The sequence below is a fragment of the Anthonomus grandis genome, chromosome 12 (genome assembly GCF_022605725.1).
Source record: "Anthonomus grandis grandis chromosome 12, icAntGran1.3, whole genome shotgun sequence".
NCBI classification, from domain to species: domain Eukaryota; kingdom Metazoa; phylum Arthropoda; class Insecta; order Coleoptera; family Curculionidae; genus Anthonomus; species Anthonomus grandis.
Window position 1 is genome coordinate 5,579,226 of NC_065557.1, and position 119,135 is coordinate 5,698,360.

General features: G+C 32.2%; 3 protein-coding genes and 1 long non-coding RNA gene across 11 annotated transcripts; 3 read left to right on the forward strand and 1 right to left on the reverse strand.

The window, feature by feature from the left end:
- Positions 1-3,687: 3,687 nt before the first annotated feature.
- On the forward strand, positions 3,688-60,006 carry LOC126742698 (phospholipid phosphatase 3-like). Of its 7 annotated transcripts, none has more exons than XM_050449465.1 (5): positions 3,688-3,844; positions 45,568-45,739; positions 51,955-52,201; positions 52,266-52,500; positions 59,286-60,006. In XM_050449465.1, the coding sequence occupies exons 1-5, from the start codon at positions 3,761-3,763 to the stop codon at positions 59,574-59,576; spliced, it is 1,029 nt and encodes a 342-aa protein (XP_050305422.1). In that variant the 5' UTR covers positions 3,688-3,760; the 3' UTR covers positions 59,577-60,006. The 7 variants fall into 7 exon arrangements, with proteins under 7 accessions (XP_050305422.1, XP_050305423.1, XP_050305424.1 ...); XM_050449466.1 differs by lacking the exon at positions 3,688-3,844 and adding an exon at positions 9,534-9,786; XM_050449467.1 differs by lacking the exon at positions 3,688-3,844 and adding an exon at positions 29,014-29,160.
- Positions 60,007-64,043: 4,037 nt separating this feature from the next.
- On the reverse strand, positions 64,044-67,627 carry LOC126742700 (uncharacterized). Its single transcript, XR_007662701.1, has 4 exons — positions 66,577-67,627; positions 66,265-66,458; positions 65,941-66,195; positions 64,044-65,873 (listed from the first exon to the last, which is right to left on the reverse strand). It is a non-coding gene; the product is annotated as an uncharacterized LOC126742700 (long non-coding RNA).
- A 199-nt stretch (positions 67,628-67,826) lies between these two features.
- On the forward strand, positions 67,827-76,382 carry LOC126742699 (phospholipid phosphatase 1-like). 2 transcript variants are annotated; one of them, XM_050449471.1, is made up of 5 exons: positions 67,827-67,994; positions 74,975-75,199; positions 75,369-75,656; positions 75,714-75,916; positions 75,969-76,382. In XM_050449471.1, exons 1-5 carry the CDS (start codon positions 67,949-67,951, stop codon positions 76,251-76,253), a joined length of 1,047 nt encoding a protein of 348 aa, XP_050305428.1. In that variant the 5' UTR covers positions 67,827-67,948; the 3' UTR covers positions 76,254-76,382. The 2 variants fall into 2 exon arrangements, with proteins under 2 accessions (XP_050305428.1, XP_050305429.1); XM_050449472.1 differs by lacking the exon at positions 67,827-67,994 and adding an exon at positions 68,252-68,418.
- A 152-nt stretch (positions 76,383-76,534) lies between these two features.
- Positions 76,535-115,074, forward strand: LOC126742697 (facilitated trehalose transporter Tret1-like). The gene is made up of 4 exons (XM_050449463.1): positions 76,535-77,368; positions 83,866-84,103; positions 108,414-108,752; positions 112,144-115,074. Exons 2-4 carry the CDS (start codon positions 84,083-84,085, stop codon positions 113,173-113,175), a joined length of 1,392 nt encoding a protein of 463 aa, XP_050305420.1. The 5' UTR covers positions 76,535-77,368; positions 83,866-84,082; the 3' UTR covers positions 113,176-115,074.
- The last annotated feature ends 4,061 nt before the right edge of the window (positions 115,075-119,135 follow it).

Below are 119,135 nucleotides of genomic sequence, written 5' to 3' on the forward strand. Positions count from 1 at the left end.
AAATATGAAGAGTAAGTCTAGTTCGGGCCATGATCTTATTCCCTGTTTTCTACTAAAAGATTGTAGTGCTGTTTTCGCTGAGCCTCTTAAATATCTTTTTAATTTGGCCTTAAAGACATGCACATTTCCATCATGCTGGAAACTGGCTAGGGTATGTCCGATATTGAAAAAGGGGGATGCTTCTGATATTGCCAATTACAGACAGAATTGCAATTCTCAGTAGTTTTGGAAAGGTCTTTGAGAAAGTCATATACAACCCTATGTTTCCAGCAGTTCATAGCCACGCAGCAACATGGATTAATGCCCCAACGTTCTACAATGTCTAATCTGCTTCAATTTACTAAATTTTTAAGTGATGCTACTGATGACGTCGGCCAGACTGATCTAGTTTACACAGACTTCTCAAAGGCCTTTGACTGCATTGATCATTTTACTGTACTTAAAAAACTATGCTCTTTTGGATTTAGTCCATCACTTGTCTCTTTTTTTAGATCATATCTTACTTCAAGGCAACAATTTGTTTCTTATAATGGCTTCAAGTCTGAGTTGTATTTGGCTTCATCTGGGGTGCCTCAAGGATCAAATTTGGGGCCTTTACTATTCTTACTTTTCATTAACCTTTCCCGCGCCTTAACTTATGAAAACTTACTGTTTGCCGACGATTTGAAAATATATAGCAGAATCAATAGTATTGACGACTGTGTATTTCTCCAACATCAACTTAATATTTTACACACCTGGTGTATACAGAATAAACTTAAAGTAAATATATCTAAATGTAAAGTAGTGACATTCACTCGGAAACGTAAACCATTAAATTACGTATACAGTATCAGTTCTGAAGAATTAGAGCATTGTGAAAATATACATGATTTGGGGGTTACATTTGATACCCAACTGACATTTATTCCCCACACTCAGTCAGTCCTTTCATCCGCAAATAGAGCTTTAGGTTTCATAATGAGAAACTTTAAACAATTCACTAATATTACATCTCTTAAAACACTGTTTTACTCACTAGTTCGATCAAGACTTGAATATTGCAGCTTAGTGTGGTATCCAATATATCAGATTCATGTCATGGCTCTAGAGAATGTTCAAAGAAAATTCCTCAAATTTTTGCATTTGAAGGAAACTGGTGTCTATCCTCAAATAGGATTTGATAATGCTCTTTTACTGTCTCAGTTTAATATCGATTCTCTTAATTTTAGAAGGATGCTTGTTTCTAATAACTTTGTATATAAGCTTACTCACAATCTTATTGATTCGCGCCATCTTTTATCAATGTTAAACTTTAGAGTACCAAGATGTAACTCACGGCTTACCGAAACATTTTATTGTCCTCATTCGAGAACTAACATTGGTAAGAAGTCACCAATTTTTGTTATGACCACAAATTTTAACAGCATCTCTGCTTTGTGCGATATACATACCTGTTCTCTTAGACAAGTAGGTATTTTCACTAGGGAAATTTTCGACCCCTTTTATTTAAGTTAGATATGTAGGTCTTATAGCTTAAGCACATATTGTATTTTTCAGTTTTTTTTTCATATTTTATATCTGTTACTTGGTGTGCTAGCTTTGTTCTGTAAATGGTTTTGTACTGTTGAACAATAAACAATAAATAAATATAGAAAAAGATGGAAAAGTAGAATTCTCATTTATATATCCCTATCTCAGTTACAGAATTAGAAGAGTATGAGAATAAAGTGATGTTTTCAAGTATAATCTGACAAATTAAAGGAGAAAAACACAATTTCCAAGCGATTCAGACACTATTAAGAGAATGATGCCATGATATAAAAAAAGGTGGAAAAGTATTAATTCTCATTTATATATCCCTATCACAGTTATAGAATTAAAAGAGTGTGGGAACAAAGTTATGTTTTTCGGGTATATTCTGACAAATTAAAGCAAAAAAACACTATTTGCAGATAATCCAGACACTATTAAGAACATGATGCCATGATACATAAAAAGGTAGAAAAATCAGCCTAGATTTTGTTCTGGGATTCTTTATTACCAATGATTTGAAATGGTTGAATATTTATCTCAACAGTGGTTTTTCATTTGTACCCGAAATCACATAAAATCTATATCACACCAGTGAGTTTGCACAAGTTAAATGTCTAGAGTAAAATAGTTCCCCTTGATCCTTGAGTATATCACAACAGTGATTTTTTTAAGATTCATCAAATCAAAATTAGTAGAAAGAGGCTTTGTTTTAAATAAGCATTTGACAGTTTTGAATTATTCCTTATTTTTTAAAGATTCATCGAGCTGAATGTATTTAAAAAAAAATCTCTGTTTATTTTATTCGAATTTTTTTTTGAATCATAATTTATCTCGGGAATAAATTGTTAAATACTTTTTTCGACTTAAAAATGATAAAATATTTATTGCGGAAAAATGATATTTAATATATTTAAAATGATAAAAAATATCTCATCGAAGATTTTGTTTAATAGTTTATTTATATAATATAAAATTTTATTTTATTATAATTTAAAAATTTTTGCAATGAAAATATATTAAAAATTTGAGTATTTATTTTTAATGTTCCTTGACAGAGAATTTTCGGCTGTATAATATTTTTAAGAGTCATTCAAGATTCAAGGATCTAAAAATCAGCAGTGATTTTTAAAGATTCCAATAAAGCTTCATTTTGCTAAATGATAAAATTGGAGAATATTAATTTTTCTTCATATAACACGTTTGCCTTAGCATTTTCATTAGACTTAAAGGGTCACTTCAATAATTGACGATTCTGCAAACGTAATTAGCAATTGCGCTACTCTTACAGATGCACATTCCTAATCTGATATGCAACTTAGTTGGTATTCAGACAATGCAATACAGTAGCTTTTTATGGTTTATAAACAAAGCGACAAATTGTATAATAATATCTATCTAAAACAATAGCATTTGATGAATCAACATGGGAAATATTTAAGCCGACTGCCAAGGCAGATTTTATATTAATAAATGAAAATCTGTAAGATTCAAAATATCGAGTTCAACTTTAATGTGTTCATTTTTGGGTAGAGTTGTCAAAAAATTCCTATTTTCTTATTTGCCATAAATTCATATTTCATTAACAAATATATCAAAAAAAGAGTGCTCAAAGAACAATATTTCTTTTCATGGAACATCTCTCCCATGTATTTAAGAATTAAAATCGAAAATCTTTGGAATGTTAGAACAATTATCTCAACAGTGATTTCTCAACAATAAATTGATGTCGAAGATTAGTTGCAATAGTACCAAATAAAATAAGAACAATTTGATAATTGTATCTATTCACTTTTAACACGATAATTCATTACGATCCAGGGTTGTAAAAATTCCCTTTATATAACGTTTGCTGCACAATTTAATTTTCTTTTAATAAATATAAAAAAAATAATAGAAAAAAAGAGAGAATATTTCCTAAAACGTCTCTCTTACATTCATGCAATTAAAATCCAAAATCGTCAATTAACTCATTCATCATTTTCAGCTGCCGAGGTACTACTTAAACCGACAACAAAAATTAAACTAATAAACTGAAGTGAAGTTCATTCGGGGTCCCTAAGATAATAAAAGCACGTTTTAAGTGTCAATCTAAGTGTCGGTGGGTTGAATGTTGTACGGTAGTCGTTCAAAATGCGGGATAGTTGACACACGAGTGTTTGTTTTAAGGCGAGAGCGTTTTTTTGAAAAAATTTCAATTTTTTGATGTTTTTTCTTTTGGTGATCGTGTGTTTTAAACATTAATTTTATGTGTGGGATTTGGATTTTGAATATGAATCATATTTATAGTGCGGGCAGGGGGTTTTACCTTACCAAGTGCAATAGATGTGGCGTAAGTAACAATTCTAGTGAATTCATAATAATACTCAGAAAAAATAAGTGCAGTAAACCTCAGAGTGAATATTCGTAATTTAATTTAAGGAATATTTTAGTTTTTAATTAATGGTTTAAATGAAATTTTAAATATTTTTCAAAAATTCTTGATGTACAGTCAAAGAATTTAAAGTTAACGTAAAACGAAAAACACGAATTTTATATATAAACTATAAGCGGATTAAAAATAAATATAACATTCCCTTATAAGATTATAATTATGAACCAACGAAAGTCTTCATCAAAGTCACGGTCAAAAAACCCTAAAAGATTATTAAGTTATGATACATTCTTCGTTCGAAGAACAGCAATTTTCACATTCTTCTTTGTTATGATAATTTTATTAGGTGTCCATACACGCAATAGATATTTTCGGTTTAAAGAGATGTATCTCTAATAACGTCAAAAAATTATCGAAAATTATAGTCAAAGTATAGTATTCCAAAGTTAAATTAAGCGGCGTTATTGTTTAAACACACAAAATGCTTAGAACAAAGCTTTAATATCATTAGCAATAATTTCCCAAGTTTATGCGTATAGGTTAAAAAACACCCTGTATAATAATTAATAATACTATAATGTTTATGTTTGTTGCCACTATAATGTTACTGATGTCTCTTCTGTAGTTTTATGGATAGCCTGAATCTATAAATGAGTTTTTAACACAATATTTATTTATTTTTTCAGCATTGACAATAATACTTGCATTCAAATTATCTCTGAGGTAACTGGGATGATTAAATCTTTTTTCCAGAAATAGTCATAATCTGATTAATATGTGGTTGAAAGTTAAATGTCAAAAATTTGTATTTTGACCATCTAGGTCTCATCAGATCCCGTTATAACTGAAAAGCTTATATATTTAATTATAAATAACACTCTCGCTTGTGTGGGAGCACTAATTCAAATATAGTATTGCCAAGTATTTCCAAATACACTAAGAGAAGAAATTAGAAAATAAATAATTTGTTGTGTCTAATCGCAGACTCACTGTCATGCGAGAAGTTAAAAAATAATAAAGATAATAGCTGGATAGTTTCGAAAATCAGCAATGTAGCATTGGTATTATTGTTTTCTCTATAGCAACTTTCAAACTCTTTTGGAGAGTAGATATTTTATCTCCGCTAAGTCTATATAGGTTAAACTTTTATTATTATAACATTTTTACTTCTTCCATTATTTACTACTTTTGTCTTCATAGATTGTGAATGATGTTCAATTTTACTGAATCAACATAGGGATTATTTGCTAGGATGTTAATTTTTTTTGGTCATCTTTATCATTAAATCTGACCCTACTTCTCTTGAATTTTGTCAATACTGGAATTTATTAATTTGGGTTGGTCGTGGTCATTGTTATGCAAAATTAAAAAAAAAACAAATTTCTTTTTACTATTTCAGACAAAAGGAGACTAAATAAACTTGAATTACTAATTATTATTATTTGATAATATGAATTAATAAATGAATATATTACTACATAATTTACAATATGTTACATAGGTAATTTTAGAATTAATTACATTTTTCTTAATATTTACACTACACCTAGATATAAATATCTATATGTGCAGTTATAATCACTATATAGATTTAAACATTCTAAAATTAGTAGCTAATTTAACTAAAATCAGTAAATGTTTGAATGAGAAGAAAAAACTAGTTTATATATTTAGTATAAAAATACAACTACAGTAGGACCAGAAACAAATTTAAATTTTCAACTATAAAATGTAAAGATTAAAGATTGTTGCTTAAAAATATTTTTTCTATGTATGTTCCTAATATTAACAGGCAGCAAGTTGTAGAACTTAGGGTCTAGGTAATTAAAGAATCTTAAATTAATATTAGAATTACTGCTTGGTGTAACAAGATGTTTATTGACGTTATTTCTAGTTCTATGGGAGTGATTAACTGTTGCCGCAGAGGATGGTTTGGCATAAATAAGTAGGCACGCAGAATAAATATACACAGCTCTAACATTTGGAACATCTTCAGAATACAAGACACATGCGGAGTAACTTTTGTTCTTCTTTAAGATAACTTTAATAATATAGTTCTGAACTACGTTTAGTTGTTTAAGGGAATTGTCGTGCAGACCACCCCAGATAGGAATATCATATCTTATTAAGGATTCCACCAGCGCCTTGCAAACCATTAATAAGATTTTTTTGCTTAAAATATGCCTTAGAGTGTAAAATCTCGGAATAAGTCTCGACATAATGTTAGCAAGTCGTGTCACGTGTGCATCGCATTTTAGATGTCTATCAATTGTTATACCTAGATATTTGGTGCACTCCACCTCCCCGATATACCCTCCTCCCAGCTTTACGGTTATAAATTGTGGTCGATTCACAGACGTTAGTGAGAAAGGGATAAAGATTGTTTTAGTTATATTTAAAGTTAGTTTGAATGTTTGTAACCAACATAAAATCTTTGTGAGTCCTTCCTCGGCCAAAGCTTTAACATCGTGCCACGAAGATCCCCTGAACAGGATAACGGTGTCATCAGCGTACGATATAATAGTGGCGTTTTTTATTTTTAGTTAAGTTAAAGAGTTTATGTAGGCTATGAAAAGCAAAGGACCGAGTACGGTACCTTGAGGAACACCAATCTGAACTTTAACAGGATCACTTTGAGTTTTATCAATCTTGACCATCTGTATCCTATCACTCAAGTAACTAGAAAACACTTCCAAGGCGATCCCACGTACCCCATAGGAATTTAAAACATTCAGAAGTGTTGAGTGAGACACCGTATCGAACGCTTTGGCGAGGTCTAGAAAAACGGCTAAACAGTTGGTCCCAGTATCCAGACAATTTGTTACTTTTTTTGTAAATCCTAGAATTGCATCGGTTGTGCTCAACCCCTCCCGAAAACCAAATTGGTTATCTGATACAATGTTATTTACATTAACCTTTGTGCTACCAAGCTTTTGAACGAACGAGTAGTACCAAGGGGGTACATATTGTACCCCCTTGGTTGTTCTTGTTTTTTTTCAAGTATGGATAGGAAAATCTTACTAAGCATAAGGAAATATCAAATTTTATTCAAAATAAAGCATTTTATTCAAAATAAAGTTATTTTTATTTAACATAATAATATGAATATAACATAATTCAATTTCAATTGTCATTTTGATTGCACCTGTTACAATAATTAGTTTTTTTAATGGCCGTGATTTTTACAAAAAAATTCTTGCTTTTTTCACAATAAAGCCGGCACTTTTTGTCATCCTTTCTTGGGCAATAATGGCAGCGTCCAAATGACCCTTCTGGATTTGGCGGCTTAGGCAAGATTTCTTGAGGTAGCACTTGATTCATAGCAGATATAACTCTTTTTGGGAAGCCGTTTAGATTTATCATTCTTCTGGCTACGTGCGGTTTTAAGAAGGCAAGTCCTACTTCAAGGAAAAATAATCTCCTGTTGTCCATTTGTTTTTTTTTACGCCAGCTATATCAATAATATTTTGGAAAAGTACAAATGCATACCTTTTTGTATTTCTTTTTACACTGCACTGATTGGCCAATTTGTGCATAGTATCTACGGCCCCTTTTGTATTATTATAATGGAGTATCATGTCTGGCTTAAAGTCATTCTTTATTCCACTTACGGCCTTATCATGATGTTCGGTGCTCAATAAAATTTACGGCATTATTACTTTTGTTCACATAAGAGAAAGAGTAATAAATGAGGAGAATGCAAATACAGAACTTTTCTCTACTCGGCTGCGATTGGGCAATAGGGCGGGAGGAATATCGGCTTTGTTTTTTCTCAATGTTCCGCAAAGTGTTATACCGCGTTCATATAGTTCCTTAGCAAGGGGAAGACTAGTAAAAAAATTGTCCGTGGTAATTCCAGAACCTCGCTAAATAATAAAATACCTTGTTGTTTTTCTGGAACATTACCGTCTTTACCTGAATAAATTTGGAGATTGCAGGCATATGATATCTCACAGTCAACCATTGCCCATATTTTTAAGCCATATTTCGCTGGTTTCGATTTCATGTAAACCCTAAAAGGGCATTTTCCCCGAAAGCCGACGAGCTGCTCATTAACAATAAGGTGAAAACTAGGTGTATAATTTTCTTTACAATGGCCAACAAACATCTCGTAACTTTAACGCGTGATTATTTTTTCGAGAATTGTGCATGAATATATGTTGCGAACCGAAGATTTTAAGCCACAAGCGGGGTACAACATTTGTACCCCGCTTGTGGCTATTGTACCCCAGCCAAGAAAGTTGATTATAATTTAAAAAATATTATTTGTAATTAACCGATTATGATTTTATTAGTTGACTAAGGTATTGTTAATGGCAATGATAAAAGGACAATACATTTGAAGAATTGATCTTTCAAATATAAGTAATTATTTACGTGTGGGGTACAGCATGTACCCCCTTGGTAGTACAAAGGTTAAACAAATTTTGAAGTCTGATTTTTAAACATTTTTCGAAGATTTGAGAAATTATTGATAAGGCTTATAGGGCGGTAATCATTCACAAGGTGTGGATCACCAGATTTAAAAATTGAGGTGACTATAGCTGTTTTAAAATAGGTACATGGCCAGCTTTAAAGGACAGATTTATTATATGTCCTAAAGGCTCAATAAAATATAAATGAAATTTCTTTATTACTATAGAACTAATTATATTAGGACCTGCTGCACAATTGTTCTTAAGAGAGCTGATGTGTTCTATAAGTTCCTTATCATTTGCTGGTGCCAAAAACATAGATGACAAAGCACTATACTGGAGCTTAAATTTGTCTGTTGGAGTTTCAATTTTACTGAGCATTTTGATACCTACATTACTAAAATATTTATTACAGTAATTAGACATATCTTTTTTATTTAAAAATGGCTCATGCCTGTCATTTTGAATCTAAATTTCATCATTTGTCTTGGGTTTATTTTGAACGATACCTTTCGCAATTATTTTATAATTTTTTTTTTTTAAATTTCTAGTATCATTATTTATTTTATTTTTAAAGTATTCATGTTTAGTTTTCATAATCAACCTATTCAGAGTATTTTTATATAAAGTTTCATAGTGTGAATCGTATCTCAAAAGTAGTTTCTTTTTCATTGAGTCCCTTGTTTTTATCGAGTTTATTGCGCCACTCGTTATCCATAGTTTTAGTTTTTTATTTTTTTGTTTAAAGTAATTACTTTCTGTTCGGTAGAATTTTTTATAATATTTGGTACAATCTCAGAAAACTTACGTGCCGCCATCTCTACGTTCGCCATATCGGATACACTTCGCCAATCTACTCGCTTAATTAAATTTTCAAAAATATGTAAATTAATGTTTTCAATAGTTCTTGTGACAGTTTTAGGGTTAAAGTTATTTATATTATGTTTCTTGTTTATATTAAAAACTATGGGATAGTGGTCTGTTATATCAGCTTCCATAATATACGAATAAATATGGTACCTATTCTTTATGTTGTTTAATGGTTTCGAAAACTGTCTAATAAGTCAAAATCCGTACGTGTATGTCCACAATTAACATCTAATTCCTGCCGAAGAAATGTTTATAAGGCTGAGTCACTCCTGATGGCCGGCACCACTGGCGACAAGAGAATACCGCCGCAGTGGTTTAGCAGTCGAAGTTCTATGCTCGCCATTTATTTACCTTGGGTATTTAGTAGTCCGTGAACCACTGTATACAACTAATACCACCAATAAATTTATTTATTCGGAATTCTACTAGTGACGCGTCATCCTATAGGTATGGGTGGGAAAAAATCCGTGCGGGTTTAAACTGAAAATTTTTTAAAGTTTAATATTAGTAATATATTGTTTTTGCGCCCCTATTAATGGTGTCTTCAAAATGACGAACAACGGCTTTACACCAAGTTGTGAATTTTATGCTGCTTATAATGGAAAGATTGGATATGTAAGTGGAAAGTCGCTTTATTTTAGAAATATTTTTTAAAATTTGTGAATTAAGAAAATTTAATGATGTTATTTGTAACTGTTTTACAATAATAAATGATCGTTAAAATCATATTACGCCAAAGAGATTCCTTTATTACGCTTTCACTTCATGCTATGTAATTATAAGAGATACATATAGTAATTTCCTGTAGGTATATAAATAATTTTTTTAATTGAGTTTAAATATAGGAAAGCAAATTTATTTTTAATTCTGTGGCAGTTAATCTCACTTATTTTATAAATATCATATTGATTTTTTTCGCTATTTCTTTCAAATTTCTAGCTTCATTGCTAAAAGATCAGAGGGTCACGATACAATTAATTTTTATTAAATGTGTTAAAATATGGGTCTACTACTATAGTGGATTTAATAGTCAAAGCTCATTGCTATTGATAATTACATTGTCCAACATTGGACATACGCAGGTCCCAAATTGTGTATGTTTTCTATGTTAAATTTAATTGTTTCTCTAAAGCCCAACGTAAATAATAATAAAAAACAAACATATGTCTAAAACGTGTATCGTATATAAGAAGAGAAAACACGAAAAACTTCTAAATCTATTTGACAATCGCAGTGTTCTCATATTATAATAGCAAACAGATTTTATTATTTGTATACAAGCAAATACACAGCTCTGAAAAATTCATACCTTATGCGTAATCTATATTTTTTGTGAACGGAACTGCCCGGAAGAAACAAAATATCACTTTAACTATCTGCACAAAAAAAACCTTTACTGCTTTATATATTTGCCTGAAAAAAAAATAAAAACTGACAGCCTAACTAAAATTAAAAATGCCTTTAATTGACTGGAAAAAAGATTAAAACTAACAAAACCAAAATCCAGAAAAATGAGTTTTATTATCCAGAAAAAGGTAAAATGACTTCTAATGCCTGAAAGAAATAGAAAATTACTTCAATTTCTTGAATAAAAAATGATTTAACCGCCTGAAATAAGGAATTTTAATAAATTAGCGACTTAAAGCAAATTATACCACCACAGCCGTTAGAGGAGAAAAAAAAGCTTTTTATAGAAATAAATTTAGGAACTGTACATATGGGGAAAAATGGAGTGAATTAAGAAAAATATTACCTTGTAAGCAAAAACAGATTCCTGGAGCTTTTAAGAATCCCGATAATTTCAATAATTATTTTGTTGACAGCAATAAGGTACCTAGCAGCGATAATAGTCAAGAAATAATTGATTTTTATAAAAAAATGCATTGAAAGCAGCTATTTTCCCAAATGTTGGAAAGAGGCCTTTGTGATGCCATTGCCAAAGGTAAATAATCTAACAGATTTTAATCAGTTTAGATCCATTAGTATTCTGCCTACATTTTCAAAAATTCTTGAAAGAATCTTAGACACTCAAATTCGAAATTTTTTAAATGCTAATGATATTTTGCCCCCTAAACATTGGACCTTCATCCATTTTTGGGTTCGTAGTCATTTAAATATGATGGATAAATAAATGTTACTATCCATTGGACTTTCTATCTTACATATCCTTTTGTATCAACAAATTATCTATCTAGTAACAAATTTTATTTAACGGCCCTATGGCCTGCAAAGGTTGTGACATTTATAAAATTCTATAGTTATCTATTGGTTTTTTTCCAGAAATTAAAGGGATGTTCATTGGACAATCACATTTCAAAAAAGAGAAAACCTTTGGATGTCCATTGCATAGATTTGTACAGAATAAGTGCAGATATTTAAAGCTTGAGTAGATTATCGAGACTGCTGGAAGAATTTCTTCGGTAAACTCAAGATAATCACTTTTTCCTGCCAGTATGTCTTTGCCTGTCTAATATATATCAAAAGAAACATGCCTAGCTCTTTTTTCAATTTATGGTAATATAGCATGACCAGAATTAGCAGTCCTGATATTAACTTTTTATAGAGTCAATAAATCTGGGAGGGGCAGTGACAATAATTATGGAATTGATTTTTTTTATCAATTAACAAAGCACATTCGTAACTTCGAATTATTAAGATATGTCCAATTATTGTAAAATATTTTTATTTAATTTAAGAATACGTCGGCGTATTTTTTTTAATATTTAATTTTTTCAAATATTTGGAGTAAATGTGAATGTTTTTTAGTTTTTCTACTTCCATTATAACCTGAATCCTGTTAAAAAATTGCTGTAATTAATGTTGTAGGAAAAAAAGTATATTTTATTACGAGCCTCGTCAAATCAAGTCTGTGATTGCAATAACAATTTCTTGCCATTTTTATCACATTTTATAGCCTAAATTATTTGGAAAAGATTATTTTTTTATTATTGTAATATCCTTACTTACTTTTTTTTAACATCTTTTCAATAGGATTCTCTATGAAAAATATTGTTTTTGCAAATTTCAAACCTCTCTATGAATTACTGCCTAAATCGATTCTCTGTATTTGATTCATCTTAAATTTGCATTTTTATTATTTCTACGATACGGACGAAAAGTAATACTTTTTCTCCTTTTTTATGTTCAATAGATTTAAAATGAAAAATGTTAAATAAATAATAACGAAATAAACATAAAATGCACTTTTGCACAAAAAAAGAGCGTTTCGTAACGCGATAATTAAACAATTAGCAGGAATATTCAAGTCTGGCTCATTGTTACGAATAATTATGCGGTTGACCCATAAAAACTATTAAAATTAAGTAGATGCATTATTAGAAAACTAGACGATTGAGGTTAAGTAATGTCTGTAACTAATTTCATTTTATTACGTTAAATTTAATGAAAAATATGCGGGGTGTTTAAGCCAATTTCTAAGAGTCCAATTTGTCTATTTTTAGGACTAGTATTAATGCTGAGATAGGATCGAAGTCTAAGGCAGCTTATGATCTATTATAAATGAATCGTAGCTATCGTTGTAGCTCTCATGTTCATATGAAAATATTTTGTTTTCAAAATATAAGCAAAAAACTGAGAAACCAATGTCACTACAATAATTTAATTTCTAATACAATTAAGCCCTAGAATGATTCATCTTATAAAATGCCCAATCAAACTTTAATATTCTCTGTATTATGCAGACGGTGAGTCACATTAATACAATATTTCATTTATAGTTAAATTTCATGAGCCTTTACCTATAAATATTCATTCACACACACACATATTTACATGAGTAATTTATCGCTCTGTTGAATTCATTTGTAATTATATAGCACAATACTTAACAGGTAAATCAAATTTAAATAAATTGACTTTTTATCACCCATAAACGTCCAATAAAATTCGCCTCTAATAATTTTTTTTTTTAATTAGGAACACAAGCTCATTTACACTCGATAGTTATATATATATATGTATATGTTCAGATTTTAACGATGAACATTGTTTAATGTTTACGGAAGCCGTTGCCTTTAAAATAGTATCAAATAATCAGTGTGTAACAATAATGCATTTAATGACCCTAAAAATAGCAAAATATTTGGTTTATGGAGGCTTTTGTATGTTAGATCGGTGTTGGGACGGAAATCCTGGGGCATAATTCCTTTTTTATATACAGGGTACTAAATGCAATGCGTCAAAATAAGGATTTTGTGAAAATATTTTTTCTTTTTTCACATTTTTGTGTTTTATTTTCCATCAGTTTGGTTTTACAAGGTTTTTTTCATTATTATGAAAAAGAAGAAAAAGAATATATAAAATTGACTACTAATATCCCTAAAAATTTCAAATAAAAATTTAGTTTAGCTGATTTCTTTTGTGTGCAATGTTACGAAATAATTAAAACACTAACAAAAAGAAGATGAAGAAACAGTGTGAAGAAATGAAACATTTTCAAGTATATAATAAGTATAGCCTGCAGAAAAAAATAAAAAACAGGTGGAGTATATAGGAATCAGACTTTCTCTCACATAAAAAATGAACAAGGTCACAAGAAAACGCATAGAAAAAAGCAATTTGCAAGCAACATTACAGATCAGTTAGAAGATAATCTGTAAGATGACTTATCAGGGCCGTCAAAGAAATTACTGGAGCAATAAAAATGTCGAAAGACAAGAAAACGGTTGAACCAGATTTAGTGCCTGTTGACTTGCACAAATTACTAGACAGCGAAAGTACTAAGGGTCTATTAAGGATTTCCAATCAAATTTGAAACACAGGAAAAGTTCTCAAACAGCTGGCTCACATCTCTTTTTATCCCAATCCCAAAAAAGGAACAACGCAACAAGATGTGATCAAAGAAAACATGATGCGATGTCATTCATAAATTACGAAAAAGCATTTGATAGTGTACAACATCATAAACTCATGTAAATGCTAAGGCGATTCGACATTATTTAACTTACACTGTATTGAAAACTTGCAGATCACTTGCAGTTAGATTTGACAACAAAGTTACAAAGACATAGAAAATCCTTAGAAGGTAGGACGTGTCCTATTTCTGTTCAAGAAACTCTCGAAGGACAACAATCAGGCATCAAAGTAAACGATACATCGATCAACATTATCCATGCATGCAGGTAATACAGTGATAGTAAATAATATGAATGACCTCCAAAGGTTCCTGGAGATAGTTGGAATGCACTTATGTGAATCAACATCAACAAAATTTCTAAGAATCAGATTGCGAGACTCTCATAGGATAGTGAAAAGATAGAACAAGTGAAAAAGTTTCTATTTCTGAGGACTTGGTTATATGAAGATTGGTCTTTAGACGAAGAAATCGAATGCCAGATATAAAAAATTGAATAAATTGTTCATGAAATTTAGAAACGTCTTTACGAATTCTGACTTTGACCCCAATCTCACAAAAAGATATGATTTACGAAATGTTATGTATGGTCCGTACTGGTGTATGGTATGGTAGACTGGACATTGAAGGTTAGCACAATGATTAGGTGGGAAGCATTTGAAATGTAAATTGATCGAAGAATATTGAAAGTCCCAACAGCTATGCAACAAAAAGTACCATTTGCTCCACCTATTAATAGGAAAAAAACTTCACATGAATAGGAACTATAACTATTATACAAGAGAATTAGTTAGTAACTAGCAGATATAGAAACAAATGTTTAGATGTGATCTCATATATTATACATTAATGGATAGCAATGGAGGAAGAAGAAGAAGAGTACAGACAAGATTGTGAGATAAGATCATACAGACTGATTTCGACAAATTCAACAAAATGCATTACTTAAGAAACTATAGGCAAATGTGTACCGTTTTTTTTGGAATAATGTCTTTGCTTTGACAGTGTCTGAAGCCCTGATGAAGGCCTACGGCCGAAAGCGCTAGGCAGCAATTTTCAATTTGAATTATACGCTGAATACAAGTAGTGTGTTTGATTTATTAAATGACATTTGACATGAACCATTATGTTAAAATAAGAAAAAAAAGAGGAAGAAAAAGAAGGAGTAGAAGAAAATAAAGAAGAAAATATTAATTTTTTTAATAATTCAATCATATTTCTTCTGCTTGCACCACATTCATAAACAAACGCAATTTTTAAATTAAATTTTCAATAAAAATGTGCCCTGCTGCCAAACTTTAAAATGTAAAAATCGTAAATATTACAGCCAGCATATCGCGTTGCGGTATTGCCAAATAATTATACACCTAAAACCGAAGTATACTAAAGTTTAACACTATGTGCATATACTTTTTAGGCAGTTATGTTTCAATGTAATATTTCATAAACCAGCTTCTTCTGAACATAAAACATTTGGAAACAGCAGCACCCACTGTACGTTATGCTGTTTGCACCCTTAGTAGCAGTATACCTGTACAGCGTTATATAGCTTTATATTGTAGCTAAAACTTGCTGAACAAATTTCTTGAACTAAATCTGACCCAATCTATCGTAATCTTTTATACAATTCAGCAAGCTGTCGTCAAGTGTCTTTCCTTAATTTGCTTTGACGCGATTACATTTGACATTGATATAGTGACATTTGCATTACTTGATACAATGTCTTGTATAGATGTATGGTTTCATATCAATGAGTAAAAATAATTAAAATCTTCTTCCTCTTCCTCTTTTCCAGCAATTTTCTGTTGTCCACTATTGTAGGCCTCCTTCATGTTTGTCCAGGCTCGGTCACATGCCTTACCAATTGCCCTTTCAATTCAACAGTACTTATTACTATATCCATGACGTTGATTCATTGTCGATGATTGCTACTGGCAGTAAAAAAGTGAAAAGTGAAACTTCCCTCTTTATATTTATAGAGATTTTGCCATCCATCTTCCCGAAAACTATCCAAGTTAGTCTTACTATTCATATCATCTCCGCTGTTTAATTTTCCTTGCATATCCTTATTGTATGCCTTAGTTAAAAATACTCTTCAAAATTTTCCAGTTTCTTACTATCTATATACTATATGTGTTCTGGCAGTGTTACTGATAATTTCAGTTTTTGAAATGTTCATTTTTAACCTGACATCTTCGACGCATCATTCAGTTCTTGCATGTTAATGCTTATCAGGACGATATCATCGGTAAATCAACAATGGTTCAAAAAGGACCCGTTAATATTTATGCCCTTAATTTCCAATTGAAGTGATTTTCCAGCTCTCAGAAGAATAATTCTGAGGATATTGTAACGCCTTATCGTACTGCTTTATTTATTTTAATTTAATCTGTTTTATAAAAAAAATGGTGTGACTGTAATAAATTAACTCTAAATATTTCCAGAACTAATATTATAAATTTTAAATGCAGTTTAAGTAAAGTATTCTTGGGTACAAGTGCTTTAAAAAATTTGAGTGAAAATAAATTTTTGGGAATAGGCATAGACAATAAATTAAAATTTGAAAGCCATATTAGGCTACTAAGCAATAAACTACCATCAAATTGTTATGCTCTTAAGGTGGTGTCCTAGGAGGTTGAGTTTACTGTTACCAAAAATACCTATTTTGCATTAATTGAATCAAATCTAAGGTGTGGATGATGTTTCTGGGGTGCATATCCTGACCAATTTTTTCAAAAATGTCTTTGTGTTGCAGAAAAGGGTTACCAAATACATCTGCAAAATTGGAGCAAGGGATTCATGCAAAGAACTTTTCATTTAACACAAAATCTTAACTCTGCCTTCTTTATTCATTTTGGAATCCGTTTGTCTTATTCATAAAAAATTTAGAAACCACAGCAATGTAACAGAACGACATGAATATAGCAGTAGAAGGGCCAATGATGTAACTTTACCTATATCCAACAGAACATCAATAACAAAAATTTTTATTTTCGATGGTAAAAAGCTGAATAATCATCTTCCTGCAGATATTAAAGAAATTTATAATAAAAAGCTCTTGTACAAAATGTAAAAGGATTGCTTGTTGCAAAAGGCTTATCGATGTATATGTAAATTTAAGTTGAATTTAAACAGAAAAAAGTTAAGATGAATTTTAGCATTGTAATTTGTTTATTTGTTAAATCTAGTGTTATTGTATTCTTACTATATTATGGAATTTTTCATTTTTTTGTTTTTTTTTGCAGCTTTGTCAACAAGATTTCTTATGACAATAAAGCTTATATTGATTGATTGACTGATTTATTTTGATTAGTTCATCTTTGATGAAGGCTCACGCCTCAAGTGAATCAAACATCTTATGAAAATCTATAAATCCTGGGTTGTATTCTATTGGTTTTTCTATTAATGTTCTTATGCACTAGCAGTCGATGGTACTGAAACCTTTGCTAAATTTCGCTTGCTTTACTGGTTGAGATGCGTCGAATTTGTTGGTCAATCTATTAATAATTATCTTGGTATAAGAAGTTTATGGTACAGAAGGAACCGAAGGCTTAATGAACAATAATGTTCTATATTGCCACCATCTCCTTTCTTAAACAGAACAATAGCTTCTGCGTTTTGTCACTTGTCTGAAATTTTGTCGTAAAAAATAAATATTATAAAATCAGTATCCCAATATACAACGGGCCCTATACAAGTCTTGAACAAAGTATCCTCTATAAATATAAATTATGCACTCACGATGATATAACTGTGTTAATAGGACGTTATTATGAATGATGCATAATGCCCCTATTGTTGAACATAAACCAAAAATCCATCAATTTAAACGAGACGAAATTTAATTCAGACGACCGGAAACGACAATTACCGCCCGCCAAATGGCACGATTTCTCACTAAATATTTTTATTTAGCTCGACTCGAAATTGCCCTTTTAACCGCGACCAATTGCACCCGTATGAATCTTTAAATTGGAAAATTACGGACGGTTTATTCGAGCTAAATAAACCGTAAAATCAGATTTGTTAAATTAATATAAATATGTTTATAATATAAAATTAACGTAAATTGGGCGAACGCCAGATAAGCACTCTGATCCAATCTGGATCCAATGAACGCTGGTAGCTTTTTTATTATGCTTCTAATTTCGTCCAGTCAAAGCGCAGTTTTCGATCGATAAAACTGGGTTCTTCTATTTTTTTTTGCTTCCGGTTTGTCCACCAATTAGTGGCTATTCAAAGCAACTTCTGTACCAGCCTCTGAAGTCTGTACTTCAGTGGTGATTCCTCTTACTTAGTTGTATTGAGAGTTACCTTATTACAATTTGAAGTACACTGATTTGCAGTGAGGAAGATATTAACGGAAGTGTTGAAAAAGTTAATATATCACTGAGAAACATAAATAGATTGCTTGGATAAGAAGGATTAATTTTATTAGCTGTTAATTTGTTTGAGCAGAATGGCAACACAAGTACCAACCGTTCCAGTTCAGATTGCTAATACAAGATTACTAGGGAAGCAAGGAGTTTCTTACCTGGGATCTACATTTTGGACCCTAAATGGGCAATGAAGCCGATGATTTGCAGAATTATGAGCAAAGTTGAAATAGGAGTCAACATACATAGAACACTGCGCGGGACTTAGTGAGGAACCCACCCAGCCACTCTCTTAACTTTTTACAGAGGATTTGTCCGTCCTTTGACTTTGGATGTACTTCAAATATATTCTGCAATACAACTAAACAACTAATAAGGAGAAAAAATCCAAAACAGGTCATTGAGGATTGTATTGCTGCTGAATCTGGAGAGATGCAATTACAGTATAGCAGAATGTGGTTTCAGAAAATAAAAAATACTGGAAAACCATCCAATTTCCGTCTATGTTATGGACTTTTATGGTGTAGTAAATATCGCATACTTATTCAGAAACCCAGATAGAATACCGCTAATTCAAGCATTTGACTTAGTGACTACCAAAGTTGACAAATTCTGCAATTATCCAAAATTTCCATGTTATGAATTTGTACACTATAATATAGCTAAACCCAGAAAATACCCTATGGCCAAGACTTACGTGGATGATATAGAAAGAATAGAATAAAATTGTTTATTTAAATTTGTAATATAATTTTATTTAAATTACATATAAATATTTAGTATAAAAATTAAATATTGTGTGTTATTTTGAAAAACAATGATTTTGCCACAGAATTTTTCACTGGTAAACAGTGTGGGGTGGGCGGGGGGCTAAGGGTAGGCTTTATGAAAAAACCGTTTTTTTGCACAAAATAATTGAAATGAAATTTACTGGTTTTCTTTAAAACAATTTAATATATGAACCATTCCTGTAGGTCTAATACTTTTTAAGCTAGAGCCAGTTGCAAGTACAAAAAAAAAATTTTCATGAAGTCTACCCTTGCACCTCCCACCCACCCCACACTACTTACCAGTGAAAAACTCTGTGGCAAAATCATTGTTTTTTAAAATAACATACATGATTTAATTTTTATACTAAATATTTATATGTAATTTTAATAAAATTATATTATAAATTTAAATAAACAATTTTATTCATGTATATTATTTTGGAAAATAGTGATTTTTCAAATGAATTTTTTACTGGTAAACAGTGTGGGGCGGGTGGGGGGCTAAGGGTAGTTTTATTAAAAAACGGTTTTTCTCTTTTACAAAAAAATTGTTTTTCAAATCTAGTATAAAATAATTTCCTTACTTATATATGTTGTTACTTATGTACGTGCTAGTATTTTTCTAGTATTAGTATTTTTTTGTGAAAAGATTTGCTCTAACGTGGCCCATTTTGATAATTGGGATGAAACTATAGCAGATAGAAAAACAGTCACATAAATTTATGCAGAGATACCATAGAAAATTTTAGGTTTTCAAGATAACTTGGAAAAAAATGAGGATCGTTACGAACTAGACTTTTTTAAAACGTATCCTTATCAACAATTTTTGTTTTATTATTATGTCGCTTGAACCTGTAAATTACTGATAAAATTAATTAAAACTTGATTGATTTATCCATAAATTTTAAACATTTCTATGGTTTTTAAAATTAATAGATACACTTCATCATCTTCAAAATGGCCTACATCGTATAGTCCAATTAAATGCACCTTATATAAACAGTAATATTGATAATCAATAAGTCGTTTCATTTGTATGTACCTCTTAAACTTATCATTTATTCAACCCTATTTTAGCTAAAGAAATTTTACTCCTCATTGAGCTTACAATCTTGCCTAAAAGCTACTACCAAAAAGTGGTTACAATAACTACTTACACTTTAACTACGTACACTCTAAAATAACGTAAACATCGCGCAAGGAAAAACTGCTACATTTTGTAAAGTATAATTACTTTGTAACAGCAATTTATATAATTTTATTTCGATATTACCTGAAAAATAGTAATCTTTTTATATATAAAACCTAGCAAAAAACGTTACAACGTTAATGCAAATTTTCCTAGAAGAATAGCCATAGTTTATAATTTTTAGCAATTTATTATATTTTGCTTTTATAATGTTTCACAAATAATTCACTTTCTTCTCATAGGATGTGGCATCAAACTCTACAATATTATTGGAAATCTTTCTACCTTTCGTGTGGTCTATGATTATTCAATTTTGTAACAGTATGTCCTATTTTTAATATATCAGATTTTTCGATATATTGTATGTAATTTATTATCAAATTGCAACACTTTCATTCACAATTTTAAGGACATTTCAGTTATAATTTTATAAGGATTGTTTTAATAATTTGTTACCGTTCCTATTGGTACCTTTTTTTTTAAAGAAAATTGCTGCAATTGTAGCATTTATTTTTACACCTTTTGTTAGTGAATGCTCTGTTGCTATTCTCTTTTAAGAAATGTTAAAGTGGGTGTCTAAAAATAAAAGGAGTAAGAGTAGCTGCAAATCAATAATACATTTAATTGTAAAATGTCAAACATCCACTCTGGTACTTAAAAAAGTCCGTAGTGCGCATAAAAATAGCCAGAAAAGAAACTTTTGAAATTTCCTCATTATAGCCCCAACGAAGACCCTGTCAACGGTTTTCACAACACGATAATGAACCCTAAAATATGAGGCAACCATAATTAGTTCTTCGGAGCAGATGTTTTATATATTCTTAGTGGCGGGATTGACACTTTGGATAAGGTGTCACTGACATGCAATACTATTTTAGATAGAAACGATCAGTTCCTACTACGAGAGTAACAGTTTTTTCAGCCAGATGTGTATTTTTTTTAATTAATTGTATCCGGTTATAAATTATTTATTATTTTATAGCTTTTTTGATGATTTATTTTACCACTGAATTCAGTTGATGAATGCATAACACGAACTTAATAATTTTTTTTTATTTTTTTATTTTTTTTTTTTTTTTATGGTAAACACAAGCACAAGAGGAAAGTCCTATGTCACTCTTGGAGTGGTGCTTGCGCGAAGATATTTGTGTGCATTTATCTTGAATCGCTGTAGGTTGTATGCGTCGGGAAATATGTGAGGTGTAAGCTCGTTCCACAAAGAAGATGTTCTCCAGATGAATGAGTCCCGATACAGCGACGTCCTTGGGGTAGGCAGGTGGACTCGATGTTGATGAGCCGCAACTGCTAGACGCGTCCTTCTTGCCGGAAAAGCCCTGGGTAGAATCAGGCCTGCCAGCTCAGAGGAGCACTTACCGTGATAATAACGGTAGAATAAACAGAGATCAGCTACCTTTCTCCTGTGCTCCAGACTATCCAGACTCTTTGTCAGTTCTGGTTTGTCGATAAGACGAATAGCTCTCTTCTGTATAGAATCCAGCAGGTTTAAACTATGCTTGGGTGCAGAGCTCCAGACATGCGAGCAATACTCGAGGGAAGGGCGTATTTGAGCCTTATAAAGAGTCAGCAGCTGTTCTGGTGTATACAGTTTCTTCGTTTTGAAAAGCACTCCGAGTTTTTTGGAAGCCGCCCTGGCGACCTCGGCAACGTAGTCATGCCAAGACACACTGTTGGTGACCTCGACTCCTAGAAGATGTAAAGATGATTTCATTGGCAATGTTTTTCCTGCCATAACCAGCTCTGGGCCACCAAGGTTAGTCTTCATCGTAAATACTGCAGCCTGCGTTTTTTTAACGTTAAAATTGACCAAATTGTTATCGCCCCAATCCAAGATTGCTCTAATATCGTTGTTGGTTGAAGCTACTTGTTGCTACCTAAGATTCTAAGAACTTGCGGTTGTCGTTGGTTTGGCGGACTTAAATGTGGAAATAAGTGTGCTATCGTCCGCAAAGCTGTAGATTGGATTGACAGTGGTTCAGCAATTCGTTGATATATACCAAGAAAAGGGTGGGGGATAGAATACATCCTTGAGGGACTCCAGCGTTAATGTTAAATTTGTCGGAGAGGTATCCATCGACGGCTACTTGGATTGTTCGTTGTTCAAGAAAACTAAAAATAGACCTGAAATATACCTGGAGTGCCAGTTCAATGAAAAGTAAATGACCACTAACTACTAGGGGGCCGCCATTTTGCGTGATTGTGTCCTTTCTATGTTGGTCACTCTGACAAATTTCAGTTGCGCCAATTGTAGGGAAACAAAACAATTAAAGTTTTTGAGAGGTTATGTTTACAAAAATACAAAATAGAAAGTTACATCCTCACCTAAAATGAGACAAGGTTTCAATTAACTTGAGATAGATGCATGCACTTTAAAATATTTGTTTTATTATTCTGATAATCTTGAATCTTATAAATCCTTATATCATGAAAATGATGATCTTTATTTAATTTTTGCTTGTATTTACTTAACAAATTCTTTTATTTTCTTTCTATTTTTACTATTACGACTTTTACTTTCCTTCTATTTACAGTGTTTCCACACGGGTACAACCATCTATAAAAATCAAAATATAAATGATTTTATGAGGGTTTGTAATTAGCAAGGGTTTATAAGGAATTAGAAGAGTATGGGAATAAAGTGGGAATAAGTGTGTTCTAAATTCAACTGCCTGGAACTAATCGGAATAATTATTTGTTTTTGTAATTTATTTCTGAAATTAAAAATTTTACAGATAATATAAATTTGGGAGGAATATTTTGAGAAGAAATTTAGAAAGTTTTTTTTAAGTGATTTAGAGTTTTAATTTCTTTTTTTGAAAATAGTTTCAACTGCCTGGAAGTAATAAACAAAATTATTGTTTTTGTCCAGCCACTAACGTTATATTTCTTCCTGAAAATTTTAATTCTGGAGAGATTCAGTGTTTCTAATAACATTTAATAGCTCACGGGGTTTGCATATATTAGTAATTATAATATTTATAAACAAGAGGCTTTTATTTTTTATGTACCAAAGAATATAAATAATGTGTTACTATTAGCAAATTCAATTTTTTTTTTATAAAAGGTAAAAACACGAAATCTACAGCATTACAAAAATTTTTGCATTTCAGCATTTTTGTGATGCTGTAGATTTCGTGTTTTTACCTTTTATCAAAGTGTATGACCAGCATCTTTGGGATAATGGATGAATTTTTCGAGTTTATTCTTAATTTATTTTTCTTAATATTTTGGTATTTTATATCCGTTGATATGGTAAAATTGTTAAAAGTGTATCTTATTATTTATATAAAATGTGGTGTATTTGTTTTTTTTTCGTTCTAATTTTTCTAGTAAGTTTCAATAAAAATCCAAGAAATTGTCTTCAATGTTATTTATTCCAGACATGTTTCCTTTTGGGTATTTTTAAGTAGAAAATTCCAAGTTTTAGTTTTTTCCAGTCAATTTTTTCCCAAAAAATGACTCTAACTGCTTAGAACTAATTAATTTTTTTTGTGCATCCTAGTTATTTATTCCTGAAATTTTAAATTTTAAAATCCAAATTTTTCTTTGGAGAAAATTAGGATTTTTCACATTTTGCTTTATTTATTTGGAAATAATTATTTATTATACGTCGATAACATATATAAGAAAAAGAAGGACTAATCAAATAAATTGTAAATAAAATAAAAATTAATTTAGAACTCAAATAAAGTCTGCATAATAAACAACTCTATATTGTATTCTATCATAAGCACAGACAGACAATTCACAATAATTCGGTTTTGAGAAACAGTGAACCAAATACGTTTAAATAAGGATGGTGATCCATTATCCACGTATTAAATGAGGAAGCTATATCGTTTGTTGCAGATGATACAGGGTGACCACGGTAACTTTGGCAAAAATTTTAGGGTAGATAGGGACTCCATAGGCAAGTATTTTGAGCATAGGAACCCATGTCCGGAAAATTGTTCCACCGACGAAAAGGGCTTTTCTAGAGAAGGTATGTTCAACGCCCACAACAACCACTTCTGGTCGGAAGAGAACTCACATGCCATCCATGTCCGAGGATATCAAAAGAAGTTTTTTGTTAATGTTTGGGCTGGCATTGTCGGCGACCACTTGCTTGGTCCATACGTTCTACCCGCCCGCTTGAATGCAGAAAATTATCTGATATTTCTCCAAGGCCAATTACAGGAATATTTTGAAGATTTGCCCCTACAGATTATTAATAACATGTGGTGGCAGCACGATGGTTGTCCTGCGCACTGGCCAAGGCCGATCCGGGACTATTTAGATGAAATTTTCCCCAATCGTTGGATAGGATGTGGGGGTCCCATAGCGTGGTCACCGAGGTCTCCTGATCTTACGCCACCAGATTTCTTTCTGTGGGGCACCATGGAACAAATGGTGTATCAAACACCACTGGATTCGGAGGAGGACTTAATTGCGCGAATCGTAATGGCAGAGTTCATTCGAGAGCAGCAGGGTGTTTTCGCTCGAATGCGAACTTCATGGCACCAACGGATCGATAAATGCATCCAGGAGAACGGGCAGCACTTCGAGCATCTGTTGCAGTGCCCCTCTCCATCATTTTGGTTTTGTTTTATTTTCTTCGTTTTATTTTAATCCTGTTAATTTAAGACTACTTTTACTTTAATAATTTTAGTTTTATGAGTTATCTCCGGTATTTTTTGTGGAGAGCTTTATTGCAATTATTACATCTTTTTGTTTTTAAACTAAAGCGTTTAATTTGTGGCTCGTGTACGATAGGTTGCCAGGATTGCCTTATTGCTTTCCCATCTGGCGCAAAAATATCAATTTTAAAACAACCGCTCAATTCACAACATTTGATCCGGACATGGGTTCCTATGCTCAAAATACTTGCCTATGGCGTCCCTATCTACCCTACAATTTTTGCTAAAGTTACCGTGGTCACCCTGTATACCCAAGCGTCGTTTACAAATCCCCAAAAACTAGGCAATTCGCTATACTCACACGTCAAACGTCAACTTCATTATTTAATATATTTTTTGTTGGCAACACTGAAAACGCTCAGAGTGACCAACATCAAAAGGACACAACCACTATAAAAATGGCGGCCCTCAGGTAATGGTCATTTTTGGGTAACGTGGCCATATGCAGTCCAGGTATATTTATTAAGTTGGTGAGGCATACATACAACAATCGTCAATTCAATCATTCCATGAAATGAAAATAGGCGCTTTAGGGGAGATTTTTATGTTCGACAAGAGAAGGCGAAGTGTGACAAGTGACTTATGCAGTTTTGACGATGACAGTTGACAGCAAAGTAATGGGAACTGTTTATACAAATTTGTCTTAAAGAGGATGGAAAATGGTTTGCATAGCCATAGCAGCTTAGACCATACCCATCTCCTGAGGGAACCCTTCCTGTCTCTCAGGATCATGAAATAAGAAAGGCAAATCTGTTATACAAAAGACAGAAAAGATTTATATATTGATTGATTGATTTTTATTAACGGTATTCACTAATTTACAAAAGAAAAAACTGAAATTTAAATAGCACAATTACAAAAAAATAAAGCACTCAAACAGCAAAAATTAAACAAAGGCATTCTCCTTTGTTAACAATTGTAACTGTCACTTGTCATTGATTCCTGGTTAATGGCTTAAGCCTATTTCAGACGAAAAGCGTAAAATGGTTAATAATGGCATGGAACTATAATTATGTAATATATTAAAAAAATACATTTTAAAAAGCCTGTTAGCACACTAATTTACAGCTTTCAAGATAAGAAGATGTAAAATGCTTCCTGCACAGGTTCTTCGCTCGTTGTTTACCAACAGGTGATAGGTTGACTAGCGAAATTTTAAAATAGTTTAATTAGTAGTTTTTGTGAAATATAAATATTTATTCGTAAAGGTTAATGGCTTTAGGTGTGTTTACTTCTATTTTATGCATATTGTTAAGTGCTCTATTATGTACGGTCTCCTCTAGTGAGCTAAATATAGTTTTATATATATTTCTAGGTAGGTGGGAGAAGTGGCATCAAGTATGTACAGGTTGGCTCAGTTTCCAACAACCTAGTTTAGCCTAACTTGTCTTATAGTTTTGAAGATTCTGATGACAAAATGAAGTTTGGGCCACCCTGTACCTAATCAAGTTTATATTTTTTTTATTGTGAGAGCTAATCCTATTATACAGGGCAGGGCCGTATCTAGAACCCCCAATTTGGGGGTATTTGAACCCCCAAAACCCCCCCCCCCGAAAATCTTATAACGTAAAATAAAATTGAAACGACTGGTAACTATAACCCTTTTTTTTTAATTTACTTTTTAAAGTTTTAAAGGTGTCCAGGCTATAATTAGAGAAAAATATCCAGCAGCAATATATGTGCATTGTAGTGCTCATTCTTTAAATTTAGCTCTTGCCTATTCCTGTGAAATTCATAGTATCAGAAATTGTATTGGAACAATATGCGCACTAGATTATTAATATTAAAAAATAAAATTAAAGAACATGTTCCAAATAGTAAATGGAGTAAGTGAACATCCATGTGTGAAACTCGGTGGGTGGAAAATCATGATGGACTAATTAGGTTTACTGAAGTTTTTAAACCCATTATTGAAACATTAGAAGAACTAAAACAAGTAAGAGACAACGAAACTTCTTCAAAAGCTTTGCAGTTCCTTCGAGCTATTATGACCAGTGAATTTATTATCAGTATGTTAACAGCGTCCACTTTATTTGCTTTTAGTCTACCGTTATGCAGAATTCTCCAGACTGTGAATTTTGACCTATTTAGCGCTGTTGAGCATGTGAATACTGTTATTAGTCAGGTCAGGAATATGAGACTGAATATAGATCAAGAATTCAAAAATATTTGTAAAAAATCTGAAGCTATTATAAAGTCTATAGATGATGAAGAATGCATCAAAAAAACCTAGAATAGTTTCACGACAGCAGAATCGTTCTAATGCCATGGTAGCTACTGCAGAGGAATATTTTCGAATCACAGTTGCAATTCCTTTTTTTGATCAATTTATAGAAAAACTGATAAAAATCTGCAAGATTTGCAAATCACGAAAAATCACTTTCATTGTTATATTGTCTAGTACCAAATATGTGCGAAGCACACATAGTAAAAATGGAAGACTTGTTACCATATGAGGAATTTTTGGACCTAGATACGTTATCTGCAAAACTACAGTTGTGGAAACAAAAATGGATTAAGCTGCCTCAAGCAGATAGGCCAAAAAATGCTCTTGATGCATTATCAGCATGTAATCCATCTTTGTTTCCTAATATTCATACTCTGTTGCAAATTCTGGCTACGTTACCTGTATCTACAGCCTCATCAGAACGATCATTTTCATCGCTAAGGCGTTTAAAAGACTATTTGCGCAATTCAACTGGTCAGGAGCGGCTAACAGGACTATTGCCTTTTTAAGCGTGCATAGAAATATTATAATAGATACCGCACAGGTCTTAAATCATTTTGCGAGGGAAAAGCAAAGCAATATTTAGTTGTTATTATAATTACTATTTTTAAAATTTTAACGTTGTTAAATGTGTTTTTTAGTTTAAACTGGTATCTCCTTTTAGTAAAACCTATTTATAAATTAAAGTTTTTTTGTATCCCAAATATCTCAAATGCCACTGGCCTAACCCCCCCCCCCAAAATTTTGGTCCAGATACGGCCCTGATACAGGGTGTATGACAAAGATAGCGTCTTAACTATGAGACATAGAGCAAAAAGATCTATTTCCTCTAAGCATTTTTAGGCATTTTGTAAATAAAATGCAATTAAATCACTGTAATAATCCTAATTCAAGCTAGCCATTAGAGAGTTTCGTTAAGTCATTTTAACTTGACGATAGTCAGTGGGAAAACGAGTGTTTATTCTAAACCCTTGAGACCCTGTTTCCTATTCACCTATTCTATCACATTGTAAAGTCCATGTTATCTATAGGTAACAAATAACAAAAGAAAACTCATTTCTAATGGAAATTTGATTCACAAAATATTTTTTACAGATCATATCAACACTATTATCCACGTCAGATCTACTTTGCTTTCATAGTAGTTAAGTGGGTGTCAAAATATTTACCCTAAATTTTTATCTAAGTGGGTGCGCACCTTTCAACTTTAACCCAATATCCTTATCGAGGATCTTTTAATACCTTTTATCATGTTGCCCGGGGTTGTTTTGTTAGGACCACGCAGTACGTGACTTTTAGAATAATTTACAATAATTCGTATAAGAGATAATTCAAATAAATTGACCTGATTCATCATTCATGGATGTTTTAATGTCTAAGACTCGCGCCAATTTCCCACTCTAAAACCGTTAAAAATAAATGAATTGAAAACCAGTTGAAGTATCTGCACTTCACCCCTTAAAAAGTCACCCTTACATAAAAAAAAACAATAGCCCTACGTGCCACAATAAGCTCATTCATATGACCCACTACTGCGCTTAAACCCTTTAAACACTCATATCCTCTATGTAGTAAAATACAGGCTCAAATAGTGGCTCAGCGTACACACATTTTTTTTTTTTGATGAACAATTATTGTTTAATAGCAACTACTTCCCTTTTGGCTTTAATTTTAAATGGTTGAGATTAGTGCTCGTCGAGATATGCATTACGAAACATATTTTTTCCTTAACGGTGTTTTAGGTTTACCTTTAAAATGGTGATAAAACTGGTGATTGTGTGGTTAGGATAATTATTCATGTATCAGAAGACGATCGTGTTGAAGATGCAGGCCGTTATTAGGACCGAGAATGATCATCTAGTAAGGGATTTTATCATATGTTTCATTAATGAAAAGCATCAATTTCTAATTTAAAAAAAATCAGTTCTATACATACACGACTGATGCGAGTTAAGTTAATTCTTAGGAATGTTTAATCATCAGGTAATTTTATAATTAATTAGAATTTCAAGGATGATTCTGGTACAGCTTATATCACCCAAACCGGATTCCTTGTATAATATATATGGCTTTCTATTTTTATTTAACAGCTTGCATTAAATTTCATTTGATATTGATATTATTTCATTAATTTCTTTCATAATAGTAATCATGTTCTTGAAAGGTGACATGGTCGAAGACATTAGTAAAGTAGTAAAATCTAATTTGCGAACTTCCATTGTGTTTAAATTTAATACGACATTTCGGTTGAGAAGTAGTCATTCTGGTTTGAATGGCTGATTTGAATTTCCGAATTCTCATGATTTTCTCCTAATTTATCTTAATATAGGGAATCGTTAACTATCACCAGATTCAGAAATTCTCCAACATCGGAACTTGCCAAATTCATGTTAAGCCACTGCAAGGAAATCCGAACTCCTCTGTACGAAACTCAGCTCTTTTCTTCGAACTGCTTGTAACTAACGTTAGACCCGCCAATAAGCTAGTAAGTTTTGATCTTGAAAGTCTTTATACAAATGTACCCATCAAAAAATCCCTTAACATCATCAGGGAAGGACTCACACAGGAAGCAACAGTTCCACTGGAGGTCGTGATGGGCCTTTTGGAGGTTTGTATTCGTAACTCCTAATTTCAATTCAAAGATGGGTTTTACAGTGGTAGACAATTCGAGGAGTACGCTATGAGGACAGCTCAATTCAAACCCAAGCTTTGATATGCCGATGACACATTTATTATTTGGGACAAAAGCGATACCGAGCTAGCAAACATTTTGGCGTACATTAATAAAATTGGGCTAAGCACTTAGTTCACGATGGAGTTGGAAATTGAATCAGCAGTACCCTACTTAGATGTCCTTCTAATAACTTCCATGACAATAAGTGCAGTGCAACTTCAATAGTCTTGGTTCAACAAAGATGGGAATAATTAAAACGCTTTATAGAAGGGCAGCCACAATATGCATTAACAGTTTTGACCTCAGCAGGGAAATAAAAAACATCACCATAGACTTACAGGAGGAGGAGTATCCAGGCAAACTATTAAAGACAACTATTAGGAAAGCAGCAGACACAAGAAGGAATGAGCTACAGCTTAAGGGATTTCTAACAATTCATTCATTCATCAAGATAATGACATATTAAATTAGCAGAATTGCTAGAAAATTCAACGTCAAGACTGCCTTTACTTGAATACAACCATACGAGGTTAATTATCAAAGACCAAGTCAGAATGTCTACTGGATACCAAAAACTACATATACCAAATCCTCTTTGAATGTGGAGAGTCAGATTTAGGCGAGACACTGGAACCCAGGACAAAAGGATATGAAACTGGACCTAAACAGGAGAGATTCCCAGATCACGAATACCAGAACACAACATATATTGGATAGATGCAAGGATCATCGTTGAAAGAAAAAAAGATTCCTGGAAGTCACTTACATCATGCAAAACCAAGGAATCTTCAGTCAGGCCCGTGTTGATATTCCCCACATCTGGAGATTCCTACTTCCACGACACCGCAATAGATAATGCGCTTTACACATGTAATTAATGCTAAATTTAAAATAAAGACTATGGAAGTTCGAAAACTAGATTTTACTTGGGTTATTTTGTAACAAAACTGCCAGAACGTAAGATCTTCACTTGCCAATAAAAGACAAATTATTTCGTTCCTTACAGGCACTCCTGGAATACGAATTCCATTGTCTTGACTTTTGTTAACGGAATTTAGTTATTTCTTCAAAAAGGACTAAAGAAGTCTTCAGAGTAGTGCATAAATCAATAATTTCTAAATTTTATCCACTAAAACCCAAGATATTCACTTGCTAATAGGAGACAAATTATTTTATTCCTTACAGGCACTCCTGGAATAAGAACTCTATTATTTTCACCTATTGCGAATAGGTTTTAGTCACTTCTTCAAAAAAGTCTTCAGGGTAATGCCTAACTCAATAAATTCTAACATTCGACTACCAGAACTCCGAGATATTCACTTGCCAATAAGAAACAAATTGTTTTTCATTTACAGGCACTCCTGGAATAACAATTTTATTATTTTGATATCTTTTGAGTATATTTTAGTCACTTCTTAGCAAAATACTAAAAGAGTCTTCAGAGTAATTCACAAATCAATAATTTCTAACACATGACTGCCAGAACTGACTGAATTTACGAAGCTGAAATGTGTTTCTTCGGTTAAATTTACTTGACACTTATTTCAGCGAATTTAAAAAAAAATTATGAAATGATCCAAATCAGTGATCCAACTTCGAAATGATCCAAAACTTAATAAAGAAATGAAACGGGGATATCTATATCACCATCTCGGTCATGGTAATACCACGAATGTTCATAAAATGATGTTTTTGATATGTAACTGGATAAACGGATAAATTTGTTAAAGTAAAACTTGAATCAATGGTTAAATTAACAATTTTTAAACGTTAAATACGTTCAATGAAGTTTTACGAAGTATTAAAAAAAATTTAAAATAAAAACTAATCGTTTAAAAGTGTGAAACTCTTTAATGAACCAAATATTAACTTAGTTAGTAAACAGTTATAAATGAAACTTCAAGTGACAGGCCCCAAACATAAGGTTAAAGGCAAAGTACTAGGCAACATCAGATCTACTGTAAGAAAGGAACAGGAATACGTTTTACGAATTATTAAAAATCAAGTAAAGCTCAAAATTAAAAATGTCTTTCACACAGTTGAGAACTGGACTTTTCTTGGTTTTATTATTTCCAATTTTTCTAAAAGGTCCAACTTTTTACTTTTAGGAAATGCATGTAATACTTTAACATTCTGATGTATGGTAGTAGAATGTCTTACAAATTACCAATCTGTCTAAAGTATCTGAGCAATTATCATGACCAGTAGGTTCCAAATTGCCATTTACATGTAATATCACCCAAAAAATGACAGGATCCATTAATTTCTTACCAATATCTATCACACATGTTTTTTTCGGCACTTTACTTAAACCTTCTTTATTTCAGGTGACTTGGGGGAAAATATTCAACAAAGACGTTTATTTGAAAAAATCTTCGAAATAATTCAAGCTATAGCTGAAAATTATACTTTTTCTGTTGTTGGGAAAATGCTCAAAAAATGCGATGATTTTTTTAAAAAAATTCCCAAAAGAATATTTTGATTACTTCCAGGCAGTTGAATGAATTCAGTCATCTTACAGTGAACAAAGAGAGTAACTGCCTAGACAAATATTTTAATATCTTCCAGGCAGTTGAGTAAATTCAATCAGTAATTGACTCAACTGTCGAATATTTGATTACTTCTATAATACATTGATTACTTGAGAGAACTAGGCTGCAAGTCAACTCCATGGAGGTTTTTTTGTTTTGTTGAGGAATTTGAGTGCATTGAACCCTCCAACAGAAAAAAAGGATAGTAGCAGTTTCCAGCTCAATTGCCTGGAAGAATAATTTGATTTCTTCCAAGCTGTTGAGTGAATTCAATCAATTCACAGTGAATACATAATTTTCCGGATATTTTTCCAAATAAACGTTTTTGTTGAATATTTTCCCAAGTTTTAAAGAATTTGCCAAGAATTAAAATTATCTCTTGTATGAGAGTTGAGAAAAATCTCAAAAAGGTCAGTTGAGTAATAATTTATCAAAAGAGGAGGTTTTAAGTTAACATGTTCAAAATGACAGACCTAAAAATCTTGATTGATTTGTCTCAGCGTCGGTTTGTAGAGATGTTTGTCATTTGACAGATCAGATGACATACACTTCTTATGGTCTATCTGAAATGTGCCTAAAAGTCATCTGAGTAATGACTACCTGCAAGTTGATTACCTGCAAGGATCATCAGACTCCTCAGGTTCGGTACAAAATTGGAAAGTCGTATTTTCGTAATGATTCCCCCTGGACTTTATTCACTTTATAAAAAAATAAAGTCTTACACGAAACCTTACTTTAATCTCAATCTCAGAATAAGGTTAACAAAATGTTACGTATGGTCCATACTGTTGTATGGTATGGAAGCTTGGGCATTGAAGATTAGTATGATAAATAGGCTGAAAGCATTTAAAATGTGGATCTATTTAAAAATTTTGAAAGTCTTATGGACACCAAGAGAAACCAATGAGGAAATTTTGAAAATAGGACTTTGAGGTATTTAGACAAAAAGGGGATATCGTGGCGTGGCTACCAAATATTAAACATTGGACAGGAATTACAGGAGAATTAATTAATTATTGATAATGAAGTCCAAGAAGAAGAATATATGTGATGAATAAACTATGGTAAAAAAACATAATTTGCAGATGATCCACAGAGTATAATGACAATATAGCAATAACGTGGAAATGTATAAAATAAGTTTAGCATTGATTTTTTGGCTCCTGTGATTGAACGACTATTTTCAATAACTGTTTACAGAATGGTGAATAACCTATCATGTGGAAAACGGCTTTAATAAAGCCACTGCCCAAGACTACAGGTATTAGTAGTATGGATAAATTACGACCTGCAATGCTTGGGGAAATTGCTTGAACGACTGCTTTTCGACATATTTTGTTCTCTCTCAACACAGATGTTCAGTCTGGATTTACAGCTTGTCATAGCACAGCAACAGCACTTAGTAGGATTGAGAAAGGTCTCCTGTCTGATACGTTTAAGGTAGTAAAACATTTGACCTTATTATCGATGATATACTGACTGCTAAGTTGCACCTTTTTGGGTTCTCTGATCAAGCTTGTGGCTGGTTCTCATCATATCTAACCCAAGGAACTCAGGTTGTGGACCTTAATGGGACTAGCTCTGACTTTAATTATCTTTAACATGGAATTACTCACAGGTCCATTACTTTTTGCGCTTTGTACTGCTGACTTATTATCTCAGATTCATCAATGCTCATCACATCTATATGCTGATGACACTCAGCTTCTATCATTATTTTATCATGAAGATTCTCGTGGAGGACTTGCTGGTATCAATATTGATCTGGACAATATCTCTGACAGGTCTTCTAGGCATGCTTAGTATGCATGCTAGTTTGCTTAATACGAAAAAAAGTGTACACCTGATTATTGGGTCTGAGGCTTGAGTCAGGGCTAAGTTTATTAACATCAATTTTACAACCATTCATATGAAAGGAGTAATCATCCCTTCTGTTGAATATGCTAGAAATATGGGCCTTGTAATAGAGGTTTACTACAACATACGCACAAATACAACATAAATACAATTAGCTGAAAATATGTGTGTTTTTGCACGAATAACGCCTTTTGTGCATAATGCTATATTATTGCACAATAAATTTGATTTTGACTTTGACTAAGTAGGAAAACTCGATTTTCATTCTTATATATTACCCTTTCAGTCTGAGATGTAACAAGGAATGATAAATCAATTATGATTCTTAAATTATTTATTGATTGACCACCTGTTATCATACAAAAAATCATACAAAAAATTGGCCCCAAAACTCTAAATATGTGTGTAACACTTAATTATTTACATTTTCTACATAAATTTTTGAATGCTTTTAAGAGAACACGCAGAAAACGATTTGTTTCAGATAAAAAGTTCATAAACTTTAATAAACGTGCTTTGACTTTAAAAAGCAAATCGCTTATATAATCTTATTTCCCTAAAAACTTTACAAAACACTCAACCATTCATTAGAAAACTGCTCCCGATAGACCTGAACCTTTTTGGCCTCTCTCCACTCAACGAGAAAATTCCATATGCAAACAGGGAAACGAGTGCTTTTAAAAAAGACCTCATTATCACCTCCGGTAGCACATTTATTACTTGCTTACATATTTATATTGTTAAAAGTTTTAAAAAGAGTTACCATCATCAGGTATAAGATGGTGTGCGTTGATGCTGAGAGACGACGAACTTATTTGTTGATAGTGCGTGTCAGCGTAACGATGTCTTTTCCGCAACAAAACAAGATTAGATATAAGATAGTTCGAGTTGATATTGATAATGGGGTGGTTACCGATTGTTTGGTGAGTAAATATTGGTTATTTATGATATATGGGGTGACTTTTTCAGGTCTGTTTATGTAGTAAAAGTATTAATAGAAGTTAGGTTTAATTTATGCATTCTTATTTGGAGAATGACAATTTGTAGTTTAGGGGTATTTGTAGAGGAATTTCTATTTTATGGTCGTTGAGATACTTGACATTAATGGATTACCATTAACATAATAATTTTTTTCTTAGTGATTAGGATTTTATTAGGAAAGTGGGGCCTGGATTACATCAGCATTTGTAACTTACTCTTTCCTCATTTTGCATGTGTATAAATAATTATGTCCTCCTTAAGGTTTTGAGATTTACTGAACATAGGTTGGCTAGACCATTATCAACTGTACTTGAAGTTGGATAACTTAAGAATGCTTGGATTATGTTGCATCTTTAATGATGCAGCATAACATATAAGCCGTTGAAGACTATGTTCAGTAATCTTAGAGCAATCTGTAAAAATCAGGCCGATCAGTGCTACTCAGACTATTTTGAGCAAACCCAATCTTCTATTCCCAATGATCCTAAATATTTCTGGAAATATTTAAGAGATAAGACACAAAATAACAGTTTTCCATCTACTGTGAAATATTTAGATGCAGTGGGTGAAAATGACCATGAAATAGCATCTTTATTTGCATAATATTTTTCTTCAATCTACTCTCCTGATGATTGATGTTCAAGAATTTACGCAACCTGATATTGCATGTTCTTTTGATTATAATGAAATGCATGTACAAATATCTGAAGTCATTGAAAAGTTAATCAATGTTAATGTTAATAAGGGCCCTGGGCCTGACTGTATTCCAGGTGTCTCCATAAAACACTGTGCTTTTGCTACACTATCGCTGATTTATAATTTGTCTTTCAAGACAGGTAGTTATCCAACCTCAGGGAAGTTAAATTATTTGACTCTTATATTTAAGAATACTGGTCATGTAAAAAACTATCATCCTGTTTCTCTGGCTTGTCACATTGCAAAGGTTCATGAAAATTTTGTCACAGATTTTTTATCAGAGAAATTTAAAAACATAATCTCAACTAAGCAGCATGGGTTTGTCAGGGGTAGGTCCATCACCACTAATTTGTTGCTTTATCAAACAGCTTTGTCGGGGGCCTTGGAGAATGGTATGTCGGTTGATTCCATATATACTGACTTTTCCAATGCCTTTGACAGGGTTAATCATTCTCTCCTGGTTAAGAAATTGTCGCTCTATGGAATCGGTGGTTGTCTTTTGACCTGGTTGAAGTCTGGAAGAACACAGATTGTAAAGATAAATAACTTTTGTTCTAGTCCTTTTCCAGTGACTTCTGGGGTTCCTGAGGGTGCCCATTTTTCCCCTTTTTATTAATGATGTTGTTCATTATTTTGATTATTGTAATGTGTTACTTTTTGCTGATGATGTTAATATTTTTAGAATTATAGATAGTAACTTGGCACATCATGAACTTTGTTCTGATATTCACAAATTTCAATTATGGTGCAAGAACAATAGAATGGTCCTAAGTGCTAATAAATGCACTCCAATTTTACTCCACCATTCCATCAGTACCATCTAATCGGTTCACTTATTGAGAAGGTATCAGAGATCCGTGGTCTTGGGGTGCTTTTTGATTGCAGACTAAATTTTTCAAAAAATATTGAATAAGGCTTACAAAATATTGGGTTTTATTAAGAGGCACACTCATGATTTTAGCACTTAATATGATAAATATTACAAACAAGCTTAATATTCCTTGTATTGATATTAATTACAATGAAATATATAGTATAGATTGCTGAACATTCAAAAGTTGGAGACTCGACGTAAAAACTGCGATATTGTCACAACATACAAGATTCTTAACAATGTAATACAGTCTCCTGAGTTGTGTCAGCTTAATTTAAATGTTCCTCCTACTACAGTGCTCAGACAGACTAAATTATTCTACCTTGAACAACATCAGTGTACGATGTGGTGAAAACTGTGCCATGGATAGAATCATGATTAACTCAAATAGTGTCAGTATAGATTTGTATAATTTTATATCTTGACTTTGCTTATAGTGTGTCTTCTTTTCTATTGTAGTTACTTTGTTTTAAACCATTGTTGTCCTTACAATGGATGCATCATTCTCAGTAAAAAAGAAGAGTGTGGTGGGAAATTGTTAGGTCTCTTGGTTTAATGATCATTTAAAGCAAATGCGCGAAACCTTGCATTTCTTAAACTCAAAACAGGTCAAAATCTTTAGAAAAATGTATAGGGAAGAAATTATATCTGCAAAAAGGATGGCAAACTCTCAATATATACTACAGACTGATAATAGAACGAAAGCTGCTTGGCAGATTGTAAATGGCCAAAGAAAGAAAGTGAATAGTGAGCAGCCCGTGGGTCTTACTGCATCCGAGTTCAATACATTTTTTTCAGGTATATCTGAGGAAACTCTCAAGAAGATTCCACTAGCCACGGCCCTGCCTGTCGGGTGTCCCTGTGGTGGGTTTTTCTTTTAGTGAAGTGACGTATATACATGTTAGAGATGTTATAAGTAATTTAAAAAATAAACATTCTAGAGACATATATGGAATGAATGTCCCTCTTCTAAAATAATTAAAAGAGCATTTAATATATCCTTTAACAAAGCTTTTAAATTTATGTAGCGGCTTTAAAATTTAAAAGATCATACCAATTTTTAAAAAAGGGAGTAGAGATGATTTAATTAATTATCGTCGTAACGTATCTTTGATTCCAATAATATCGAAGGTTTTTGAGCTACTTTTAAAAAATCAACTTTATATCTATTTTGAACAAAATGAAATCCTCAAAAACTTTCAGTATGAGCTTAGGAAAAAACAATCGACTGTTAAGGCTATACTGGATCTTCTGGAGTATGTGGTTGAGGGCTTTGAAATGGGGTCCCATGTTGGGGCAATTTTCTGTAACCTTTCAAAGGTCTTCGACTGCATATCCCATAGGATCCTTCTGAGCAAGCTTAAACTTTATGGTCTGATCCCGCCCAGTTTATCACTTCTTGAAACTTATCTTGTTGGACGTGTACAGAAAACCTGTTCGGGTGAAGCTTTATCAGAAGAATGCAAAATAACTCATGGTGTGCCACAGGGTTTTATTTTGGGGCCACTCCTCTTTATTATTTATGTCAATGATATCGACAGGTCAATTGAGTCTAGGCTGCTGCTGTTTGCTGACGACACTACTGCTCTTTGCAGGAGTACTAGTTTGCAAGAACTGGAGCTGATGCTGGTGGAGGTGAATTCAGATTTAGGCAAGTGGTTCAGTGCAAATAGACTTAGCCTAAATATTAAGTCCTATTCTCTTTGAGAAATACAGAGGGTACCAATGTCGAGAGTTCGGATGGGGTGAGATTCTTGGGTGTTCACTTAGACCTACTATGATATTTGATAAGCATGTGGAGTTCATTGCAAATAAATTGGCAAAACAAATATTTCTTTTAAAACGCTTAAAAGGCACAGTAAATACGGATGTTTTGTTAATGGTTTACCATGCGCTAATACAGTCCGCCTGCAATTATGGTCTCTTGGCTTGGGGTCATGCACCTCGAGCTAGGAAAATCTTTAAACTGCAGAGAAGAGCTCTGAGGGTTGTCGAGGGTCTGGGTTTCAGGGACGATGTGAGAGACTCTTTCAAAAAACTTAAAATTCTTACACTTCCATCACGGTATATCTTTAAATGTCTAATATATACAAAAAATAATTTACATAAATATATCCAGAGATCAGAAATTCATACTCACAGCACTCGACAGGTAGATTTCCTGGAAACGCACTTTCTAAGACTCAATAAATCTCGTATCTCAACTACTTATTATGGCCCAAGCTTTTTTAATAAACTTCCTAATAATACTAAAGCTCTAAATGAAAAACTTTTTGCTGCCTCAGTAAAAAAATTACTTGCTGATAGAGCCTTCTATAGCTTTGATGAGTATCTACAAGCTCAACTGTGAAAATTGGTGAAAATGAAACAAAAATAGGTTTTAGGAAATTGAAATTGGGGTCTCCAAAATTTTAACTGTTTGTAAATTGTGATTATTTTATTTAGTATTTGTGAAATTGTTTCTTGGGTGTTATTTTTTTAATATTTTAGATAAGGGTTTTAATTTGCAATGTAAGACTTTAATAATTTGTAAGTGAAAAGTACTAATACTTCAAGTGCTTTATTGCGATATAAAATCTTATTTTGTTGAATATTTTTTGGACTATTTGTTCTCAATCATCATTTCCCAATTTTTTTCTTTAACTGGATTTCTTTTTGTCTATTTAAAAGTCAACTGGCAAATTATACAAATTCATTTAAAATAATCTATATAACTGCTTAATCTGGTCATTAAAGGTTTTGAGAATGGTGTCGACACTAATGGAGTCACGTACGTAAACCATATAAAACTTCTAAATGTTTATTTATTCAATTAGTTGTGCCTTGAACACATTACATCGTGGTTCCTCGATACATGGTGAAATGCAGTATTTCCATGTGGGTTCCAATGACCCTCAAAAGCAGGTTCTTATAATTGTGGAGAATCTTGTAAGTCTGATTTAAATTTTCGTTTTCCCATAATAAAAACTAAACAAAAGTGATGTGAAAGAGAGTGAATTATTAAATGGAGTACGTGCGTTTACAGCGCTAATCTCCGCGTTAATATTAACATTAAAAAGTATTTAAAAACCAATTAAGGAGACGTACGTTTCTTATGGTATCGTTCAATTATTATATAATATTTATTATTTTTTTGCTCTTATGAGAGCACATCTTTAGTCAATGTTTCTATAGTAACCTTTAATACAAACAAACTTTTGCTGAAACTCATGAGATTCCCATTCATTCCAAACCCTGAAAGTGAGTTACCCATACATTTTTCTTAACAATGACTGACAGAAGCCTCTCTTACAAATACAGCAGCTTGGATATGGTAAATAACACAAAACACCCTCCCTGCCGGTTTAATCTACTTAACCCCCCAGTCATTTCCTCCACAGCAGGAAACTTGTCTCCCTAATTGTTCCCCGTCCAAACCCCATTTCGACCCGTCTTTTTGTAATATTAAGTGCAACTTATATGCCGAATATCAGATTGCAATCGGTGGTGATTCAGGCCACAGCGACCCTAAAAAGTGGCAAATTGGGCGTGAATCATTGTATTTTTTTTTTAATAATTGTTGTGTGGTTAGAATGGTGTTAGGATTAGTTACGTTTGTAAGTACCGATTAAATAGTCAGAGCTTTTAGAGCATCATCAGTCCTTTACAGATTTACTAACTAATAACTGAAACTAAACTAGAGTAATCGTTCTAATCTATAGATAATTATTACAAGGATTAGTGACCTGTGTGTGAGTAATATCTAAGCAATCCCGATACGAGAACTTTAAAATAAATGGGAAGATACCGTGTTGTAAACTGATAAGTACCTATTGCACTTTACTATATTGTAGGTTTTAGTATCAACCAATGTGCTAAATAGTGACATGAGCAAGGTTATTCAGGTAGTGATTCATTTGAAAACTAGTAAGTTAAGTGAATATACCATTCATATATTTTCAAACACTTTTATATTTTAAAATTATCAGATTATTACACTTTGAAGCACCCATATTGGTAAATCTCGCCTTATTAATTTGTTATCGAGGATTTTGTAATTCAAGTGGCTCTGAACACATTGTTGTTTTTTTTCGTATTTTTTTTTAATAGCTATAAATAAGGTTAGTTTGTATGACAAACGTTAAAATGGCTTACCAGGCTAACAGTAAAAAACTTTGTGAGAAAGAATCTTCCGTGGAAATTATTTATTATGGGAATAATAACGAAAATGGGGAGTCTAGTAAGGAAAAATTGATTGTAAGTGTCCTCATTTATTTAATTATACGTAAAACGGCTATGAAATGTTTATTTCATGTTTTAGATATTAATTTTTAATACTTTTTTTGATTTAATTTTGTTCAATTATTAATTTTTTTATAACAAGTGAAACAAGAGGAGTTTTTTTATTATTAAATTTACCATTTCCTTTTTTTATTTTATTTTATGTATTTTGTTTACTCATAGTTACTTTATTTCTTAATTATTATATTTAGGTTTTATAAAACTTATAAAAGAATCTTTGTATGCAGTTTATTTAGACATAATATTTATTCTACAAATGTATAAAATATTCCATCCCAATTTTTTCATTTATTTTCTAAATTTTATTATATTTTAGTGACATATTTATACCCATCTCTGTCTCACATATTATTTTCGCTATAGGTTTATCTTTGTCTAGCACACGGATCTTATGGCGAAAATAATGTATTGGAGATAGTGTTATTATTTTAGTTATGTTTTTTTGGCGCTATTTGTCAAAATAATTAATAATTATTTAAAATCTGACGTTTCGTGGTCCTAAACCCATCGATGGTTTTTTATTAAATACGGCCCTGAAATTTTAATTTTTATTTCTGTTAACTTAAAAAATTCTAAAAAAACACAATTCAAAATAAAAAATGTACCTATCTCTATCACACACATCATTTTTGTTATAAGTTTATCCTTGTCTAACAACTTATATTAAAGAAAAAGGTGAAGGTCAAATCACGTTCTATTTATTACAAACAGAGACAAACCTATGGCTAAAAACATATGTGGAACAGAGATAGGTAGATCGCTATTTTAATCGTTTTTTTTTCCAGAGCACAAAAAACCCATGGTCCTAATGAAAATAATAACTAAAGTTAATCCCGAGGGGTAAATATCTGCCCAGAATGTTGTACATCATAATTCCTTTTTGGCTATTAAATCCCATTAAATCACCATAGATTCTTGTAAATCCCTCTAAAAATTTCATAAATCCCCATACATCCCCTTAAATCCAAAATAAAACCTTAGTAATTGATAATTTTGTTTAATATAGTCTGTTTTTTATTTAGTTTTTAACTAGATATTTAGCATAGACACTACTTATTTAGCAATACCTTTATGATTTGGGATGGATTTTCATAAAATAAGACGCATTCGAAAAAATATTTGTTTTTATTTTTTAATAGTACCCTTACGAGGTAAGATATAACAGGTAAACAAACATTTAAAACTAACTAATATCTAAACAGTTTTGCTGTTTCTTTTTATAACTAATATTAATCTGCTTTAAGACATCTTCACCAATATGGAAAATATTCAGTTCATTTTCCTCTATGAATATAGGTCCGATAAAAATATATTGTATTTCTACATTTGATATGTCTTGTTTCCCAGGTTATTTAAACTCATATCGTTTTCGTTTCATTTGTCTTAAAAATGTTATTTCTACCATGGAATTATCGGCATTGCCATCAATATTTCTTAATATCTTTCCAACATACCAACCTTCGTCGTAATATGCTGCATTAAATTTATCCATCTCTACTGAAGTTAAAATTACGGATAAACCGAGAGATAAACTAGAATTTTTGTAGGGGAAATCTTTTTGTGCGTTTTCTTTTAGGTTTTTCTTTTCATTTACATTTGTTTCCATATCGATATCATCTTCAGAAAATGTTTCTGTATCAGGACTGTCATCGTATTTTATGATCGAGGTATCTTTGAGCTATCTGTCTCACTTCTCTTTCTGGATTTTTCTTTTTATTTTGATGGAGATTTTGATAAAATATTTTTTCCTTCCTTCTTTTTTAGTCCTTTCATGTCTTCCTGTAGTTCTTACGACAAAACGATTACGTCTGTCTGTACTAACCCTATTTTTAGTTTCCTCCAGCAACCAACAGAGCGATGACTTTCTGATAATTTTTGATTTATCAGCAATAGTGACTCTGATATATGGACCCTCTTCAATCTTTTCATCCATTAATTTTTGATCATAATTTCTCAAAATAAGGTTATCCATAACTCCAATACGAGATATATCGCATAAATCCTTAAATAACTGGCTATTTGGATTGTTTAAGTCATCGCCATTAAAATCTTCAGTTTCTACTGGTAGAGAATTATAATTGTAGTGTTGAAGCTCATTAGGTGAAATCTCGAGTGAAACATTGCATGAATTATCATCTTTCATGTAAATTATATTATCATCTATCTGCATATCCTCCTCATCGTCTGGACTTCCATCTTTTACAATGTCTGTTATTGGTGGAATTGCGGAATAATACAAATTATTTTCTTCGACAGAAATGCCCAGTTCTTGCGCACATATTAGAGCGTCTTGCATTGCACGATCTACTGCATCAGCTATCATAGTATCTGTAAAGTTTTTTAGATCTGTAACTCCTAGCAAATTTGTTTCAATTAATTTAATTAATTTTAATTAATTAATTTAACTTTTAATTAATTAACCACTGTAGAATATGTGGAGGTCATAGACCTGGTAGTCCTGAAAGTTTGTTCACAATTCTGGCTTCCAAAAAGTACTGTTAGGAACATGTCGCTTGACAAAAGTGTATTTTCACGGATGTTTATTATAATATTAATTAGTGAGTGGGCATACAATTCTATACAAGCATAGCAGTTTGATGAGATAAAATGTTCTCCAATTTTGTATTTGTTTTTTATAAGCCACTGACGCCAAATTCTAAGAACGAAAACGCAGTACCAAATTGAATAGATTCTACTTCTGACATCCATTTTGTGATCTAAAAACGAACTAGTAGCTAAGCGCATCAATTTCAAATAAACAGTACCTGAATTCTTTGAATCTTGCTCTAATAAGCTAATAACGTTATTTGAACATATTTTCTCTGCTGCTTTAAAATTCATTTTATCTTCTAATTTTAAATCAGAATATGTCAACAGGTGCCTATCTTTGGAGTGCTCTGCAATTAATTGCTGCAATTGTTTAGAACTTGCATAAACATTACCGAACTTTAACTTGATTTTAGGGTTAAGCAGTCTAGTCCGTAACTTGATTGCTATATGTACCGTGTCTTGAATATAAGAAGTACCATCTTCTGTACTATAATTTGCTTGAAACCACCTCCATTTGGATCGTAGCAGGACTTCGGTGCAGCACAATTTAACGCCTTGTCTCATTGCCTTTAAAAGACGTGTATCCTCATCTGAGCCAAAACCCAATACAATAACACCTTGCTCTTTAAAATTTAATTTTATATGCTGCCATCTTTTTGTAACATCGGCTGCTGTAAATCTAATATCTGTGCCAAACACTGCAAGACAGTATCCTGACGCGTTCTGTGATGTGGGTTGGGCCATAATTACATATGCATAATTTGACCTGGTAGCGTTTTTAAAGTGGTCCTGTATTGCTTTTGCAGATGTTGCTAAAAACGAGACTCTTGCAGGTATTCCATTTACCAATGGCATAGTAAAACCAACTAACTTATTAGTCCTTGAATCATATTCAATTTTGCTGGTTACTCTAGTTGCATCCTCGCTGATCCATAAAACGTTAGGTAAATTTCTTTGCTTCATAAACGTACAAATGCCATCATAGTCAAAAAATCCTTCCTCTATGTTTAAAGAATTTTTGGCAATAAATTTATTTAAACAGCTTATCGATGGTAAACTGCCTCTCATATTTTCGTAAAGCGTTTCATAAAGGAACCGTCCACCTACATAAAATAAATATAACGAGAAGTACTTTATTGGGTCATTATATGCATTCCGATATTTTGACTGGCTTGAATTTTTTACAGATAAGTCAAACAACCAGGTTAACAGTTGGCTTGGTGAGTTGGTATGATCTGGTCATCTGGGTTCTTGATTGCTTAAATTTGCCTCAAAATTGTCCAGAACAGTTTGTAGTTGCAATCCCATGTCATCTTTTCGTTCGATAATATTCTTAGTATAATTGCTAACTTGTCTTGATGCGAAGGTGTATTTAACAATGCTATGCGTTTTCACGTGTAACTATCGGTGTAACTCGACAACTAGCGGTGTCGGCGCCTGGTGTTTCAGACTTGTTGTCAGTTCGTGTTGAAATATGTTATGCGCATGCGTCAAACATAAACAGATGATTTAAATCCTCCTAAATCCCCACATATTTACCCCTCGGTTAATCCTATATTAGTTTCTGACAGACAAATGAAACATCGGATTTTAAATTTAAAAACAGTATATACCGAACTTATTAAAACATAATTTTGAAAAATTCGTCATGAATTTTGACCACCCTGTATAGAAAAGTCAACAAAAAATCTTTATCTTAACCCCTATTGTTATTAGCATCTAAATCAATTTGCATCACATCCTGCTCTCAGAAAAAATCCACCTGCAAAAAAAACCACTCGAAATGTTTTTTTTTTTAATTATTATTTTTTCTTGTTTTCCAGGATAACAAGGCGATGGTGACGCCGTTGCCATCTGGCGGCCATCAACCGAGCGTCCGCATAAATCTTACAGAAACCGATAAAAGCACCGCGGCACAGGCGGCGCCAACTAGGAGCAAATTTAGGAACACGTGTCGCGTGCCGCACACGATCAATGCCGTATTGGGTGTCATAGGTAAGGCGCAAAGAGGTGGTAAAATATGGACTATCATGTTTAAAATTAAGCTGTGATCGACATTTATGAGAGAAATATTAATTATGATATAAAGTCGAAATTATACCCATTTGTAGTTACGTCATCCAGGTGAGAAAAAACGTATAGTGTAGATATTTTTGCCAATCAATATTAGGTTAGAAACTTTACCATCGCCTTCAGAAATTAACAAATGATTTTTTTTAGCAGCATATTATTATATTTTTATATTCGTGTACCTATATACTTTCATTCCCAAAAAATTTTAAAAAATCTTGTAGTATTTATTGTATTATTAACGAACTTAATAATTAACAAATATTATTATAATTAATCATAAATAATGGGACATAAACAACAAGTCCGAAACGGAATTGCACTTTAAATTGAGAATGTGATAGAGCGAGCCGCAGATGCAACAAATTTGAGCACAACAACGATCGCAAATATAAAGAAGAATGGGATAAAATCAGATCAGGATTACGCTGCTCATATATTTTCCAAGCAAAAGACCGCAAAAACCAAATCTACAACATATTTGAAAAGTAGAATTCGGCACGAGCAGTAGACGTAACAAAACCGAGCTTACAAAAATTGTAAATAATGATATAAAATGATTTTAATTCACTGGGAAAAATTTAAATACTGACAATTTAATTTACTTGTTCATGAAAAAAAATGCTGCTTGAAGGAATATGTTAACACATTAAAATGAAAATACCATTCCAAAAAATAAAACATACAAACTCAAAAAAAACACGCCATATTGCATTACCAAGTTAATGAAATTGCACCGATATGATTGAATACTTAAACGACTATCATAAAATAAAATTTGCTAGAACAAAAAAAGCTTAATCAATCTCGTCAGTATTGTCAGAGTCAGAACTGAAATCAGAGATATTGTCTTCGTCATCGTCGTCTTCGTCAGTCGTAATCACAAGTGGCAGAATGTCATAGGCATCACACACTTGTATTGCCTCCCAAGCCTTTTCAATTACCTTTTCTGTATAAAAAACATATTTTTGCCAATGATCTATAGAAATTTCGTTTATTACCCTTTCCCATGTAGTCAGAACTTCTGAAGGTGACCCCTTAAAATTGGAAATATATTGATCATATTTTCGTTTACATTCCGACCATACCATTTCAATTGCATTAAACTGGCAATGATATGGTGGCAGTCGCATTTTGTGTCCTAAAGGTTTAACATATTCATCAAGGAAGTACTTTTTTCACTAGGGCAGTTTTTGCGTGTAATACTCCATATTTTATCTTTCATGGCTCTTTCTGGAAAGCCAATATTCTTTTTCTTCAACCATTCGGTCAGTCTCTGCTTTGTCCAAGATTTTCTCGGGATTTCTTCTAATAAACCAGAATGGTAACTTGCATTGTTTATGATTATAAATGACTTTGGGGGAAGATTTGGAACCAGCTGAGTTTTAAACCAGTTTTCGAAGTTTTTCCTGTTCATATTGTCATGATAATTTCCCGTCTTTAATCCACTCTTAAATATTAAATTTGCACCATTGATGAAGCCATCTTTGGTTCCGGCGTGGACCAGGATATAACGATGACCTTAAAAATAAAAGATAATTCAATTCTCTTCTTTTAGAAATCATTCTTCCAGAACATAAATTCAATATAATTAATAAGTAATGTTCCATGCACATACGAGTAGTGTATGGAGTTAAATTCCCTCATATTGTCTTAGAGAGAAATTATATGAAACTATGAAACAGATGAAATTATGAAGTTAGAGGGCCCTTACAAGGGCAATAGTTTTTATTCAAAAAGAAAATTTAAAAAGATAACCAGATAATTTTTACCTTCACTGTTTTTCCTTGAATCCGTGTGCTTGGTGTCATCTTGCCAGCTACTACGAAATGATCCCTTGCTAAAAATCCACGTCTCGTCAATGAAAACTGGAGTAAAACCTTCCGGAACTACATTTCTATTTTTGATATACTCCCTTAAAAAATTGATTCTTTTATGAACAATATTTGGCAAGTCCATCAAATATTTTCTGTTATTTGATTTTTTCTACTTGAAGCCTATACTATTGATCCATCTTCTTAAGGAGTCAATGGAAAACTCAAAATATTCAATTTGTTCCCTGAATTTTTCTCTTATTGTTGTCAATATTACATATTCTTTTCTGGCGTACATAGAATAAATTGTGTCCCGAATTCTATGTTTCAAATATGTTGTAATTTTGGTTTTTGCTGTCTTTTGCTTGGAAGATATACGGGCTGCGTAATCCTGATCTGATTTTATCCCATTCTTCTTTATATTTGCGATCGTTGTTGTGCTCAATTTTGTTGCATCTGCGGCTCGCTGTATCACATTCTCAATTTGAAGTACAATTCCGTTTTGGACTTTCAGTTCCTTTTCCAGTTAAAAAAAAACCAATATATTTAAAATCATCAGCTGCGATTGTTCATTATACCTATTATATCTTTTTTTAGACATTATCTAACACTTTTCGAAATAACTTTCAAGAACAAGTTGACCAATATTTTTTATTGACAGTGACGGATATTTCACATAACCTAGTATATAAAAGATGACCAATCATCAGACACCAATTTTTTTTAAAAGTTTGTTGTCGCCGCTGTTTGGAATATGCTAAACAAAAATTACGTCATTACAAATGGGTATAATTTCGACTTTACCGTTTAAATTGGCAATCCTAATAAATAAAACGGGTAATTTGTCATATGAAACGACCTAATTATGTCTAAATGTTTATTTTAATGGTTTACAAAACTATAGGGAAGTGGTGGTTGCATGCAAACTGATAGAAATTCTTCTGACAAATCTGCTAGCGCCCTCTTGCTTGGCAACTGGAACTGCTGTAACTAACTTGACAGTTTGACGTGCCAATCAAAATGGTACAAAGGCGTGGCCAAATTAGGGCGGGAAAATCAAATTTCCTTAAATAAAAAATCTCCTAATTTGCAAGCAAGCACCTAATCAAAAAGATTACTGATATGAATTTTTTGATTGCGTGCATCAGATATTGATTAGGATAAAATAAAACTCATTAACTTTATTTTATAAATTTAAACGAGTCAAGTACTGCAATAATCATTTATCAACAATTTTAAAATGGAAATAAAACAATGTTATTCTTTAATACATTTATCATTTAAATTTCCTGAAAAATAATTACTTAAAATTAGATACGTAATATACTATAATCTACAATAATTTATTATAAGAGACATTATAGAATTAATCTAAAAATTATTAAAAGTATTTTATTGAACACTGATCTACTCCTACCCTAACAGATTATTATAGTATATAACTTAATATATCACTTATTTTGATTCATTTTGTGTGCTCAGCAGTCTTAATCTCTACACCTCAGATAAAGGTCATATATTTTGACATATTTATAATGATCCAGTTTAAATTTGAAAGGTAAAACTTCTTGATTGAAACCAACTGAATTTGCTTTTATTAAAGACTAAAAATTGACAATACAAAAAGATAACAGTAATAAATAAAATCATATTCTTATACCAGAAACCTGGAATTGCTGCAAATTAATTAAAACATTACTTGTGATATTGACAGAGACACTTTTTAGGAAAAAAAGTAGTTCAAACAGCATCCTTCTTCTTCTTTTCTTAATGCAAATAGCAACTATTCATCCAATTACTTCTTTTGATTTAATACTCCTTTTTTTTGACTTCTGCTTTCAAAATCGCCATGTAGAAATCTTTCCAGGACATTTTCTAATTCTTTATAATATGTGTCCTCATATCCTCGCTATGTAGGGAAGGGTATTCTATTTCGGGTACAGTCGTGCTGAAGTTACCTCTCCAGACTGCTAATAGTTTTACGAATAACCCGTCTCTTTCAGCTCGAAAATCTCAAAATTTCCGACGAACTTTAATTAAATATGGGCGCCACATACAATTTCTCTCGTATCCTCCATCAACTCAAAAAGTCTGGATTAATAGGAATTTTCGTTCACAGTACCTAGTTCCCGTTGCAGCAAGGACTTTTCTGCTGACATACGATTCTGATCCACACCATACATGTGGTTCCTATGAGGTTTAGCACAAATTATAAAAGACAATAAGGGAGAGGTTTTAGTAGATCCAATTACAATAGCGGAAGTATAAAAACAACACTGCAAAGATTTATATAAGTCAGTTAGCGCCAAAACATCCGAAGAATGAGCAACACCATAGAAAAGAGAACCTGGAATTTTAAAATCAGAAGTAGAAAAAGCTATAAAAACAGGAGACAATTGGAGTAGACGGCATCACAGCTAAAATACTTCAAGCCATGGGATATTACGAAACAGATGTAATGCACGCGTTATGATCTAAACTATGATGATTCTGAAATACCTTATAATTTGGCCGACTCTAAATCACTCAATAAATATTTGGTAGCAACTTGACTGACATATATTAAGAGATCGACTTTATTTTACAATAAAAATATGTTTTCCAATAGTTTATCTGATAAATTAAATTTTATATTATGATTTTGATTTAATTAAATTAATGATTCTACTCTGTAAGAAGTGTAATTTTGTCTGTAATTTTGTCTAAAACCTGTGCTGAATGTTATTAATTCCGGAATACTTCAGAATAACTTTTCTGAAATTTGGAAAAAAGCTATTATTGAACATTTACCCAAAATATCTATTACTACAGAACCCAAAGATTTAAGACTCATAAGTATTTTGTCTGTTATTTGTAAAATTGTGGAAAAACATATTTATAGTCGGATAATTCAATTTTGTAACAAAAATAATATAATTCCTAATTATCAATCTAGTTTTAGAAAGGAATATAGTACTACATCTCGCCTATCTACTAACTTAGTTAATAATTTAAGACTTAATGAGGATAAAAAAACTAGTTTGTGCTTTACTGCAAATAACTGTACTGGTTGTGCTAACTTCGGCAATGTTTTTTTGCTGACTCTTCTTTTTCTCAAAAGCAATTCAATCAGAAATTAAATAATATTGACAAATTTGCTGAAAACCATATTCTTAAGTTAAATGCCTTTCTGTCATATGTTCTCTTCCTTGATTTAATCTCGAAAAATGTTGTTAATGAAATTTGCAATATAAAAATTCCCGTGGTCCCAGAAGCCAATTATTTGAGCCTTATACTTGACAATAAAATAATCTTTATTTATTATATAAATAGAAAATTAAGGATTGCCTACTTGCGAATAAAACAATTATATAATTTCCTTGATTATAGAGATATAGTTTAAATTAGTGCAATCACTTTTGCCACATCAAAATTAATTAAAAAACTCTAAAATTCTTGTATGAGTTTTTCATTCAATAATCCTGATGAAAAAACGTGCAAATTTGAAGTCAAATCATCGAAAGTCAAATTCTCTATACCTATTGAACCGATTAGTACCGTAAGAAAAGTCGTATAATAATAATAAATTTACGATGAGGACAATGAGAATTAATAACACAAACCCCTTAAAACGTGATTTTTCTTAATTAAAAAAGAAAACCTACTAAAAAGTATTTAATCGTTTTACTTAGTAAAAAAGTCTCATTCTTACTACCTCGTTGAATTTTATTTCCCGACGTTTAGGCGCTTCTACGGCGTTGCCATATGCTATATAAAACAGCATATTTCAAGGATAATAAAAAAAGCTTATATGCTGGTTACTTCAGGGTATTTAAAGAAATGTTCACATGAAACTTGACAACTACGCTAGATTTCCATTGATGAATGACCCTGAGTGTAATGTCTTCATTGTTGATTATTTATGTTTTTTTTTTATGTATGACTCCAGTTCCAGACTAAAACACTCATTCGTCATTCAGTTTTAACGAAATCACCGTAATATTCGTGACCTTCATCATTCGCAGTAACAAAATGTGGCAATCGTACGTTTATTGATAGCGATAAAATGGAAAATTCAGTGGTGTGACAGGTTGCACATTGATTGCCTGGTATTTATTATTTATATCTTTAATTATTCATTTTGCCTTATTACGATGTGATATAAGTGTCACTATTAATAAAGCACTTTGCCCTGGATACGAAACGAGTATCTTGGGTAATACCTAATCAATATCCTGTGAGAAACCTAACATGAGAATACATAGATTCTCAACCTGTAAGTTAGCTTTGTATAAAAACTTCAAACTGGTAGCATTTTTTTCCCTAAAATATATGAATCTTTTTCAGTTATATCGGCAATAATCTTATTAGAGCTAGGCTTCATCCCAGCCATAAGGTCAGGATTCCACTGCAAAGACCCCACACTATCACACAAATACACTGGAGACACCATAAGAACAGCTTTTTTATTATTAGGAAGTTTAATAATAGTACCATTCGCTGTCCTATTTTTAATTGAATATCTTAGAAAAGAGCCTGCTTCCAGGATCTGCTATCGGGAGATTTGGTTCTTTTACAAAGAATTCTTTACAGGGTGAGTGTACCTACTTTAAATCATCAAAAGTTGTTTCTCAACTTATTTTTTTTTTGAATTTCAGGTGTGCCTTAGTGCTACTCCTAACTGAAATACTTAAAAATTTAGTGGGGGAGCATCGGCCCCATTTTTTTGACTCCTGCCAGCCGAACACTGCGGATAATTGTACTGCCGGACAGTACATACCCAGTTATCAGTGTAAAGAGTCAAAGTTCAGCAGGATGTTTATGGCTGACTTGTCGAAGAGTTTTCCAAGTGGGCATGCCTCACTTAGTTGTTTTGTTAGTGTATTTTATTCGGTAAGTATTCAAAATTAATTTAAAAAATTTCATTTTGCCAGGATTTTATTGTTTTATTAAGTTCTGCTACTAAAAAAGTTAAATGGCAACATTTCTTATGAGTAGTATGTTTTAGCTGCCTTTAAGTCAGTAATTTGATTTTTTTTTTTGATAACTCCTTTACTTTATTATTTTTTTATGTTATACAAATATTTAAAACATCTTTCTGTTCTTCTTTCTATTTGTGATGTACAATATGTAGCTAAGATCTAGAAAAGAATGAAAAAGGCTACAAATTTTGGTTTATCTACATTAAGTGTTAACAAATTGCAGTCCATCTGTTTCTTTATTTTTTTTAATGCTTCTTCAGCTTTACTTTTAGCAACATGCCAGTCCACTTGAAAATTTTGCTCAGTCATCTCTGTAATAAAAAAATCTCCCCTTCTCCTGTATTAAGAACAAATCATGTATGTAGATGTTAAAAAGTTGAGTCATATTTTATTGTTGAGACATATTATTTTACTGTCTCCTTAAGTGTATGGTGGTCCACAGTATCAAAAGCCTTTTTTGGGTCCAGCAACATACCAACAACTTTTTTTCATTTATTTGGATCCTTCAGAATTGTCTCTGTTACTCCAGAAAGTGCATTTTCATTGAAGTTCTACTGGAAAGCATATTGATTTCAATGTACCTAGCACATTAATTTTTTTAAATATTTCAACAACCTGTTCCAGCATTTTTTTTCCAATAATTTTGCTTATGATGCAGGTTAAAGCAATTGGATGATAATTACTTGTCAAATTCTTTTCACCCTCTTAAAGTATGGGAACTATTATTGCATTTTTAAATATATCAGGTATATCAGGGCAAACTCTATAAAACTGTGCTAAAAACAACACTAAGTAAAGAAGTGGAATCACTGATTTTTCTTTATATTTTTAGATTATGTTTGAGCAGATGAATTCTTCTCCCCTTTTTGCTCAATTTTTTAGACTTTATTTTTTGCTCTGCTTTAAGTCTAAGACTGGACTTAGCAAGAAATAATCTATTTGCCTACTTTCCTCTATATTTTCTCTTACATTGCCATTGTGAATATTTTGTGCAATTTTTTTAACTACATTAATAAGATAATTGTTAGAAACATTAGCAATCTCCTTCCTATCCATTATCTTGAACTTATTGGATCTTAAAATACTTTTTATATCAGAAATGTTAGCTTGATCAATGATCTTTAGTTGCTTCTTTAATTACTTTCCATAACCTTTTGGGATCATAAAGTTTATCTAGACCTATTTAAATTGTCTTTTCCTGATTGAAACTAGGAGTCCTGCAGTAATCCAAGTTTTCACCCGATCAACAAACATACTATTGCACAGATTAGCATCCCAAGAATTCAGCATATTGTCCCTCAATTATTTATTTAGTTCACAGACCCATTAGATAATACGATCATTTAATAGAAATAAAATAAGTTAATAAGCTAAGATGCACCAAAGGCAATTACAATATGTTAAAATTATTAAATACTCAAACATAGAAGTTGTAGACAAAGCCAGTAGACTGTACATTAAAGGAATAAAAACGAGAAACTAATTTAAAATAAAATAAAATTATATAAAACTTAAATGCTAATCATTAAAAAATTCACCTAAACTATAGTAGGCTTTACTAGCAAGAAATATTTTCGTCCTTGTACGTAGGCTTTTTTCAGTCTTAAGTTGTCTTATTTCTAGTGGAAGTTTATTAAACAGCTTTCTACCTCCATATATGATAGAGCTACGGACAAGTTCAAAATGAGGAATGGGTAGCCTCAACTAAAATAATTTTGTCGCGTATTATAGTGGCTTCCTAAGTGGAGTTCCTGTTTATATTTTCCAAAAACTAAGCAAACTGTTTCCGAAATAAAAATACAACACAGGGTTAAAATATTATGACTTACAAAAAGCGGGCGACATGAGTCACGAGGCTTGGCCCCACATAGATATCTAATGGCCCTTTTCTGGAGTACAAACACTGAACTAAAAAGTGAATTTGAACATGAACCCCAAAAGCAAATTCCATATCGGAGGTGCGACTCAGTGCGATAGAGAAATTAAGACTGGTGGCAATATACCTTAGGGCATAGCAGCCTGATGAGACTTTTCTACATACATGCACAATATGGTCTTCAAATGTAAGGAACTTGTCTATGGAAAGACCCAAAAACTTACTGAACGGTGGCATGGTGATGGCTTCATTATTTAAGCATATATCATTTGTATTACATTTAAAATTAGGTACATTTGTTTTGGAAACATTAAATGTCAAAAAATTTGCATCATACCAGTCTTTTATTTTTAATAAATCTGCACGTATATTGGCCTCCATTTGAGAAACATCAGAGTCGTGCCAGAGGATGGTGGTATCATCGGCAAACAATGTAAATTTGCCAGTTACCTGCAGTTGTGGCAGATCGTTCACATAAATGTAGGACAACATTTTCTATGTTGTCTAGGGTTTGTTGATGGTAATGAAAAGTCCGGTGCGGGATTTTCAAAGTATTTAATAAAATAAACTAAGAAAACTATTGCACAAAAGAGTTTGGAGTAGACTTTAACTGTTAACTGATATGGTAAATCGCGTTCACATCCCTACGTCGAGCGGCTTTAAAACACTTATAACTCGTCTCACGTCTTATAATAAAAAAGGAAAAGGATGCAGCCACGTCTTACTGATCCTGACCTTAACCCGTCTTTCCGTCTTAATGTTAGGGACACGCCCTACGTCTTTTAAGATTTTCTCCAAAAACGCGTCTCTTTCCCGTATCTAATTTCGGAACCTTCATGAAGACTGTCCACTGATGTCCCCTTTCGTCATCGCCGATGTCACCGTTAAAGTAAAAACTGCCACCTAATCATAACATCGATAAGGAGCGTTCACGGAGCCTGAATGAGATCATTGTTTATTGAAATGGATTTCGAAAGAAAAATAATATACGTATAAATTAAATAACTACGAACCTATAACTAATTTATCCTACATAAATGAAAAAAAGTAAAGGACCAAGTACTGATCCTTGCGGAACACCCACATTTATATTAAGTTCCATTGAGATACCACCATTAAATTTGACAGCCTGGACACGATTTGATAAGTAGGAACGAAACCACTCAAGGGCAGTTCCTCTGAAACCATAGAGCTCCAGTTTCATCAGCAGCACTCTGTGACTCACGCAGTCAAATGCCTTGGACAAGTCACAGAATACCGCTGCTGCAACTTCACCAACATTCAGTCGGTTATACAGGTGCTCTAGAAAGCTAAAGATAGCATCATTTGTACTCACGAAAGCCAAACTGCTGAAGACTCAATAGGCCAAACCTATTTAAAAATGAAACGATCCTCACCTTAACGAGCCGTTCCACTATCTTGGCTAAAGTAGGCAATAACGCTATAGGTCTAAAGTTAGAAGGACAGTCGCGATCGCCACCCTTGTAAAGAGGAACAATCATTGCTCTTTTTAAGCGCTCTGGGAAAACTCCAGACATAAATGAAAAGTTAATTGACTCGGCCAAGACTTGCAAAGCAACAAGAGGTAAAGCAGAAAATATTTTAAGAGAAAGCCCATCCCAACCTGATGAACTCTTATTCTTAATATTAACCATTAACTGTTTAAGTTCTTCTACACTTGTGGATAGGATCAACAATGTATAAAATCAGACTTAATGAATCTGGGGTCTTGTCAAGGCAGAGCAGGGATGGTAAATAAACAGTTAGTCAGACTATCCTACTTTAGATGTTTGCCTGCAATAATTCTCTAAAAAATGGTTAATCTTTAACGTTATTTATTATTAGGTATATTAATAACCACATTTTGTCCTCTGTTATTGAGATTGAAACCACCTTTTATCCCTTAAGTTTCTACAAAAAGTGAGCTTTCTATGTTTAAATATCAGCCATAAAAAACTTGGTGGGCAAAAGACTTTTTTGTAAAACCAAGGCTTAAGTCAAAGTAATGGAATATAAAATTTGAAGACAATATATTATTTATATAAGAAATGTCCTTTGGAGAAACTAAAACTTGTTAATATATGTTGTAAAGTATTAAAAAGGAGAGTAGAGAGACCAGAGGAGAGAGAGTGAGACCACCTATTGATAAAAGAGATGTTTGATTGATGGTCTAAATTATACAAATAGAACTGATCAGCAATATCAATGAGAAGTTTACCTGTTTTTTTCAATACCTTTAATGACCTCTTTATATCCACAAAAGAAGCTAAAAAAAAGGAAAGAAAAAAACTAAATAAAGTAAAGAAACAATAAATACATTAAAGAAACGCATCAATAAGGCTAACAACTTTAAAGGAAACCCGTTAATAAATTTTGAAATAAATTTCGTAAAGAGAAGCTTTGTTAAAAGAATTAGTTATCTTGGATGATCTTGGAAGTGTTTGGGCCAGAGATGCCTTTAATGGAAAATAAAGTATTGAAACGTTTTTGAGTTTTTTTTCATTGAGAAGTACAGGAGAGCAGTTATGTGAAAAATCTAAATGAAAATTTGCATTTTCACTGAGATGGATTCCTCCTAAACTGGTCTCAGAAGGCATTGAATTAAGAAAATTGAGGATGATAGAGGATTAAAACAATTTGGCAACTCAGATCTCTTGGATCATTCTAGAGTGTTCATCAAAGCCCCCAAAAAAGTGTAAAGGCAGCAAAACTGAATTGTAACTCGAAATTGCTTTCTAGTCTAACAATTTTTGTTGATAACATGGGAAATTATTAGGAGTTACGCAAATCTTAAACCAGCAGCAAATAGGTCTCCCAATATAGTTTTCCTAAATAGTAAGCAAATAGAGACTCACTCACCGGATCAACAGTTTAAAAATTAAAAACCATAAACTCACTCTACAAAGCTCTGTACAAATTTCAATTTTCCTTGCTCCTTATACAACTCAGGAAGTACTGGATATTATAAAATCAGTATCAAAAATAGAAATCGAGTGGACCATTTTATTACTTAAATGTATCGATACCTTACCGCCAGTTTTAACAAAATTAATAAACTTATCCTTTGACCATGGTGCATGTTGCATAAATTATACCCATTTATAAAAATCAAATTGAAAATTATACACCTATAGGACTACTGTCCTTGTTTTATCAAATATTTGAAAAGACGTTTAGGAACTGCTTGCTTCAATTCTTAAATAAACTTGATAAATTTTAACTCTAACCTTAAATCTGTTGGCAGTTACTATGATTTTAAAAAGGGATTTGATACCATTAATCATAAAGTCAGCTATCATAGGACCAGCTTATCTGGATAATAGATATATTATCATTATTAATATGTGTCAGTAGTCAGCCAGATGTAATATCAGATTGGTCAAATGTTTCCTTTCATGTCCCTCAAGGCAGGGTCCTTGGGCCTCGTTTATTCCTACTATTTATTAATAGCTTGCCCCTTTTCTGTGAGCAAACGTCACATATATGTCGCTCATTGCTGATGAGACCCTGCTACAGGAATTGATTTTGAGCAACTGTGCTTGATATGTAAATGATAATGGTGTTAAATACTGTTTCTTAACTAAACTTAGGTAGAAGCCTTTTATTGAGGGAAGAGAAAAGTAATTTGGTAAGTGTGGATAGTGTTCGTTTTCTTGGACTTTCCATTGAGTGCCATCTTTCTTGGAACATCATGTTCATCTGGTGTGCTCTAAACTGGCATAAAAAAACTATGCACTTGAGAGATGTAAATAACTTCTCTCTCAATTTGTATTATTATGGTTGTGTAAATTCTCTCATATTTTATTAACTTCTTATATGGGGTATTTCAAGTAATATTAGTAAAGTGTTTGGCGTCCAAAAAAGGGTAATAAGGAGCATGTATGGACTTTCCTTGAAAACTTTCTGAAAATCTGTCTGTACCCAATAAAAAATATTTATAGTTCATTTCAAAAGTATGGAGAAATAAATGCCTATCACACCAGACTCTCAAATGATTTTTACAGGTCTGTCAAGGGTCTGAGGTGCTCTATAAAAATTGATATTAACTTGACTAGATATATCAGGGAAAGTAAATCTCTGCAAAACCAGATTATTCATTACAGTAATATTTTTCATCAACATTTTAGGGGGTCAACTTTTGTACTGTCTTATATTTAATATGTAGGGCCTTAGTATGTATACCTAATTCCTAATAGTTTTGACAGTTTTCTCCTAATTTTCTAAAGCTTGATTAATGTTTTAGTGCAGTAATTTGTATATTTAATTTTACTGACAATTCCAATACATTGTATGATAATGTCTATTTTGGAAATATATACATGAATAAATATACAATGTGAGGGTGTACACACAATTAGTCCCTGTAGGTGCATGAATAAGGAGATTTTGCAAATCGAATGTTTTTACACATTATGCTGTTGAGTGTCATTTTGTTTTCATTGCACCATAATTTTTTTTGTCATCGCAACATTTTGGCTTATGGTTCTTCCTATTTGGTCATTGTTCTATCAGTTTTTACCTGATAACTGACTTTTAAATTCAAGCTTTTAATAATTTGACTATTTACTTCTACTGTTTGATTAATGATTCCTTATTGTTTCCTCATCTTAGTACTTTTTTTTCAAATGCTGAATTGGAGCATAGTATATCCAATAAATAAACTACCTTTTGATCGAAACTGAGAGCTCTATGTCTCATACTTGTAAAAGTATTAAAAAATTAAGTTTTTCACCCAAATAAACTTATAACTTACACAAAAACCATTCTGAACTCTGATATCTAAATGGAAAAAAATTCTAATAAATCAACTTCCCTTACAGTATATAATACAAACAAGACTACCAACCATGCAAACTGGCCGCGTCTTCAAACCGTTCCTCATCTCTGTCGTCCTTACGTGGGCACTGGTGTGTTCTTTCTCGAGGATAACGGACAAACGCCACCATTGGTGGGACGTGGGGGTGGGTATGCTGATGGGTATCCTCACAGCCTTCTACTCCCTAGGGGTGATCCATAGGGAATTAAGACAATCCGGGATACCTAGGGTGGCGACGTCCACCACGACCCTGCTAGACGTTAAAAATAAGAACGCTAAAAGTGAAATTATTTAGTTGTGATAATTCAGTATTGAGATGTAGGTAAGACAATTTTATTAATCTAGTCTCATTTCCTTGTACTATTAAGAAATTAATATTGTGTGTACTAGCTTTATAGGATATATTGTGAAGTACAACTTATTATATATACATATACGCAGCTTTGTACTACTTTTCCGTACTAAACGTGACTTTATATACATATTTTGACCACTTTTCACAGAATTTATATAAAATAAGCCAGTATATATACATATAGGTTATTTTCACAGATTTTTGTACAGCTTTTTACCATTATGTTGACCAATTTGTTGTAAATATTATTATTTTTTTGTTTATATATGAATGCGAGCTTATAGAGAGAATGTCGATTTAATTTTTAAGTTATTAAGTTTGTAAATATGTATGAGAGTTTGGAGGTGATTAAACAAGGATTTTTTGATAAGGTTTTGTGTTTTTTTTAAGACTTACAATTTAAATACACTGCTCAACAATCGAAGTGGATATTATAAAAATCTGCAATTTTAGTTTGCCAATGATTTACAATAAAACAAAATTAAATGTAATAAATAAATATCTATTAAGTTCACTCACAATAGCCCCAAAAAAAATTAAATAAACAAAAAAAAGGAAAAATTAAAATTACACCCTGTAAAGCGTGCTCCAAAGTCCTGTCATGAAAATTAATACCTCGTAGGTCCACCCCTGGCTCGTCTTAGTGCTGTCACCCTGTTTGGCATAGTTCTTATTAAGTTGTTAATGTAGTGTTGAGAAATGTTTTGCCATATTTCCGGTAATTGATTGGCTAGTTGTTCTAAGGCTGTTCGAGCTGGTTTAATCTTCGAGACATTTTGACCCATACATGTTCAATGCAATTCATGTCGGGTGAATGTGGTGGCCAGTCCATTCTGGTAATGCCATGAAATTTAATGCGATCATTGACAATTCTCGCACGATGCGGGCGCGCATTATCATCGATTAAAACGAATTCTTTCGCTTATTGCATCAAAAAATGGTACAATTATGTTCTCTATAATAATGTCTCTATATCGTATAGCGTTCATTGTTTCATTTCTTAACACCACTAAATCAGTGCGGCCATCGAAACATATGCCTCCCCAAACGCAAACTGAACCGCCACCAAAAAGGGTAGTGGGCGCCATCAAATTTTCATGGTATCGCTGTCCCCTTTCCCTCCACACCAAAATTCGACCATCACACATATGTTGCCGAAATCTGGACTCATCCGTAAACATAGAAGACCTCCAGTTTTGAAAATTCCAATTACTGTGTTCTATTGCCCACCGATTTCTGCATGCACGATGTTCCCCCGTCAACCGTGGATGTGTGGCACGTCGTCTGGCTCTTAAATTGGACGCATGTAATCTTCTTCTAACAGTCTGATTATAGAAATTACCCTCCCAGTAGCATGCCTTAAGTAGTTGTTAATTCTCGAAGCCGTAAATGTTCGGTTTCTTCTTGGGGTTACTGTTATATAGCGGTCTTGAGCATGAGTTGTAGCACGTTCTCGGCCTCCACCATGCCTGTAAGCTGCAGACCCAGTCTCTACATATCGATTCCATGCACGACTCACGACACTTTGGGACACATTTAGCCGGTTAGCAACTTCTTCTTGAGTTAGGCCCTCCTTTAGCCAACGTACTAATTGCTCGAGTTGCACTGTTTCTAACCGTCGTAGAACCATTATTTTTAAGAAAGTAAAGAGATAGATTTATTGGTAACAATGAGAATAATAAAGTCTCTACAAGCACTTTTATGTGACTAAATTGTTAGGATTTTGAAACCGAATTCTTTAAAAGAGATAAGAATGTATGGAAAAAACGACAAAAAATATTTGCTATCAACAGGATTTACTCATAGCATAAAACGCAACTTGATGAATTTTATTTTTTTAAGCAAATTTCGGTAATTTATAAAATATCCAGTTCGATTGTTGAGCAGTTTATTACAAACTTAGTTATCGTGACTATTGAGTATAGAATAAAGCTGTTATTTTCATCATAAGATAACCTTATTTCAACTATTTCGAACCTGATTTTTGCTTTAAAGAGATAAATCATTTATTATTGTCATGTATCGCGTTTCTATTGGTTAGAAAGTTTATGGTCTTTGATTTAAAAAATCAAGAAAGCCCCCCCAGTGAGGTCCTAACACCGAGAGGAAGTTTTATTTTAACGAATAGTTGAGGAGTGACTTACCAAACGCATTTTGTCCAATCTAGGACAAAAATGAGTTTGAAGTGGTTCTGAACTCATAAAGGCCCGATGCAGGCATACCCATATAGAGAATGTAGCAAATCGAATTTTGTCCCATAGTAATTTAAAGGCAAAATCTGTCATACGCATCAAACCGCATTATGTCCTGACTTTTAACCGCTTCATTTCGCATTATGTCCATTTACTGCTTGGCAGCGCCATCAGCCTTTAGGGTTAAAAAGACATTTTTTTTTTAAATCTTCTCAACGAAATTTAACTTGGGTTTGTGATACTTGTAGCTACTATTTAAGAACTAGATCTGCGATACAATCCTGTGCAGACGGGCAAGAAAAGCAACATTTAATTGCCTGTTTGGCTATTCACAAGGCAAAGGCTAAGGGTTTTCATGAACTGATGGAGGCTAAACCATACGGCAGTGTCACGTATGCGTTTGACTTTGAGTCCTGCCTTTACCCAAACTTACAATTGGAGAGTGTTTTTATGCACGCCAGGTATCTTTTTATTGTTTTTGCGTAACAAATGTCGAAATGAAACATCCGCAGCTCTATGTATGGGATGAAACACAGCCTGGTCGGGGATCTGAGGAAATAAGCTCAGCCTTAACCAACTTCTTGCAGAATATTCAGTTGGATGATACCATTAACAGCATTCGGCTCTTTGCGGATGGTTGTGGTGGTCAAAATAAGAACCAACATGTCATGTACGCTCTTGCCTATTGGTTGCTTAAAGAGTCTCCGCAATACGTAGAAAATATAACTTGTTTCTTTCCAGTTCGCGGCCACTCATACTTACGACCGGATCGAGTCTTTGGCCAAGTTGAAAAGAAAATGCGAAGAGTTGAAGAAATTCTTGACCCTAGTGGATACCACAGAGTTTATAAAGAGGTTGCAGACATCAAAATTTTAGGAACCGATTGGCATCTAAAAGATTATAAAGATTTAATTAAAATTCTTAAAAGAGTTGAAGGAATAAGTGAAATGAAAAGGATCTTTCTCCAAAAATTAAGAACTAATAAAGGGATAGAAATTAGAATTAAACTTGAGCCAACATATCGGTACGACGACACCTCAAAACAGTTTTTATCAATTTGCAATAGAGGTTATAGCTTCAATAAAGACTTAAAAGTGCGTTCCGTTCGACCCCTGACTAATAATATAAAACCGGAATACGTATGCTTTTAGAAAAAAGATTTGGATTTAATTGGGAAGAAATTATTCCACTATCCACCTCCCGTTTTTACAATAAGGTGTTTCAAGAAAATTTGGAGGTAATAGACGACGCTAACGATCCGGCAGAAGAGTGTCTTTGTCTTGAGGAAGAAAAGGAACTAAAGCATATCTAAAATATAAGAATAAAACCTTTTGTTTTTTTTTAATAAATAAATCTTACTCCTGCATTGAATTTTATTAAAAACCCCTAAATAGGTTTTCTATTTTTATTTGTTGTTAAAATACTAATGAAAAAAAACGTAAAATAATAAATTCTAACTAAAAAACTAAAAAATAGGTCGCATTTTGTCCTATATGATGAATCAAAGCGCATTTTGCCCTAGAATTTTATTACTTTTTTTAAAAACCTCTGCTATTTTTGATTTGAACAACGTAATTTTTTATATCTGCGGATGTATAACTCTTGATTTTACACATTATTTTACTCTAAACCATTTGGGTTTATCTGTAAATCGTTTTTGCTCATTATTAAGAAACTGGATTTAGGTGACATAATGCGCTTTGATAAGTCACTCCACAGTTATTTATTAAATTTACTATTTGCTGTTCAATCATTCCAGTGACGCGTCCTAATGTTAAGAACTAATTTAACTTTAATGGATAATTTATTTCAAATTCCTTAGGAAAAAAAACGTATTTTTTTTTTATTAAAAGGACAATCATGTTCCATTCAAAACAGTTTTTAGTAGTTCAGTTTTTATTTGTTATAGCCTCAAGTGTATGCCATTTAACAGTGCATAATTCTTTGATGTTTAGGGGCTCAAGTCAAAAAATATAGTTTTTCAGAAAACAAATTTGAAAATTTAAAAAATTGCTGTAAATCCGATTATTAATTTAAAGCCTGAAGTTTTTGATATTAGTCAGAGTATTTAATTCTTTTTTAGATCAAATACTATTCATTATCTACAAAAGTGTATTTTCCAAAATTTGAATGACTTAAGTCTTTATGAACAAAAAGAAAGTTTTTTTTAGCATACTGATTTTTAATAAAGGACTTATGTCAGAATGGAGTAACTTTTAATAAGGCAAATAATATCAAAATACATGTTTTAAAAAACACGAACTAACTTTTTTTCCCTTAGAAACTAATTGATTCATTTAGCCTAAGTAAGTATTTAATTTTCTTCTTCTTCTACTGCTTCATCCACTAGATCTGGGTCATTAGCAATAACTTTAGTATCGGTAGGTAAATTTTAATAAAATTGGTGAAACACACCAAAGAAAGAAGCGAACACAACTCTTTCTTTTTCTCCTTTGATATTGTAAGTAACCCTTTAGTATACAGTTCTTAAACTACCAAATCTTTTAGGTTTTGACTTTTGCCCTGTCTTAGAAAGCTTATAATTTTAAAATCTTTAGTATAGATATAGAACTTTTGTACCATACCGCCATTATTATATTGCAGCCATTGCACATTATGCCAATAAAACTGTTCGCCTTATATATTTTTCTTTTTGTTGACCATTACTGATTTTAATAACCCGGAAAAATCCAAGAATTAATTTTGCTCCATTTCATGGACTTTAAATTGTCTTTTTCTTCCAGTTGTTCTCACCAACTGGTACCAATCATGTGGATGATATACTGGAACTTCCATTTTCTTTTTTCGCTTTTCTATCATGGAATGATCAACATCACATTCCATATGTGTATGCCCAGATATTAAGAACTTGTGGTTTATCATTAAATTGGGATTATCACTTTGAGCCTTTATAAACATAGCAGCGACATGACTGTTTCGATTTTGTCCACCACATGTGGCGGAGTAAAAAGTTATATTATTTACATCATTGGGCAAATTTTTAATGTGAGTGTACAAGCAGGAAGCAATTTCATTACCTCCCCGAGCAGCCAATGCTTCATGCCACATCTAATGCGTCGATTCTCCATTGCTATCATGCACTGTTAAATTATACGTCCAGAGCTGACGTTTATAGAATGCAACTGGAGAAGTTATAAAGGGTGTTAGAAAGCACTGCATCTTCTTTATTTTCTGATTTAGAAGCAACCTGTATTTGCATACTAAGAGTGTCGCATTTATAGCAGGTATCAAAATATGGCTTTTTAAACGATAGTTTTAATTTGTGAAATTCTTTTTCATATATCGTTCTTCCCACGGGATTTTGCCTTCCTTCTTTGTACAGATCGTACATAATTCGCAGATTTAGGTGCGATGGTAGGTACCTTTTATCATTTGTACGTCTTGTATAATGACTCTCGTGAGAAGGGAACGATTTAATATGTGTACGCACTTCATTTAATTCTTGTTCAGATTTTTTATTTACGGAAGGTGTTATACCTCTTTGATCTTCAACAGTAATGCCAGAAGTGCTTTGCATTTTGTTTTTTAAAACCACTTTTATAAACTTTTCCTTTTCATCCAAAGTCTTACAAAAACAATCTTTGCATACAGATATTCTTTTTCCATTTATTTCAAAAAATATTCGTAAGTTACTTCTCTGTTTTTTGAAGAGTCGCGTTTTCATTTACGACTTACTTGGGTATCTTTCGAATTAATTAGATTTGCAATAAATGTTACTGTTTTGCTATGGGATCCTAAGGACTAATATTCATCAAAAATTTTTTTCGAACGTCTTCATTTAATGTTTGTGAGCATTTTTTTCTACAATCTTTTAAAGGCTTCATATGTCTTGCATTTACCATTTTACCGCTTATATTCACGTAACTTTGTCCAGAATTAATTTTTTCAGTTCTCTCTTTTCTTACAACTCGGGACCACTTTTTTAAGGGTTTATCTATATGAACTTTTGCCTTTTCTGCTCTAATTATTGTTGAGGAAGCACTAGGTCCAGCTTGATCAGTTATGTTCAATTTTTCTTGTGATTCTAAAATTTAAAAAATGTAACGATCTAAAAACTTAACATACTACTTTGGATATTAGTAGGTACTTACTTTGGGAGGAAATATTAGCCTCTGAACGACTTATTTTTTTCTGAATGGACAATAAATCAATGTTGTCGTTACTGCTTTCACTTTCAGATTGTCCAGGTAAATAGTCCTTATCTGCATAACTGTCATCTGAATTTAAGATAGCTGTCAAATCTGCCGTCAGTGAAGGGGCTGGCGATGGTGTTACAGACCCTATATCTGGGATCTGATCTTCTGTTAGCGACACAGCTAAACTTTTATTTATTGTATCGCCGATAACTAGAAATGTAAAATTAGTCAGTAACATACACGATAAAATTACAAGCGAAAATGGTTCTTTTACTATACCGTTTTAAAAGCATTCACCTTTATTACTTGCTGTATATAATTTTCACCCAAAAAATTCTCATCAAAGTCCAAAATATTTGAAAAATCCTGTTGGATTTTTCAAATATTTGCATTAAAATTTTGTGACTTGGGTGATCAGTATTAGGCATTTCTTCGTGATCATTATCCATCCGGTGTATGGGAGTGTGAAATAACTGGAATTAATAATTTATATTTTTGTAAATTTATAATGAGGTTATGTTATGTCGTATTAAAATACTTTACTAATAATAAACATAAGACAATTTTAAAAATTATAACAATGATATTTACCTGTTTCTTCACATTTGCCAATTTCAATTTACTTCTTGCACTCACGTTAACTCAACGATTTTCTACGATAAACAAACAACGACTACACATAAACTTCTAACCACGTGTTCCACATACATAATAATGATAAATTGATACGAAAGTCTTAAGTCAGTGTATGACACTACTTTCCTTTTACAATGTTTTGGTACGAAGGTCTTATGTAAACTTAAGACTCTATTACCAGACCAGAAATTTTTTTTTACTTAAGTCTTTTGTACCAATTTATGGGGCCTAAATAAAAACGGTACGACTTAAGTCTCTAATATCACCAGAACGAGCAAAAAATTTTGACTTAAGGCCAACATTTTTCGGGATTTCGTCAAAAAGTGACTTAAGACCTTTGTACCTAACATCAAAGAATTATTTTACTATAAAATGCATTAATAATTTATTGTGTTGAGTAACATTCTATTGGTAGAACGTCAATGATCTTTCATTTAAAAAATCAAGAAAGCCCTCTCAGTGACATCATAACCTTGATAATCAGTTTTGTTTTAATGAATAATTTACTTTTTCTGGTTAATTTATTTGCTCTGACATCAATGGTTTCTCGTTTAAAAATCAAGAAAATATCAACTGTTCCAGTGACGTTCTAACATTGAAAATTAATTTTATTTTAATTGATAATATGGACTTTATTGAGTTACTCATTATTCACTATGTGTTAGAATGTTGATGGTAAAAATTAAATCAAGTGGCCAAATTACCTTTCTTAGTGACAGTCTATTGTTGAGAGTCCATTTTTTAATGAGTAATTGACTACTTTAGTTGCTCACTTAAAAATCAACAAAACGCCCAAATCAAGTCAGTTCTTTCAGTCGATTCTTATAAGTGACTTATTTATCATTCACTGTGTGTTATGATGTTGATGGTTTTCCACTGAAAAATTGGATCAACTGGCCAAATCAACTCTCCCAGTGACATCCTAACGTTAAGAGCTTGTCCTATGTCCTATTTGAAACCAATTATTTTGACCATCGATGCCTTAACATCAAGATATCGATGCTAATTGGGCTGGAAATGATTTTAATTGTAATTAGTGCTTATTTCGTACGAATAAAAAAAAATCGGAAACAAGTAACTACCTAATCGCACTTCTAATGAAAAAAATATATAACTCGCCATCCTGTTATGCATTTTAAATGATAATATAAATATGACTCAAAACAAATCTGAGAAGTACCATATAAACGTCGGTTTTATTTATTTAAATTATTGCTTTATCACCTATAATATAACTATGTATTGATAATAAGAGGAAAATTATGAACTTTAAACATTTTGGTAAAGCATTAGGTAAAATAAGTATCTATATACATTTGTTGATCAAATGATTCATCCAAATGGTCCACATCATACTTATGGAGATACTACTGGTAAGTAGAATTTTTATTTAACAACCTTTATACATTTAATGCAAATAAAATTTAAGACTGGTGCATTAAATTAAGTAATAAATTACCTTTTTATGACCTACTACATAGAATAAACTTTGTCACATATTTATTATAATAAAATTCAGTCAAATGGTTATTATTAGCAAGCGTGTATTGTTTATAGTATGGTCATACCTCAGGAATAATAATATAATCTTGTTATCTAAGGATCGTTATCTATTTTTCAGATAATTTGTTTCAAATGAATATAGTGTTTTATCACAGATAATTTAGCATTGAAAAGCATAATTATTACTTAAGTGCTTCTGTTTTGCGTTATTGTTATAGTTTAATTAATAATAAAGTGCGTAATTGCGTTATTAGCGATTCGATGAGACAAATTATCTTATATTGAATTTCTCAGGTAAGTCAGCACCGAGAATTAGATTTAAGAGCTTTTTTTAATGAATCTATCTATGTATTATTTGAATTTATATGAGGTGGAATTATTCATAGAGCCACTCACTTATATCAGTTACTGTGTACAGTTCATTTGACATACTCATAATTGAATCGTGAATTTCGAAAAGGACTCAACTCGGATTTTGATCAAATTTGACTTTTCCGCAAATTTTTCAGGTTCAATAGTAGGCCAACATTTTATGAAGGAAAAGGGCTCATATCTGATTTTGTTCTTACAAATACGAACTCGTGGTTTTAAAACAAAATTTCGAAAAGGACTCATCTCGCTGAGATGGGTCCTTTTCGTAATGCATTGCGACGCGTTTAGTAAATAAAGCGAACCAAAAAGGGGATTTCTTATTTTTAGAAGACGCTTGATTTTTAGATGAATGCTTGGTGTACGTCAAGTTTGTCATTTGAATTAGTAAACAATCACATATTTTGGGTACTGTTTTGTTCAACGTTACTAGTTTTTTTCTAAACAATAAGTGAGTCTAGTAGTTCGGACGAGGCAGATACAGGAGTAGAGAAAAAGAAGTGAGGAGTGAGAAATAGTGAAATGTATAAAAATGTAATTATTAAAAAAGCCAAAGTTAAGGGACTTGCACACAAAAAACCACGTGGGTAAAAATATTCCTTGTAGGAAATCTGGGCCTAGTTGTAGGTAAGTGTATTCCTATGTTCTATTATATAATTAAAAAATAATAGGAGATGTGGATAGAGGTATAGATAAATAATGTTATTTATTTAGTAGGTAGATATTATATTCAATATATAATATATACAAAAATGATTTTTTGTGAAAAAATAATTTTATCTTTGTATGTGCATTCGAAAATGTTTCGATTTTTCCGATGATGCCAAAAAAGCAATATTGAAAAAAAATCTAAAAATTATCCATGGACGACAACATGAAATAAAAACCAATTAATTCGATAAACAATTTCGACCTTAAAGTAAATGAGCAAAATGCCCACCTTCTGATAAAATACACGACTGCAAACGATTTGTCATTGAGTGTCTGACACGCTCAAAAATACCTGGAGTATCCCTTATGATATTGCAATTGACAATTATCCGATTCCTCAAGTCATTCACATCTAGAACAGGAGTTTTATAAACAAGAGCCTTCAGATGGCCCCATAAATAGTAAAATCCAGGGGATTCATATCAGGACTGCGAGCCGGCCAATTTTGAGGTCCTGCACGTCCAATCCAGCAATTAGGGTAGATGACGTCGAGATGCTGACGAGCAAGAACACTGAAATGAGCTGGAGCCTCGTCGTGCATAAACCACATGTTGACTCTTAGTTGTAGGGGTACTTCTTCTAATAAAGTGGGTAAATGGTGTTGCAAGAAATCCGTATAGGATTCACCTGTTAATCTAACCGGTAAAAAAAATGGGCCAATTAGGTAGTCACCAATAATTCCTATCCAAACGTTCAGCGAAAATTGTTGCTGAAAATGAGTTTCTCTATTAACGTGGGGATTTTCGTCGGCCCAAAAATGATCATTGTGGAAATTTATAATAGCATCTCTTGGAAAATTTGCCTCGTCCGTAAATAAAATATTTGGTAGGAAATTATTATTGTGTGCCATCGTATGAATCAACCACCTGCAAAACATTAATCTTGGATGAGAATCCCGAGGCAGTAGAGCTTGTACACGCTGTATGTGATATGGATGCAGGAGGTTTCTTTTTAAAACTTTCCAAACGGTTTTTGAACTGACTTCAAGCTGCAGTGCAATCTTCCTGATACTATTGGAAGGATCTTCTTCTATCGCATCAAGTATAGCTTCTTCCAGTTCAGGCGTTGTTATAGTTTCTGGTCTTCCACCACCCATATTTTTATTAAAACTCCCAGTTTCACATAATCTTGCATGTAGTTTTCTAAATGTTTTTGCACATGGAATTACTCTGTTAGGATATCTGTCCTGGTAAATTCTTCGTGCTTCTTCCGCATTTCCATTTGCTAATCCATAAATAAAGTGCGTCATTTCATGGTTAGTAAAATTATTCATGAAGGAGTAATGACCCACTGACACGCCACTGGACCTAATAATTTCAATCTAGTTACAGCTAAATAAGCGTCTTATAACTTCAAATAACGGCACCAAATTTCAACCAAATCGGTTTAAGGATAGTTATAGTATTTTTAAAATACCGTTATTTTTTTGAACCTTCATCGCCCTGTATCTCAGAAACAAAGCAACTCCCGACATACGTTCATAGGAACTTTTTTTCATAAAACGACCTAACGATTCACCCTGTATAGTTTCGTACCGTAGTTAGGAAACACCCTGTATATTCAAGGATTGATGGAGGCGTTCCCTGTGAAGGATACTTCTAAACGTCAAGAAGATAAAATTAGTAAGCCAAAGAGTTACTCTTATAAGTATTTTATCGAAGCAGATGGAAATAGAAAAGAAGTATGTAGAGTAGCCTTTCTAAACTTGCATGGTGTTACCGACAAGAGAATAAAGAGAATTCGACTACTAAAAATTGCAAATAAAAGCCCCCACGATATGGGAGGAAAATCTGCCGGGTCTAGAAGCAATGCCCGCAGAAACGTGTGCTTTAATTCACAACTTTATCGAGTCAATTCCTGTTAAAGAAATTCACTATTCAAATAACATTGTAAAAAAATACTTATCATCTGTTTTGAATGTGACAATATTGCATGAGAGATTTTCGGCAAAACATCCAGAAAGCAAAGTAAATTATCAATTTTTTAGAAATTATTTCAATGTAAATTTTGACTTGGCGTTTGGTAGGCCACAAATTGATGTGTGCTTAAAATGTGAAGAAATTTGCGTTAAGCTGAAGAATCCCCATTTAAACGGTAATGCCACGAGGGTCGTCAGTGCGGAGCTAATCATACATAAGCGTCGGGCATCGAAGTTTTTTAATAAAGCCAAAGCTATTACAGAAAAATGTAACGAGAACGGCAGTACCATTTTCGGATTGTCTTTCGATTATATGCAGAATCTACCACTGCCATACCAGTACGTCCAGTCCAAGAAGTGTTCTATTACTGCCAACTTTGGGTATACGAATTCTGCGTATATAATATGAAAACGGGGAAGGCAACTTTGTATTCCTATCACGAGGGCCAATCGTTGAAGGGACCAAACCAACTTCGTTTTTAAATGACTTTATATGTAAGAATGTTCCTGAAAATATTACAGAATTATATTTATTCTGCGACGGATGTCCTGGGCAAAATAAAAATAATACCATAATAAAATATCTTATCGCTTTGTCACAAGTTTTTCTTTATTTTCCCCAAAGAGGTCATTCCTTTAATGACTGTGATAGAGATTTTGCAACCATAAAGGGTAAGATTAGAAGAGAAGATCGTTTATTTACTCACGAGCAGTATACGAATTTAATACTCAGTAGCACTAAAACAGACAAATTTTGTGTAAAAACGATAACTTATACTGATATCATTGATTTCAAGGCATGGTGCAAAGTACACTTTAAAGCAAAACCGTTATCAGAAAGATGCTATGAAAAAAAATCTTTTCAAGTTTCAACTTTTTATGAATTTGACTTTAATCCAGAAAAGCCTGAAGAAGTTTTATGCCGCCCCTTCATTGACAGCGAAATTAATACTGCAACTTTTAGCCTTCCAAAAACTAAAGGTATTTGTGCTAATCTTCCTACTGTTGAAGACTTTCCATGCTACTCCTCAAAACTGCCAATAAATAACTTAAAAATGACTGACTTGAAAAAGTTGAGGCAGTATATACCTGCAGAATATGAAGACTTTTACGATAGTATTTTGAGCTGGCCGACTACTGACAGAGAAGCAGGAGCTGACATCGAACAAGACTTTTAGCAGAGTTACTTTTTATTTGTTATTATTTTCCAAATAAATTAACAAAAAAAAATTTTGATGTTTAAGGATTTTTTTTAGTTTTTTGTATCTTTCTTTAAAAAATAAAGTTGTTTGTAAAGTTTCTTTATTAATGTTCTTGTGATTATATAACTTCTCAAGTGGTGCTTAAATTTCGAAAACGGCTCATCTCGGAAAATTTTAAAGTCCATTTTCTCCATGTATACTTATTTGAAAAGAAAAAAATTTGGCAAGGTTAAGATGTCAAACAAAGGTTGTGAATATTAGGAAAATTCATATTTTCGTAGTTCAAATCTGTCAGAAGCTATTCAGTTTTTAGCTTTTCCTGCAAAATTACGTTTTTGCGAAATAAGCCCTTTTCGAAATTCACGATTCAATTAGTATTAACATTTCTACGATTATTATGGCACTGTAGGCAACTCGCAAACTGTTGAATTTCCTTTTTTTATTTAGAAATTTGGGTATTAAAATGTTAATTTCTGCAATTTTTAAAATGGGGCCATCTTAAGAGAAAACATTAAATAATAAAAAGGTGAACGTGGAAAAAAATGCATTTTTTTTCAATTAATCTGTAATTTGATTACGCCACATTTAATGAAAACTATGACCCAAGACCCTCACCCTATTTTATTATTTTCTTCCAAGATGGCACCTATCCGCCATTTGGGACTTTAGAACTCCCAATTTTATATCAAAAGTCACTTTAACTTTTAGACCAGTCCCAAACAAGCTCCCATCTATAAGTTTTTTTTTTAATATTGCAACGGTCCCAAGCAACACACAATAGTTAAATAAACGTCTATTTTTGATATATTGTATACTATTTAAAGACGTTTACAAAATGCGTTTAATAGAATAAGCTTCTAAGCAAATATACTTACCATCAACAAAACGTTGAATTTTTAGTTATAGAAAATCAGTATAAAACTTTTTTTTTTTAAATAAGTTGACCACCAACGTAGATATTTTTGTTTTAATTCGCAGATGTATTATACATTAGGGGCATTTCTTGAAGTACAAGAATAATAACTAAAAAAGATAAATAATTAACTTTTACCAGAGGCGTCCGTAAAGGATTTATCGTAAATATTTATTATTTAAAAAAAAAAGTTCTCCACTATCTTCTAAAATATATTTTATTTTTTATATCTTTGTTTAGTTTTAAGCAAACTTGTATTCTTGAGTTTTTTTTGAGGCACTGTCATTTCTTAAATTAGTGGTGATAAATAATAAAGACTAATAATAATGATGATAAATAATAAATTAATAAAGACCATTTTTGGAATGGTCAAATTGATAATACTCAACCATTATTTTCCTTAAGCCTATTATTTTAAAATGAATTAATTTATAAATTAATTAAATTAAGTATTATTAATTAATTTAAACTTACTGACAAAATTTAAAGGAACTTTTAATATTAGGTAGTGAAATACGTTGCTAGTGAAATAATGTGCTTACTTATTGAAATGAGCGTTCCCAAAAAAAAAGTTTTTTATTAAAATTCAAGAATACGAATTTGCTTAAAGCTTACCAAAGATTTAAAAAATAAAGACTTTTTTATTAAAAAATATTTACGATAAACCCCTTACGGACGCCACTGGTGAAAAATTATTTTTTTTCTTGTAATTGATACAAATCATGTTTAATTTTTTTTTAATAATTTTTTACGAATGGTACCGAGGCGGCCGGGTACAATAATTATTGTGTCATACACGTTAATGAATTTCCTACCTTTTTCCAGATTTCCCTGTGTACGATATTCTGTTATTACACTACAAGATATACGTGTATGAAAAGTATATCGTATATATATCGGGGTAATTTCATCAAATATTTGAGGTGTAGTAAACGAGTTGTAGTAGAAACTAGATATGTAGATCCCGTGTCAATTTTTTTAAATACCGAAATTTTCTGACTTTTATAAACAGAATAGGATATACTACGTATATTCTACAGTTTAATAAATACACCTTGACCAAACATTTACTCGTTGAAAATCGTTGAATAAACATATATTTAAATAGTAATTAAATAAACTCTAAGTCACAGGTGTCAAATTTATTAAACTAGTCAGAGGATTATACGTGTTTCGCCCATACTAGGCATCATCAGATCCACTTGTGTATTCACTAATAAAAATAACAAAAAAAGAAGAGGAGAACAACACTACACGATAGAAGTCAAGTATAGAAATTAAGTTGAAATTGGTAAAATCGGACGGAGACTAGTTACTATAATTATACATATTAAAATTATATAAACAAAACTATATAATTTTAATATGTAGTACCTAGTCTCCGTCCGATTTTACCAATTTTAACATAATTTCTATGACTTGAATTATGTAGTGTTGTTCTCCGCTTCTCTTTTTGTTATTTTTAATAGTGAATACACAGTTGGATGCCTAGTATGGGCGAAACACGTGTAATCCTTTGACTAATTTAATAAATTTGAGACCTGTGACTTAGAGTTTATTTTATTACTATTTAATGTAAGCCGGTCTCTTTGAGAAAAGATGGACTTTTTCTTGAAACATATATTTAATGATAATAATATATGATGTGTTGCTTGGGTTGCCACAGTTGGTTTTTCACCCCGATACATCAAAAAAATGACCTAATATATCAATACCCTAGATTAATATTTATTTTAGGTCCATATGATGACAATAAAGAATCAACCGGATTCTTAGGCCACAAGAAACCAAATTTGCCCGCCAATATGCCTTTGAGGTTTGCCAAGGACGACGATCCAACCGAAATTTTACAATTTAGTTTTCTGGATCAATATGGACGTGTCACCAAAGATTCGTTTAAGTCAGCCTGCAAGCCTCCATATCCTGCGAAATATTACATTAATGCCTTTTTAACTGTTTCAGGTAAGAAACCTTGAAAACTCATCAACTAATACAATAAAAAGTTATTTAGGCAAGCAATGTCAACGTCATTTTCTGCTATCAATTAGCAATTTTTGGTTAAAAATGGCCAATTTAACTCAATTAAGACAATCGCTTCAGTACTTTTATCTTTTAAACGCAACAATTTCAGCTCTTACGGTATTCCTGCTATGGAACTTCGGAATCATCCCTGGTACCAAACTGGGATTCTTCTGCAAGGATCCTTTGTTTTCCCATAAGTACAGAGGGGACACCGTGAGCCCCACTATCTTAGGAATAGGGATAACTCTGATATTTCCACTAATATACTTCACCATAGAAGTGATCAGACAAAAGAGGTGCCGAGACGTATTCACCATGCAAAACTTTGCGGAGTTTTACGTTTATTTGAAACTCTTTACTTTTGGACTAATTCTTGTTGGGGGCGTTACTGAAATTGGTAAGTTAGGTTTTTCGATTTAACCTCTTATAGGTTAACTTACTAACTAATTTTAAGCTAAGACCATTGTGGGTGAGCACAGACCTCACTTCTTCGATACGTGCAAACCGGATACAAATATGAACTGTACGGAAGGCACGTACATTTTTGATTTTACGTGCACCAATAAAGAAATATCTAGTCTCGATCAGACTGATTCTTCGAGGTCTTTTCCCAGTGGGCACTCGTCTTTGAGTTGGTTTACGGCCTTATTTACAGCGGTAAGAACATTGCAACATATTTTTTTTTTGTTTGACCCTTTTTCTTTTTCAGTTTATAGTTCAATCTCGCCTTCCCATTCACAGGACAGGTTCGGCAGTCAAATTGCTCATGATTGGTATCTGCCTCACCTTCGGACTCACGTGTTCACTCACCAGAATCACCGACAGGAGACACCACTGGTGGGACGTACTCATTGGTACCATAATAGCATTTGTAGGAGCCGCATACTCAATTTCCCTCACCAGTGAACAAGTGAAAATCCTACATAGGAAATTAGTGTCTGAAATGGAAGAGGGACCTGATGAGGTGACTAAAGTGGAGTTTTATAGTGTGTGAATTGCGTGTTAATCAGTGTGTAATCAAATAAGATCAAATCATGTTTTTTTTTAGTGCTGACTTGCAGGGAAAGGCCTTATTTGTCAATCGTTAAATAAATAAATAAATAAGGTTTTTAGTCATACAATATATACAATATTTGTCTATTGGAATATTCAATTCAAAATTCAATTTCAATATTTGTCTTCACTAGGAAAAACTGCAGTATACTTATTGGAGTCGTCCAATTGATTGAAAATAGGTCTAGAGACCTTTAACTTGTTGACAAATAAATTATACATATATCGGTGTATTTTCAAGTTTATAAAAAAAGACTCAAAAACATCACCTTCCGGGAATAAACATTGAATTTATGACATGGAATAGAATTTTTGATATATGCCAAAACCCCTGCTCTACCCTCGTGTGTTCTATCCACCTGTACTATTTGTTATAATGCAGAGGAAGTATTCTGTATTAACCATGGAACCGTGACAAAAATGACATCAACAGTATTTTGTTGAATCTAAAAAGAAAACCAGGGGCGTACCGAAGGTGTCAATCGTATGGGAATGATTTAAATGAAAATGCCGACTTCGTGGTAGAATAAGAGCAAAATTTGTTTGCTCGTGTTTTATCATACAATTTTATTTGATCAACATTGAGAAATGAATATATAACATCTGTATGCGACTAAATGTTTAGTGTTATCTATGACTCTAACCACAACAAATAACATACAATATTTTGGGAAAAGGAGTAAAAAGGTACGAAGCGATTATCAGATAATAATTCGAGATGGTTTTTATCAATAGAACTATCTGCTTGAGATTCTCATTCTGCGCTATGTCAAAACCGATCATTTCCCAACGATTGCACGCAAGTCTTGCACTTTACTCCTGCAGAATGAAGCAGCATTAACGAATTGAAGCGATCATCCACTACTGTTGTCCGTAAATGATTTAGGACTAAGTTCATAGCTTTCGCTAAAAGAGGGTTTACAGGAAGCTGACCTCACCGGAGCAGTCATGATATAACAAACAAATTTGTACGTCAGGGGGATAACAGCTCATATCTATTTTGGAAATATATCCACAATTTGAACATTGATCCTGATTCGAGAAGAGTTTCAGCTAGTAAGCATTATGGTTCTTATTTGAAAAATGAAGACTCTAATATTATTGACTCAACTGGACTAACCTCTAATTTGTTTGAGAATAAAACTGAGCTGTTAACCAATGCATTGATTTCAATGTTATCATCCATTTATTCGAATGACGCTGAAGTACTTTTAACTAAGAAAACAGCATTGATGACGTTCAATTCTTCCAATTCTAAGATTTCCGTTAAATTTTACAAAAATATAAGGAACGTACAAAGTTAAAATCTATAATCCTCTTGAGCAGGCCAGTAGCAGAAGTACATACGTGTTTTGCTATCAAAATATCCTGAAATTTTTTTTTAGAACATCGACAATACCTTTCAGAGAAATCCACGCTGCTTTGAGCGATTTAGCTCTAGAAATCAATCGTGCTTTTGACAAGGTTTTCAATTGTAATGAATTCCCAATGCTATCTAGCTAAGATTCTAAAACATTGAAAAATTCTGTAATTAATACACTTGCACTGCATGCTGTTTCGACAAAAGTATTCGTGCTTGACAAGGAATGTAAGGTATTTCTTTATCACGTTTTTCTGACAACTTTTTCTGCGCCCCTATGTATATTCCTGACACGATTTTGGCAAAATTGTATGATTGAAAAACGATATTTTTAAACGAGATTGCCACTGATTGAACAGCATTTTTTTCAGATAATTCTTCTTTCGTTCTTTTCGTCAGAACTTCCTTAAAAGTCTTTCTGGGTTTCAAGAATCTTGTATATCACCCCTACAAAATACAAGTCGTGCAGTCTCTTAATTCTGGTGATTATCAATAACTTATCCCATTTTGTGAGACTATGCTTGCCAGACTGGAGCAAAATGACAACCAAGTGACACACCAAACAACTTGTGAATGAATGATAAGGCACAGGTAATAAACGGAAACTAGGGCCAAGAAAAACCCTCGTTTGCTTCACTGAAATTTTAATGAATCCTTTAAACGTTGTGTTCCTCCGATGTATCGTTTCTCAAAACGGAGATATCGGTTGGCCACGTCGATCCCCCGACTTAACTGTCTGCGACTTTTTTTGTAGAGCTACCTAAAGACAAAACTGTTCATCGGATCACATCGGATCTACCCTTAAACAACAGATTCGTAACGGATGATAACATGAGATTGCAGCAATACCTGTCGATATGCTGCAAAGATATTTGACGGATGTAGTTTTTAAAAAATTATAGGATAAACACTTTTTGGAATATATTAATATTTCATCGAAGTTTAACGCCAAAAATGAGACCAAATTAAGGCGATCTCACATAAATAATATATTGAGTGTTTACATGCTAAATATAATTAAATAAAACTTAGAAGGTTCAATCATGTTATTTTTTTTTCATTCTATTAAAATCGACTATTGTTCTTTCGAAATATTTTGGTTGGTTTTTTATGGACAATGACAATTTACTACCTAATAGGTTGACTATATTAATTAGATGTGTAAAAAATTATTTTCTGTGCAAGCAATAAATGCATAACAAAATTTGTCTAATGATTTTCTGGTGTCAAATTGCCGATAATTTTGATTTGCAGTTGCATTTTTTTTTTATAAATTTAACAAATTTAGTATGTTCTATTCATACTTATTTTATATTTTTCTGCATTTGAAATAATGATAAGGCTTACGTTTTACAATGATAGGTTTTATTAGGGACAAGGTTTATGTGTCTTTTATGACTCAAATACAACGTGCATTAATTGTATGAATATTTTTTTTTTGTTTCTTATACTAAATATTTTAGGGTCACTCTTCAAGCCACTGCGGTCACTATGGAAACACTTTATTTAAATACTAAGTCCTATTTAGTTTAAAAAGTCAATTAGAGCCATACAGGGTGATTCAAAATTGAGTGCAAAGATTTCAAAGGCGTATTTACCAGCCAAAAATAAGAATTTTTTTTCATAAAATCATATGTCCTAACTTGTTTCGTATTCTAGATACAGAGTGTAAAAGTTTTTTAATAATTTTTTTTTCTTGTTATGAAAATCTGCATTTGTATGTATCTGTTACTTAGGCTAAGTTAAATTTTGAGAAGAAATTAAATGAATCGATGCGAATTTATTATTTGTTTTAATAGGGCCAGGCACAGATTTTATTTTTTTTCCTGGAAACGAAAGCTAGATATGAGAAAAGCTCAAGAGGCAAGAAAGTTACATTATTGAGCCCTTAATCTAAACAAAAAATTAAATTGTCAAAAAAGCGGTGGCGTACCATAATTTTACCTATAAGTATCAAGTAGGTAGCCCCCTGAGACGCTACTGGAATTAATAAATTTATTTTATTCCCACCAAAGCAGGGTCTTTATGACAACAAATAAGCCCACCAAATTTTACTTAAATCGGCCGAACGGATTTTGAATAATTGATAAAAAACGATTTTATTAAAAAACTTGTACACTCTGTATCTAATAAACAAAGCAAGTTAGGACATACGTTTATATGAAAAACAGTTCTTATTTTTAGCTGGTAAATACGCCATTGAAATCTTTGCACTCAATTTTGAATCACACTGTATATACTTTGATATTCTCGAGCTCTAGTAAGTGCATAACATTAAAGGGACATTCAACTTCACATTCTGTTTTAAGTTTTAATAGTTATACTTCAATTTTTTGAATATAATTTTTACACTCTAGAATGACTCAATTTAAGTCATCTATAGTGTTGCAGACGATACATTTATCAGATGGTAAAACATGTACTGTATTAAGATGGGCTGAGAAATGTCCAAATTTCATTTTGAAAATTGTTGTTACAACACGCCTGGACTCATTATTCAGATTTTCATGCCAGTATTTGGAAGGTATCTTTCTAATTAACTTACAGTAATTTGTTTGTGATTCCTTACAAACATTTGCCCATAATTTGTTCTATTTAGTATCTATAGGTTAATAATATCATAGCAATATCACTAAAAGAAGAAGAGTCTGATATATGAGCCTTAACGCATATAAATGTTAGATTTTTATTCTGATAAGTTATATGTCTAATTTATTTCGGAATTTCCCATAATATAGGATTTACTTTATTTGACCATATGTCAATCGAAAAATCTAATCGAATGATGGTAGCTTTTGTTGAAATACAAACTCATACTAGTCTTCTTAAGCAAATTTCGAAATACGTAAACGTTAAATATCAAGAATTAATCATCGGTACTAAAGATATTAATTTAAGAGAAAAACGAGGAATATTCGACGGTATCGGAACTGTTTGGAAAGCAATAACTGGAAACTTAGATGCATCAGACGGACAATACTTTAATGACTGTATTAACAAAATCAATAGTAATGAGGCAAATATCGAACGGCTTATGCAACAACAAATTTCAGTTACAACGTCTGTTATAAAGAATTTTAATTCTACCATACAAAAACTTAAAATCGATGAAAAAACCTTTAATCAGAATATTTGCGAAATAGAAACTTTAATTGCTTCACTTTCCGATGATCTAGCTTTTTATCGTGCACAATTTAAAATCTTAGACTTATGTGAATCGCTAATGCTATACATTCATTAAAGACGCTTTGCACGCTTAAAGATATTACATGGCTCTATCCATTTTCAATTACTTGAGATACAGACAAAGTGACGAAATTAGTGAATTTGTATTTTAAACAAAAATTAAGTGCTTCCCTAATAGCAATAAACTAACTGCATTGTTTATCGATTTGAAATTGATATCTAATGTCTAAGGGAGGAACGTAACTTGCTGCTCCATTACCTTCAGCATTTTCCGAAGCATCTATATATATTTGTATGCTATCAGAGTGAACTTTACTTACTTACTCCAAAAATTGCCGATTTTTTATTTACTTACCAATTGTTCTGGTAAATTGCTTTAATTCTGTAATAAAATATCTTATAAATAAAATGAAATTAATTTTCTTCACAACAGTATTTAACAAATCAAGTATTTAAGAAAATGTTTTCAAAAGCATGCCTCTCGTTTCGCCACCCTATAATTTAGAGTGTTTCAGATGTAATCCTGTAGGATTTATTTTTTGTTTAAAGCAATTAGCGGTGCCGTACGTTTTCCTAGTTAACATTCCCGAGCACGTTCCTGGGAACCTGCACGAATCCTTTCATTTAATTTGGGAATTTCATTCATACAATTTTTTCGGGATGAATGGGTTTTAATAAGAGAGGACTGCTGGTAAAGCAAATATGGAAAATATGCGCATTTGCTGAAACCTTGAAACAAACAAACACTTTATGAATATTCTAGGAGGATTTAGGGAAGGGTCTTTGTGGGATATTCACGCCTCAAAATTCTGATGTTACAATATGTGTTTAATTTTGGTTGCTTGTGGACCTTGGTTGACAAAATTGCCTCTAACTAAGAAAGCTTTTAAATTAGAGGAACCGTTCTTATATGAAATTAAGAACGGAAATCAAGAAGACGACGTTTTAACCCTCAAATCTCTCTATCTTTAGAATACCTCTGAATAAAAGAAACTCTTAACCATTGATGGAACGTTAGTGGTATGTTCCCTATATGAAGAAATCCGAAGAAAGAAGTTCAATGCGAAGAAACAATAGCGTAGAAGGGAGCGTGGCGTCGCGACGGGCGCCAAATTAGAAATTCCGGTGTCAGTCCGGAACATAATCCGGGAAAATGGATAACAAAGACGCGGCTGCATACGAATTTGATGTAGTCGATACGACATCGCCAGTGCCATACAATAATGAATTTGTTGGCTCTAGAGAGGACACCGCATAGAGAAACACTCTATTGGGGCAGTTAGTCAATCGGTCCATATTGTAAAATGTGAAATAAGTCGGGTTTAGGATTCAGTTTAGTCAAAATGCATAACTTAAATGGATACGATTTCCAGATTTTTCTATAGTTTAATCAATGGTTATATCAATTTTTTCAAAACTTAATGAGTTATCTTAAAAAAACTAAATTTTCACTTATTTGCGATAAAATATGGCATAACTACTGTAATTTTCATAGCGATACTTTCATACGATTTGTCACGTTTTACTCGAAAACCTTAAGGTTATGTGAGAAAAGTATAGATACAAAAACTATAGATTTTTTACCGCCTATAATTTTATTAAAAAGCATTTCTTTCTTAGGCAATTATTTTGTGCAAAAAAACAGTTTTTCATTAACCCTTCCCTTACCCCCCCACCCACCCCACACGACTTACCAGTAAGAAATTGTTTTCAAAAATCAATGTTTTTCAAAATAATACGCATGATCAACAGCTGATTTCGTCGTTAATATCTAATCTAATAACACAGTTTGTTTATTTAAATTTGATATAAATATATATATAAATATTAGTAAATATTTAATACAAAACCAGAGCTATTAGATTGGATATTATTGACAAAAAACGGTGATTTTGCAAAAGAATTTCTTATTGGTCAAATGTTTGGGGTGGGTGGGGGGCTAAGGGTTGTGTTGATGAAAAACAATGTTTTTGCATAATATATATATTCAATATTTAATTTAATAACACTGTTCATTTAAATTTTATATAACTTTACATATAAATAATTAGTATAAAAACAGCGTTAGTAGATTGGATAATATGGACGAAAAACAGTGATTTTCAGAACAATTTTATCAAATATTTAAGGTGTTTAATTTTTTTAAATGCCTAAATTTTCTCCCTTTTGTAAACAGAATCGTATATAATATACGTATATTCTACAGTTTATTAACTAGACCTTGACCATATGCGGTTGATAAATGTACCAAAACCAAAAATGTACTAAAAAATCGTTAAATAAATATATATTTAACGATAATAATATATAATGTATTGCTTGGAATTCAACGTGGTGTTAATGGTAAGTATATTTGCTTAAAAGCTCATGCCATTAAATGCATTTTGTAAACGTTTTTAAATAGTATGCAATATATCATACTTCAATATATATTTGGCAGTTGAAAAAGAAGAAATCAAAATAATTTTTATTACATTTAAGTAGTTGACAAGAATATCAGGTCAATAAACTGCCTGGAAGAAAAAAAATTCTATTATACTTTGGGTAGTGCAAAAGGCAATGGAGGACCATTTTTCCTTCCAAAATCGAAAATAGAATTTATATTTTCTTGTCAACTGCCTGGAATATAAGTTTTTACAAGCAGTTAAAGAAGTCACTGAATATATATTTATCATATTCCAAGTACTCAAAAATCAAATCAACTCTAATAAAATCCAAAATTAAAATTGGCTTGTACACTTTTCAACTACTAGGACGACTAGAAAAAATCAATCAAGATAAACTTGAATTGTTTGTAAAAATACAAACAACCGAAGTTCTTAATATATTTCAGGCACTTTTAAAATTTTCCATTACAATTTCTATAAATCCTTGAAACTTGTAACGTGTTACTGGTAAAAATTTGTAAAATATCCTTATTCAGTTTTATCTATCTGAATTAATTCAGTTTAATCAATTCTCTATAAGTTAAATCAAGACTGCTTTACTCAATTCCTTCCCACTAAAGGGTCGATAGACTACCCATCACAAACCTTCTGCGCACGACGCGTCGTCCAGACTGGTCCGAAGAAGTCAGCAGTGTTCTGCTGACAGCAGCACGGAATGTCTTCTACTGCTGCCTCCTAAAACTACTACGAGTCCAGTGCACGATGGGGTTAAAGCTGCTGACCGTTTCAGAAATGTAACGCAGTGTTTTTATTTATTTTTTATTGAGAAGAGAAATTATGACACAATATACTCACAAGGTACGTTGGACTTTTGTCATTCAAATGTATGAATGTGTTATTTGATAAGTTTACGCATAATTTAAACGGGAATGATCCTTTGAACTTATAATTGTATTAATATATATTAGGTAGATTAGTAGAGAAATCGTACGAATGTGGCAAAACTTCAAGGAGTTATAATAATTTTAAGATTTTTTTTTTACAAATTATGAATGTCTTGTTTCGTTTTTCTGTATTTTATACAGAATAATTATGACAGGGAATTTTCATTAAAATGTATAAGTTGAATAGACAATTGGCAATTTTGATTCCTTGTAATTTTTAATTAAAAAAGTTCATATCAACATAAGTCTGGAGACGGTTCATTTTCCAGATACCGGATGTTAAGCTTTTTTTTAAGTCAATTTTTCATTTTTCATTAATCTCTAGAAAACGCGTTTACCGAATTTGTTGAAATTTATAAGTTATAAAGTTACAATAATTTTATAAGGTATTTTTTGGAATTCTCACATTTGGACCAAAATTTTTTTCTAAATGTGTTTTGTTCAAATAAAACAATTAAAAATGCCACTTTTTGCCTCTTGATTTTTTTGCGTATCATGTTCTTCGTTTTTATATCATTTCATTCATATCTCAGCACGTTTCTGGTCTCCATAAAAAAAAACTAAAATGCTTTAAAAGTACCTGAAAAATTACCAGTATATTTATTATTTAAAAATAAAATAAAAACTCCCAATAACTAATTTATAAGATGCTACTTGTGTGGTAAATTTCATATATTAATTGCCATGGAATCGCTGATTAAAATGTATTTGTTTTGTGTTTATCCCACCATTTTTTCTGCGTTTGCTATTTGTATAAAATTAAGCAGTTAAGAATTAAAAACGGTTTTTAGATAAAAAGTCGATTAAAAATGTATCTCGAAAATGAAGCGGCTCCGGACATGTACATATGAACTTTTTAACTTAAAAAACTACAGGGAATCACCCCTTAAAATTAAAGTCATCATTTATGTTACACCCTGGATATTAACGAGTAAAAAATGTATGAGTATTAACTGATCAAAATAATGAATTATTTCTGCTGAAATTTAAAACTTTTATTTCGGTGTTTTACTTTTACACGGTGTCCCAAAAGTTAAAACAAAATTGCTGGTTGGATAGATTGAGACTGGATTTTCATAGCGATAAAATTTTCTAAATTATGCTTAAACCCCAACTAAACTTACCCTTGAAACCTTTGGATTTGATTGTATCCCAGACATTTGGGGGGGCTAAAAGCTGTCAAATATTTTTTTTTAATTTGTTCAGATGTTTTCTACTTGTTTTTTTTAATTTTTATGCCGTTTTATTTTGTTTCTTCCAGGGACTTGGATTAATTTGTATATGTTTTCCAGGCAGTTAAATCAATTCGCAGGAATTTTTCCCTCTTTAAGAATAATTTACAATGCCTTTAGACAGTGCAAATTTGACAAAATGAAATTATTTTTTAATTCTTCCAGGCAATTCAAGTAATTTTTATATTTTCCTAGGCAGTTAGATTCATATCTTATATCTTACAGGGACTAGTAGTATTTTTTCTATTCTAAAGGTACTTCTTCAACTTTACTTCTTACTTCAACAGTTATAGTTACTTATTTTCGTTAACTTTATAGTTCAGTTATATTGAGTTATAGTTACAAAACAATAATAATGACAATATAAAATATGACACCTCGCGATTATATAACCTTATATATTTTTTAAGCAATTTATCTGATCATTTCTCCTTTTTCCTGATATTGGGAACCATTAATCGTTTTTCCAAACAGATAAAGGCATCTTTGGTTTGTACTTAAAATAATTTCTTCCAAAAACAAGAGGTAGTTTTTTATATTTTTCCAGACAGAGTAACGTTTCATTTCTTCCAGGCAGTTGGATTAATTTCTTATTTCCTATAGAGCATTTTCCCTTCGCGGAGATTTTAGAATGTTATATACTTTTTTTACACCGTTGCAGTAATATTTTATTTGCAATTACAATATAATAACCTTGAATAAAATCACGCTTAAAAGGTGTACTGATAAAGTTACCTTATACAGGGTGTTTCAGAACTATGGGATCAAACTTCTGGGGGTTGTTCAGTGCAACAGAAGAATCCATTTGAGTATAGGAACCCATGTCCGGAAATGCGTCACTACGACACTACGGCCCTAAGACGCGTTAAAATTTATAAAAAACATTAATTACCTAAATAGGATCTGCTGCATTTATTTTCACCTTTTGTACATGATACCATAACAACAATTGTTTAAAATCAACGCTTATCAATGTCAATTCTCAATGTCATGTTTAAACATTTTATAGCTTACAATTTTTAAACATTTATTGCTAATGGAAAACTTTACCAATCAAGAATTGGCGGATATGCATTTGGCATACGGAGCAACAAACTGCAATGCACGAGCAGCATCGCGGTTGTATCATGAACGTTATCCCAAACGACAGCATCCTGGATCTTGCTTCAGCGAGTTGCCGACGAACTATCAAATAGCACACGTGACTTCGCTAAAAATATGAATACGAGTAACGCTTCTGTCTGGCAGGTACTACACGAGCAACAACTCCATCCTTACCACTTCCAGAAAGTTTAAGGTATGACTGCAGCCGATTATTATCCTAGAGTTCAATTTTGTCGATGGCTTCTGGATTACATCATTGCACAACCAAATTTTTCACGATATGTTTTGTGGACCGATGAAGCCTCTTTCACAAGAGACGGTATTTTTAATAGTAGGAATAGCCATGTTTGGGACGAAGAAAATCCTTATGCAATTTTTCCAAGAAAACATCAGAATCGTTGGTCTGTCAACGTATAGGCAGGCATTATTGATGATTATTTAATTGGGCCATACCTTCTGCCGGAACGGTTAACAGGACCTATTTATCTGCGTTTCTTGGAGGAAGTTCCCCAGAACTCTTTGAAAATGTTCCACTAAACGTAAGACAGCAAATGTGGTTTCAGCATGATGGAGCGCCGGCTCACTTTGCTGTACAAGTACGCGAGTATTTGGTTCAGCGGTTTGGACACCGTTGGATTGCGAGAGGTGAAGCAGTTTCTTGGCCTCCTAGGTCACCCGATTTAACGTCGCTCGATTTTTTCTTGTGGGTACATGTAAAGTCTTTAGTCTACGAAACTACAGTAGAATCAGAGCTAGACTTAATTGGACGAATAACAGCAGCATTTGAAATTATTCAAAACGAGGTTCAAATTTTTAGTGTAGTCCGCCGAAATCATGTGCGGCGTTTAAATCGGTGTATTGAGGTTGGAGGAAGACATTTTGAACAATTGTTGCGTATCATATACAAAAGGTAAAAATAAAAGCATCAGATCCTATTTAGGTAATTAATATTTTTTCTAAATTTAAACGCGTCTTAGGGCCGTAGTGGCGCAGTGACACATTTCCGGACATGGGTTCCTATACTCAAATGGATTCTACTGTTGCACTGAACAACCCCTAGAAGTTTGATCCCATAGTTCTTAAACACCCTGTATAAAGCTAGCTTGTGATCAAGAGGATAAGAAAGAATATTTAAAACTTACATATAAATTAATTTTCAAATTTATATTGTACATAATATGGCGAAATAATCTAATAAAGTAAAATAAATATAATCTATGCTTTATCAATTAAAACAATACTTCATACATATAAACCTAAATCCTAATTACTATTATTTAAGAGAATTTTTGGGGTAATATTTTAAATCTAAAATAAAAACAAAATAGTTTAGGAAATATTAAAATAAAATAGGAATTAGCTTGAAGAACCCCAAACGTGTAAATGCATTAACAAAACAAAAAAGACAACCTAATTAAGAGTTCAAAAATCATCAATCCTGAGTCATAATTGCATTTTCTAATTCAATTCTAGATAAATAGTATCCCTATTTTCCAAAACCCTTTGACGAACTTCTCTTTTAAAAATTCTGAGAGTTGAAATTATTTTTTACTTCTTAAGTTTAAGTCGTTTATACAGGGTGTTACAGAATAAGATCCCGATCCTTAAGAATGTTAATCCTTCTGTGATTTAAAGAAGAAAAACAATCAAATAAAGCTATGTCCTAAACTCCGTAAGTTTTGAGCTACAGAGTGCGACAATTTTGTCATCTTTAGAACCAAATTTGGGAGACCCTGTATGAAATTTTTTAAAGCTATTTAATATCAAAGTACCGCTAGACTTGCAGAATTACAGTTGATATATTGTAATGATAAAATAAGGTTATAAATTATAAAATAAATAAATTTAATTTGTTACTAAAAAATTGTTTTTATTTTTTTCCCGCGGTAATCGCATGTCGGAAGAAAAAAAGTGAAAAAATCAAATTTGCGCTAAAATAAATGGCAAATATAAAAATAGTTTTTTATTTTACGGAAAAACAGTGGCATACATAATATTTTTCAAAAATATTTATAGTTCACGTTCCGGTACGGATGTCACTAGTTAAATTTTAAAAAAGTCTCCCACATCACAAAATGGCTGCTTATCCTCAAAGGGTGTGTGTTTCCTTATATGTTTTTATATATATCTAGGAAGTTACTAAGGTTATGATAAAATTATGATATTTTCCTTAAGATTTTAACACCCTGTAGCTCAAGATTTAAGGGTTTTAGGACATAGCTTTATTTAAACTGTTCTTCTTAAAATCGCCTAAGGATTAAAACCCTTAAGAATCAGCATCTTATTCTGTAACACCCTGGATATTTTACTATTGTGCACGTATTTGTAGTGATATTTAATTTTTTCATAGACTTACAGTTGAATTTGTTTTTGTTTTTTTTTCAAGCAATTATACTCATTTCATATTGTTTGTACTGAATTGGAATGAAATTTTCCTGTTTGCAAACACTGATTGGAAAGATTTTTAATTTTTCCAGATAGAGTAATTTTTATTTTCCAGATAGTTGAAGTTATTTTTTCCAAGCAGTTGAATAAAGTCTTATTTGTAATTAAAGTCATTTTTTATCTCTTCCAGGCAGTTGAATTGTAGTGATATTTATTTTTTCCATAGAGTTGGATTCATTTTTTATTTATTCCAAAAGCGTGAAATAATTTTTTAAATTTTTTCCAGATAGTTGGAGTGATTAATTACTTATTTTTTTATTTTTTCTAGTTTATATTTTTATATTTTTTCAAGACAGTTGTTTGGTAGCATTTAGAGCAATTTCTATATTTTTTCCAGGCAGTAGGACTAATTTCTTATGTCTTACGAGGTCTGGGAATAAGGTTTCCTTCTTTCAAGGGGTTGGACTGATTTTTTGTTTTTTCAGCTAGTTGAAGTAATTATTGAATTTTTTTTTTCAGGCAGTTGAAGTCTTATTGGCATTCTTTATTTCTTCCAATAAGTTGATTTTATTTTTTATTTCTTCTAGGCAGTTATAAAGTCGGTTTCACACTTTTTCAGGTACTTGTAGTTATTTCTTATTTTCTGTAGGGACTTGAAAATATGTTACATTTTTTTAAATGTTAGGAATGGTTATTCATTTTTCAAGACAGTTAGTCATACTTTGCTTGCACTTAAAGTATATATTTAATTCTTCCAGGCAGTTGATTTCATTTATATATATTTTTTAGACAATTATTTAGAGGTATTTAAAGTGATTTTTATAATTTTGCCAGGCAGTTGGGCTAATTTCTTATTTCCTTAAAGGCTTATTTTTCTTCTCAGGGTTTTTGAAGTAACTACTATTTTTTTCAGTTACAATAATATTTTAAATTATTGATTTTTTTTTACTTCTTCCTGGCAGTTGAAGTCGTTTGTAATTTCTTATGATTTGTAGTGATATTTATTATTTTTCCAATAATATTTTTCAATCAATAAGTTCAATTTGAATTTGTATTTTTTTCAAGCCATTAGGCTCATTTCTTATTTTTTGCAATGAAATGTAGTCATTTTACCTTTTTGCAAGGGCATGGACTGATTTTTTGTTTTTCCAGATAGTTAGAGTCATGTTTTGTTTGCACTTATATTTTTTTTATTTCTTCCAGGCACATTCAAAGTGATTTTTATATTTTTCTTTCTCGACTGAGTAACGTTTAATTTCTTCCAGACAATTCCATTTTTTGTTACTTCCAGGCAATTTTTTTCTTTTTGCAAATAATTGGAATTGATTTTTATATTTCTTGCAGGCAGTTGGATTAATTTAATATATCTTGCAAGGACTGGAAGGTAACTTTTCCACTGTGCGGGTATTTATTCTTTATTCATGTTATTAATGATAGAAATACTCTTACACACTTCATAGTTAGAGAAAATTTGGCAATACAAAAATATATAATTAAAAAGTGTCTACTAGTACATTAATTGATTCCCGTATACAATACTTACTACCTAATATTAAAACTTATAAAATAACATACAGATTAAAATTTGGCATGCTTAAAAAACATTTATATTAAACTAAAAAAACACAAATAGATATATTAAAATCTACTGTTTAAGAATTCATCGAAGGACTAAACTAAATGAGCACTCAACGGATCTCTAATTTAATTTTTAAATTTTAAAATTGTGAATGATTTTATTTGTATTTGTCATTCATAAATAGCGAGCTTTTATAGATAAATAATGATAGAAATGTCAAAATTTTCAGTGAAACCAAAAGTTGATTTCGTTTTTATATTTTTTTCAAGGCATTTGGGCTAATTTTTTAGTTTTTTTTTTGCAGGTAGTTGGAGTGTGACTCCAGGCAGTAGGACTAATTTCTCATTCCCGTTAGGTTAATTTTCCCTTCTCGGAGTTTTTAGATTAATTATTAATTTTTTCAGGTAGTTACAGTAATATTTTATTTGTAATTGAAATAATTAAGTCCAGGTAGTTAAAGTGATTTTTATATTTTTCCATCGAGTTGGATTATAAATTTTATTCACCTCCAGACAGTTAAAATATTATTTGCAATTGAAGCCATTCCTTATTTATTCCAAGGAATTGGAGTCATTTTTTATTTATTCTAAGCAGTGGAATTTGTTTTAAAGCAATAAGACTCATTTCTTAATTTTTAGCAGTGATTTGGAGTCATTTTACCTTTTTTGCAAGCGCTTAGACTGATTTTTCGTTCTATTGACAATTAGAGTGATTTTTTATTTCTTGCAGGTCGTTGAAGTCAGTTTTATATTTCTTTCAGACAATTGGACTTATTTCTTATTTTCTGTAGGAGCTTAGGGCATATGTTTTTCTTTTTCCAAATTTTTGGAAAAATTATTCATTTTTCAAAATAGTTGAGTATATATTTTCTTTGCACTGGAAGTAATTTTTTTATTTCTTTCCGGAATTTCAGAAGTAGTTTTCATAATAGTTCCAGACAGAGTAACGCTCTACTTATTCCAGATAATTTCAGTTATGTTTTGGCAGTATTTTTCTTTTTGAAAATATCTAGAGTGAGTTTTATTTTTTTTTAAGGCAGTTGGATTTATTTCTTATTTTCTTTAGCAGATTCTCCCTTTTTTTTGGAATCTTTAAAATAATTATTCATTTTTTCAGACAGTTACAGTAATGTTTTATTTCCAATTGATTTTTTTTAATTCTGTCAGTACTATTTCTACTAGTTTATATGTTTCTATAGATTTGGGGTAATTTTTCTTTTACTCTAAAAACTTGGAGTAATATTTTATTTATTCTAGAATGTTGAATTTATTCTGGTTGGACTGATTTTGCGTTTTCCTAGATAATCGAAATAATTATTTATATTTTTCCAGGCATTGGAAGTAATATATCTGCAGCTATTATTTTGTAAAAATGAATGTTCACCTCGTCATTGGCTCTTATTCCTTCTTCTGAATTGCTCATTTTATGTTTCACCACTTCCCATCGCAAATCTTACACATTATTCCCCATTACCAATTACACCAAGATATATAGCCCTAATCCAGGGTAATAGCCTGGATATTTGAGGAGAGGCTTTATTTTCAATTCGCCAGTGGGATTACAATGACTCGAGCCGTCCCGCGATGCCTCGGATAATATTTTCCCAGCCATAAACGGATTTTCTGACAGCCCCTGCCAACACAGAAATGTTTTGAATAAAGGGATTGTTTTTGCTATTTTCCGGATATTTAAGGTGATCTTTAAATTTATTATATGGTTACGCCCCTATCATAGAATTAACCTGGAAAAATACTGATAATTAATTAAATTAAAAAAATACCATATTCATTGCTTGGAAATATTTGATTAACGTAGGAAATTAGGCTGGTAACTCTTTAAGCTTTAACTAGAAAACCCTTACTCTGCCTCACATAAAATGTCATCTTTTTTGGCATATATCCTCAGGCCGTAACTCCGGTTAAATAAGGGTTAAACTTGCCGCAGTAAAAACATATTTTTACGGACTATAAAGTAATAATTTTCAGCTGGAAATTACGAGCTCGGCGCATTAAGCAGGAATTGATATTGGCCCGCCTGGCTATATTTTATATATTAAAGATTTTCCAGATTTCGTATTATAAATGACAACCGGTTTTTTGGAATTTAATGGAAGAAATAGGGGGGCTGAGGGGGGTTAGCGTCGGGGATCTGGGTCACCACCCGTTTTATTTCGGTTAAACGTTAAGGTTATTGATTATAAGGGTTGACTTTAAATACTTGGAAGACGTGCAAAACTATTGAAAAATATTCGAAAGAAGTAAAGCATAATTTTTATCTGCTCGATAAAATGGACAATATTCATGGAATATTGTTGCATGGTTTATGGAACAATAATAATCTTGGGCTTTTTTTTTTTGATTTCTTGCCTTTAGGAGAAATATCGTTTTAACATTTTTGGGTAAACGTAATCCAATCCCTAATCCCAATATACCAAAACGTAATATTTTACAACGGTTTCCATCAATTTTTCATTAAACCCAAAACACACGCTGGAATAAACCATTTTTTTTATTTTCCAGGTAAAATCGTACTTTCCCTCAGAGTTACTCACTAAAAATCACTTTTGGCAGCGCAACAAAATCGAATACTGTCGTCTCTTTTTTAACGTCCTCATAAAACGCTTTTAGTTCTACATAAATGGGCGAAACGAAATGAAAAAGTGACTTTTTGAGCCTCTTTTTTAAAACCTTTTTTTTTAATGGAAACTGTTGAGTGAACTATACAGGGTTAGGAAAGATTACCAGAACGGTCGAATATCTTAAAATATACCGAACTTCATCAAATCAAAAAACGTCTTATGTAAAAAATGTATGGCTGTTTAAAAGCTACATATCGAGGATATATACAGACGATATAATATACAGTATGTATATTTTAATTTATTATATAATTATCAGTTTGTTATTTTCAGTTAGTAAACGGGAGTCATTTTCAACACTTATTTAAAAATATATCCGGTTTGCCTGGTTTATTATATATTTTTGTTTAAAGTTAACTTAACAAATTGTTTCTTGAAATTTAGCTTGTCTTTTGTAACTGATCAATTGTAGGAAATTAATGATACTGATGAGTATATTTTTAAATAATTGAGCGTTCTGGTAATTTTTCCTAACCCTGTATGCTCTGGCAAAAGGGCCTAATACAGCGAATAAAGTACCTTATAAAGGGTGTTTTTTTTAGAGGCGGAGAACTTTAAATTGAAATTAAACACAAAATATTTTATTGATATGAACGAATTTGCTTATATATTAAAGAATTTTTTTTGGCATTAATATTTAAAAATGATTTCGGGCATGTGACCCCCACGGCTGGCGCGTACGTGGCGTAATCTAGAGGTCCAATTTTCACACACTCTTTCCAGTACTGCAGGCTGTATTTTGGCAATCACGCGTCGTATGTTGGCTCCCAAGTGCTCAAGTGGTTTCGGGTTTATCAGCGTAGACATGCGACTTAACATAGCCCCAAAGAAAATAATCTAATGGCGTCAAGTCGCACGAACGAGCTGGCCAGTGTAACCATTCCTTGAAATTATTCATTGCTTGAATGTCTCTTGCAGTAAATTAATTGTTTGGCGCGCTGTAGGGCACGTGGGACCGTCCTGCTGAAACCACATTTTTGCAACGCCTGCAACGGCTTCCAATTGAGGCACAAAAAAGGTTATCATGTTTCTGTATCGCTCACCGTTTACTGTAACGTTCTGACTGACCATCAGCATTTCTGAAGACATAAGGACCAATGATTCCACCGGCCCATAAAGCGCACCAAACGGTTAGTTTTTCTGGATGTAACGGTTTTTCGCCAATAGCTCGTGGATTCTCATCCCTCCAAATTCGGGAATTCTGCTTGTTTACATAGCCATTTAACCAAAAGTGTGCTTCATCAGTGCACAAAATTTTCATATGAAATCGTGGATCAACAGCAATCTTTCCTTCCGCCCATTCAGCTAATGTACGGCGCAAAAGATGATCCTGGGATTTCAACTCCTGGACAAGTTGAATTTTATATGCTCGCCATCCGCAAAATTTTCCATAAAGTGGATGGACATAAGTTCATAGTACTTGTTGAGAACGACGACGAATTGACACATTTGGATCATTATCAACACTATGCTGCACAGCAGCGTAGGACGATTATGAGCACCATAAAACTCACGTAATGCTCGATGTGTTTCTCGAATAGAACCATGTCTTTCAAAATAAATTTGAACAATTTGGAAACGTTGCTCCGGCGTGAGTCTGTTCATGATATGATATGTTCTAAAAATAACCCAGAACTATCAGGTCGGCTGTCATAAAAAACCGTGTTGCCAAATGAAAGTTTTCCGCCTCTAAAAAAAAACACCCTTTATTAAACAAAACACAATATTAATTAAAATCAACTTTTAATCCAGCTAATAAACTTCAAAGCAGTCCAATACCTAATCTTTGACTCCAGTTTCCCTAATCCCCCTCAAAAAAAATAAAAAAAATTCACCGACGTCTTCGTAAAGTCGTAGCATGCGGGGCGTGGGGACTAATAGACTCGGAAACTTCTCAAAGTTTTAAGCGTTCCAGAACTTCAATGTACAGCAGCAAATCGGAATCAAATAGGGTGAAACTTCGGGGGCGACGTATACAGAATGAAATTGGGGTCGGAAACATGTGTAAAGTTTTTTTTCGAGTTTTCGTTAAGCTATTTTAATATGCGGGTAGATCCATTAATTTATGCAATGATTTATTGGCCTTAGAAGTCTTTTGATAAGAAAAGTGATTAGTAAAACAATCATGATTTATCGATAAATTTTTGGCTCTTAAAGTTCAGGCAACGTATATAATTGTTTATATCTTCCAGGCATTTGAAGACTTTCTCGTATTTTTTTTTTTGCTTGCGTTTGCTTATGCAGGATTTATTCATCAAACTGAGAATTGCATCATGCCTGATCCGGAGAAATTCTGGAAATTTATTTTACAGAAAAAACGCGTTACATCTCCAGGAACCTTGACCTATAATGACACCCACTTAGATAATCCAAAAGGAATTGTAAACGCCTTTGTTCAGTTCTTTGGTGACTCTATTGAGTACCCAGATTATCAAGATGGAGTCTCAGAGCTTCAATGTATCAACATTCACAGGGCTGAAAGTTTTGAAAAAATGAAGCAATAAAGAAACTGCTGAATCTGACAATGTACCATGTTTTTTCCTCAAAGATAATTGGCAAAAATCTGTCTCATTTTCAAATCAGATGACACAGTTTTGGACAAGAACTGCCGGTCAATTTCATACCGGTTGACCGCCTAGTTCCTCAAGTCAAAAATTGTAAAACGCATTCTAAAAAAAAATTTTAAATTTTTTTTCTAATTTTTTGAAGATAACTTTTAAAACGCTAAAATTTGACACGTGGAAACATTCGCCTACGGCTTATGCGACAAATTTCCCATTCATAAAAAAAGGATCATTTTACACATTTGTTACATAAATAACCATTTTCTACTACTACCTTGCGTAGTAAGTACTCACTTTACTCACTTCCCAGGGTTTATAAAGTTTCACTTTTTACACAACTAGTGCGTAAAATAATTTGGTCTTTTGATGTTTTCTTCGGTATGTTACACGTGTGTAAAATCCCCTTTTTATCATCATTTTACACACACATAAATAATTATTCTGCAATTCAAATTTTATTATTTTGGTAAAAAATTTTAAAAATAATTCCAGAGACAGAACTTTAAATTAAACTGGAAGAAAGGACGTAACGTATACTTTTTTATTATTTTTCCAGGTAACTTTAGCGATTTTTGATTTTTATCAAGTAGGAGTAATTTTTTATTTCTTCCAGGCAATTGGACATAATTTCCATTTCTCTTCGAGTTTTTATAATATTTTTTTATTTTTTCTAGGCAGTGATGGAATTGTTTCTCGATTTTTTACAAGTAGTTTAAATAATTCTTTACTTCTTTTAATTTTTTTGAAGATGACGCTTAAACTGTCTAAACGTCGACACAAGAGTTTTTATGCCTTTTTATTTCTTCATCGAATTTTTATTATTTTTCTAAAAAAAATTCTAGAAATAATTAAAAAATGGTTCCAATTTCAGACACCTGAAAGTGACTTTAAATGCCTGGAATAAAATGAAAAATTATTCCGGATGCCTGGAACCATTTCCCAAAAAATCCTTAATCGCTCAGAATAAATTTACCAATTACTGTAAAATCCTGGAATTATTACGATATTTTGAAGAATTTTAAATCTCCCACTTATCCTACTCTCCAGACTTCGCATGCCTGAAATAAAACTACAATTACCTACTTACGGTGATTTTTTACACCCCAGACGTTTGAAGTTATTTTTAATTTTTCAGGCACAAAGTTCTTTAAGGTTTTGATATAACTTTCCAGGCATATTTTTTCCTGATATTTGAAGCTTCCAAGGTAGACCAAATCATGCTTATATCCAGGCTATTGAAATAATTTTTTTATGGCTACCCAAGAAGTGATTTTCCGGAAGAAACTTTAAATGGACTTAAATGCCTGGAATCTTTTGAAAAATTCCCCTAAATGCTTGGAATTAATAACTGAACAAGCATTTAGTGTAGAAAGTAAATAGCAAATCTGTTTAAATTTCAACAGTCTTTATAAGATGATGTTTGCTTAAAAAAAAGCGATAAAACTATTAAATCCCTTAAACGAATTATTCAACGCTATCGATATAACTCCGTTGCCGTGCCCAAACTTGTTCTTGCGTCAAACTAACGGCCAAAGAAGTCGAATTGTTCTCGTGAACTTTTTGATTAATGGAGTCGCCTTTTGGGAAATTGTTTTGTTAAAAACTTTCATTGACGGACCGCGATTCGACGGCATTTGGTATAGTTTTTTGCCAGGACGCGATTATTCCCTTCGTGAAGTCACGAAAACTTTGTGGAAATTGTTTGGTGAAACTTCTTTGTGTTAAAAAATCAATTTACTTACTAAGATATTAAAGTGAAAAATGGGAAAATATACGGGTTACGCTTCATTCATTAAATTGTGCAAAAATACCACAAATGAAAATATCCTTGTATATCATCAGAAATACCGTAGTCTGTTCAGAAAGACAATTAAAGCAGCAAAATCTAATTATTATAGGGATCGCTTAAATATGTCGTCAAATAGGCAAAGAGAGTGACCAACACTTATTATTAATGATTTTAGACATTGCCATAGAAAAATATCTGAACCGGAGTTAAGACCTGACATTTTAAACGACTATTATTGTGATATACCTAATATCTTGCTCAAGGGCATTCGTAGTAACATTGATCCCTTACACTATCTTCAACAAGTGTCGGTTGAGCATTCATTTTTCTTTCATCCTGTCGATGTTACCGAAGTAAAAAATGAAATCAAACGCCTAAAAAACCATAAATCATCTGGAGCTGATGGGATATCTTCGAGGTTGTTACTCTTTTTGCCTGATTCAGCCTTAAATGCTTTAGTTTCTCCCATAAACAATTCTTTACATATTGGCATTTTTCCTTCATGTTTAAAAGAGGCAGTGGTTATCCCTCTTCATAAGGGTGGAGATTTGGATCAGCCTTGTAATTTCCGTCCCATTTCTATTTTGTGTACCCTCTCTAAGATAGTTGAAAAACTTGCAAAAAGCAGAATTTTGTACTTTTTACATCATAATGGCATTTTGTCTGCAAATCAGTTTGGATTTCAAGCCGGTAAAGGGACTCATGATGCTGTTTTTAGCTTTTTGGAGAGCGTCTATGTGTCCTTGAATTCTGGAGAGTCATCGGCGGCAGTGTTTTGTGATCTATCCAAAGCATTTGACTGTGTGGATCATGGAATACTGTTATCTAAGCTCGATAAATATGGTTTTAGGGGGGTAGCGTTGCGATGGCTTGATTCCTATCTATCAAATCGTACTCAGAAGGTTACAGTGTCTGGGCGTTTGTCTGCTTCTAGATCCCTAAAATGCGGCGTTCCCCAGGGTTCAGTGGTGGGACCACTGTTATTTTTACTGTATGTGGATGACTTGAGTTCATTGAAACTGCAGGGCAAGGTGGGTCAGTTTGCTGATTGATTTGCTGAATGGAGCAATAAAAATTATGATTATATTAAGACTTGTATCCTTGAAGACCTTCAGATTTTACCAGGGTGGTGTGCTTTTAACAGGCTCGTGTTTAATGTAAGAAAGACGTCTATTATGGAGTTTAAGTGCGATGTTCAGGGTCTGATGTTTGACGAAAATTCTCTCTTGCAGAATAAAGAGTGCTGCAAGTTCCTAGGAATTACCATTGATAGTCGCCTTCGGTTTGAAGATCATATTTTACATTTAGCTGGGAAATTATCTTCTGGATGTTTTGCAGTAAGAATGGCAAAACAAGAGCTAGGAGGGGTGGTTGCACGTTTAGTGTACTTTTCACTTATTGAATCTCTTATTCGGTATGGCTTGCCTTTTTGGGGTTTAACCAATAAGAGGCTACTTAACATTGTCTTTATTATTCAAAAAAAAGCAGTTAGATACCTGTGTTCTGCTAAGTTAAGAGATTCTGGCAAACCCCTCTTCATTTCTGAAAAAATTCTAAAACTCTTTTTTCACTCTTTATCTTGGAAACAGCTGCTCTTATTCACAAAATTCCCAAACTACCCTCTGACACTGGCCATTTGATTCCTCGTGTACATGATGTTCTCCTACCTATTCCTACGTCTTCCCTTACCAAAAACTCATTAATTTACATAAGTAAAAAAATTTACAATCATGTTCCTCTATGTGTTAGACATATATGGAATGTTAAGAAATTTAAAAGGGAATTAAAGACGCTTTTATTGGCTAAGGCATATTATAACCTGGATGACTTTTTTAATGACAGGTTTTAACCTTGGACATGTTGGAAAGTTTTTTTTTCCTTTTTTCTTCTCTAGTTTTGTCATCAAGTTTACCTTTATTTAGTAATTTATTGTTTTATTTAGTTATCTTTAATTCAAGTATGTTCAAAAAGTTTTGTCTTCTGTGTTTAATTTTGTTCATTGTTTTGTCAATTTTTGAGATTGTATTTTGTTTTGTTTTTTTAGCTTGTAGGATGCTTGTACACAAGATTATTCTTACGTAATATAGCACATTTACTTTCATTCATACGCTTCGATCCATTTTTCATTAAAGTTTGGGGCTCTCGGGGACAGAAATTATAATATTTTAGTTGCAAAAAAATATTTAAAGTTGTTTCTACGTGTCGACTAGTTCTAATCTGTATATCAACATTTCAACGTTTTAAAAGGCTTGTTATTCTAAAAAAATATAAGAAATATTAAATAAATAGCCTGAATTAAAATAAAAAGTTACTGCGACTACTTTTAAAAAAATGTAAAATGATTCCAATTGCCTGCAAGATATAAGCAATGACCACAACTACTGGAAAAAAAATAGAAATGATTCCAAATCCCTGGAAGAGATAAAAAATAATTCCAACTACTTATAAAAAATAAGAAACGATTTTGTCACTACCTGGAATTTTTTTTAAATTTTTTGGAAAAAAATTGAAAATAGTGCCTGAAAGAAGTAAAAAATTACTCCAACTGCCTGGAAAAAATGGAAAATGATTCCATTTGTCTGGAAGATATAAAAAATAACGCCTGAAATACGAAAATATATGTTTTGGTCCGTTCTTCATTAAAGTTAGTAGAATTTTTGGTGTTTTTATACTTCTACATTTTTTTTTACGAAAATAATAAAAATTCGGTAGCAAAAATGAATAAAAACTCTTGTTTTGATAATGTAAGTGAAAGGAACTAAAAAAATTATTTTAACTACTTGTAAAAAATGAAAAACGATACCATCACTGTCCAGAGAAAATAATAAAAATATTACTTTGGTAAAAAAGTGTCTGGAAAAAAACTCAAAATTACCACGTCTACTTGGGAAAAATTAAAAATGACTCCAACTACCTGGAAAAAATGTAAAATGTTTCCATATGTCTGCAAGATATAAAAAATAATTCCTGAAATAAGAAAATATATGTCTTGGTCCTTTTTTTTACTTTTGTTTTCATTTTTTTTATTGAATGTAGCTTTTTTTTTTGCTAAATAAGGATATTATTTATTTTCATTAATGTTAGTAGAATTTTTGGTGTTTTCATACTTCTACATTTTTTGACGAAAATAATAAAATTTCGGTAGCAAAAAGGAATAAAAAATCTTGTTTTGACAGTTTAAGTGGAAAAAATTAAAAATTACTCCAACTGCCTGTAAAAAATTAAATATTACTATAAATACTCTGAAAAAAAATTTTAATATTTTTAATGGTCTGGAAGAAATAAAAAATTATTACTACTTGATCAAAGTTAAAAATTAATTAAATTGCCCGGAAAAATAATGAAAAAAATATTCGTCTCGATCCATTTTTCGAGTTTAAAGTTCTGGTCTCTAGAAACATTTTTTACCAAAATAATACAATTTGAGTAGCAAAAAATAATTTTACGGTCTTTCTACGTGTCGACGTTTCAAAAAAAATAGAATTTTTGACTGGGATATACGATGTTCGACATGAGGAAAAAGGCTGCCATATATACACACTTTAAAAACATTAAGACATTGGTCAATATTAAAAATGGGCGGTAGTTCTTGACCAAACCTTTGCCACCTGATTTGAAAATGGGACAGATTATTGCGCACAAACTTCCACTCCTCAGGACAAGCACAGTCTCTGAGGAGAAAACATGGTACATATATTGTCAGATTCAGAAGTTTCTTTATTCTTTAATTTTTTCAGAGATTTCAAAACTTCCAGTTCTGTGAGTGTTGAAATATTGAAGTTTCGGGACGAAACTTCATCTTCATAATCTGGGTGCTCAACAGAGTCACCAAAAACACTCTCAAAGAACTGAGCCAAGGCATTTACAACTCCCTCTGGATTATATAAGTGGGTATCATTATAGCTCAAGTTACCTGGGATTCCAAATGTATCTCTCAGTTCTTGTATCTATCAATTATCAGTTTGATGAATAAATCATGCATAACCAGCATTTGTTTAGGTTTTCATGGTTCTTTTCCATTTTTTGTGTAAACTGGCTTTAGGTCCTTAATGATTTCTGATGTGTACCACCCCCGATAATTTTATTTATTTTTGCATGGCTTACATAATGGTACCGATTCACTAAAAGTACCATAAAATTTGCTGTAGAAAGCTGGCACCTACCACTAACTCCCAGCTATCCTCTGCTTGATATAATAGGAAAAAATTGGTTTTGCAAAAGTGGTACTTCACATTCTAGTCATTCACTTTAAAATTTGCGTACTTAACAATATCAACACTAATTAATCCTGTCCTTACGATAAAGCTGGTAGCAGTCTATAAAAAGTTCATGATCAAAGACAGTTCGTTGAATCCAGTTTTCAGACCTACAGATGATTTCCAGACGTTCATGCCGCTCCTAAGCTTTCTATTCAGTACCAACTGCTGGGAAATCTTGTCATTTGATATAACAGGAAGATGCTTGAAAGTGGGGATGTTTTTAATCTTCTTTGAGCTAAAAATAACAGTTGAGGCAACTTGGGTTGAAGGACAAACTACACGTATTGGCTTAGACTTATGCTCAGTCTACCTACCAAGTCAAAAGGCTTTAATGCTTATGGTAATATCTGGCATTTCCTTAAGACATCAGATGCTAAGCTGCTAACATCCTCCACAGTCTCTGGGCAGTTGAAGGCTATAAAATAAGAATTCCTAGTTTCTCGTTCTGTGTACTCTTGAACCAGTTCTTGGACATTGACAAGACTGTTAGATTGCGAGGCATAGCTTCTTCTGATCCACTTCCTCTAAAGCTTTTTCAAATATTTTATTTTCTCCTGCAGAGCATCATTGATCATTATCATATCAGCAGATTAGTTGTTCCATGTTTAGGATTTGGCTTTTTACAGTCCAGCATTATAACATGCCGGCACGAGCTTGTAACATAATAGCTTGTAGGTCAGTGGTAGTTTTAATTCCACACCATATTTACAAATATGCTTAGAGCAGTAATAATATGGATAAATGAACAACTGATGCCTATTATCTTTGGCAACATAATTAGCACTGCATACATAGCAAGGCATTTGATCACACCAGATGTACCTTTCCTCAGTAATCCCTGGTTATAGAATATGGCAACGATGTCACGTTGTACGGGACGTACGTCAAAGATTCTGAATGACACCTGACAGTGACGTTGACCTGAGCGTTGTGTGGCAACCGCGCTGGTATTTTAAATACTAACAGATTTTAGGCGGATAACCACAATTTATTGGTAATTACCGAGGTTTTCCTTGGTTTTTACACGCCAAACAACTACATTGACGTCACAACTGGTTTTCGTGTAAACGTTTTGGTTTAAGCAGTGTTTATTGATTATAAATAGTAAATAATAAATAAAAATTAGAGAAAAAATTAAAACTCCAAAATTAAAGGTCTGATGATGCTTTATTAGCGAAACATGTCACCACCTGATTAATTAAAAAGACATTTTGAGACTGAGACTTGGAGTTTTCATTTTTTCTCTAGTTACGTAGGTCTCTTTGAGATAATGGACGAGTTCTTTCTAAATAAAAATTACTTTATTTTTCACATTTCCTAATCTCTTGTATTTATTTCTTGTGTTTGTAGTTCCTATAATTTCTAATTTCGTTTATTTGGACATTATTTAGGATCTATGTTTTGTTGTTTTGGAAGTTTGTTGGTTTGTTGATTATCCATGATGAGCAACTCTATTTGTAATGCTGATATTGCTAATCCAAGAATAAGACTTACGTGCTTACTGGTTGTCGATTTTTTTAATGAAAATTTCGTGTTGGTTTTAAAATATTTACGGCAGTCACTTTATTCCGAAACGCAAGAAATAATTCTTGCTTTGAAGGCTTAGAACATTGAAAGGCCTTTCAATGTTCTAAGTTTGAAGGAGAAATATATCCCTTCTAATAAAGTGCCTTCAATAGAACTTCAGCTAATGGAGTATAACGTATTTAAATTCAGACTTTATTTTTATTATTTTTTTAAGGATGTTTTGGCATTTCAAATAACCATTTAACCAAAAATTAAAAACTACTAGGCAGTTGGGTATTTGCCGCCAATGTTGGTGACAACTTTGACAGTAGATTGATGACATCACTTTTTAAAACCAACAACACCTAAACGTTTTGGTAAATACCAATCGGAAATTGGTAAAAACCAAAACGCTTTGGTTATTCGCCTAAAATCGGTTACTGATAGAAATAGTTAGTAAGATTGAAAGGAATAAAAAACTAGGTACTCAACTGCCTGGAAAAAATATTACGCCTACTTTAAAAAAATGGAAATTACTCTTGTACCTGGAAAAATTATGAGAAAATATAGGCTTCGGTCTATTTTCGATTAAAGTTCTGGTCTCTGCTCTAGGAATATTTTTACAATTTTTTTTGACGAAAATGTGAGTTGCAAAAATAATTTTTTTGTCTTCTGTTGACGTTTCGGCAGGTTAAAAATCATCTTCAAAAAAATTGGAAAATACAATAATAAAGAAATTGGACCACATAAGAATTGACTCCAATTTAGAACTATTCGGGCAAAGCAAAATGCATTTTAAATATTATTTTGGAAATGGTGATTTTTTCGGCTTTCTTTAATTATTTGGAATATTTTGGCTTTTTTGTGATTTTTTCTTGAGATATAATGGACTATTTTTGGTTTTTAGTTACATTATTTTAAACATTTGTATTTGAGAGAAATATTTGTCGGCATTTTGTGTTATTTTTTCTTGGAAGAAAAAATTTTCTTGAAATCTGATTTTTTTTTCCTCAATTTCAAAATAAATTCCATGATCCACATTAAACGTTGCCTCCTCATAAATAAACGATAACTTCTTTAATAAAGCTTCCATTTTCAATGATTACCAGGCAAATATTCCGAAACCCCTTCAAAATGTTCCAACATTCAGTTAACCGGAGAAAATCAAACACGTCTGGCCCGACATAAGGACGCACCATTAATATCACACAAAATATTTAAAGCAGATAAAGTTTACAAAACATTTTCTATGTAAAGTGGGGAAAACTTTTCGGTGTGAGTTTTCCTACTATAAAAGCGAAAACGCGGTTTTCGAAACTACCACGAGAACTACGCGAAATATACATGCAAAAATATCAGTTTTAAAGTTTCGTATAATAGAAACGTATGTATAATAGAGTGGAAATTATATCAGTACGTTTCAAATGTACCCCCAACAACGACCAGTAAGCTTGAGCTCGAGCAATTTATTTTTATGGGTGCAAATTAGGAAAATAATATTTTAAATTTCCCGCCCAATTGCAGCAAGATTTATTACGTTAAACGTCAAAATTGCGTAATATTTTAAATCACTTTATTATGAATTTTTGAAGTCATTTCATTTCATACGCAAGAAATGTCAAACTTTTAAAGAACTTAAGAGCACAGTAGACCATCTATTTATTGTCGCAATTGAATCTTCTTCGCTAGCAGTTACTAGTGTTCCCAATAAATCGAAATATGTATGGTTATATTTAATTATGTAGTCCTACATAAATTAAATAACAGTATTAAGGCTCCATCAGCCTGAATATTAAACCGTGAATAGTAATACAGTTATGGAAACGCAATAATCAAACCAAAACAGTGCCAAAATGAAACAATTAAACCGAAACCCGTTGAAAGTACATATATCGATTCATTTCGCGTTAATTCTATTTTGGATTCACTTGTTCGTTAGTTGCCGGTCGAATATCTATCCATTGCACCAGAAAAACTGTTTTAATTAATGGAGATTTCCAGTCGGGAGAGTCTCTCTCTCTCTTTCTGTCTTCTGTTTTTTTTTCCTTGTTACTTTTCGGATTGATTAAGTAACGGTTTAATTAGAGAGTGGTTGCGATGCGGCGGAGAAGGAAAAACCCGTTGAAAAACGTCTACAAAAGAAGGGAATGGAAAGAAAATGTAAATAGAAAAAGAGGGTCTTATGCACCGATGGGCACCATTAAGTCATTAAGGGCAGGTTTAATGTTTTTTGAATTATAATCCGGGCTTGATTTTAAAAATGTCTGTAAGAAATAAAAAGAAAACTGAAAGAAACTTTGGGGAACTTTGAAAATGTTTATTATGGCTAATAATCTATATACAGGTAATGCAGGTAATGCAATGTTGCCTCTTCTATATAAAACCAGTAAGGTCTTTGATACTAAACTTTAGACGAATTTTATGTGTAATATTCTGTACCTAAGTCTTTTTGAGTAAAGCAGCGCTGCTATAGCAATCAACGATGAGTTCTACCATACTGGCTCTAACCTTTAAATAAGCATTGTTGCTACATATTTTTTGAGCTTCTTTTTGAACCAAATCTATTAAATTACAACTTAACATATATTTCAAGGTAATTTTTTTAACAGTAATAAATTCTAATAGTAAAAAGTCCTAAATTTAACGACCTTCAATACTTACAGCCTAAAATTCAAAGAATGCTCCAGAAAGACATGATGAACTTTCACCATTCACCAGGGCATTTCGGTGTCCAAGAGGCTTAAGTTTGCTTTTTTTTTAAGAAGTTGCGTGTATCAATTCAATATCCCATTATTATAATGGTCCAAAATTATAAAAAGAACTTAAAATATTTGTAATACCAGCTGTTACTTTACTAGTGGTTTTTGTCTCATATTCTCCTGCAAATCTAACTCTTTTAGTACCAGTACAGCTTTTATGGGTTTATCCTTGGTATTTATAGCATCCTGTAAATTAAATATATTCGTAAGTAGCACAACGATCTCATCCAATATAAGCAACTCCTTATTTTTCAATAAGTTCCTAAATAATACCTTAAGAATATAGTTGTGATTTTCTTTCTTCATTGTTTCTAATGTAAGTTACTTTAAATTCGTCCTTCTGTTCTATCCAAGTGCTTTGTTGCCTAATTTTGGTTTTAATATCTTCTGGTGTTCGTCCTCCTATACAGCCTACTATTTGAATGCGAGGTTTTTTCTTTTTTGCTATATTGGCCTCAATTTTATGTCTTATACATTTTATAATCGCATTTCCATTTTTAGAGCTATTTATATTTTTAATACCTATTCGTATTTGTAAATTATTTGGACTAATTTTCTACTGAATTAATTGCAATGTCTTTCCAGAGTCCATACCTGTTTGCACTTTGGAGGATTTTTTTTTGCTTTATATCTTTTACTGCAATCTCAGTGTAAGTAGGTATTTGCTGTTTTTTGTTTTCACTAATTTCTTTTCTAAATTTGCTTATTTCACATTGCAGTCTGTTAGTTTAGTTTCTGCTTTTTTTATTTATTATATTGACCATGTTGGGTGTCTTTCCAAAACTCTCTTCTACAATGGCATGCATTTTATCTCTAAGGAAGAAGATTTTATTAAAAATGGCATCTATTACTTATTTCTAACGTGTATATCGACTGACACAACACTCTAAAATTTCAAATTCAATTAATTTTAAAAGTTTTTTATGACGATTTCCAATATATTTGAAACACCTTGATTTGAAGAATAACAAAAATTTACTCAAATTTTTTCCCTTAAATAAGTGTTTAAAATGCAGCCCATTTACTATTTAGCAATGCCCTAAACGTACTTGAAATTCGTTTTGAATTGATCGTTTCTTATAACTTTTGGAGAATGTTTTCTTAATCTCAGAAACTTTGGATTTCAAATATCCGCATAGGAAAAAATCTCAAGAAGTTAGATCGGAAGATATTGGTGGCCATTAAAAAGGTCCTCTTCTAGATCGATCTGCCTGGAAATATAGTATCCAAATAGTTTCGAATAGGACGTACAAACTGGGGAGGCGCACCATCTTGTTGAAACCAGATGTTCCTATTTGGCATATCAGCTTCTATTTGATCAGGAAACAGAGCAGCTAGATTTGAATTAGTTCTTGTAAAAACTGTAAATATCTTGCTCCATTTAGATTTTATTCAAGGAAAATTAAGCCTATAACTTGCTGCTCTACAATTCCTGCCCAAACATTTACTTTCTCTGAGTGTTGAGTGTGCCCAATAACGGCAATTTTGTCGATTTACTTCTCCGTTCAAGATAAACGTTGACTCAATAGAAAAGAGAATACTTTTTGTTTTAACAGTATTATTCTGCTGTTATTGATTCTTCTATCTGCATCCTCTTTATTGTTCCTGGAGAATTGCTGGTTTAAAGGGATCAAATTTCTGTGCCTTCAGAACCCTTACTACTGATGATTGATACTTACACTTACAATTCTTGCGCCACTTGACTTTAAATGTTAGGACTTTCTTGAACGGATAATATAATAACACATTAAATTTGGGATTTTTATTAAACGCAATTTCAATTTTGCTTACAGTAAATTAGGATACATGTTTCTGAATACGTCCATCGCCTCCTTTTGGGTTGTTGCTTTATCTCCGTATCCAATTATTATTAAGATTTGAATCTTGTGGTTTTCAGTTAATCAAGGCATTGCGTATACTTATTGCTAATTAATTACTTGATAATATGTAAATCTGATTATTTGACTTAATTAAAAAGTAAACGACTTTACACTCAAGACAAGTATTTTAACAATATTAAAATTTACTACTTTTACTGTTTAAACGAATATGGAATGCTGGAATAATGGAATGTTTGAGGAGAAAAAAAATGAACTGTTGTGTCACAGTTTAAAAGGTTATCATTGCCCATCATATATTCGGCATTATTTAAGTGAATATTACTTCAAAAAACTTCGTTTGAAAATTCCAGGCACACTTGTAAGATTTAAATCAAGCTTCATGAATAAGTTTCTATTAAAGTTCTGCAGTAAATATTCTCATTAAAACGTGGACGTAAATACTCATAAGATTTCACAAATAAGCGCGTTCAATACAATTGAATCGATAGTTCTGCGGATACGTAATTTTAAACTTTAAAATAAGAAAAAAATCCAACAAAACCTAATAACTCATTACTCTTTTTTAAAGCTGGCCGGTCCTGGTAGACAACTGTTCGTAACCGGCAAGCCCGAATACTTGGGTCAACTATTAGCCTCCCTAGCGGTCTCACTTGGTCCCCTAGCCTCAGGACTGGGCAAGGGCTACAGCTCTCCGGCCATAGCTTCGTTACAACAACGAGACGCGAAAGCTTTCGACGTCAACGGACAACAAGCCTCTTGGGTGGCCTCCTTGGGGCTCTTGGGAGCCTTATTCGGAGCGCCACTGGGGGGTGTGGCCATGAAATGGGGCCGAAAACGGACGCTGATTATGGCCGGGGTACCTTTGTCGTTGTGCTGGATTTTGACGGTGTTTGCTGTCAGTGTGAAGGTATAAAATCATCTTGTTTAGGAAGCAAACAGCTGTTCAACCCATATATTTATTATTTTTTAACTTTTATGATCGTCAATGGTGACGAGTCTATTTTCTTTGACCTGAGCGGTATAGTCCGGGCGTATAAGAGTTTCTTTGTGGTGTGTATTTTATGTGAACCAATACTTAAAATTACCAAAATTTTTTTGGAGCATAACCCGACATCATACAAAAATTTACTTTTCTCTACAAAATTGGACTTTTTAAAACGATTTACAATTAATATTATAGTCCATTAGTACAAATTTATTTATTTATTTATCCACGGGTTAAGCCCTTTATAAATTGTCTATAAACCTAAAAAAATAAAGCAGCCAAAGAAATAATATACCAAAATATATGTCTATGTAACAAAAAGAACAAAACATATGTATTTAACACAGGGTTACTCACCTTATATATCACATAAACAAAACAACAATCTCAATAGACCAGAATCATTACAAAATTAATCAATAAAATATTTGGGCATAACAACTGATCAAAGTATAAAAACTGCTACGAAAATTCGAAAAATGTAGTACAGGTTTTATCAGTTAAGAACAATATTAAATAAAAAATTACTATTATTAGTTTACTGTTAGTCGAATCTGTGTTGCGATATTGTATTGTGTTGTGGGGAGGGTCTTACAATGGTGCCATTTCTTGTCTTAAAACGTGCCAAAACACAAAAAATTAAAATAATATTTTATAAAGATCGTTTATACCCAACGGAATTGCTTTAGAAAGAAACCAATACGCTTAATGTTCGAAGCTAGTTTATTTATAACTCATAATGTATTTTCCAGAAATTAAACAACCTATGTTATGTTATATCATTAACAATAAATGCGAAACTAGATCTGTCACAAATGAACATGTAGAAACGAGTTGATTTTGATAATCCTGCACATACGTCTTTTGTTCTGTTTCTCCTGGTCTCTCGTCTCCATTTTTTTTTTTTCTCTTTATTAATTGTATTTGGGTTTGAATTTAATTCCCCTGACTTGAAGACGGTTGTAATAAAAGCTGAATTCCAAAATTTTCGAAAATCTCCACTACTAACGGACATATTGGAAATTATAAAAAGTTGCCAAGCAAATATAAAAACTTAGTGTTTGATAAGAATGGAAGGAATACCATCAGGAGTTCCTCATAAAATATGGATATATAGACATTCTATGGCAATTTTTCTATCGAAGAGTTTTATTAGGGGGTCATAGACTTAATCCGTATACACTTGTGAAAAGAATTCTGCCAGAACCCGAATTTCATTATAAAACTCATCAGGAAGAATGCCAGAATCCTTTCTTTTTAGATGAACATATTTCTAAAAATTATTAACAGTATCTCTGAATGAAGATTCCCTAATAGTCACATAATTTAGGAAGCACTCTCTTTTCAATTCCTTACAATAAACTCAAAGTTAGGAAAATTGGTCATAGTCCAAGTCTAGTCTACAAGTCACTAAATAAGCCACTTGTTACGTAATTCTTATGGGCTTTTTTCTTAAGTTATTTCCTTCAGTTCCCGTGAGGACCAAATGAGAAATTTCATAGCAGAACGTTTAAAACAGTCAGCTACGAAATAAACAATGTCATAAAAAAATTAACCATGTCATCAAGTGGATTTTTTATGATTATGGTGTCCCAATTAAACTGAGCAAAAGGTCACCAACAGCACCAACTTCTATCGAAAAAAAATTCGTATTATATCTATCAAATTTCAATAGTCAACCAAGATTTAAAGAGATCCAGCAGGTCCGCACTTATAATCTGCTATGTCAATTTTTTCGTAGTACTTTCAGAATTTTGAATTTTTATTTAGGTCTTGGTAACCAAAAAACTGTACCTATACTTAAAAAAAACAGTAAATGTTTAGCTGTGCTTTCTTATACAATGCATTCACGATGAAAGGCACAAATTTATTTAAAACGTAGGTGTTTTTTTCTTATTTTATTTTTCGTAGACGTCGATTAGCATTGTCACTGCGCTTTTTTTGCAATAAAAATTACAGGGTACCTCAAGTAGAATCTATGGTGTTAACATTCATTTCTTGAAATAGAACACTAAGTATATCATGTAAGCGGTTTGTCAAATTTCACGTAATAGAAACGATATTGAATTTGTTGTCCATTTACTTCAATGCATTTTTGAAGTCGCTAAATAACTTCCAATAGCACATTTTAAATCACTTCTTTGCTTTAAATCATCAACAATATTTGATCTATTCATATAAGCTTTGGATTCCACATAGCTCCATAAGAAAAAATCTAATGGTGTTATGTCCGGTGAGCTCGGTGTCCACTCAATCGGTTCTCTTCGTCCAATCCATCTGTTGAAAATGTGCATCAATAAATTGTTAAACGGCAAAGTGAGGAAATACTTCGTTTTATTGAAACCACATCTCGTTACTAGTATGTTAGCCTCTTCTGGATCAGGGTATAAAACAGCTAAAAAATAGATAAATTTTAAACTGTAGAAAGTCCAAGTACAAGTAGCGCTTTTATTGTATACGTACTCTGTTTTTAAAGGCAATCATCACCAGTATTTTAATTCGTTCTTTCTCAGATAAATGCATTTTATTAAAAAATGATGCGTGAAACCACTAGTATGATAATTATGCTCATAAATGCATGAAAAATCGTTATTAAGTAGGTTCTAAAATTAGGAACTGTTCGAAAATAATATAGCCTACTTACTTTCGAAGAAATCGCATAAAAAATTAATGTTGGCGGCATAGTACGCATTGAATTAAATGAATAAGAAATTAAACATTAGTTGCAATAAATCTAGAATAAATTTTTATGTTTTAATTTCATTATGGTAACAGAGTAGTCTGTTACGTCACATTTGATAAACCACTGACTTTAGGCATATGGTTTGCTGTACAAAAAGTATTCAGAATAGATCATAGAACTATAAAACGTCATAATATACAAGGTGTTCTATTTAAAAAAATGATTGTTGACGCCACGGTTTTTACTTGAGGCACCCTGTATAGACATTTTTTATTTCAAAAAACGCGCAAGTGCCAATACTAATCGATGTATCCAAAAAAGAAAAAACTATATGAATTTTAAAAGAATTTGTTCCTTTCATCGTGAATAGTCCGGACCCTATCTGTAGACTTCTACGTGTCAATTATATTAAATGTATTAAATCTTATCAAAAAGGTATATTCTCTTAAATATAGGAAGCGTTTCATTCTATAAATACATTAAACCTTGTCCCATAGAAATCGTTAGCATTTAAACTCGCCTAATACATCACATTAAAAGACCATAGGCGCCCGTACTATTGCGGCTTTAATTCAAAGTAAATAAACGAACCTCGAATTAAAAAAACAATAAATTTCGATTCCTTTTTAGGTAATGTGCTTCGCCTCTTTTACAAGCGGCTTCCTAGTAGCCATAGTACAACTGGCCGCTCAAGTCTACGTGAGCGAAATCGCCGCGCCATCAATCCGCGGAGGACTCAGCGCACTTTTAAAGATATCAGGACATGCTGGAGTCCTCATAGCGTTCGCTGCTGGGGCATTCTTGGACTGGCGACAACTGGCCGGTCTCATATCGTTTGCCCCGGCAGCAATGTGCTTGGCAATGCTAAGAATCCCCGAAAGTCCCGGCTGGTTAGTGCTAAAAGGTCACGACGCGGAAGCCAAGAAAGCCCTAAAGTGGCTACGGGGCGAAAACGCTGATTTGCAGCTGGAACTCTCGCTGCTGCAAGCACACATCATGTCCAAGAGGATCCCGAGCAATCCGAAGTTGCTGCTACAAACGCTAGGGACGCCAGCGTTGATCGCGTGCGGTCTAATGTTCTTCCAACGCTTCTCCGGAGCGCACGCCTTCAACTTTTATATTGTAAGCGTGTTTAAGGAGACATTCGGCGGTACTAACCCACATAGCGCAGCTGTAGCTGTCGGGGTGGTCCAGCTATTGTCAGCTTTATTATCTGGGCTTCTGGTGGACAGCGCCGGACGGCTGCCCCTATTGGTGGCCTCTAGTATGCTGATGTGCTTGGCCCTGGCCTCTTTCGGTTCGTTTTCTTACTACGAAGCAACCAACCCCAAGGCGGTACCTCATTTAGACTGGATACCGTTGCTGTGTGTTTTGGTTTTTACTGTAGCATTCTCGCTTGGGATTAGCCCGATTTCTTCACTGTTGGTCAGCGAATTGTTCTCGTTAGAACATCGAGGCTTGGGCACCGCTCTGGCGAACTGTTTCAGCTACTTATGTGCCTTCGTTGGTGTTAAAACCTTCATAGATTTCCAGGAGTGGCTCGGTTTGTACGGGGCTTTTTGGTTGTACGCTTTTATAGCTGTGTGCGGGCTGTGTTTTGTCGTATGCTGCGTGCCGGAGACTAAGGGAAGGGATTTGACAGAGATCGACGCCGATAGCTGACCTAGACAGGGAAAACAGCTACGGAAGGTATCTGTCAATGTGGTTGAAAGGTATTGCTAGTGTAGCTGTTTTTTTTGTGTTTTATTTGTTGGTCTTAATGTGTGCTTAAGGGTGGTATTGCAATTTTAGATTGCGGTAGGAGTAAGAAAGTTCTTGAATCAAAAGGCTCAGGAAGTAATTCGTTTTTCATGGAAAAACAACGAAATTCCCATGCAAAATGCAAAATTATTTATAATTTTGGACGAAATTTAAAAGAAGACTTCGAAATTGAAAAAAGATGTTTTTTTTTTAAATTGCTGCAATTGTTTACTTCTAAATGCAGAATAATTTTTTTCATTTTTAAATATAATGAAAAAGACAAAGTCGAAAAAAATTGAAAAATTTCTGCTTCTAGAAATTTATAGAAAAGCATGAAAATGCTTTAACAGTTAATGAAAAACTCGGCAAGAGTAGCCAGAGAAGTAGTAAAAAATTGAGACATTACATTTCAGGCAAATAATCATAATTTTCAAAAAAAAAACAAAAATGTAGATTTTTCGAAAATGATTGTATTCGCAGAACTTTCATTAGTTTTTGCTGATTTTTTTTTCAGGTATTAAAGTTAATTATGTTCCAAGATTTCAGAGACGTTTCTTCATTTGAGGCCTTTTAGGGATTTAATTAAATTTTTCCATATTTTCTTGGCCTTCGGGGTGATTTTTTGTATTTTTCCAGGCATTTTTCATTTTATTGCAGGCATTGCAGATCGTTTTAATGATTTCCAGGTCAACATTTTTTAAGTCACCTTTCAGAAGTTAACCGTATTTTTTCTACGAGGGTGAGTTCTTTCAGGCGTATTTTTCCAGATCTAAGGATTAGTTACCAATTTTATTCTTTGCAATTTCTTTCATGTATGTAAAGCAATTTTTCATTCAGGACTTTAGAGATATCTTTTATTTTATTTTAATCATCTATTGTGATCTTTTATATCTTTCGGGGATTTAAATTTTTTACATATTTTCCAGGGCTTCTTCACAAGAATTTAAAGAAATAAGTTCAGGCATTCGTCGTTGATTTTTCATGTCTAAGATATGTGAAGTGAGTAGTTTTTCATGAGTCACTTTCTCTGTTTTCAGACATTTTAAATATTTTTCCATGTCAATTGTCATGTTATTCCAGGCCTTCCAGGTCTAGGATTTTCGAGTTATTTACCATGTTTTTCAGGAATCTGACTTATTTTTTCCAAATATTTGAAGTATTTCTTGATATTATTCCAGGCAATTGAAGACTTTTTGATGCTTTCCATAATTTTTAGCATTTTACAAGGATCTTTAAAAAAATCTTTTTTTTTTTAAATTTTTCTTTTTATTCTTTCGCAATTGATATTTTTCAAAAATTATTTAGGAAATCAAAATGATCTTTGAAACGTAGGCAAAACCGGGATTTTTGAGTCATTTAGTGGGTTTCCAGGAATTTTACATTATTTTCAAAATATGACAGAAATTCCAATTAATTTTCCATATTTTACAGACACTTCAAGACTTTCTTATTTCAGTTCACTCTTTACATTTTCCAGAAATTTCAAAGATTTCCTCACGTTTTTCAGGCTTTCGAAGTCCTTTTTTTAATTATGTTTTAGACCCATGTAATGTCTTTTCTCCAGAATTTGAAGCAACTTTCAATTTTACTCTTTTTTCCCTTTTAATTGTTTCCAGAGTTTGGAGTAATTTTATGTACCTTCCAGGAATCTGTGATGAGATCCTTTATGTCTTCCACGTATTCCATCCCATATTTTTTTGGAGCGATTTTCTTATGTTTTTTTTCTGGAAAAAAAATTCTTTCCTGGTAAATAATTGTATATGGAACCTTTTCTTGATACTAGTTCTATAAAAATAAAATTTTCACTATTTAAATAAATAATTTTTTTCCAGACAAAAATATTCAATTTGCACAATGTCAAATTAATGCAAATGCAAATAATTAATATGTTTTTTTTTCAAACATTAGAAATAAAAATATTCACGTCCTTCTTGCATTTTTTAACTGATTTTTCATTTTACTTCAGGCATTTCAAGTCATTTTTATATCTTACAATTTTCTAAAATATTTTTTCCAGGTCTTTGAGAAAATAGCTATTTTCCAGATATTTATCAGTAGTGACATCTCAAAGGCTGAATTATGGATATAAAATTTTTCCAGCATTTTCTGTAGTTGGAAAAAATGTTCTTATTTAATTATTTTCATTATAATATGGTCTGCCATAACTTTCCAATTAAATAAATCCAATAAAACAGCAACGAAAAAAATTGATTTTCTTCCTACAGCCTATCTTGGAAAATTTATTTAAACTCTACAAAATCTTGTTCTAGAGGAAAACTATTGTATAGATGATGCCTCAAGTATTAAAACTTTGGAACGCAATTTCTTCGGTCACAAAAATAACTTTTAGCTCAACAAGAACTTTTAAAAAAAAATACAAAAATGCTCAATTTTTCAAAAAACTCCTGAGATGCAAAACGCTACAAAAGAGACCAAATCAAAAACATTTAAAATTGCAATAATACCCAAAAACAAAATATAAACGACAATAATGTTCGACAATATAAAAAACATTTATATAAATTTTGGCATAAACAATTAAGTTTTAAAAAGGCTTTCTAATGTGTACGATTTCTCCATCGAACTTACCATAAGTACTACTATTACAATAAAATGTTTTCTATAAATTATTTACTCTATGTTATATCGCTTACCAAAGGTAAGCAACCAAAAAAAAATGTTTATATAGTAGACTGTTTTAGAAAAATTACCTCAAACGCTTAGACTTTAGACTAATAGACGCCATTTTTAGTGATATTTTAGACCGTTTCTGGGGCTTGCTCAACTTATAGGCTTTACTACTCATAAATTAGGTGCCGACTTCCTATTATACTTATTAGGCGTTTTAATTGTATGTCAATTATATAATGTTAGATTATCGTAGCGTAACTTTATGTGCGGGACGATGGACGTTTCTTGCTTTCACTTATTGTCATATCAAAAACCGTTCGCTTATTGGGGAAAGGGGATTTTTTTTAATCAAAATTTCGTTTCGGTGAAAAACTGTGATAGATTTTAGCACAATACTTTCGTAGAAAACTATATCATTGGAAATTTGATAACATATGATTAGTATTTAAGACAATATGAAAAAAATATATATAAATTCGCCTAAACAATCATAATATATTGAACGTGAAAAATTACAATGCGGTCCATTACAACACAATCCCTTGCTTCAAAACGATTATAAATTAATATACGAGGGAATCTACAAAACTCCCTGTAAACATTATTATGTGTGGTTAAATGGTATAGATATATAACCGAATTTGTTATTTTTAATTATGACATTTCTCCTCGCAAATGTACGCTTTGAAGTCTTAGGGGAGTTTGATTAAATGCAAGTGAAGACACTAATTGACCAGATGTAGACAGACTTCATCAGTGTTGCCCTTTCAAGGATTATTTATTTAATTATGCCCGATAATTAATTAATTAAAATATTCCGGCCTATGATTAAAATTTTACCATTTCATCAAAACCAGCTCAATTTTTTGTAAAATTTTACAATCTAGACAATAAAATAGAGTGAACATTTAAATTATAATGAATATATATATATATATATCGCTTAGCGATAATAGAACCCTTTTTTTTGTAAATCCATATTTTGTACACGTTTTAAAACAAACATTCATGCCCTATCGTCTTATAAAACCGTTCGGTATAAGGCCTTTAAAACGGTTATAAAACGGTTTTATGCCTCGTGAAACTGTTGAATCCGAGTTTAGTATCGATGTGCCCGATCCAATGTACATAAAATGTGAAATTGGTATTTTTATGGCATACATAAAGATTCTTTGTTTGAAAAATAATTACTTTCTCATATAACCAGAGCGTTTAAAACGAAACAATATAATGTGCATTAAAGGCTGTTATGGGTCATAAAGGAGGTGGATCTAATTAAATCCGCCCTCAAATTTGAGGGGAATTTTCATTAAAACTTTGCAGAATTATAAATGAAGGCCGTTAAGGTTAATGTAATTTACGCACTACTTTTGTCTTAAAGCGTGTAATAATGGATACGTTTCAAGTAAAATCTTATGTATTGACAATAAAGCGTTTTCTGGTTTTATATAGGTATTAAAAGAGATACTTATGATTATACATATTTGTAATGTTTAAAAGTGTAATTACATATTAATATTTATATATATAGAAATTGCTTACCCGAAGAAAAATTGACAATAAATGGACATTTTTACGCTCTCTTTTTATATAGTTTATATTAGAGGATTTATGAAGAAAATAAAAAAGTTATAAAAGTTCTAAGGGGTTGTTTTTTTCTGTACAGAACCTAATAGAACGGAGACATTTGGTTTTGATTTAACTGCAAAATTTTATCTATGGAATTTAAGTTTATCCCCGTTAGCAATTTACACAAAATAGAAAACCTTTTCCCAGGCAAGGAGTTAATACTCGATAATTATGATCTTACCTTTTATGCGAAGATATAATAATAGGAAGATATAATAAAAAATGCATAACTTTATTGATATATCTGATAAAATGTTTAATTTTCCAAGTTTTGAGGCATTGAATAGATGGAAGAATCAGATAATGTAGAGCGTAATAATATACAGGGTGTCAATTTGAAAAGATACCACCTTCTATATTTTTGCCCCTGTATAAAATTAAAACATTTCCAAAAACACGTCAAATTGAATGGGTAATTGGAAAACGGATAACATTCCTGTGAACCTTGTTTTTCGAAAACCAAAAAGATTTGTTTTCCGCCGAAACCGTTAGTTTAGTAGTTATTCACATTTAACAAAAATCTTACCCTTTTTGCACTCAAAATCGAAAACGTGAGCAAAACAAAATAAAAAAGGGCCCTTATTAACAACTAATTTTTATTTAAGGAATAAGCATGACAGAAACCTAAAATTGTCGATGTTTGTATGCTTTTCAGTCTTCTTCTTCTGAGTCACTGTTTTCTCTATTTCTTGTGGGATTTCTGGGAATATCATCATAGAAAGCCCTGTAGTCTTCTGGCATGTAATGTTTTATTTTGGAAATATCTTCGAGCTTCTTTGGGTTGATAGGAAGTTTGCCTTTGTATGCTTCAAATTGAGAAGGTTTGCATTGTCTTGTTTCTTCATGTTAAAAAGACCATAACTGAAACCATCAATGAATTCAGACGCCTTGATGTAGCCTTTCATTGTTTAGGTGTATGTTAAATGTTTGTATTTGCTTATGGTAAACGAATGTCTTTTTTCAACATCTTTGGCCGCCTTTTTAAGATATTGTGGGCACCAGCCTTTGAAATCCAGTATATCGGTATTCATTAGCCGTTTCACTAGAAACTTATTATTGTTTTTTTCTTGGAAGAAGTAATTATTTCATTGTATTAATCAGGAGAATAGTAAGGAAAATAAATGACACCGAGGTCACATTGCGTGGATAAACGATAACATTCCAGTAATATTATCCTTTTTCCGCTCAGCAATAATACGGCGATTTTATCGTTTTTTCGCTTAGCCGATGAAAGATACAAAAAGTTATAAAATGGCTATCTCACTTTAATTCGCCATATTTTTGGAATGTTATCCTTTTTCCAATCACCCGTTCAATTTATTTTTCAGGGGGATATTTTTTAGGTTAGTTTTCAATCAAATTGCAGCAACCCCCCTGGCGAGGGCGGACACAACCTCTAAAATGTTAAATAGAAAAGGGGGGGTCGAATAATACCTCATTTTAAAAGTCTTACTAGTACTACTCTTATTAGTACGCCATAAAAATACTATTATTTTTATACATGGATAAAACTCTTTAAAAATGAACGATATCAGTATCAAAGCTTTTTCTTCGTGTTAAAAAAAATTAACTGTACATTCAAAAATAAATAGCAACCCTCAAAGGTCCAGAAAATGTAACCA

Bases quoted from the DNA above. Each gene is read 5' to 3' on its own strand.
- LOC126742698 (XM_050449464.1), top strand. From the start codon at position 41,024: ATGACAAACGTTAAAATGGCTTACCAGGCTAACAGTAAAAAACTTTGT. The intron at 41,150-45,567 runs GTAAGTGTCCTC...CTTGTTTTCCAG, and splicing joins CTAGTAAGGAAAAATTGATT to GATAACAAGGCGATGGTGAC. The intron at 52,202-52,265 runs GTGAGTGTACCT...TTTGAATTTCAG, and splicing joins TACAAAGAATTCTTTACAGG to GTGTGCCTTAGTGCTACTCC.
- LOC126742697 (XM_050449463.1), top strand. From the start codon at position 84,083: ATGACACAATATACTCACAAG. The intron at 84,104-108,413 runs GTACGTTGGACT...TCTTTTTTAAAG, and splicing joins TGACACAATATACTCACAAG to CTGGCCGGTCCTGGTAGACA. The intron at 108,753-112,143 runs GTATAAAATCAT...ATTCCTTTTTAG, and splicing joins TGTTTGCTGTCAGTGTGAAG to GTAATGTGCTTCGCCTCTTT.
- LOC126742699 (XM_050449471.1), top strand. From the start codon at position 67,949: ATGATTCATCCAAATGGTCCACATCATACTTATGGAGATACTACTG. The intron at 67,995-74,974 runs GTAAGTAGAATT...TATTTATTTTAG, and splicing joins TACTTATGGAGATACTACTG to GTCCATATGATGACAATAAA. The intron at 75,917-75,968 runs GTAAGAACATTG...TTTCTTTTTCAG, and splicing joins TTACGGCCTTATTTACAGCG to TTTATAGTTCAATCTCGCCT.